The 144179-nt window shown below is 39.4% G+C and overlaps 3 protein-coding genes across 3 annotated transcripts in view; 1 reads left to right on the plus strand and 2 right to left on the minus strand.

The window, feature by feature from the left end:
• Positions 1-8676: 8676 nt before the first annotated feature.
• On the minus strand, positions 8677-88855 carry Ttc7 (tetratricopeptide repeat domain 7). The gene is made up of 18 exons (XM_071584367.1): positions 88547-88855; positions 88231-88382; positions 84053-84218; positions 79180-79298; positions 76080-76122; positions 67863-67995; positions 65951-66038; positions 62853-63052; positions 58090-58237; positions 44846-45034; positions 44149-44327; positions 39257-39569; positions 36795-36990; positions 30957-31084; positions 24303-24422; positions 21378-21482; positions 18193-18284; positions 8677-11989 (listed from the first exon to the last, which is right to left on the minus strand). The coding sequence occupies exons 1-18, from the start codon at positions 88665-88667 to the stop codon at positions 11857-11859; spliced, it is 2625 nt and encodes an 874-aa protein (XP_071440468.1). The 5' UTR covers positions 88668-88855; the 3' UTR covers positions 8677-11856.
• A 9564-nt stretch (positions 88856-98419) lies between these two features.
• Positions 98420-136401, minus strand: LOC139687237 (ATPase family gene 2 protein homolog A). The gene is made up of 9 exons (XM_071584368.1): positions 135772-136401; positions 135486-135671; positions 127155-127658; positions 123217-123403; positions 118641-119157; positions 116010-116219; positions 105029-105301; positions 100555-100719; positions 98420-100446 (listed from the first exon to the last, which is right to left on the minus strand). Exons 1-9 carry the CDS (start codon positions 135959-135961, stop codon positions 100291-100293), a joined length of 2388 nt encoding a protein of 795 aa, XP_071440469.1. The 5' UTR covers positions 135962-136401; the 3' UTR covers positions 98420-100290.
• Positions 136402-136496: 95 nt separating this feature from the next.
• LOC139687200 (uncharacterized) overlaps positions 136497-144179 on the plus strand; it is a 19151-nt gene continuing 11468 nt past the window's right edge. Inside the window, exons 1-2 of the mRNA XM_071584321.1 lie at positions 136497-136668; positions 136742-136847. Coding sequence (XP_071440422.1) covers positions 136497-136668; positions 136742-136847 — 278 coding nt within the window. The remainder of the gene's footprint in view (positions 136669-136741; positions 136848-144179) is intronic.

Genomic DNA, 144179 nt, shown 5'->3' on the forward strand with positions numbered 1-144179 from the left:
AATAGTGGAGACAAGGTTTCTGCAGCCATCGCCGCTAAAAATTCTCGCAAAGTGTAGCAACCCATATCAGCAGCATGCAAAAATGCACGGAAGGGGATGGAACTTATTGGAACAGGGCCTTGGAATGTTACACCGATGAGGGCAGAAAAATTAGAAAATGTGAAGCACGAGGTGGAGAGAGGAAATATAGATATTTTACAGCTACATGATCTGAGAAGGAAGGATGGTGGGGATTAGTGCATTGAAAGTAGCATGCAGTGGAGTGGAAGAGAGGCAGCAAGGAGCCGTGGCACTAGTATTGAGCAAAAAGGTAAGAAGAAGTGCAGTAAACACAGGGCAGGTGAGTAATACAGGGTGCGATGCTTAAATCCGGACAAATTTTAATTGTAATTTCTTGCCATATTATAGTTCCACTGGAGGTCGGGATTGGCATTCATGAAAGCTACAGGCATCTAGTAAACAGTCATAACCTCAAAATGGCGGAGATGTTATGCACAAGTGTGGAGTACAATTGGAGAGCTGGAAAGTGTACGCGCTGGGCGTTATATTTCGAAATAGTTCGATTCTTCTTTGTGTACCCCAGATCAACTGTTTACAATATTGTGGCTAAGTATAATGCTTGGGAGAAGTCTGGGGAAGGTTTTGCTAACCAGGTGAGGAAACGCGAGCTTGTCCGGATTTAAGCGCCACACCCTGTATAGGGCAGTGGATCAAGACCAATGAGGTGAAAACTTTAAGACCATACACTTCAATGTCAGAAGGAATTTGGATTACCCTAACAGTTCATATTTACACTCCAGGCTTCATTTCAGTCAATTCAGGGTTTATTTGTGAGATAAGCACTGGAAAGTGTTGCTGATGTAGATCTGGTGGCAGCTCCTAGGTCATGTAGCAGGTGAGAACTAAAAGACTTCGAAGGTAAGATAAGAAAGAGCAGCGGCCATTGGCTCTCGCGTTGCTAGCTCCCTTCTCTCCTTGATAAAAAAAGGATGGCAAAGTTTTAAGTATCAACAACCTTTTACCTGCCTACATTACCATCGTGATCTTATGCTTTTGACACATGATGGAAGGTAGACATTACAAATAATAATGCCAAAAGGGGAATCAGGTAGAAGTATTTAGAATGATAGCTGCTCTGTACTTGCCCTCTTGCCATCAACCCTCATGAAGTCACTACGTTTATTTATTTATTTAAACATGCCATCAACCTTCAAGAAGTCACTTGGCAGCATTGCATCCAGAAAATCATGAAGAATGTCAAGGATTGAAGTGAATCTCTCGGAGGAAGACTACCATAGCATTTCGTGCCAGCAAAAAGACATTCAGCTCAGCAGAACTTGAACAACCCTTAGATTTTATTTATGTGGGTCATTCAACAACTCCTTTAGAGGTCTAAGAGGTGGTATACGAAACTCATAGTATAGGAAAAGGTTCGCTTTTAGTAAGCCTCATCTCTCACTAGACCGCTGCTGAAGTCTTAGTTATATGCATCCCGTGGTTTCATTTTCATAGTCGATTGAAGCAACAAATATTTGTTTATTTAGAAAAATGAGTTTCGTGTGGTAATTATACACTTCTATTCAATAGGCTTAACACCAAAATAGGTGAAAGCCGAGTAGGAGGAAGTTGATGGCACACCTGCTCCTGTTTTGTTTTTGCAACTGTTTACAATTGGGTGAATGAGTTAAAACATGGGCATCCACATATGATTTTCACTGTTCTGGATGTCCAGGGGAAGTCACTTCCTATGAAATGATTGACAAATCCATCATTTGGTTTTGGATGATCAAAGAGTCAGTTCGCTAAATAGTTGAGGCCACAGGCATATCATAAGGCACAGTATTTACAATTTTGCAAGAAAATTTGTGTATGAATTTACAATTTTGCAAGAAAATTTGCGTATGAAAAAAATCTTGGCAAAAAATATTTGGGCGCTGCATTAGCTCTCACTGAAGAATAAAACACAATCGTTTGGTGACTTTGGAGATTGGTTTGGCACTTTTATGTCACAATCTGGATGAGTTACTGCATCGATATATAACCGAGGATGAAATGGATACACTACACTCCTGAGTCTAAGGAACAGTCGAAACACAATGTCTGAGGGCAATCTGGCTCCAAAGAGGGCAAAGATGATGAAACAGCCAATGAGGTGATGTCCATGGTTTTGAGGGATGCATGCAGAATCATCTCAATCAATTACTTGCAAAATGGATAAACAACAAATGGAGAGTGCATATTATGCATCGTTTTTGTCCTGGTTGAGAGAAGAAATCAACAAAAACATCCTCATTTGGCAAAGAAAACAAATTCTCTTCCATCAAGACAATGAGTAGGTGCATGCCTGTGCAGTTTGGATGGCAAAATCTATGGAATCAAAGTTTTGCCTTATTACAACATCCATTGTGTCAACAGATTTGACCCCTCCCCCCCCTGTGACTTATTTTATTTCCAAATTTGAAAAAATACCCAAAAAAAATAGAAAACGACCTCGGCCGTTGGTCGCCTACCTTAAAGCTACTACTATTTGAGAAAAACTCAGGGTAAAACGATTCACAGTTAAAACAAAGAGGTCATTGCCAACACAAATGCCCTATTTTGAGGACCCTCCAAAATCCTACTTTTTAGATGCTTAAAAAGGTTGGAGAAATGCTGAGAAAAGCTAAATATCAAGCCAAAAAGAGATTATGTTGAAATATAAACAGAAAATCTACCCAAAATAATTTTTTTCCTTTGGATGAACAACCCACGTGCATTCCAGAATAATTTTCATACCATTGCATATATTATTCTATGCACATTTTGTTATAATTTTGACAATATCTATTCCACATATGCTGTTTGAATGTTCAATAGATAATTTATGACTTAAATGATCAAGACTCCACTGTTATGGCCACCTTAAATGTAATGATGAATGGTAATTATACAATGGAGAAAATTGTCATCTGGACTGGAAATCAATCCGGCATTGAGGTGTGGTGAGCATCATGTTCTCCAAGTCCCTCTTTTGACATAAAAAGACCCAAAATAAGGAAAACACAATGATAAACAAAAAACATTGAATTGCAGGTAAACATTTTGTAAATGCCCAGGTTGTTTAATGATCAGCACAGGGACACCATAAACTGTTAAATCAACTGTCTGAAAGTGAGAAATGGAAATGAATTCCAATCCAATAAGTGTCCATCCAGTAATGAGTGCTTACCATGCAGAAAGAGAGACAGCTTTAGACTTTAATATCTATGATCCTCGGAGCACTGTGTGATCTTCATTTGCTGGCATCAGATGCCAGCATAAATTAAAATGTCAAGGTGCAGAAAGAGTACTGATGGCAATCAATCAACTGCATACGAGTATTACAGTGTCCTCTCTCCCCTCCGAAACACTTGCAAACCTCTTCCCCAACTCCCTTTGAAAGCCCTTCCGTCATTCTCCACTTAACTTTCTACTGACTTTGCTCATAGCAGATGGTATGCGGTGCATGAGTGCCAATGGGTGCTGGGAGAGGGGGGTAAGGCCCAGCACCACCACACCCACCAACTGGATGGGAGGCTCCCATGAAGGGCAACTCCTCTCATGCGCCGCTTTTCATCAACTTATTAGTTCCCCAGCAGAATTTTCAGGACCTGTTACTTTTAGCACTACTTCCCATTACTCACTTGCCTTGGTGGCTGGAAAATCCCTTTTATTAGACATTCTGTTATCGCAGGACAACGAGAATGCCCACTAAGGACATTTGAGGGACTAACAAACATTTGAATGGACCTTCATTCTTGGAGAAAAACAAGAAAAAAGAGTTTGCGCAGCAAATTTGAATTCCAGGATTCTCTGGAGGAATAACCTGTTGAGTGCAGCCTCTAGATGCACCTGTTTATCATCCTACTCTGCAAGGGACGAAGGTCTGCTTGTGACAAGTAGATATGTGGCAATGACCAGGAGGACACTCCCACATAGGGCAGTGATCATCCCGTACTCGGAGAGCAAAGTGGAAGTGAAGCTATAAATTACACATTTTTGAGAAAATTCATTAAAAGAAGTTTGAGAAATATTTTCCATTTAATTCTTCAGATAGGACTGAACACGATGAAGTGGAGACATACTCTGAACAAGAGGGTGAAGGGGTTTCGCAAATGAGTAGAGAGAAAGAAACATTTTAATGCAACAATTTCAGAGCGTAAAAATCATTCGCCTTGACTGGGACTCGAACCCAGATCCCTCAATATCCGGTCGAGTGCTTTAGCCACTTAAGCTACCGAGGCGTCCTCTTAAACTCTGAAATTTTGGGGCTTTTAAAGGAACTAGATGTTATGACGAAATACCGTACATACAATGTCACATGCATTCGTAGTCGTGCGCGAGGCGCCACTGTCCACGAGGTTAAAAGCCAACTTTAAACACGTATGGTGTTTTCCCTTTGACAAATTCCAAAGAAACTGCGGGAGATGCCGCAACAGTAACTTTTAACGGAGTCATCCGCTAATGTGCATTTTAATGCAACAATTTCAGAGCGTAAAAATCATTCGCCTTGACTGGGACTCGAACCCAGATCCCTCAATATCCGGTCGAGTGCTTTAGCCACTTAAGCTACCGAGGCGTCCTCTTAAACTCTGAAATTTTGGGGCTTTTAAAGGAACTAGATGTTATGACGAAATACCGTACATACAATGTCACATGCATTCGTAGTCGTGCGCGAGGCGCCACTGTCCACGAGGTTAAAAGCCAACTTTAAACACGTATGGTGTTTTCCCTTTGACAAATTCCAAAGAAACTGCGGGAGATGCCGCAACAGTAACTTTTAACGGAGTCATCCGCTAATGTGCATTTTAATGCAACAATTTCAGAGCGTAAAAATCATTCGCCTTGACTGGGACTCGAACCCAGATCCCTCAATATCCGGTCGAGTGCTTTAGCCACTTAAGCTACCGAGGCGTCCTCTTAAACTCTGAAATTTTGGGGCTTTTAAAGGAACTAGATGTTATGACGAAATACCGTACATACAATGTCACATGCATTCGTAGTCGTGCGCGAGGCGCCACTGTCCACGAGGTTAAAAGCCAACTTTAAACACGTATGGTGTTTTCCCTTTGACAAATTCCAAAGAAACTGCGGGAGATGCCGCAACAGTAACTTTTAACGGAGTCATCCGCTAATGTGCATTTTAATGCAACAATTTCAGAGCGTAAAAATCATTCGCCTTGACTGGGACTCGAACCCAGATCCCTCAATATCCGGTCGAGTGCTTTAGCCACTTAAGCTACCGAGGCGTCCTCTTAAACTCTGAAATTTTGGGGCTTTTAAAGGAACTAGATGTTATGACGAAATACCGTACATACAATGTCACATGCATTCGTAGTCGTGCGCGAGGCGCCACTGTCCACGAGGTTAAAAGCCAACTTTAAACACGTATGGTGTTTTCCCTTTGACAAATTCCAAAGAAACTGCGGGAGATGCCGCAACAGTAACTTTTAACGGAGTCATCCGCTAATGTGCATTTTAATGCAACAATCTAGTTCCTTTAAAAGCCCCAAAATTTCAGAGTTTAAGAGGACGCCTCGGTAGCTTAAGTGGCTAAAGCACTCGACCGGATATTGAGGGATCTGGGTTCGAGTCCCAGTCAAGGCGAATGATTTTTACGCTCTGAAATTGTTGCATTAAAATGCACATTAGCGGATGACTCCGTTAAAAGTTACTGTTGCGGCATCTCCCGCAGTTTCTTTGGAATTTGAGAAAGAAACATGATAATCACACTGATGATAGTGAAATTTACCTTCATATAGAATGTGGTCCCTCAATGAAACGGCATGAGGGAAGTGATAACTAATTTAATAAAAACGTCTTAAATTTGCTGTTCAATCATTAAATAAAAGATCTGTTCAAAAAATGATGCGATTATTTGCATTGATACTTGATTTTATTCGTCTCCGTTTAATCATGCTTATCACCTTCAAATACAGCCCTTGGTTGCCCATACAATGCTCCCAATGTTTTTTCCAGCTTTCGAACGCCACCTAGAATACTTCTTTTGGGATAGCCTTTCAAGCCTGTGGTACGATTTTGTTGGATGTCTTCAATATTTTCAAATCAGCGTCCTTTCAAGGTTGATTTCAACTTAGGAAATAGGATGATGTTCGCTGGAGCAAGATTCGGAGAATAGGATGGCTAAGGGAACACCGGCATTCTGTTTTTGGTCAAAAACTCAGAAGCAAACAATGATGTGTGCACCAGTGCATAAACATGATGACAGCACCAATATGCATTTTTCCACACGTGACTCACTGAATGCCCATAAGTTCTATCAAAGTGGTGAAATGCGATCCAAAACTCGTGTCAACTTCATTGGCAATCTCTTCTGCAACATAGCAAGTCTTACCCTTCTCATAACCTCTATATAGTGCTACCCATTCACTGTTTGTTCTTTGGGGACATACAGGTATACATTATGAATTTATACTTTGGGACGTACGAGATCTGTCCAATAAATACACGAACTGAGGTCATAAAAACTTTATTTTGCTAAATATAGTCTACATCGATTTTGTCCCCTTCAAAGTACACTCCATTCATTGCTATACACTTATTCCATCTTCTTTTCCACTGTTAAAAGCACCCTTGGGAGTCCTCGGCAGCAGTTAGGCTTTTTAGTTCTCTCGTCATTTCTTGCTTTATTGCGTCCACATCTCCCAAGTGATGTCCCCTCATCATATTTTGGCATTTCAGGAATAGGAAAAAGTCGCAGGGGGCGAAATCTGGCAAATAAGGGGAATGATCAAGGATAAAGGAGATTGAATGTTTTCCCAGAAACTGGGGAACAATCAATACTAAATGAATGTGCAGGTGCATTGTCATGGTGAAGGATACATCCATCATGTTCGGTTAAAATAGTGTGCACTGTTGATTTTCCTAAATTCAGTTCATCAGCTATGATTCCGAACCCTTTTTCGACGATCGGTAAGGATAACGGACCGCACACGATCAATGTTGCCGTCAATACAGGTGGTTGAAGGTCATCACGGCCTTGCATCATCATCTGTGGCGTCTTGTCGGCCATCTTTAAAACGCTTAATCCACTTGAAAACGGATGCTTTATTTAGAGCATTACCACCGTAAACAGCAGTCAACATTTCAGTAATTTCTTGATAACTTTTATACCGCACTTCACCAAAAAACTTGATGTTGATTTTTTGCTCTGTGATTCCATCAATTTTCATTTTCGAAAACCATTAAAAAAAGGGACAACAGAAACTAACATAACTGGCACCATTCCCACAGCTCAACGACGAGATTCGTACTGACTGGAAGCGGTTGTACCAACAAAAACACTGTGCCAGACTTATAGATTCTTTGCAGAATGCCTCTTGATTCATTGCATAAGTTTCAGTTGCACTTTTCCTGAGGTAAAAAGTTCAATGCACATGCACTGTTACTTTTAACACCTTCATTCTCACTTACACAAGAATTTGTACAGCAAGCATGCGCAAGCTCAGACAAGAATCACTGCTGTGCACAGACAAGTAGAGATACAGCCACAAGCAAGTCAGTGTTTTGCTTCTCACAGGCACCGCTAGAAGACGATAACTCGCTGATTGTAATCTGTCAAGCAGTTCGTGTAAAGAAAAACCAGTCTCATCTTTCTTTGTACCGACCTTGTATGCATGAAATCTTATTTATACCACAAGTAGATTAAAATATTAAAAAGATTAATTTGATTGATACTGTGATGTTTAATTCATTCAACTATTTTCTACTTTACTGAGTATTTCCCAAAATGAGGACTTTTAGTCCTATGGCTATGCTCAAAGGCCGCAATCAGCATTTTGTTACTTTCCTTTAGCTGTGTCCAAAAATGCTGGTCAGATGATGCTGTATGTATTTAGACAAATAAGTGTAAATGCCAGCAGTCACCAGAGTCGAGACAGGAGGAAAGGCAACTGTGGGGAGCCAAATGAACAGCCCCATCCCCCAGGCAACAAAGACTCCATTTTGTGGCAATTAAATGGACAAAAATGTGGAAATTAAAGGCAAGTGTTGGAAGAACTCTCTGAGGAGACCGTCTTTGTCACAAGACATGTAGGGCAGTGCTTAAATACTTGGGTGTCTCCCTCCCTGCTCACTAATGTGGGCATTCATCAAGGTTGCACCCCTTGTTTTCATTTTCTTTGATTTACAGAAAGCTCCAAGGCAATGCAAGTAGTGATGTCCCATTGTGAACAGAAGGAAGAAGTCTTAGTTGAGTAAATGAGAGAGAGCACAGATCTCTACTATCTCACATGCACTGAATTGGCCCCCTGAGGCCCTTTTTCCCTTGAAAATATGATCAAAAATCATTCCGACATTCATTGGCTGAGGGGCATACTGCAGTGTACTGTGCGGGTGCCACTTCCCTAGGATTTTATCATTCCCTTGAATTATCTTATCATAATTGATGATATATTAATACAATACTCCCATTTTTTTCCTGTAAAGAGTAAACATCAAAATGTTAATTATTATCTCTTTTTGTAAAATATAATCCAAAAAATCACAGGGTCTCCCTTGGGCCAGAAAATCCGGTATGCATGAGGGTTGGCTGAAAAGTAATGCACACATGCTAGTAGTCCAAAAACAAATAGCAATATCAGGAAAAATGTACATTTAAGTAAAATTCTTAAGTTTCAAAATAGTATATTTATTTTTCAACATAGTCACCATTAAGGCCAACACATTTCTCCCAACATGCAACAAGTCTTTTCATTCCATCACTGAAAAACTTTTCTGACTTTTCTCGAATCCAGGACTTGACAGCTGCCTTCACCTCATCATCCGAGGTGTGATGATTACCCTCGAGGTGTCTCTTGAGTTGAGGAGAAAATTAAAAATCGTAAAATGCAAGATCAGGGGAATAAGGAGGGTGTGGAATCATCTGTTTGTTCTTGTCAGTGAGACCCAGCAGCACTGTTTGTCCTCGTGCGTAGTACCCATCGTGCAAAGATTTTATGGTATCCCAATTGTTCAATAATGAAGCCGACACGTTCCTTGGATATTCCAATATGGTTTTCGACATGTTTTCAGTGATTCTATGGTCATTTTGAATCAAATGTTCAATGAGTTTGTGATGTTTATCGTCCGTGGCAGTGATCGGACGTCTGCTGCGTGTTTCATCAACAATTACGGCTTTTCCAGGCTTGCAGCCACGAAGTTTTACTACCCATCAATTTACAGCAGACCTATCAACAAAATCATCACCATAAACAGCCTTTAAACGACTATGAATCTCAGTAGGAGTCACTTATTCAGCACTTAAAATTTTCATAACAGCATGCTGTTTACCTCGCGTTGACATAGCACTAGAACACATCTCCATACTTCCGCTTCTCAAAATACAATGGATAAATGTAACGACCTCAAACCTGCACATGCATATTGAGGGGGAATGCTACTTCTATATGCCATGAGGAGTGCTTCTGAAGGTCATTTTGTTTGTGGTTTACAAGCATGTGTGTATTAGTTCTCAGCCTACCCTCGTATTTTCATATGTAAGATCAATAAAGAACAAAATGCTAATGAAAAAAATGGCAGTAGCATTAAAATACAATGACGTAAAGAATAAAAGCGCCAAATGAACAAAGATAAAATTCCATAGAATGTTATGGAACTACAATTACAATGTTCTGCTTGTTTCAATTAACACGATTTAATCTTGAATTCATAATTACATACGTACAACTGATATAGTATATCATGCACATTCCTCTACTGAACAAGATACTCATTTACAGGATTCATATTTAAAACGTGAATTAATGTAACATCCAATCACATACCCAGGGCTAGACAAGGGTCACCTAAAAATTTCCATTTCTTTGCACTCTTCACAGTTACAACCTAACTAACGCTAATGCCCTCTATTAGTTATTGACTGTATAAATGAGTGGCACTTCGGAGTGAAATAATTTTATCTAAACAAATCACATGATTTATGGCAATTATTTATGTAATCCCAAATTACCATGCATCATAAATATCACTAAAAGATGCCAATGGAAATCAATCAAAGTGGTACTGTATACATTTTTTCCCATCATCTGAATTTCCAGCAATTAACCAGAAAGCAATTGCTTGACAATGTGTGTTTGGTAACAACATAAAATAGTTGAACGCTCACATCCACAACATAGTTTTACCATTAGGAGCAAGAGAAATCTTGAATAGATCTTACAAAATATCAAGGTCACAACGTTGCATTTCCGAACTTTTAAATGCATTGAAAAGATATTCTTTGGGCAACAAGAGAGGGTGCATGTTGTAATATGTAAAGCCCTTCAAAGTCTGCTGTTGCGACCTGACCCGTTTCCCAGAGGATTATTTGAGGGGGCCTAAAATAGCCATGGCATACTTATATTTATAAAGAATAATATATGCATTATGCGCAATTGCATTTATCTCTTATTTCTCCCCCCCTCCCCTTATTGCTACACTCTGCACTTCCCTCTCAACAGAGCATCCCCATTTTGGAAATTCTTCTTTCCCAAGAGAATCATCCAATTAATACTGTTCACACAAGCACAGGGCACAAAATTGACACGCTCTTAAGTACCAAGTCCAAGTCCTATCTCACTTCAAATGCAGTTTCAACAAAGAGAAACATTAACTGTTCATCCTCAAATTTTAATGGATTCAAGATACACATAAGTGCAAAAATGATGAAGGCAAATAAATGCCCTGGCTGATTAAAATAATAACAGATCAATGTCTTATATGCCACACAGTCCTTATTAATGGCATGTTACAACTATCACTGACTGGAATAATTCAAGTCTTTTACTTCAATAACTAATAAATTGGAAATAACAAGACTGGATCTTTTGGTTATCAAATCAAGGAACCGTCAAATGTCCTAAATAGAATGGCCAATATACCAATAATTATAAAAATATGAGTTGAGTATTGGAAAGTTTTGTCAACAGATTTTCTCAGGGCAAGACAGAAATAAATTAGATTAATATTTACGAGTTCATTCAGTACGGTGGCTTTCAGTAGTAGTAGACTTTAGGTTGCATTGATACTTAAAATTGGCAACCTAAAAGAGAAAAATGATAACCATGGCTCTAATACGTGCACCAAGTCAAAGGCTTTCTGGATTTGAACATGACTAAAAGTGAAATACATATAAATGTGAACCAAAAGAGCACCTATGCATTTCAAGGAACAAATCACTCAAATCACCGGGTGGAGTACTTTTGAGGAATTGAGGAAGAGCTAAAATATGAGATAGACACGAGCGAGCGACAATCAGCAGGGCAATGCTCCATTGAATTGAAACTTTGAGGAAGCCAGACGGAAGATGTGCATACGCTCAGATCAACTGTAGACGAGAGCCAAGAAGATGTTATCATGCAAAATGAATCACTTGAGTCTGCCGAAAACATGTATTAAATAGAAAGACGGTAGTATAAAAATGTGGCTACTATAAAAACGACAGTAGACAATTTATAAACAAGTATGCACCAAACTGGAGATGGGACTTGAACTCTGGACAAAATTGAAATACATTGCTACTTTTAAATACTTATAAAAATAAAAAAGTCACAATAAATAGTCTTAAATGACATTTAGAATATTTTCATTTACAAGTAAATTTCATGTTAAATATAAAGCAAATTTAATGCCAGCCATAACAAAATATTTCAAAACACATTGAAATATAACAAAATGCCATAACACAGTTAAATCATTTGTGTATAGATAGAAATCTTAGAGGGGAAAATTAAGTTCTTTAATCTTTAGCGTATTCATCTCTCTTAGAATGAAAACTAAGATTTAAGGCCAGAACGTGGAGAAAAAGATAATCTGCAAAGACCACACACGTGTTCCTCCTCATTCAAAGGTGATGGGCACTGTTGAGTACGGGAGCACAGGGGATGTCGTTTCCACTTCCAGCGCCGTGATCATGCAGTTGCTCGCTGACTCGTATTCCCCCATAGCCTCCAGCACTTTGCCCAAATTGTACCTGCCACAGAGTTGACAAAATTTGTTACCCAATTGAACAGTTAAATGGTGCGCACACATTTCATGCTCAAATAATTGGAAACTTAAACAGAGCAATTACATCGTCCGCCACATAGCAATCTTTATAACCTGTGTCCCAAACAACGTTGGTTTTCATTATGATGAATGAATGACATGTTGCTTTCTATTATCACTCCTTCATGCCATCAATCATCACTTTATCTGTTGAGAACAATATGTAATCTATACCTAATCAACTAGGTACTGATGTGCTTATCCTTGTTCAACATTGGTTATCACCCAACAAAATATCTACCTGTGCCAGATAAAGTTCCTATTTAGTTTCCCATTACTGTCAGCAACAGTTCATATGTAGTGCTGTTCCATAGCATTCCCATATAGGTGCCAATATGATTATTTTAACTATTGACTATTAAGTTAAGAAACCTAGAGTGCATGGCTGCTTTACTGAAAGCAAATCATCAAACTAATGGGAAGTTACTTACATGGGAAGGCCCAGAAGTACCCAGCCTGACATAGAGATGGCGTTAGTTATTTGAAAAATATCACTATATTAGAAAGTATTCAATCTATAGAGCATAAGTTTCAAGTTTGAAGATGCTACATTGTTTAGTATTTGTTTTGCAGCAATCAATAGAACGTTTTCAGTGAATTTGTGAAAATGGAGAAAATTGGTCATCATCATGTGATTAAATACTTTTATTTGAAAAGCCTCAACCAACCAATATAAAAGCTCAACTGGATTCTACTCTTGGGTGAGTTGAAGATGTCAATTGAGTGTTTAGCAAAGTTTCACAGCAACAAAGCAGAATTTATGCACCGTTTCATAACCATAGATGAAACATGGGTCCATTACCTAACACGCAAAACAAAAGAACAATCAAAACAATGGATACCAAAAGGAGCCGAAGACTACTACCTTGATCAAAAAGTTCCCGGAATAACCACCGTGTGGCGCTCCCATCGTTCCGGTTTGAGTTCTGTTTTTTTTTGTTAAATTGGTACATCTGTTGTTGATATTCCCTTTAAATCTTAGTGTCATAACTTGACATTTGCAAAAGTTACGTAGCCAAGAGTACATCTATCTCTGTGTGTGTTGGCGATTTTTTACAATTGCAGAAATGGATTTAAATTTGCAACAACGAACTTGTATTAAATTTTGCGTAAAACACGGATTTAGTGGCGCACGGACGTTGGAAATGTTGGAAAAGTGTTTCGGCAACGATTCTCTAAAAAAAACGGTCGTTTACCAGTGGCACGAGCGGTTCAGAAGTGGTCGTGAGTCAATCGAAGATGATGAACGCAGTGGCAGACCATCGACATCGAAAGTCGGTGAAAAAATTGATAAAGTAAAAGAAATGTTGGTCAATAACCGCAAATTAACCATCAGAGAAATAGCGGAGGACTTGAACATTGCCTATGGATCCGCCCAAGACATTGTGGTTAATGATTTGGGTTTCCGTCGTGTAGCAGCAAAGTTGGTGCCAAAATACCTCAATTTCATGCAAAAAAGAGACCGTGTTGACGTCGCAAAAGACATGATTTGCGAGGCTGAATCCGATCCCACATTCATCAAAAGGATCATTACTGGAGACGAGACGTGGGTTTATGAGTACGACACGCAATCCAGACATCAGGCAAGTGAATGGCGTTCACCAAATGAGCCGAGACCAAAAAAACCACGTCGTTTTCAGTCAAAAAAGAAGGCAATGCTGACGGTTTTCATGGATTACAACGGTGTAGTGCATCATGAATTTTTGCCAGAAGGCCAGACAGTAAACAAAGAGTATTATTTGGGCGTTATGAGACGTTTGCGTGAAGCAATTCGCCGAAAGAGACCAGAAATGTGGGCAGAAAACTCGTGGATTTTGCACCATGATAACGCACCGTCGCACAGTGCTATCATTATTCGTAATTTTTTGACGAAAAATGCAACAAATACCATCCAACAGCCACCGAATTCACCTGATTTGGCTCCCTGTGACTTCTTTCTGTTCAATCGAGTTAAAAAACCATTACGGGGAACGCGTTTTAGCAGCCGAGAGGAAGTAATGGAAAAATCGCAGGAAGCACTGATGGACATACCGAAAACCGAATATAAAAAATGTTTCGAGGATTGGATCAAGCGCTGGCATAAGTGTGTTGCAGTCGATGGGGATTACTTTGAAGGGGACAATATAGATTTAGATGAATAAACTTGTATTTTTAATTTTCTGAATAAATTCCGGGAAATTTTTGATCAAGGTAGTATTTCATCTGCAGACAAGGTCATGGCATTGGTTTTTTGGGATGCTAGTGGGATACTTTTCATTGACAACCTGAAAAAGAGAAAAACTATCAACGGTGAGTATTATGCAAACTTATGGCAATGTTTGAGCAAAGAAATCAAGCAAAAGCGGCCGCATTTGGCTAAGAAGAAAGTGTTGTTTCTTCATGACAATGCACCAGCTCACAAATCCATTATTGCAATGGCCAAAATTGCAACCTCATGCACCCTATTTGCCAGATTTAGCCCCCTTGGATTATTTTCTGTTTGCAAACTTGAAAAAATGGTTCGGTGGTAAAAGATTTTCCAACTGTGAAGAAGTGATGTCGGCAGTTAATGGCTATTTTGAGGAACAAGACAGTTCTTATTAAAAAAAGGGTATCAAACTTATTGAACATCACTGGGAATAGTGTATAGAGCTGAAGGGAGATTAGGCTGAAAAATAAATAAATTTTTTCCGAAATTCAGCCAAGCTTATACGGCCACGTTCAAATTCAGCTGACCAAAATTTCACAATCGTAAATGATGCTACAGAGTCCCCGTACACAGCTTCCAATTCATCTTTGATTTGTGTAGGTGTATTGCCTTTCAAAAACAAATATTTAATGACAGCTCAATTAGTTCAATAGTTTCAGCCTCAACTTTGTGGAAGTTCATTTTAATAAATGAAAAAGAAACACTTTGTTCCAATCCACCACTTTAATTGTGTTAAATAAAAGTGGTGGATTGACAGCTCAATTCTTAATATTTTCCATTTTCACAAAAAGCCTCACTCAAGCAATGTCAGACAACTCCAATACCAAGAGTCCAAAACGGCTGAAATTTTGGTATCTTTCAACACATGCACAGACACATTCCCAACTTTTGTTGAAGAGTCCTGACTCTTCATGTAATGGTCGAAAAGTTTTCAGATCACCATGTATTTAATGCCTTGGGATGCGATGACAAATTCAGTCTTTTATGATGTTGATGTAATGTATTTCAATGCTACCATTACTCTTAGAAAGGTCAAGAAAATAAATTCAAATCTCTTCATAAAAATGTCCAAAAATTTCCACTTTAAAGGTACATTTCATGATCTAAATTGACAACAAACCTATTTAAAAGCCCATAAGGATTACAGAGCCCTCCTTAATGATACCGGGAAGTCTAACGAACAAAATTACATTGAAAGCCCTAACAATATAATAAATGACATGGAAAGTTATAACCCATCTAACCAAACCTCTCTTCAGCAAATCAACCCAGCTTCAACAAATTGTAGTGGTACCAGTGTGAAGGAGTCTAAAAGAATTGCAAACACCTAATTTTGAATACATATTAACATACTCATTTATGCAATATTGCTCGTGAAAACTTTGAAATGGAGCGTAATTATGCATGGCGTGGAAACATGGCCACTGAAGCAGGAGGATAGATGTAGATTGGAGGCTTTTGAAATGAGGGTGTGGAGAAGGATGGAGAAGGTGAAGTGGACAGAAAGGAAAACAAATGAGAAAGGGCTGGGTATGGTGGGCAAGGAGAGGGGATTGTAGGGAGAAATCATTAGGAGGCAGGGAAAATGGATGAAGGGGGTATTGATTGGCTGTGGGAGGTTGAAGACTGTAATAGAGGGGAGAATGTTAGGCAAAGGAGTAAGTAAGGACAAGTTTAGGATAGATAGGGATGTAGGGTGTAAGGAGTGAAGGAAGGAAGGAAGGTCACGGAGATGAATAGGAACTTGTTGTAGATTAGGATGCTGAGTGACTAGGAAACAAAGTAATTGCCGCAGTAGCATTTGGCAACTAGTAGTGTTCATACAAAAACCTCCCTTAACCAGTAGATTACTTATAATAACAATAATCATCAGTACAGGACCTCCCAGCGCAAAAACTGCTTTGCTCTTACATATACATTCTATCTCTGTCTACCCTAGCTTTAATTATCTGTTCATACAGCCTTCCGATTCAACTTGTGACATGATAGTGAAAACATAATTGATATAATTAGTGAGCCTTAATTTAAAACAAAAATAAAAGAAACTACCATTGAATAATTTCTGGGCAAGCTTAGCTGAAGGGTACGTCAATGTGAAGCACAGTGACGTCTGCAAGGCGACAGCAATGAACCCCAGGGCTCCCACATTTTTTGGTCTTCCAAAAATTCATAAAACAAACGTACACATCAGATGCGTGGTCTCCAGTGCAGCTGTACCAACAAGGAAACTCGCATCACACCTGTTTAGGGAATTCAGCCCATGTACGGAATGAGAAGTTCCAAAGATTTCTTCCAGTTACAACCAACCTCCCTCCAAACACATCTTCACGTCTTTTGAAGTCCCAAACCAGTGTTTGCATTTCTGAGGCAGTGAATGAGGCTGAGAAAATGCTTAAAAATTCAGGTACTCAGCTAAAAGATTTTGTGTCCCTACTGAGGTTACGTGTAGAGTGGAACTATTTTCAATTCTATGGGGAACACCACCTGCAAACAGAAGGATTGGCAATGGGTTCACTTCTATTGTCTCTCCTGGCAGACCTATTCATGGACAAATTGGAAAAAAACCTTTCCAAAAAGTGCTCTGACATTTCCAAATATATTTATTGCTGGTACAGATATGTTGACGATATTTTCGCAGCGTGAACTGGTATGAAGTGACAGCTGGACATTTTTTGAACACTTTATATACCCAGTGTAAAAATACAAATTTTAAAAGTGAGAAGGAAAGCTCAATTTCCATAATATCACAGTCTTAAAAACCAGCATAGGCCATGATTTTGTAATTTGCCGGAAGACAACCTCTACAGACCATGTTCATCCCTTTAACTCTCACTACCATATTTCTCAAAAACTGTCCTCATTTCATTATATGTTGAATAGATTGCTAAATATTCTGATTTCAAATTGTAATTTGTCCAGAGAACCTAATTAAAATGATTGCAGTGAAAAATGGAAACAGTCAGGACTTAATTGTAAGAATTCTTAATAAGAAACACTCTATAAGAGCAAGAAATCTTATACATTCATCCCAAGGTAATGTGGAAGAAAAATTCTACTGGTGTACACTTCCATATTACGGACGCATCTCTGAAAAAAAAGCTAATCTATTCCATAAAGACAAATTCAGGATCGCACACAGTAACAGACGCAATCCGCGAGCATTTTCGAATAGGACCAAGGACAAAGTGGAAAACATGGAATAATGTAGCATTTACAAACTTAAATGTGAAGATTGCAGTGCAGTTTATATAAATAGTACAAACGGGAAGATCATTCAAGCTATGCGCTGAGGAGCGCAAGTGGAATGGGAATGCCACCTATTCCCATATCGCCAAGCACCTATGGGAGATGAACCATAGGGGTGACCTTGTTCCAGACATACTTCACCTCGAGGAAAAGTGACAAAATATGGACAGGCTGGAACAGTTGGAAATAAAAAGAGAATGTATCAACGGACATTTGGTTAATGAAAACATCTTTGTATTCACCTCTTTCAGAAATTTCATAGTCAATCAAAAAAGTGAGAAATTTAAAATTTTGCTACCACTTAACTTAACCCCCCTGCAGACATACACATTTGTCACAATTTCGAAGTCATGATTGCAAAGAATGATTCTGTTTGGGTGCATTTTGCCCAATACTTGCAGTCACAATGAAAAACAGGATTTTTCCACAGTGCAAAGAACTGGTATGAAAAGGCGTAAAAGCGACAACACCACTAAAATATGAAGTGTCTCAAAGCTTGCCTTAACTCTATTAAGGAAATTGAATACAATTTTGCACTCCATGAAAAGACTCCACACATTGCCTCCCCCGGGTCCTGGCATGCTCACAATAATGAACTGGACACACAATGTGATGCAATGTGGAATGGGAGCAAGGTAAAGAGGGGAGAATCTAAACCGCATGCCATTAAGGGAGAACTAACTGATTTCCCTTACCATGTTTGATGTGAAGTAGGATCTATTTTTGTAGCATCTCTCAATGTCTTCTCAGCAAGTCTATGACTTCCAAGGTAGTGATGCATTAATCCCTGAAAGAAAACAAAAGTTGATTTAGCTAATTTTTGTTTCTGATCTGAAGGTTACTGCTATCACAAGAATGCAGACCTGTGCAACCATTAATAGTATTGGTAATGTAGCAAGATGGTGGAACCGGCAACAGTAGTTACATGCAACTCCAGTAAACTGCCATTTAAATCTTAAGATGAGTTTATACCTCAAGATATTTGTCAATTTGCACATCATCACAAACGCTCAGGCTTAACCCTCTTAGTGCGGCGGGGATTCCAGGGGTACTAGTGAGAAGTGCGAAGGGTAATTTAAGAAAATGTATCACCTTAGGAAAAAAAACATTATGAAGTTATTTGTTTAGATATCCATATGCAGTTTTTTTATTTTAAAATAAAATATTGTAGTTAATAATGTTGTAATACATTTACATCATCTGAAAAATAAATGTAATTATTACAGTATTATAAATTTGAAGAATATTTTTTTAGCAATAATATTTCGATTTTTAGACACAATACTAATATTATTTTTAAAACATTTTTCAATAAAACTACGATACTTAAATATAATAAAGAATCAAAAAGACATGTAGAAAATATTATAAATAAATAAAGAAAAACCAGTGCATTGCAAATTTTTTTGTCAGCCTCTGCATAGTTCGATTTTGTTGAAAAGGCTGATCTCACTGAGTCAAATTGGGACTTTTCCCCTTTCCTTGAGACTGCGGCAATGTGCTTACAATCTAAAGGCAGGAAAAAACCAAGTTCTAACTCACAGAGAACTGCTGACAATGTAATCCAATACACAGAGCGCAATTGACTAGATAGGATGGACGGCAAGAGAAACCAAAATGATTACAAAGCAGTGCTCTCATTTCCATCGTCTCAACAAAGTCTGAATAAGCGGCTATATATAACACCACCACATCATAACACATTCAAGAGATTACAGATGATCAAAGATTAATTAGTAGCCTTTCAGTGGCTTTTCATAGTGGAAAGACCACTCAGAAAAAAACGAGCAAACAATTAGGCTAAGCTTCCCGACATGTACAAAACTGAACGAAAAATTATAGTAAGAATTATACTCTTTGAAAAGCATTTAAAATTGCTAATAAAAAATTAAAAAATTAGTTATGTAATTCTATGGAATTCAACCTATCGATAGCACAAAAACCATTAATTATTAAAGAAAAAACCATAAGTTACAACGATTTAAACAATAGCCTACGCAAGAGCCGATATATCGGCCCGCCGCACTTTTCGCCAGGGATACAAAAGCCGATATATCGGCACGCCGCACTAAGAGGGTTAAACAACCTATCTTTGAAAGCACTCGGTGACATCATATATACATTTTGGAAAAGCTATTCATGTTGTGTGAAAAAGCTCTGCATCGCCAAGATGGTTGCCAACATTAATATTTTAAACAGCAGAAATTAGTGCATTCAAATCAAAAATGGTTTCTGTTTGCCAGCTCCAGGAAAGAATGCCAAGCCTTGGTCAATACTGTGAATTTTGATCGTGGTAAATCGTCTGCTCCCATAAGGGATAAGGTATTAGTTCACTTCATAAGTGAAATTGCAAGTCTGACAACAAACATTGTCAAAACTGGGTCAGTTCCCAAGTCCACTTTGGTGAGAAAAGGGATGATGGCGAAATCAATCCTTCCCAACATTGCTGCCACTGATTGCGCTGCCAAAGGCTTCCAAAAAGTAACCCCTAAGAAGAAAGGGCAAAAGTGGAATATTGCGGTGGGCTGCAATTCCCAGTCCCTTGACGTGTCATTCCTCACGTGATTGTCATGAGTGATTCGAACCCACGCCTGGAGGCATTGGTGTACGCTTATCCTGCTCATTCCTGGGCAACAACATTTACTTTGAGACCATCAGTTCAGGTGGCTCCCTCTTTGGCTCCTTCCAAGTTGATGCACCCCATTAATTGCTTGATAAACTTCATCTAAACAGCCAGCATTGCCTGATGAAATGTATAATGGGAAATATTACCCACCGAAAAAGTCCATTAACCCCCTGGAAGTAAACTAAACCACACACTGAATGGTTGAGGCCTTAACTTCGTAGAATTCCATTTTTACCTTAGGAAAAATAATATTATCTTTGCTTTCTACAAAATAAACTTTATTCGTCAACTAGTTTCGTTTACACTGTAACATCATCAGGACTAGTGGTAAAATATTGTACCACTAGTCCTGATGATGTTACAGTGTAAACGAAACTAGTCGACGAATAAAGTTTATTTTGTAGAAAACAAAGATAATATTATTTTTCCTAAGGTAAACTAAACCACATCAAGGAATAAATCCATAAGGGATAATAATGTGAATAAAAATTGTGATAATATCAAGAGGGAAAACCGTGATGATAAGAGGCTCATTTATTAAGTTTATGAGAAAAAAATTATTTTGGGTAGATCTTTTTATTTTTCAACAACATCTCCTTTTAGCTGTATACAAATCTCCCGGCATTCATCTAACTTTACTAAGCTGCCCAACCCATTAGGATTGCAGACCAAGACATCACGCTTTTCTGCAAATTCCCTGGAAGTCAACCATTGGTTTGCACAAACGAGATCGTTCATTTGCTTGATGTGGGGGGGAGGGGGGGTCATCAGTCGACATTGATGTTCTTTTTTGGAATGCTCGTTGCTTTCTATTGACTGCCGCCCCTTTTTGAGCCAGGTGAGCCACTCACAACATATTCTCTCACACACACACTCACAACATTCTCACCATAAGCCATGGTAATCAACTCAAAAGTTTTCATGCAGTATTTGCAGAGTTTCATGCAGAATTTCACAGTACAACACCGCTAGTTCAAAGAGCTCATTTACCATGATCCAATTTTTTATTGCATTCCATGAACACCACTTCACATAAATGGCCAAAACTAATCAACAAAGTGGTTGAAGGTGGTTATTTAGGAAGTTTCTGCGGACACAATGCCTCCAAGCTGATTAAAAAAATAACCAACTCGAGGCGCACAATAAAAAAAGTTTGGGAACCTTTTGAAAAGACCTCATTAACTGCTTAAGAAAGAGTTTGAACTAATTCAACAATTCCTGGCCAAGAGTGTCTCCCAGGATTCCAACTCTCACCAGGTGCTGCAAACTCTCCACATGGATAGGATTGATGGCCACAGCATTCTGGAAAAACCTTTTGGCTTCACTGAATTCCCGGCGGTGCTCGTGGACCAGCCCCCTCTGTCAAAGGGAATCTTTGCTTTATTACAAATAAGAGATTGGGCCCATCCACTTCTAGGACACAATGCAGCTGCTGCCACCAAAGGGTGATGACAGCACAGAGATCAGATAACACTGGTCAAACAAATTAGAAATCAACAATATTTTTACATGCATTACCTGAACATCCGACTGCCCTGACTATGCAGTTATATTGGAATATGGCTCAAAACATATTCCCCAGCTCATTAGACATAATGCTGTGGTTTTTCAGGTTAGAATTTACAAAAAATACATGGATCAAAAGAAGAGGATCAATGTAATTTGATGTCAACACTTGGGGGGAAAAAAATAGTTACATTAGAAATCAGCAGCTACACATATATCAATGTTTATTCATTGTAGAATCTCAGAATTTCATCATCACTGCTTCTAAATTATTTCTATATTTATTTTCACTTAAGTTGTCACTTTCCTCTTACATCTTTTTTGGAAAATAGGAAACAGTTGTAGAAATTGTTGGAAAAAATGGTGCTACCTACAAATCAACAATGAAAACTATTATTAATACGGACCCTTGTGGTGTTCCACAAGGGTCCGTATTAGGGCCTTTACTTTTCCTGAGGTATATGAATGTCATTGAAAAAGACCATCTCTCCAGAGAATAATAACATGGGGCTCTATGCAGATGATATAAGTCTAACAGCAGGTCATACGAAATCATCTCAATTAGAAATAGATATGTGTGCTATGGTGAATTCAGTCGCTCAATGGCTGAATGTAAATAATTTACTACTAAATGCAAGAAAAACAGTTTACTTGGTATTTAGTAATAGAGACCTTCAGCCAAATATTTCCGCAGAAATAGGAAACCAATTGATATCCGAGTTAGAGCATACCACCTTATTGGGTTTAGAAATAGACAACAAGTTAAGCTGGAGGTTTCAAATAGAAAAATGTAGTGAAAAATATGTTCAGCCCTATTCCTTTTAAAAAATCTTGCCACCCATTGTAATACAGAAATATTAGTCCCAGTATACCATGGAATATTTGAGTCCATTGCTCGATAAGGCATCGTCTGCTTGGGGAGCTCAGCACGTGGAAACATCAATAGAGTACTCACCCTTCAAAAATGGGCATTAAGGCTTATATTTAAACTAAATGCAAGAAGATCCTGCAGGGAGTACTTCAAATGTCACAAAATCATGACCATTCCCTGTATCTATATGTATAATGTGATTTTGTATGCCTGCGCCAAAACCCCTCCATGGTCAGAAATAGGGAAGTTCACGAGTACGACACCAGGGATAAGGATAATTTTCATAATGGCCATTGCAGAGTAGCAGCACTACAAAAAACCCCAGAAGTTTCAGGAAGACTGCTGTTTAATCGACTTCCTGAAGGGTTAAAACGAATACTCCCCCAAGAAAATAAATTCAAAAAAATGTTGAAAAATTTCTTTGTAAATAATGTTTTTTATAGCATCCAAGAGTACAGAGAAAGAGCCAATGTAGGGAATTCTGTTTTTTTGAAATCTTTAATGCTCATATATTTCATGTACATTATTATTCCTATGAATTTGTATGTATGTTAATGCACCTATAAATGTAATTGAATCTTAACAAAGCACATACAATTATGTATTGTTCTATGGCGAATAAATCTATCTATCTATCTAACAAAGTCATCTTCATTTTCATCTAGCACATTGCTAATTTCACATCTATTGAAAGACATTACAATAGTTTTGCTTTTATATTTTTGCCAGGACTTTATCATCATAAACACTAGAAATTGATGGTCATTTCAGTCTTCCAGTCGGAGCGACGTCATGAGCTGGTGCCTTATAACCTTTCTTTCACACTCAAGTGGCTGTTATTGTGCTGTTGTAGTTCCAGTACACATGCATAGACCATTTCTCTTCAGGAATCTCTCGCACGATGAAGATGCCCCAGAAATATCAGCAATAGCCGATATTTCTGGGGCATCATTTCTGGGGCCATCATTTCTGGGGCACATACCTATTACTTACTTTCTTGGTTCAATAAAAATCCGCGGGATGCCACCCATAGCTACTGCATTGTATTTTTTCCAATAAATTCTGAGAAAAAAAAATTGTACACTCATTTATGGCCAAATGTTTAGGAACATGATGTAAATCAAATAATAAATCGCAGGAAGCACAGGATTACTGTTTCAACAAAAATGATATAATTGAAGCAAGAAAATTAGCAATAGGTATTTCTATGGTGATTTTTCTGGGATAAGATTAGTAGGGAGGATTCACGAAGAGAAATGGTCTGTGTTTATATACCAACAATATCACAAAAACTGTCCTTGAATATGAAAGATAGGTTATAAGCCATCAACTCATGACATCCCACTGATGGGAATAATGAAACAGCTGTTCATTTCTAGTGTTTGTGATTGGTTGAAAAAGTCCTGGTAGAAAGTTTGATACCATCATGTCTTTATGAAACTGTGGAATTAGCAATGCACTATAGAGAGAGTGAAGATGTCACTTGTGCAAGAGGAAAGTGACAACGTCAATGAAAAAACTGTGGAAATGACCAATGATTTCTAAAATTTTGGAGTGTAAGGAGATGCCTCGGTAGCTTAACTGGCTCAAGCACTCGGCCGAACATGGATGGATCCCGGTTCGAATCCCAATCAAGGTGAATGATATTTGCACTTTGAAATTGTTGCATTATAATGCACATTACTGGATAATTCGATTGGAAGTTACCGCTCTGCAGCATCACTCACGGTTCCTTCGCATGCATTCTCATATCCACTGAGAATTCAGAGCGGAAAAACTGTAAATCTGGACCCGGTACTCACGGCATGCATCACTTGGTGGGACATTGGGGAGATGGCAGCAGCCTCACGAACGCAGCTTTCGGCAGGCACGGGATAGTCGAGGGCAAGGAAGAGGTCAGCTATGAGCAGCCAGATGCGGAGCTGAAGAGCGCGCGGGTGGTTGGAACCGTGGTGCAACAACTACAAACAGATGACACCCATGGACACTTTGTACCGTAATCACTCCATCACATTTCACATCAACATTTCTCCCTGATAGTATTCACAGCGAGAGTGAAATTTTTTAACTGAACACTACAGAATTATAAACCAGAAGGAATAAAACATTTCAAGACCAAACGAAAACTGCAAATATATTAAAGTATTGGATATATGACTGACTTAGTGTTCAAGTTGGTTATATTATTATGAGAAAAATTTAAGGCATTTGAATTATTATACTTACAGAAAAACTGAGCGGTAAATTGAATTAATAACTAATGGAAGAATGCCAAGTGCTGAGGTATGAGCTACTTTGAAATGTACAAGAAACAAAGAGCAGCAGCATGGCATGATATTCCACACAATGAGGAGAAAGTCAAGGGAATAAAGTCTTTCAAATCACATCATATGTGGATTAAATCTTCGCAGGAAGAGGATATACTAAGGCCAATTAAAATTTATATTGCAGAGCAATATGTTGTTCTGGAGGGAAAGGCACCATAATGCCATAGAGTGGGTGTAAGTTTATCACTACGAACTTCACAAATGGCAATGAGTATGTTCCTCTCTTGACTCTATTCGCCACTACTCTGTACTGAATCCTGTGACTGCTGACATAAACATGACCTGATGCATGTTTTTGTCATTTGTTAACTTTAAAAGAAGTCATAAATACTTAACCCCTCAACTCATCTTCATTTTCACCCCACACCACCTTCATTTCATTTCAACTGCATATCCTCTTCCAACTCTGCTAGGTATGTTATTATTATCTCATCTCTATAATTATTATTATTAGGTACTCTAATGATTAAGGTAGGTTTTGGTTGGGCACAATCTAAACAATGGTGCAACAATACATTTATGTGGTCTTGGCCCAGAAAGGATACAGTCATGCAATATTTTATATGAAATAGCCTACCCAGAACAATGAAGAGGCCTTAGTCCCCTTCGAAGTACTCCCCTTGGGACCTCACGCACTTAACCCAGCATCCATTCTACTTTTCAAAACAATACGCAAAGTCCTTTTTCAGAATGGTCATCAGCTGCCCCGACACATTCTCTTTTATCTTGTAGAATTAGGCAAAGAGGCATCTCATGACTTTGCAACAAGGCTTTAGGAAATCAAGATCTATCTCCACAGCCTAATAACATGTTATTAATCAAATATTTTCTGATCTAGACAACAGATTTGAATATGCAGCCCTTTTCTTTGACTTCTTCAAGGCTTCTGACCATGCCAACCATCAACTACTATTGTCAAAACTCAACTAGCTTTGGCATAAGAGGTGTATCCTATGATTGGATCAAGTCTCATTTAAGCAATAGACTACAATACATTTCCCTATACATAAATGGGATGAGATATGTATTACCTACTAAACTAATCAAATTCAGTGTCCCACAGGGCTCTGTCCTGAGACCAGTTTCTTTCCTTTTGTACATTAACGACCTCCCAGGTAGACTTAATCCCTCCCTGGCATACTCCCAGTGCTCCATACTGATGACACCAATGTTTTAGTGTCAGCCTCTTCCGTCAACGTCAACCCATGCAACAGTTCTGCTAGATGAGTGGTGCAAGAAAAATTCCCTCTCCCTCGATGTAGATGATCCACACTTAGTATCCTTTACTAACAAAAATAAGCCAAAAGCAAACATCGTTATCAATATTGATGGGAAACTGATTCCACAAAATACCAGTCCTTGCTTCCTTGGTAGCATATGGCTCCTGCATACGCTAATCTTTTTATGGGTAAACTAGAACACGACTTTCTGCAACAACAAACCCTAAAACCATTCTTCTGAGCCCGCTATATCGACGATATTTTCCTCCTTTGGTCCCATGGACGCGAAACTTTATCCTCTTTCATTTCCTCTCTCAACTCCTCCTCCTCAGTATCGTTCACTTCTTCTATATCCGACTCGAACATCACTTTCCTAGATATCGACATTCACCTCCAAAACAACACGTTTCACACCTCAGTCCACATTAAACCAACCAATAAGCAACAATATCTTCATTTCGACAGCTGCCATCTGCCTCACACAAAGCGCTCCATCCCATTCTCACTCTCTATCCGTGGCTTCCGTCTCTGCAACAACAACCCCTCCCAACAGAAATACTTACTTATATTTTTACTCTTGTGATCCGTTCGATTCCGCCTTCCCCACCTTTATTGTGTTCGTCCTTTATGTGTATATATATCACCAGTGTTAAGTGCAATATCCAATTCTACCAGAGCAATGAAAAATATCATACTTATAATACCAGAACCTAATAAAAACCTGAACCAATCATTTTTTACAAACTAAAAATGCAACACTTTGAACCAAAAATATAAGCCTCATTCTTTTTAATAAGTTCAAAGTGAGGAATCTCAATAAAATGTCACTATTTAAAAAAAAACTTTGAGGCTATCTGTTGACATATATGTTCTACACTGTCCATGAATATCTGCAACTCTAATTTGCAACTATCATTTTCTTTGATGCATCCTATACTTGTTCAACAAATCCTTGGACAAAATAAATGATTTGATTTGATTCACTAAATTTTGGCCAGTACTGAGGAATGTGGAGAGAATGGAGAGCTTCTGCAGAAGATTATACTAGACTAATTATGACATTTTTCATATTAGGGACTTTTAGGGAATTTTTTTTTAAGCAGGAACTTTATAGGTACTTGCTAAAAAGGGAACAAGGGGTTTAGGGAACAATTGGCACCCTGAAGAAGTCTTATGGAACACCAAAGCACAGGTGGTTCTAGGAAAATTTTAGTTGTGCAGCAAAAACTTTTAAATAAACCCCAACAAATATTCTATTAATAATTTTTTAACAATTTAACAAGTCTAATTACTATTTCATATTAATAAAATAGAACTTTCCTAAGTATTATTTTACAGATATGTGTACCTTTTCAGCAAAATTTATGTTTGTCATACATGGGATTAAAGTTGAGAGTTGATTTGAGTGGTTCACGGAGCAGAATGATTAAGGACATTCGCTAATTTACTCTCCTAATTTTAGCGTTGCTTACACCAGAGTCACCAATTAACCATGAAACCACCACAGATTTTATGAAGAGAAGAGAAAATATAAATTTCATTTGCAAATCAGTAATTTCAGCACATCCTTCAATCATTTGTCTGATTTTCGAGAAGCACAAAAATTTGTTTTGTCCTCCAAACACAATTATAATATTCGTTCATCATTATATGGTTAATTATCATGACAGATATCATCAAAAAGTTTTAAACCACACAGAGTACCTGTAAACATTTACATATATATTGGACTAGAAAACCAAGTCATTGGTGTCAGCCTAAAAAAATCATTGACTGAATAAAAAGTGGAAAGGATAATTTGAGCTCCTTAATAACTTTTTCGACTGACTTTATCAAATAATTTTTTTTTTAAATCCTTACAGCTCAAAGAAAAATTATTCAATATAGTCAGTCTGAATAAAAAGTCTTGGTTGATGTACAATAACACATTTTGGTTTAGTATGATGAAATATTGGTGCTGTATGCAGAAGCAGGTAGTTTATTAAATACAGACACTTGTATATAATGTGTTGCCCATGCATTTCACTGAATCTTGGGTCTTGGCTACGTGAAGTATAAAGATTTGGGGACTGAAGCACTGGATGACTGAAAACCATGCCTAAGCCAGCAGTCCACAACCAATATCACTTTGGTTCCTGGCCCAGCAGCATGACTTACTCTGCACCATCAGTGTACGTAGTATGCATTAACCTAAATATGTAAATGTCAGTAATGTGAATTTATCTATGATTAGATGAGCTTGGGGATAGGATAACTGTTAAAGGAAGATTTGGCAGAGTCGTTGTACTTATTGATTTGAATGGAAACAATGACAGTGATTTGCTGGTAGGTAAGTGATGCACAAGTATTGGGCATTTACACTTTGGGGCATGGATTGCAGTTGTGGGAGAGGGGATGACTTGTTTTTCAAGGTGTTCTGAGTACTGAGGAGCGGTTATTGTCTATGTAGCTGTTTAAGGTGGGGATGAACAAAGTACATTTGGCGGCCACTCATTCACAAACATTAGTTTGGAGCCAATCACCAAAAGTGGGAGTTCCAAATAAAAGAACTCATCACTATTGCATTTACTCTTGATGCCAGACTGCAGACATCACTCTGTGGCATTCGAAAGACGCAGGCGTTTGTTTATACTATTGGTTGGGCATGCCTTCATATTTCATGCTTGACAATCATCAAGTGCCAATTTACAAAAAATAAAATAGATTGTTCATATGATGACCATGTAAGAACACAAACACGCTTTGTAAATAAATATCATTAAAAGTGATTAAATAATCTACACATGCGTTATAAAGGATGCACATGTATGAACTGTATCATTCAATCTCTTCCCATAAAAAAAAAGCATATGATATCAACTTTGTACACTCGTAATTTTTTATAAAAATTTCAATCCAAACAATTTCAGTTTAGTATTACTAATATTGAGATCTGAAGAGGTGTAAATAGTTTTCATTAATAATTCCCAAGTCAAGTATAAGACTATTTGTACATTTATAAAAAATTACATCTTTAGGAATAAACTTCAAAATATAATGGTAAATGCTCAGTATTTTACTTAGCAGAGTGGTTTAATTACACACTACTACGACTAGCAGAGGCATGCAATGTTGGAAAAACAAACTCAATTCATGTGATAGTGGCACACTGCAAAATTTCCAAACTGCACTTTATATACTACAACAAATTTTCCTTTGAAAGCACAAGTGTTATGATATTATACTTGCAAACACTATTCTACCAAACCCACGATGTGACAGTGAGTAAATTAAGAGATAAGAAATCAAGTTGCCCACTTGACTTGGCTCTACTCACTATGAGCAAACAGAGAGAGAGAGAGAGTGACAGACTGGCGGAGTTCAATAAGCCTCTCCTCTTGCCAACAGAGAAGGCCTCCTCGGGCAAGCACGCGCATTTGCGTGCACCCACGCACCATTCGGAGAGAGAGAGAGAGAGACGTTGGGAGGAGAGAACACTTGGTTATAAAAAGGTGACACCACTTGGGGAAACAATTTTCATCAAAATAACTCGAGTTGCCCTCTCTCACATTTGACAATCACTGAGTCCAGGGCACTGTACTCAGCAGATACAGGACCTGCTCAATTGGCATTTAATTTTCATAGCAGGCAAACATAAACATAGTCCATCTTTTACAGAGACACTTCATATTTTAATCTCTCCACAACAAATGAACAACGTAAAAGAAATCCCAGGTGCACTATTTTAACAGTTATTCAACAAGTCATTATTTTCCAGACTCAACTCAATACGATTGCCAATGAGGTAGATTTAATGACCACCGCCCAAATACTGTGCGAATAATTAAGCTTTATGCAATGAGATCAGATGGATGTTGTGGAGTCTCTTTGGATGAATTGTGAAAGTAGCTCAGCAAGGACTCACACAAATGAAGGATTGATTGAACATTAAAACAAGGGTGCACTCCATTTGGGAAAATAAGAATATAGTGCAATTGCATGTTTCTCTTTTATGATTACATGAAAATAAACCTCACTTCCTTAACCAATGACATCTTATTCAATCATGGGATTGCCACTTTCATGGCCTGAATGAAGTTGCTCTTAGAGAGAGTTGGGTAGTTAGTTTTCAGTTGCTCTAAAAGGGAGAAAGAGCAACCAGGAATTCTCAGCCTTCAGGGATGTTAAAACAGCACTGAGCCTTCATTCAGGAAATGAGATTACAAAAGCAATGCAACTTCAAAAATATCATCCCAACATGAACACCCAAAATACATCCACTGAGTCCCTGAATTTCAAAGACAAGAGAAATATAAGATTGGTACCAACAGAGCACATAGTTCCTATTTGGTAAAGACCTCTGCAATAAGAAATACATCCCCAAGGGAATAATACAGCATGGAAACTATTTGACAGGGATCTCAGCAATGAGAATGAATCCCTTGGAGGTCAACAGAGTATGGCACAAATTTCACCAGAATTTTCAAAATATTTCAAACAACAGGGCTAAATAATAACTCATTTAAAAATATTATGCATGTTTTATGCTGAAATCAATTGACAAATTTTGAAGATAGTCCCAAAAAAATGATTTCTCTGACACCCCTTAAGCATGCTCAAAATGCTTGGTCATATTTAAGAATTGACTTCTTTCCCAAAAATGGAGAAGAGAATTTTGGAGAATCAACTTCTACTGAGGCAGATAAGATAATTCTCCACAGCTCTTCCTGAAAACTGATTGCCCAGTAAAAATATTGACCATTTCTTATTTCCAAATGAAATTATGGAGTCTCTCCATAATTTCATTTGGAAATATTCAACAACCATACCAAGTAATGCCATCCCTGAAGACTAAGATCATGTTTATATTCACCTTCAGAATATGTCAAGTAATTAGTATAGTTAGGTGATGAGCCAAGGGGGAGCTTACCTCAAACTGTGAGGGCCCCGAGCTGGGCCCCATGCCTAGCTGTCCCTGCTGGGAGCTGAATGATGAAGCCACCTCTGACAGGGCCTGCTCCACACGAGAGGCTGCCAGAGAGTGGGCATGCAGTGAGCCTACGGGGACAAACATGAGTGCATGAGCAAACATGACAGCATAAGCACGGGACAAGTCCGCAGAAATAAATACTGTGCCACTCATTCATTTACTAACCTTATGAGTGCAACGGCAAAATTGCAAGTGAAGTACATCAATTAGAATTATTATGACTTGTATATGCATGATGCGTAGACGCATGAAATTTGTCAGTATGCTCACATTTCACTCTCAACAATTCAATAAGATACAAACATAATATCAACAACATGTTCTGCACACAGCAAATATAAAATATAATTATGTTTTGCATTACTAAAAGCCAACCATTGACCAGTCAGACTGTCATCACCGCAGGGCTACTTTCTTGAGTGAGTATATCCACGCAAACAAGTCAAGAATCATTGCATTGGTTCACCGAAGCATATATCTGAAGTGCACTCTCCATGGAAATGGAAGTCCCTGATGCCAGAAGCATAAGTCTAAGAAGGAAAGGGAAGACGGGAAGGATGGAAACTTTGCTTTGCAGATGATGCCATCAGGATCGCACCGACAGAGAGAGAATTGCCAATGTTCTGCAGAGGGGAAAGAGACCTCTCTTGAAAAAAGGAGGAATGGATGGAGAGAACTGGAGAGAAACTCCAGAAAAGAGAGTATAACAGAAATTAGAAAATGGGACAAATGAAACTAATAAGTCAAGCAGAAATTAGGAGAAAAGTGAAGTGGAGAGAGTTGCAACTAATGACCTGCAGATGACTGCCATTGATGAAGATGATGACTATCATGCTGGCCATGCTTATACACTCACTCCTAATGCACTACTCAAGACTGGATAGGCCAAGAAAACCTTCAGCAAGACGACGTATGATCAGGATTGACTTGAGGGATTCTGTCAACTAAACTCTAAAGTTGAAATTTTCAGGGGAGGGAACACGAAGGGAATATAAGCAATGAAAGAAACAATATGATGGAACTTGGTATTAAGAGAAGATACCAGCCCAATTCTTTAATGGAGAAATACTCCGGTATTTCTTCCGACACAGCACAGCTTACCATCTTGATGGGTGTCCACTCATTAAATATACAGAAATTCCACGGTTTTACACATATTTTTCTTATTTTTGGTTCAAAAACTAACTTAAATACACAGAAGAGAAGATTCAACATTACGAGTTAGTGAATCATTTGCCATACCCGTCGGTTACTGAGTAATGGAGATCTGACACTACAATCATAACAGGCATCACTTTTCCATTTGTCTAAATGATCCTGATTGCCTTCCACCTGTGAGCAAGTTATGGCCAGAATCTCTATCATTGGTAGGTCAGCATTAAAGCACAACTGATTTTTTTCTTTACCATTTAAAAAGGCAAGTGGAAAGGACAATTTCATTTATTTATTTAGAATTAGTCCGAAAACAACACTTTTTCGCCTTTACATCAGCTATTTACAATGATAACAATGGACATAGTTACAAACGCCCAAGCCCTAGGTGGATGAAAACCCACCCAGGTGGGAATGGAACCCACAGCCCTTGGGTTGGCAGATGAGGACATTACCACTCTGCCACCAGGGATGGCAAAGATTATCTGCAGCAACTGCTGATTTTTAAGTTGAAGAATTTCTCATTATTTCTCTTCCATGCCTGGATAATTTCAAACAGCCTAGCCCAAAAAGGCGACATTCATCTAAAGTATGCAATTTCAAAACAGCATGCAACACACTTGCCCACTTGGGGAAGAGAGACAAAATCTACACATAAGGGGATGAAGTAGCAAATTGAACGAGGAGCTATTCATGGTGAAAAAATGCACCCTTATAATTCATCAAAGTCATTTGTCAGTAATTGCTTCATTTATTTGCATTTTAACAAAAGACATTGGGCTAGAAGGGACTGACTATAATGGGATATAAAAACTATAAATTTTTAAAATTGATTGCACTTTGCCTATTTTGTATTTATACAATATACATATTCATCTTAATGTATAAAGAGTAAAATAAAGTTACTATTTAATCCTTGAAACATTGTTTATATAATTTATTATTTCATTATTTTATATTTCATTATTTTTTAGAGTACCAGCAGGCTGTAGAGAAAATCATGAAAGATGGTAAGGAGCTAAGTACTATCGAAGAAAAATGGGAATATATCAAGAAAGTGTTATCGAAAGCCGTAAAAGACACTATTGGAACCGTTAACTTGAAAAACACTAGGAAACAATTTATCACAAATGAGATGATTACGAAGATGGAAGAATGTACACACTGACTTAGGCAAAATGAAGTACAAAGAGTTAAACAATAAATTGAGGCGGGCAACAAATAGGGCAAGGGAAGCATGGTGGAAGACACAGTGTGAGGATATGGAAAGTCTGCAGAGGATGGGTGAAATCGGTGCGCTGTATAGCAAAGTTAAATCTTTATCGGGAAGTAAGAAGGGAAGATCTATAATAAAATTGAGAGATAAGGCGGATAAGATAATAGTTGACACAGGAAAGATCCAAGAGAGATGGAAGGAATATATAGAAGAAATGTATAGTAAAGAACTTAGACAAACAATGTTAGACATATAAAATGAACATGACGTAGAGGAAGATAGTTTAGGTCCAGGCATACTCGACGATGAGATAGAAAGGGCAAAAAGAGAGATGAAACTAAATAAGGTCGTGGGGGTGGATAACATTCCCGCGGATCTACTGCAATTTTTAGGAAAATGTGGGAGGAAGAGGCTATATGGGCTGATTCGTAGTATTTATGAGGAAGGAATCTGGCCGGAAGATTTTGTGAGATCAATCTTAGTTCCTATTCCGAAAAAGGTAAAGGCTACATCGTGTGAGGACTACAGGACAGTAAGTTTTACATCCCACGCAGCTCAAGTTTTTCTCAGGATCATCGACAAAAGGACAGAGAGTAGGGCAAATGATTACTTAGGGGATGATCAGTTTGGGTTTAGGAAGGGGAGAGGCACGCCTGATGCCATTAATCGAGAAGGATGTAGAATACAATGAGGAAGTATTTGCCTGTTTTTTAGATTTCAACAAATCGTTCGATAGAGTGAATTGGGAAAAACTAATGAGTATATTGCAGAAAATAGGAATAGATTGGAGGGAAAGGAGGCTATTCCGCAACCTGTACATGTCTCAGACTGCTCAGGTGCGAGTGGGGAACGGAGAGTCGGGATGGGCAGTGTTAGGAAGAGGTGTAAGGCAGGGTTGCCCATTATCACCGTTGCTGTTCAACCTATATGTAGAGGAAATGATTAAAGAGCCATGGGAAGAACTGGAGGTAGGAATGAAAGTCGGCAGGGAATTCGTAAAATCAGTTAGGTTTGCTGATGACCAAGCTTTAGTTTGTCAGTCAGCCAAGGGGTTGCAAGCATTGCTGAGTGAATTGGAAACTCAGTGCGACAGATACGGGGTGAAAATCAATATTAATAAAAGAAAGGTTACGCGATTTTCTAGAAAGAAAAAGCCTAAGCTAAACATTAAAATAGGAGGGCAAAAACTAGAGCAGGTAGAACAGTTTACGTATCTCGGTAGTGTTTTGGACCGACACGGTCAAAGTAGTAGGGACGTAAGGAGAAGAATTGCGATAGGCAAAGAGGCTTTCACAAGGAGGAGGGAGTTGATGACAGGGACTTTGAGTAAGGATGTTAAGAAAAGACTCGTAAAACCTTTGATATGGAGCGTAGCTATGTATGGCACGGAAACATGGTCATTGAAGCAGCAAGGATAGAGGTAGATTGGAGGCTTTTGAAATGTGGTTGCAGAGAAGAATGGAGAAGGTGAAATGGACCGAGAAGAAAACAAATGAGGAAGTACTTGGTATGGTGGGGGAGGAGAGAGGTTTGCTGGGATAAATCCTATGGAGGCAGTAAAAATGGATGAAGGGCATATTGATTGGCAGTGGGATGTTGAAGACTGTGATTGAGGGGAGAATGTTAGGCAAACGAGGAAAGGGAAGGAATAGGATAGGGATGTTGGACGGGATGAAGGGAGGAAGAAAGTACTCAGAGATGAAGAGGGACCAGATGTAGAGTAGGATGATGGATTTTGGGTTTTGTTAGGAGTCACAACGTATTTATTTGGTTGTTATGTCCATCCAAAAACTTACCTTAACCGGAAGATTACCTAATAATAATAATAATAATAATTTCATTTTTGTTTAGAATGCTGTCCAGCAAAAAAAATTCTCAATACTTACTGAATATTCGAGGTCTGTTCAAAAAGTATCACGAATTTTTAATATTCGCGGGTTATGTATATTTAATTTTCAATTTTTTGTGGAGTTATGTTGGTACTTATGTCTCTCACTTATGCCGAAAAGTTTGGCCATTTTGAATATTCGGTTAATTGTTGACAACTGTTTGGCTGGGACGGGTTTTGGCTTGTCTTCGATATTTGACTGTTCCAAAAAATTGATCAAAGAATCTGTATCAAATTATGTGTGAGATACGAAATTAAGTGCACGGACACATTTCAAAAGTTGACTGTGGAATATGGAGAAGCTACCTTGGACCAAAGCAACGTTTGTCGGTGGCGCAAAATGTTCTTAGAGAGTCGAGAAGATGTGAAGGACAAAGAGCGTGCCAGACGCCCGAGCACGTCAACAACAGACGAAAAATTGATGAAGTGAAGAAAATAGTATTGGCCAATTGTCTAATCACCGTAAGAGAAGTTGCTGAGAACCTATACATATCGATTTGCTGGTGCCATTCGACTTTGCCAATGATTTGGGCATGGCACGGGTCGCATTTCGACCAAAAACAGCAACGCATTAACATTGCTAATGAGATGTTGGGCTCTGTCGGCAACAACCCCAATTTGCTTCTGAGGGTCATAACTGGTGACAAATCATGGGTTTATGGTTATGACGTGGAAACTAAAGCTCGATCATCCCAATGGAAGCTGCAGCACAAGACCAAGACCGAAAGAAGCGCGCCAAGTTCGGTCGCATGAGAAAGTTTTGCTTACAGTTTTCTTTGATTGCAGGGGCATGGTGCATCATGAATTCTTGCCACAGGGTAGAGAGGCAAATAAGGAATATTACCTGCAAGTTATGTGCAATTTGCGCGAAGCAATCCGCCACAAACGCCCAGATTTGAGGAAGAACAAAGAATGGCTTTTGCACCATGACATTGTCCCTGTTCACACATTGTTGCTTGTGCGCGAATTTTTGTGCACCAAAAACAACACACTAATGATGCCGCAGCCACAATATTCTCCAGATCTGGCCCCCAGGGACTTATTCTTGTTCCCGAAACTGAAGAGTTCCATGAAAGGACGACGCTAGGCTACGATTGACGAGATAAAGACTGCATCGAAGAATGAGCTGAACAAGATCACAAAAAATGATATTTTGAGGTACTTCGTGGATTGGAAAAATACGCTGGCACAAGTGTATAATATCTAATGGGGATTACTTTGAAGGGGACAACATAGATATACATGAATCAATAAATAATTTTTGAAAAAAACTGAAGTCTCAATAATTTTTTAACAGACCTCGTAAAACCATATCATAACATAAATATATTTGTAGTTTTTATCTCATCGTGTTTCTTGAAATACAAATTCTTGAAATTGAAATTACTCTTGCGCCTCAAGAAAGCCTCGAGATGAATGCTATTAGAAGAGATGGTGTTTTACATCCATCATTTTCCTTCATTTTATCGGGTCCTTATATGGTTAAACTGAGGTTGTAAAAGAGTTCAAAGAGAGGACGCACTTGAGTCCTTGTCCGAAATGTCTGCCGAGTAAAGCTGAAAGACAGAGCGGCTGGGTGTATCACTGCTCCTCTGCTCCGAGTAGTTGCGCCCTCCCTCGTCCCCATCTGCCCCGCCGCTGTTGTTGCTATCCTGCGTCTCATCCTTGTACAGGGTGCGCCAAAGGAGAAGCATCTCCTTAGCAGTCATTATGGCCACCTGTAAACGGGTACGTGCTTTCAGATACCTGAATGACCGAGCCAAGGAAATTAAATTACAGAAATATAACAGGTTGGAAAAGGAAAAATATTATCGGGATGATTCTTTTCATATTTGTAGATTTTTTGCAGAAGCGAACGATGGCCGAGGTTATTTGCGCCATTAGGAAGGGACAGGAAAGGAAGCATGGATAGAAACCTGGCGTCGGCATTAGCCTACTCTTGTTGAAAGGCCCTAAGGGGTCCACAGTTTAACGTCCCATCTGACAGACACCTCACTCACTCTCTCTACAAGTGCTTTCCACAAAGCACCTCAATTAGGGATACCACAGAAAAATATTTGTTGTCCCCAGGATTGGAACCCAGGCCCTCTCAGTGGGAAGCCTGTACGTTAGCCTCCGCACCATCCCAAACCCCTGTATGATTCTATTGGGCAAAAGCTGATTAAATCATTTATTCCTCTTGGATGCATATTGAGTCACTCCCAGATTTAAGCCTCACTCTCCCTTGGGGGTACACTGACTGTAAATCCACATTCTTTTCTCATGAGCAAGTTTACGAGTATTGTTGAAAATTTTGGGAGAGGGGGTGAGGAAGAAGCTGAAATGGCCAATGCCATGAGAGCATGAGCCTATGTTACATGTGCAATTGTGGATAATCAAAATCACATTAATACATCAATGGAAGCGCGAACAGCAGGATATAACTTTGGAAACTCAATGTTACCAGTCATTTAAGGAGATGTAGTACCAAAATAAATGGGCACAGATTAAGCAATCAGGGCACAAAGAGTTAATGGAATTCATAAACAAAAATTTGAAATTCCAAGAAACTGCGCGAGATGCCACAATAGTAACTTTTTAATGGATTCATCTGCCAAGTGTGCACTACAATAAAACAATCTTAGAGTGTAAAAATCATTTGCCATTACCAGGATTTGAACCTGGACCCTCCTGAACCTGGATTTTAACACACTGAAATTGTTGCATTGCAATGCACATTTAACGGATGACTCCATTAAAAGTTACTGTTGTCCAGCAACTGTTACTGCATCATCTTCTGCAGTTTCTTGGAATTTGTCAAAGGTGAAACACCCCTGGTGTTTACAGTTGGCTTTAACCTCGCAGACTGTGGTGCGTCGTGCACCACTACGAATGCCAGTGACATTGTATGCATGGTATTTCGTCAAAACATCTTGTTCCTTTAAAGCCCCCAAAATCTCCGAGTGTAAGAGGATGCCTCGATGGCTTAACAGGCTTAAACACTCGGCCAGACATCGAGGGATCCGGGTTCGAATCCCGGTCAAGGCCAATAATTTTTACTCTCTGAAATTGTTGCAGTGTACAAAAATGGAACTTTCAGTGTTCACTAGCGATTGTGACCTGTGTTATGAAAAAAATGGTGAAAAAAATCTACCCATGAAAATCATGGCACGGCTCTGATGCTTTAACCAAAAGCAAGCCAGAAGAATCCCTATTTCAGGTCCTATTCTGACAGAGAAAGCAAAGTTTTTCCTTCAGTGCTTGGAGGTGAACTTGGTGGTGGCCTTGCGTCATCACCCGTGGCATCTTGTCGGCCATCTTTAAAATGCTTAATCCGCTTGAAAACGGATGTTTTCTTCAGACAGCATTATCACCGTAAACAGCATTTCAGTAATTTCTTGATAACTTTTACTGCACTTCACCTAAAAAATTAATGTGGATTCATTACTCCGTGATTTTGTCAATTTCCATTTTCAACGAACAGTAAAAACAAGGGCAACAGAAACTAACGTAACTGACACCATACGCACAGCTCCATGATCCGCCAAGCACAGACGGCTCATTGGGGGTCTCAGGCAACTAGTGTCGCTGAAGGGCAGGGCTGTAGTACACATCATATTGCCACCAGATTGCACCAGTTTGTGCATTTATTGCACAAACCTCATACAACGATGAAATGACCCTCTGACCCATTCCAGACCCTTCGTGACATACTTGCTCTCTCATCTCTCCACTTATTTCCTTTGGACCTCCTCCCCCTTCACACTAATTTGATCTCTTTCATTTAGGTAAACCAAACTTTGTTCTTTAATGAGGCGCTTTTACTTGTTATCTCTTAAGTTTTTATAGATAACATTTGTTTTTTGCCCAATGTAATTGGCGTGATCCCTTTTGTGGACAAGATAAATAAGTAATAGATTTATTTTCCCAAGATTACGTCCCACTGCCAAAATAAGCTCAATATAATTAGCATTTTCAAAATCGAATCAACCTGGGACTGCTCACCTCATGCCTGCCAGTAAAGGCTTCCAGCGCTGCTCTCACATAGAGGAGGTTGAGGGATGACGGGTACTTTTCAAGTGAAGCATTGACCAACTCCAGAGCCTCATCATGCGCTCCCTCCGCAGAGAGGAGCAGCGCCAGCAGTTGGAGGGACGCATGGTGCTCTGCCCGAAGGGAGAGGGCCAATCTGACTCTCTGGCCTGCCTCCATCAGGTTGGTGCAGCGACTTGCCCCATCCACCACCCCTCCAAACGTTGCGAGGCAGAGCGCCAGGTAGTGCTGAGGGAGGTGATCACCTGCATCCGATTGCTCCGCTCTGAAAGTCCATCATCACCGAGAGAAACTAGAGCTGAAAAACTACTTGCTGAGTACACTGGCGGTGATGAATGCAAGATTATCATCAATCAATATCTCGACCGAAATGAGATCATGTCAGAAATTGAAACGTTAGACGCTGGATATTACTGAAATTAGGCATTTGTTATGCAGAGAAAAACTATTTCATCAGATTACGAAAGGGATTCATGGTATTAAGGAATAAGTTTTGCAAATTTACTGCAATTTGCTTTTTTCGCTCATCAAATCCAATCCCCCTCTTTACCTAGTGAGATTTTCAAAAAGATATTGAGCATATTTATGAAGGGATTTCAATAGATTCTAATATAACCACTTACATTAACAATAAATAATACGCCCATTTGACATATCAGAGGTCCTTTTTAACAAATCCTCTGTGGAAACATTTGTGCCGCTCACCTAAAAAAGCATGGCATTAAGGAGGGGGAAGTGTGCTTGGAATAGCATTGGCAGAAGAGATGGTAGGATGTGGTGGGAGGAGATGCCAAAATGCATTAACCATGGAGAGAGGACGCCGTCTAGTCTAGTGTCAACAACACCCTAAGCTAACTGATCTATGATGGCATCACAAAAATCTGACGGACAAACTGAACACATTTACAGATCCCAAAGAAGAAGGAATTTATGAAACAATTATAAACACTGAGATAGAGAGCAGACAGAGTTGAAAAAAAAGCATTCAATTCTAAGGGAGAATGTGATGCGGGCCATTTCTGAAATTTCTTAGATGACGTATATTTCATTATTAATTTTATGAATTTTGGTCGTTGCTTAGTAATCGGTTCACAATACATATTATAAATATGCATAAATAAATTCAATTATTACATTATGGAGTAAAATGTATTCCAAACTCAGTTCTTTGGATTTCATGCTACTTTGAGATTAAATACGTACTTCTTCATAAACTTTGTAATCCTTGCATTGTTTGGATTGTTGTATTTTTTAACATGGGTAACTACATAATAGATTCCTAAGTGTTTGGAGAACACGTGGATTAGAGTCCCAATCCCATGACATAAGTAACATGTTTCTACCAGCCAAAGGTTGGATACTTATCAAATCACTGTCCTATGCCGTATGTTCCAGGTGGGTAATGATCCTTCTAAATCCTATATCACCTGGAGATGTGGGTTTCCAACCAAAGGGAATCAATTTTGAGTGTCAATAGAGTGATTCGTTAAGCTCTATCATTGCGGCTCTTAAACCATTTTAATCTGCTGAAAATTTCTGGTAGATTTTGTTGCTGCCTCTTAATGTCAATTTTAATGACTTTTGGAAAGCAGGATCTATGTCCTGAATTAGAGGCATGATTTTCATTTCTGATACTCTCAAGTCAAGTGAGATCAATCAAAGATACCATGTTTTGTGGGATCACTGCCGATTTCAACAAAAAGTGTGTCATCAACACTTCCTTCCTCTGTCCTATTGCTGGGACCGGCCCTCAAAGATCTGTTCGCAGGGTATGAGCATATTTTCCTTAGAACCAAGTACAGCACTGTAGCCTGGGACCATTCGCCCTATTCTTCATGTCTATTTAAATTGTTGAAATGCACAAGGAGAATTTTTGTCAGTGAACATTAAGTACAAGTGAATCACACTTTAAGTGGTATAAATTTTACCAACTGCTGGTGTAAAGGATAATTTGAGCTTCTAAAGGCATCTTTCTAGACTGGCAATATTAAATTAACATTTCCTCAAGACATAAAGGGTTTTTTACCCCACTGCAAAATTAAAAGAGGAAAGGGAATAATGAGATTGGTGTGGTGATTTATGGGGAAAGTTAATCCCTTGTCAGTGATGAGACACACAAGAATATTAATCCTATATTCCCAGGGAACATATTCGGGGACTTACAAATACACACAAAGTCACACTGGTTAGCTCAAAGTGATTTATGAGGAAGTTTTTCCCTCGCCAGGGACCAGCTCTGGGCTACCACTTATTGGTTAACTAAGAAGAGACAAACCTATTCTGTTCCTGGTGAGGGAAAAACTTCCCCGCACACCACTTTGGGCTAACCAGTCCAAATGTGTGTGCCTTTGTAAGTCCCCAAATACACATCCTGGCAATATAGAATTAATTTCCTTATACTAAACCAATTTGGAAAAGTGCCCCCCCCCCTGTGTGAATGCAAATGTCTTAATATTTTGAAAGTGTGTCTGATCACTGGTGAGGGATTAGCTTTCCCCGTATCTACCAATGTCATCATTCCCCTTCCTTTTTTTCATACATCAGCTAGGGTGTTATTGGCACTAAAATACAACGTGCACCCTCTCCACGGTTAATGCATTTTGGAAGCTCCTCCTCTTTTCATAGCGGTGTAAAAAACCCTTTACGGCTTAAGGAAATATAATTCAATGAGTAAAATGCATTCACTCTGTTAAAGAATAATTGGATGCTTGATTTCATGTTACTAATGTAAAAGATAATGCTGTTTTGACATATCCTATACTTGATGTATCAAGTCTTGGGATCAATGCAAAAATATTATTACATACTTGGGTAAATCCCCTGATGATCTAGTGAGCCTTTTAGCAATCTGGACCATAATTATTTATGAATTAATTTTGTAATGGTTATGGCAGATCAAAGAAAGGCAAAATATTTGCGATAAAAGTGTGCCATAAGAACTGACTGTTAAAAGGTTTCAGCTTTAATGGAAAAATTGCAAGTATGGATGCCTGAATATGATTTTCAGCTCTCTCTGATCTATAATGCACATAAAATAGGTCTATACTGAAGAGCTTTGGCAGATATACATAAGCTTTACAAAGTGAATGCAAAAGACAAAACTGGCAGTGAAAGGGTGTCTACACTATGTGATTGTGCTAATCATACGCAAAAGGTAGAGAGTAATGTTGAGGGAAAATAGCAATTACCTCAAAGACTGACAAGGATAACATAGCTTTCTATGCCTCAATAAAAATTCAACAAATACACTCTTTATTGAGGTCCTCTATTCCATGACTATTCCCACAATGCTAACTCCCAGAGAAAATTCTTTGAATGTAAATTAGTTGGAACCAGGCCTTACAACTAATCTTCAAAAAAACATTAGAATGGTTTTACAAAGGTTGAGAAATGCTGTACAAATGGCAAAAAAAACTTAATTTTAATTTTCTCTTAACTACCAAGGAACTGAAAGAGATAATAGGGAAAATTTTGCAGATTCAAAATTTTTGGCAGCCATACAGGTCCTGTATCAAGCCATACAACTTGTATCTTCAATTTTTTTCCAAAAGGTAATTTTTATAATTTAAAATAATATACTAGAAAGGAGAAAAAGGTTCATTTTTTATCAGAAATTAATTTTTATGCATTATTCACAAGCACCATGTTAAAGCACAACTATGACACAAACTGATGATCATGAAAGAAGACTTTCATGCAACAGTTTTTAAATATTTATTTATATATTTATTTTTAAATATAAATTGAGAGAGATGCATGATTTTTATGCTTATCCTTCCTTTGCATTCAGCCAAAATATTATGCAAATCTTTTCACTAGAGGGCTTCCAAAATGTGTCTACAGATTTTGCTACCATCATATGGAAATAATGTTACTACATAACATGGATTCGGGTGCAACACTGCTGATTGAGCAGTATTGTGCCCACAGTGTTGTTGTATGTTATGTGCTACCAACTATCAAGAAAAACTGGTACTGACCCATAACTAGTAAAAAGTAATGAAAAATTGTGAAATATAAAACTGCAAATAAATGTCTGGGAGACATCATGAAATTTCTTTGAAATATTTCTGATTCCTGTTGACAGGCAAATGCTACTTGCATTGAAATAATTTCAAACTGGATTTTGCCAATTTCTCCCAGGTTATTTGCAGGCTTATACAATATAATATACAGGGTGAGGCGCTTAAATCCGGACAAGCACACATTTCCTCTGATGAGATTTCCTCGCCAGGTTAGCAAAACCTTCCCCAGACTTCTCCGAAGTGTTATACTTAGCCAAAATACCATAAACCGAGTATTTGGGGTACCAGAAGAAGAATGAAAATATTTCTAAATATAACGCCCTGCGGGAAAACTTTTGATAATAGCGGCTCTTCGATTGTACTCCGCACTTGTACGTAATATCTCGGCCATGTTGAGGTTTTCTGTTCATTACTGTTTACTAGATGCCTATAGCTTTCTAGAATGCAAATCACGACCTCCAGTGGAATTATGATGTGACGGGAAATTCAAATTGAAATTTTTCGGGATTCAAGCGCTGCAGCCTGCATGTGAGTCATTCAATGATTCCTCATAAAATCCAAAAGCTGGCGCTCAGAAAAGGTTTCCTTTAAGTATGATTCCTCTCTCACTAGACTGCTAGACTTGAAATGAGTTTTGTCTGGTGTTTAAACACTTCCATTGAAAATGCTTAGCACCTAGTTGTCATAATGTGAGTGTGCACACAAATCTGAGGATAAACTTTTTTAAGCCCAGTGGCACATCATTTTGAAGAGGCAGAGTGTGGAATTGGGATTAGATGGCAGTGGTGAATGATTGACTGGTCGGAGAGTTAAGCACACCTGCGGAAGCAGTCAATGGCTTGGCTGGCCAGCACACGCCGCTCCCTCTTGAGTTGGGATGCTTGGGCGAGGAGGTGGAGGCCAACTCCCAGGTGAAGGTGGCAGCGGGACAAGAGGCCACCCGGACTGCTTTGCTCTCGGAAGAGTGCTTTGCGACTCCACTCCACTCCCTCAGCCACCTGCACCCAAGGGAAAACTATTGTTGGACAACTTGATTAAGGCAAAACAAACAAAGGTCAGTGCTACACTAAAAAATCACCAATCATATAATTATGATTACGATTACTTGAGCACATAATCAAATTTATAAGAAAAACGATTTCTTTTCATCAAGTCAAAGTGATACAATCGGGAAGTGTGAAGAAAGAAACACAAAAGGAGAGACAGCCTCAGTGGTTCATGAGGAAACTTCCTCACCTAATGACCCACAGGTTCAATTCCCTAATAAGTGGATTTTGCTCCACCTGGGGATTCGAAGTGGTTTGTGGATTTCCTTGTTGTCATTTCATGTTCACATTTCCTTTATATCCCAATGTATAAGGGCAAAACCAGACTGTTTTCAGATTAGTACTAAATGAATAAATAAAGACTTCAAGAATTAGCCTCATGAAAACACAAACTCATTTAAATGGGATTAATAGTACTCACTCCCACTTTGGTACATGGCTGTCAAATCCAAAACGCCACAAATACTTACCCGGTTGAGGTGTTCATAGCAGAGCCGTGCCGCGAGGAGGCAGGGGAGTGTGGTGGCGGGAAGCTGCCTCGCCACCTGGCTCAGCACGGGGAGCGCAATGGCATAGCGGCCAGATGAGATGAGGCAAAGGGCTCGCTGCATCCACACATGGGGCTCCTCAAACGAGAACTTGAGGGCACGCTCAAACGACTGCAAGGAAGCACTCTCGTGCATCAGCACCACCACACACCTCTGTGCACACTCTAGTTATTTCAGGCATCGATCATTTCTATGATACAGCTGCTCATTTGAGGCAACCCCCAAAAAACACAACGAAAAAGAATTTGCTTAGCTTAGTTGGGAAACTACGTCATTTACTTGTTGGGGCAGCCAAGAATGCAGCCAATACTTGGGAAAACTCACATCGGACCAGCAAAAAATCTTGCATTATCATTTACTATTGTTTACATTAAGTCTTCATTCCATAAGCAACAATCCATGTTTTGGCAATTTATTTTCTGATATGAAAATTGTTTGCTTTACCAATTTCTGCAAAGAAAATCATCTGTAATCACTCATTTTCATTTAGCTGGTTACTTCAAAAATGCCTATTAATCAATGCATATTACCGATTATAATGGCCAGTGGTGAAAAAGTAATAGGGGAAGGCTGTACCTAACGTACAGCCGTCATGTTTACTTGATAATTAATGAATAAATTATATCTAACAAAGAAGGTATGCGATATAACAGATTCCTTGGACATGCATTTAAGTACAAGTATTGGCACTGCCATAACTACAATTTGCAACAAAGAATTATTGCTGCGAAGCCCCAGCTACATATGCATTGAAAATCATGCAGTTCCCAAGAAGGCAGGGAAAATATTTTCAAGTTTTGGACTTAAAACGCAAGAAGGGAGTATGAGTCACATTGTGAAAATTTATCTTTGAACTTTCGTACAATGCCCCCTTAAACCAAACATGTAATTGGAAGAGTACTGAAGAGGCCACATTAAGCAAAGCATACAAGTATTATTAACAAAGCGCCCATCTTATGAGGAGCGATCAAATGAAAACCTAACGGACAAATCCACCAGACCAGTCCATCCACCAACAAGATCATAAACCAACAACTGCATGTGCCAGTGAGCTGTCACTGTGCAGTTCTCCTATCACAGTGATGGCAGTATTGATTTGTAACAACTGCATTGCCACCTTTTGCATGGATTGTGTGTCACGGCAGGTATTTGGTTTTCATTTGAATACCCCTTATATTTAAACACAAGCCTGTCAAAAGAAATTTCTTGATCAGTAAAATCAAGAAATGATGAAGCAATGATTGTGAGTATGCTCAATGTCAAGCTGAGTATCATCAATAGTTTTTCCATAGAAGAAAAGTTGAGAACGTATGCAGTGTGTGGATTTCAGAAAACTTACTGGGCTACCTTACAGCGTGCCAAAAAATCTTTCAACAACCTTAGACTTACCAAGGCAGACAATAAATCTAGAGAGATTTGGAAAATTATTAACGAATCCAAGGGTCCACATCATGTACAAGATCTTCAACTGCAGGACTCCGCTGGTAATGCTATATCAGATTACTCTAAAATGGCCTCCATCCTGAATGATTTCTCTCTATCCCATCAAAATCCCACAGTTTCAGTCAATTCAGCTAATTATTAACTCATGCCATTCATTATATATATTCCCATGTTCAGCCATGGAACTGACCAACGTAATCAATAAATTACCTAACAAATTTAGTCCTGGATTAGATGACATCCCAGGGATAGTCATAAAAAGGTCGTTTAATGCTATTAAGGATCAGCTGCTGTTCTTAATTAATGAATCCCTAAAAACTGGAATTTTCCCAAGCCCTCTTAAATCAGCAAAAATTGTGCCAATATACAAAGGGAAAGGTTGCAAAATGGCAATGAATTCTTATAGACCAATATCCCTGTTGAACCAGCTGGGGAAAATATTTGAAATAGTTTTTTATCAACGTCTTGCATCATATCTTGAGACATATAAGCTATTATCCATATCTCAACATGGATTTAGGAAAACAAGGTCCACTACAACAGCCACATATCACATGGTGAATCAAATACTTTCAGGATTGGATAATAGAACTGAAACTTTAGGATTATTTTTTGATTTCAGTAAAGCTTTTGACTTCCGTCAACCATCAGTTACTCCTATATAAACTGAAATGCTATGGTATAAGAGGCACGCCCTACAAATGGATTGAATCTTATCTAAGTGAACGGCATCAGTATGTTGAGCTCTCAAGAAATGGCTCCAAATTTGTTTCCCCTGGTAGAGAAGTAACACTGGGTGTTCCCCAGGGTTCTGTACTTGGTCCTATTTTATTTTTAATCTATATCAATGATCTCCCAGACAATCTTTAGTTCATTAAGGGGATAGACCCAATACTGTATGCTGATGATACAAATATCATTGTATCAGCCTCCTCAGTAGACAGCTTGACAGAAAGAGCAGCCGAAGTAGCTCAGATTTTCAATGAATGGTGTCTTCATAACTTTCTAAAACCCAATATAAACAAGTCCAGCCTGATTTATTTTACTAATAAAAAGAAAGTTTCATATGAAATCTCAGTAGATGTAGAAGGTGTGAGCATTCCCCAAAATTCCAGTACCCAATTCCTGGGAGTAATCCTGCAGAAAAACATGTCTTGGGAGGAACATATTTTCAAGTTACGCAGAAAGTTAAGCTCCCTATGCTTCCTTATTAGAAATATTAGGTATTCTGTAAATTTAGAGGTCCTTCTATCCATTTACTATGGTGAATTTTATTCTCGTGTTACTTTCAGTATCCTCTTCTGGGGTTCCTCTCCCCATGTGGGCATAATCTTCAAAATCCAAAAGAGGATTATACTTATTATGAGCAATGCTCCTTGCGATGCACCATGTAAACCTCTCTTCAAAAGACTTGGTCGATTACCAGTACCTTGCATATATATATTTAATGTCATCTTACATGCAAAGGGTAATATTTCCCAGTACAAGTCCAACCACAATTACCATAGTCACTACACAAGGACCTGCAATGACCTGCACCAACCATTTGTCAGGACACACAATACTGACCATGGGCCCAAAGCAATGGGCTTAAGGTTATTCAATAAACTTCCCCATGAAATCAAATATGAAACAAAAGTACCTGTTTTCAAGAAAAAGCTGTTTAACCTTTTAAAAAATAATATGTTCTATTCTGTAAATGAATACCTTGAATTGTCGCTATGCAAGAAATAATGAGCTCTACGGCCTCTCAATTAAAGAAGAAAGGGGAAGAGAACTCCAATGGCCGTAAGAATTAGTTGCCAATCTCTCGTCAGACCAATTGTTGTGTTGGTGTGACGGGAATCACGTCAGGGACCAACCACAACCTCTCGACCAGAATACCCTCTGTGGTGGTTGACGGGAAATTAATCCGCGTCAGGGACCAACACACAGCCACACGCACACTATCCTGACTGAAATCCTTCACGAGGCTGTGAGACCCTGTTAAAGAATTTCAGATGGAGATGGAATCCTTCACGAGGCTGTAGAGTAGACCCCGTTAAAGATTCCAGGATATTCTCAAGCACACACTCTGTGACTGGCACAGACCAATCACACACACAAGCACTCAAGAAACGCACACACACTCAAAAGGGCCCAACTTCTGGGAGAATCTGGACACAGGTAGGAAATGCGTCGAACACGCGTGTTTCGGCCACAAAGTGGCCCTCTTCAGCGAACCGAAGGGAAAACACCTCCAACACAAGGTTGAAAGTAAACAACCGGAGACAAACGTCATATTTATATGGAGACTGTGGGAGTTGGGGGGACCAATCGAAATAGGTGGAAGATGGAAAGGGGAGGGGTACTTTAAACGTATTGGTGAAGAGGAAGGAGGGGGGGGGAGGAAAAACAGATACCAAGGGACTGAGTGGAACGGGAAGGGGTAATTATTGAAGGAGAAGGGGGGGGGCTTGGGCAAAAGTGAAAGGTATCCGAGTAATGGATTATGAAGGGGAATTGGGGGGGGGGGGGGGGGTTTGGGTTTAAACATATTTCCGTTGGACTATGGTCCAACGGAAATATGTTTCAAAACTAGAGAAGTCATTTCAAAAGGGAATACAGTGGGGAGAATGGAATCGGCCCTTTATCGTTATTGACAACCACATTTCTAAATTTGTGTATGAAAATGCTTTCGTATGCGTCTAAAAGGTGGTTGGGGGTCTGTTTGATCAACTTCAATTCCTTTTCTGATGTTTTATGGTCTTCCTTGAGTAAGTGTAGGGCAATGCTCGATTTATCTGATCTGTTGTATCTGTAATGGGCCATATGTTCTTTGAATCTAGTTTTAATATTCCTCCGCGTCTGGCCGATGTAAGTTGAATCGCAGGAGGAGCAGCTTATTTTGTAAATGCCGGACTTGTTTGAGGCGTCAATTTTGTCCTTAGTGTTGCCTAATAGATGTTTTAGTTTGTTGTTGCTGCTAAGTGATATATTAGCCCTTTTTTGTTAAATGTGGGTGGAACGGCAGTTTGATATACCGCGGGGTTTTATGTTGTGTGAGGGTGGTTGTGTTTTGAACTAGTTTTTTATGTTTGTGCTTTTTCACTAGATTGTCAATTATTGACTCTTTAAAGCCATTTTTAAAAGCTATAAGTTTGATGTTTTTTAATTCTTTGTAATAGTTGTTTCTATTTAATGGAATATTTACTAATCTGTGTACAAGGGCATGGAAGGTGCCCAGTTTGTGACTGTTGTGTGTGAAGGAATCATGATGTATGTAATTGTTGGTGTGTGTTGGTTTGCGATACACGTCGTATGATATTTTAGTATTTCTTGTTAATAGCAGATCAAGGAATGGAAGTTGGTTATTCTTTTCTAATTCGTATGTGAATTTAACCGAGGGGAATAAACTGTTTAAGTCGTTAATAAACTGATCTATGTTATATGTAGTGGTGTCAAAAATTGCAAAGATATCATCCACATATCTAACAAAAACGGAAGGGAAATAACTGAATTTCTTTTTGAACTCCTTCTCAAAGTGAGTCATAAATACATTAGCTATGAATGGGGATAGAGGGTTTCCCATCGCCGTTCCAAATTCTTGTTTATAAAACTTTCCTTGGAATTGAAAGAAATTTTGATTCATGACTAGGTTAGTTAGTCTGATATATTCATCAATTAACTTGGGATCCAGTTGTAATGATGTTAACCACACTTTTAGTGAGTTGATTGCTATGTCTACTGGTACGCTTGGAAAAAGGTTTGAAACATCAAAAGATACCATGACTTCTCCTTGACTGAAATTATGACTTTTGGTTTTGGATACGAAATCTATGGTATTTTTAAGAGAATGGGGGCTCGGGAAAACCAATTTGTTAAACTCACAAACCAGCCACTTGGATATGAGAAATGTGGGAGAATCTATGCCTGAAACAATAAACTACAAGTCCTAAACTACAGTCAGGCACACATAAGGACGTTATTCAACATCAAAATAATTTAACTATACTTGTTATAAATTGCAGAAGCCTCAAGAACAAATCAGCGGATCTTGAACACATAATCCAAACTCATTCCGCTGATATAGTATTAGGCACAGAGAGTTGGCTGTGCAATGACATAAACAACCAAGAAATTTTCCCAATAGATTTCAAAGTTTACCGACACGATAGAGATACAAGACCCGGAGGAGGGGTTTTCGTGGCAGTTAAAAGTCATTTTGAAAGCAGGCAAGTTTCATTTGAAAATAATAACATAGAAAGTGTTTGGTGCACCTTAATACGGACCAATCAACCCAACATAAATTTATGCTCTTTCTACAGACCTCCAGACTCAGATTTGAAAACACTTCACACCCTCAACGATCAAATTTACAATTTTACACGTAAATATAATAACAGCATAAACATAATTGGTGGCGACTTTAATCTCCCTGGTATAGATTGGGACAACAATATCGTTAAATCTGGGACCCGTGATCGCGAATCTTGCAATTCCATGATAAAATTGGTTCAAAGAAACTCCCTCCATCAAGCAGTACGCATGCCCACCCGTGGAAAGAACATATTGGATCTATTTCTCACAAACACGCCTGAACGGATTATCAGTGTATCAACTGATGAGGGCTTGAGTGACCATTAAGCAATTAATGTCCACTTGGACATAGAAATAAAAATGATTGTTAAACCAAAAAGAAAAATTTATAATTACCATAAAGCAGAATTTGAATCTTTTGCCAATCAATTAAACTCTTCACTACCCGAGTTCAAAACCCGCTTAAGTCATGTCAACGTGGAAGAAACTTGGACAGAATTTGTCAATATCATGCAAAAAGGAATCGTAGATTTCATACCTATAAAATACGTTAAAGCAAATCGCGACCCCAGGTGGTACAATAAAGACGTTAGAAAAGCCCTTCGAAAGCAGAGAATGCTACACTCTAGGGTAAAGAGGGCAGGCGTGAACACATCATCCCCTGAGAATAAACAATTATGGGACACATATAGATCCTCTAAAATTGAAACCAAAACACAATTACGTAGCGCCTTACTGGACTTTAAACGCAAAGTACTTTGCGAGCACTTGGACACTGACCCCAAAGCTTTCTGGTCATATGTTAGGGAAGTAAATGGGAGTAAACAAACCGTGGCTTGCTTAAGGGATTGTAGCAATATAATTCATACAGACAGCGAGGGTAAAGCTAACATCCTAAATTCATTCTTCCAAAGCGTTTTCTCGAATGATGTTGCCACCGCACATCTCCAAGAAACAATACATATTCCACCCATGGAAAAAATAACAGTGGACCAACAAGGAATTCTAAAATTGCTTAACGAGATTAAACCCAACAAATCCCCGGGTCCCGAAAATATACCAGCTAGGGTGATAAAACATTTAGCTCCAAACATTGCCCCGTACCTTGAGTTTATATTTAACAAATCCCTCACAGAGTGCAAAGTACCTAAGATTTGGAAAACCGCGCAAATAACGCCTATTTTTAAAGGTGGTGACAGGGAGGATCCCAGTAATTACAGACCTATATCTCTCACTTCTATCTGTTGCAAAATCTTAGAGCACATAATTGTCAGTTCAATAATGAGACACCTTGACAATATTAACTTTTTAAGTGACAATCAACACGGATTCAGGAAAACCCGCTCCTGCGAGACCCAATTAGGATTATTTACACATGATTTACTTTTATCGGGTGAGAGAGGTAGGCAAGTGGATGCCATCTTCTTAGATTTTCAAAAGGCATTTGATAAGGTCCCACATGGTAAACTCATTCATAAATTAAAGGTCGCGGGTATAAACAAGGGCGCCATAAGTTGGGTTAAAGATTTTCTTTCAGAGCGGGAACAGAGGGTAGTCCTAGATGGTGCTAGTTCCGACAGCGTTCGAGTCACGTCGGGGGTACCTCAGGGAAGTGTGATCGGGCCGTTGCTTTTCTTGATTTTTGTTAACGATTTGAACCGCGAAGTGAAAAGTAAAATTAGGATGTTCGCGGATGACACAGTGATCTATCGGGAGATATCTGGGGATGAGGATCGTTTTATTCTAGAGCAGGATTTAGATTGCATTACTAAATGGTGTTCTAACTGGGGATTGACTCTAAATTATAATAAATGTTCAGTGGTAAATTTCTTTAAAAGATCGACGGGATTTGCTTACAAATTAGCTGGAGGTGACCTGGCAGTAGTTGATACGGTAAAATACCTAGGTGTCACATTCACAAAAGACTTAACTTGGGGGACTCACATACGTAAAGTCTGCGGTCAAGCATATAAAAAATTGGGATTCATTAGACGCATTGTCGGCAAAAGTGACTCGAAGGTCAAGGAACGTTGTTACCACGCTCTTGTAAGGCCTCATTTAGAATACGCATGCAGCGTGTGGGATCCGAGTGAAAAAGGTCTCATTCGGGAAATTGAGAAGGTTCAACGCCGGGCAGCCCGTTTTGTAAAAAATTCCTACGATAAAACGCAAAGCGTCACCGAAATGCTCATGGATTTGGGGTGGGAATCATTGGCTGAGAGACGATTCAATGCAAGATTGAAATTATTAAATAAATTTAGATCCGCATGTTTCAGCACCGAGGTCTCGCAAATTATTCGTACTCCTACATACATTAGTCGCTTGGATCATGCATATAAAATTCGGGAAATAGATGCCAGAACTAGCCGACTCAAGGACTCCTTCTTCCCACGGACAATACGGGATAGCAACTGCAGGGTTATAGATAGCAAAAATTCCACTTGCCACCCTCAGCGTCTAAAAAATAATTAGTTGTATTTAAATGCATGCTCTTCCACTAACCTTATGTGTTTTGCTATAATAACCCATTCTTTCTGAATGACCTCATTCGTGTTCCGTTCATCTGTTTTTAAGTCTCCCTTTCAATCCCTCGTCCCTCTCCGCGGGGGGAAATTCCTGCTACCTGCAATGTTGGGTCGCATTCCATTCCCTTTACAGACTCTTTGGGGGTAGAGTGTTTTGTGGTGCATTTTCATGTGGTAGTGATGTTTCAATTTCTTGCTTGTTGTGTCCTAGGTTCCGTGTTGTAGGATGGCTTTCGTGCTGCATCATGGGGTGCAGTTTTTTAGTGGTTTTGCGGTATATGTGTTTGCATGAGTATTGGATGAAGGGATTTTTGCATGAGTGTGTGCGCTGCTGTGGGTGTAATTTTCCGTGTTTTTTTTTTGCATGTGGTATTTTTCTTTTTTACGGTTGGTGACCTAACACCCCCCGCCACACGCCCTTGCGGCGGCTTGCGGGGTATTATGTAGATGTAGATGAACAATGGGTCTCATGGGGAGACCAACTTTGTGGACTTTAGGTAAGCAATATAATCTAGGTAAAATTGGATTTGACACTGAAAGTCTGAATTTAGTTTTTTTATCAATGAGGGATGGGCAGTCGTTTAGCACGTTTTTAACTTGAGTTATAAGTTTATTAAGGGGATTCTTTTTCACTTCAATATATGGCCCAGATGATATTAGGTTGCTCACTTTATCGAAATAGTCTAATTTATTTAAAATGACACAGAGGTTACCTTTGTCTGCTTTCATATAGAAACAATTTTTCCTTTTTAAAGAGGTAACAATTTGATTTAAATTCTGTGATTCAAGCTTGCGTTGGAAGACTGGGTGGTTGAGGTTATTTTTAATCTGATTTTCGCAGGCTTTCCGTAAAAAATCTTTTGTGGGAAAGTCAAATGGATACAGAGATCCTTCTATGTGGGCTATTAAATCCTCCAAGGGACTATTTTTTGGCTGTATGCTAAAGTTTAGACCATAATTGAGCAACTTCAACTCTTGTTGTGAAAACGTTTCATCGGACAAGTTGCAAACATTGGAGAATCCTTTGTTGTCAGAGGAAGAAGAAGCTTTGGACTCACCGATAAGTTTTGCTAGTTTACGATTGATGCAGCGGGCTTTCTGTTCTCGTTTCTTGAGAACTACGATGTGGATTCTCCCGTCGATTTCTATCCAGTCTTGAAAATCGGTGTCGGATAATCTCCGAGTCAGTTTTAAATGCAAACTGTAGGTTTGCAATTCCAGGTAACTACGTTTGGCGTAGAGAGATATTATTTCGGAGTGAAGGGCTTTGCGTCGTAACGCTTCGTCAATATCCAGATTTCTTTTACGATACAGAGCAAGTGAATTGATGAACTTAGGATAAATATTGTTTCGTTTACAACACTTTAAAAAACGGATGTCTTCGGCAATTTTCCCTATTTTGGTTTTCAATTGATGGTACTTATTAAGCTCAAATGACTGGAAAGCCATAATATAGCAAGAAATAATGAGCTCTACGGCCTCTCAATTAAAGAAGAAAGGGGAAGAGAACTCCAATGGCCCTAAGAATTAGTTGCCAATCTCTCGTCAGACCAATTGTTGTGTTGGTGTGACGGGAATCACGTCAGGGACCAACCACAACCTCTCGACCAGAATACCCTCTGTGGTGGTTGACGGGAAATTAATCCGCGTCAGGGACCAACACACAGCCACACGCACACTATCCTGACTGAAATCCTTCACGAGGCTGTGAGACCCTGTTAAAGAATTTCAGATGGAGATGGAATCCTTCACGAGGCTGTAGAGTAGACCCCGTTAAAGATTCCAGGATATTCTCAAGCACACACTCTGTGACTGGCACAGACCAATCACACACACAAGCACTCAAGAAACGCACACACACTCAAAAGGGCCCAACTTCTGGGAGAATCTGGACACAGGTAAAGAGCAACTAGGAAATGCGTCGAACACGCGTGTTTCGGCCACAAAGTGGCCCTCTTCAGCGAACCGAAGGGAAAACACCTCCAACACAAGGTTGAAAGTAAACAACCGGAGACAAACGTCATATTTATATAGAGACTGTGGGAGTTGGGGGGACCAATCGAAATAGGTGGAAGATGGAAAGGGGAGGGGTACTTTAAACGTATTGGTGAAGAGGAAGGAGGGGGGGGGGGGAGGAAAAACAGATACCAAGGGACTGAGTGGAACGGGAAGGAGTAATTATTGAAGGAGAAGGGGGGGGGCTTGGGCAAAAGTGAAAGGTATCCGAGTAATGGATTATGAAGGGGAATTGGGGGGGGGGGGGGTTTGGGTTTAAACATATTTCCGTTGGACCATAGTCCAACGGAAATATGTTTCAAAACTAGAGAAGTCATTTCAAAAGGGAATACAGTGGGGAGAATGGAATCGGCCCTTTATCGTTATTGACAACCACATTTCTAAATTTGTGTATGAAAATGCTTTCGTATGCGTCTAAAAGGTGGTTGGGGGTCTGTTTGATCAACTTCAATTCCTTTTCTGATGTTTTATGGTCTTCCTTGAGTAAGTGTAGGGCAATGCTCGATTGGTCCCCCCAACTCCCACAGTCTCTATATAAATATGACGTTTGTCTCCGGTTGTTTACTTTCAACCTTGTGTTGGAGGTGTTTTCCCTTCGGTTCGCTGAAGAGGGCCACTTTGTGGCCGAAACACGCGTGTTCGACGCATTTCCTAGTTGCTCTTTACCTGTGTCCAGATTCTCCCAGAAGTTGGGCCCTTTTGAGTATGTGTGCGTTTCTTGAGTGTTTGTGTGTGTGATTGGTCTGTGCCAGTCACAGAGTGTGTGCTTGAGAATATCCTGGAATCTTTAACGGGGTCTACTCTACAGCCTCGTGATGGATTCCATCTCCATCTGAAATTCTTTAACAGGGTCTCACAGCCTCGTGAAGGATTTCAGTCAGGATAGTGTGCGTGTGGCTGTGTGTTGGTCCCTGACGCGGATTAATTTCCCGTAAACCACCACAGAGGGTATTCTGGTCGAGAGGTTGTGGTTGGTCCCTGACGTGATTCCCGTCACACCAACACAACAATTGGTCTGACGAGAGATTGGCAACTAATTCTTACGGCCATTGGAGTTCTCTTCCCCTTTCTTCTTTTGTCGCTATGCGTCAATTCCGGCTTAAACAATTAATATGTAATTATACTAGTGTATTGGTATGTATATATATATATACATAGGACATATAATATAGGACACGTCAAATATAATTTTCACAATTTCACAATAGAAGAGATACAATGTATATATATATTATATTTGACGTGTCCTATATTTGTGTATGTATGAATATGCAACAAATCTCCGGACAAATAAATGTATTATTATTATTACCAATAACTGATGCCTGTCATATGCCAGACCTAAAGAACTTATTGAAACATACCAAGAGAGCTAGACTTTTCAGCACATTGGACTTGAATTTTAGGCATTGGCCACGAGAGGTTGAGGAGGGGTTTAGCACAATTGTAGCGTACGCAACACGCATTTATGATTCATTATTCCATGAAGGTAATGGATACAGCTCCATCTCAAATATTTCACGACCACAAATGCAAGAAGTCTCAGCCATAGACCAGCTGGCCTGAAAACATGATTATTGCAAAAAATGATGCAGAGCAATCCATTGGGGAGGACTGCCATGAGACCTGCGCAGACCTACCTTGCCTTTACATTCGGCAATGTTTCTCTAGGTGGCCCAAATGCGGACAGATTAACACAAGACTGCACACACAGAAATTTCTCAGGCGATGTTGACCCATGATGATGCCATGAACAATGCTTTCTTTTCATCAATTTTGACATCGCAAAAGACATGGATGCCACTTCTCAATGAAGTTAAATGGCCGTCAGCACATAGGCTCACTGCCACCAAAGACATTTATGGGCCGTTGCTATCAGTGCTGCGGATATGACGGTGGCTGTGTGCGTCAGGGCAGCAAGGGCACATTCCTTACTCATTGCGTTCTGAAGGACCCAACAGTGACGACTATATCATCCTACGAACATGTTTTCGGGATGCAGCTCCTCCCAGCACTGCCAGGGAGAAGCCTGCACGAATGTTTTTCCATCCAAGGGAACAAACCTCCCAACAGGGCGATCTTCGCTTGGTCTTCGGAACAACAACTTTGTCATGATGCCTCATGTTCCCCCACTCTCACAACCTCGATCCTAGGAATTTTCAGCTTTTTGAAATGTTGAAGGATACTTTACAGGAACAAAATTTTCTTTTATATTTTCTTTAATTTAAAAAATTTAAGTTTTGAGCTGTTGCATCAGCAATTTTCCAGTCGGGGAAAAAGGGTCTTCACAGAAGCATTCTCAGGAGACATGACATGGTGGTGTCAATATTGTGAAGAATTTGTACATGCACAGGGAGAATATCTTAAGTAGGAAGAGAAGTTTCAAATTTCTGTTATAAGTAGTTGGTTAGAAAATATTAGAAGACCTTACAACTTGAACAGACTTATCTGATAATAATATCTGGTTATCCTGGAGAAGTTTGTGACGTTCATTTGGCTTATGCGTTGAACTAGAGTAAGAGCGTTTCATGGCATCTGGAACACCTGAACTGTAAATCAACACTGTAAACTGTGAGACGAAAAAATGTCATTTCATGTTACCAACAGCGGAATACTTGAGACACATTTTGGAACCTGAAGGACTAGAAACCTTCTATGCTTAATGAATAAAATTACAGAAAAGAGTAAACTTTGACCAATTTGGAAGGAGAGAGAGAGAGAGAGATAAACATGAGTTTTGAACAAAAAAGTGGGGAAAATTTAGGGATTCAAAGAGAAGAGAGTGAAGTGAGGTGAGTAATCCAGTTGTGCATGTGCTTAAAATTACAAAATTCAAAGTCACACAGAAGTAAGAGAATAATATTGGGAGAAGGAGTCACAAACCTCATTCAAAAGGTGAGAGAGTCCCCATCGCACAAGAGTGATTGCCAAGAGGTCATACACGGCGGTGGTATTGTCATAGGCGTGCACCCGTGCTTCCCGGAACTCTGGACTTTGGCTCAGCACTGCATCCCTGACAGCCATCGCCTCACTGCAATCGGTGATTATCAGTCATGCTTCCGAGAAATTATTAATTAATACAAGAGTCTTTAAAGCATGCTACCAGAGTATCTTAATCAGACTAGAGAGAAAGACAAAAGACCCCGTTATTTTTTTATAAATGAATAGAGGAGCTATTCATACCATATGACTTTATTACCTAGCATCACAGGTTTACAAGAAAAACAAATTTGCACTTCTCCACAGATTTATTTGTAACGTACAATGCGTTTCAGTTCATCAAACAATCTTCATCATAAACGGATGGTTAAAAGTGGGTTTTATAAACCACTCTCCTCTCCTCAGAATCCCGTTTCCACAGCAGAGAGTGAAACTCTCACTCTATCCTATTCACTCCACCCTTTGCGTATTTCCCATCCAACCACCCCCTGCCCTCCACTCACAGTATGTGTCGATCAACCCTTCCCTGATAATGTCCTTCTTAGAATCACTTATAACTCATCCCTCAACCTGCCTCTTTCCCTTCCATGTCCCCTTCCCGCTTAACCCTTCTTCATTCTTGCCTCCTTCCTACCGCCAGGACACCAGCTACCTGCCACCATCCTTTCAAATAATGACCACGAGTGCTTATCTCTCCCCCTCCCCTCTTTTCACCTCTCTATTTCTTTCGGTTTTCCATGTTTGCAGAATCTTTCGCCCACCTTACTCCTCACTCTTTTCTTCTCCCCCCTTCCTCAAACATGTATCACAATCTGAATCTTGTCCTCTACCTGAAGATGGTTTGATGAACTGAAACGCATTGTACATTACAAATTAATCTGTGCAAAAGTGCAAATTTGTTTTTCTCATAATGACAAACTTCCACCACATCTTGCCTGAATCTGTTGAATATATCTCAGGTTTCTTTATTATATTTCACAACTTAACACTTTTTTCTTCGCACACTGACATTTGCACCCAAAGCTACTTGTCACTGAAACTTACTCCCCACTTCACAGCATCATTTACACCCAATCAGAGTTTTCAGGTTTTCAAACTGTTCTTGGTGTTGGCGTGTTATGGTGGGGGCAACAGCCATCAGGTCTTCACTGCAACAGTAAACCCACTTGAGCACCTAATCATATACGATTCAACAATTCATGCATTGTGGTATAGGAAATCTACATGCTTCGTTTAACGACCTCTATTTTCACTGGAAGCCAGCCTGATGCACCCACTTGTTGTCTTCTCAGATGGCTGTGGTACTCACTCATTTCTCTACCAGATATCCTCCCGCAGATATGCCCATACCGCGCAACCTCCCAGTTGGCTGCAGATTATGGTTATTCCGCATACATTAATGACAACACCACTGAAGTCTGTTTCTTACCTGACTTCCAGGAGACCTCGAATGCGCCAGAACACTCGCACATACCCAATCGTTGATTTGTGATTGCCTGAGCAATCAGCATCCATGCATGCCATAAGGACTAGCCACCCCCACACTCGCACCCCAAGCATATGTCTAGGGTTCTCATTGAGTACCACAAAACCCCCTTCCATGCCCCTTTCCCAAGGGCAACTCCCTTCCATGCACTAGTTATTCACTCCGGATGAAATGCCAGTTGAGGCGGTGTTTGTTGAGGTGTGGAGTACCGGGTGTAAAAGATTAAATCTGATGTTTACTCACAGATGGCGATAGTAAGCTATTAAGTTACTATAGACATGCCATTCTCTTGTTTTAATGAAATTGACCTCTGTTAAAAAAAGTAATCAGTGCACATTATCAGCAATTTCATACAACCTAAATTTTTTGTATGGCAATGATGTCAACTTTCTTGCCTAAAAAAGAGCATACGTGGGAAGCTCTGCTTTTCAGCTTTGATTTGAAGAAATTGGCAGCCGAATCACATCGAATGCTTGTTGAGGCCCATGGCGACAGTGCTTTATCGAGAACAGCGTGTAGAGATTGGTTTTCCGTCGGTTTAAAGACGGCCATTTTTACCTGAGCAATAAGGAGGGTGAAAATCGGCCCAGGAAGGTTGAGGAATATCAATTTCAGGCTCTTTTGGATGAAGATGATACGCAATTGCAAAAAATGCTTGCCGAACAATTGGGTGTTACTCAGCCAGCCACTTCCGTTCACCTACGTGCCATTGGAAAGGTTCAAAAGATCGGAAAATGAGTGCCCCATGAATTGAACGATAGGCAGATGGAGCGACGTCAAAACACATGTGAAATCTTGCTTGCCAGACAAAAAAGAAAGATGTTCATGCATCGGATTGTGACTGGCAATGACAAGTTGATATACTTTGTAAATCCTAAATGCAAAAAATCGTGGGTTAATCCCGGTCAACCATCGACGTTGTCCACAAGACCAAATCGCTTCGGAAGGAAGACGATGCTGTGCATTTGATGGGATCAGCAGGGTGTCATCTACTATGAGCTATTGAAACAACAATTGATCAAATTACACCAAGCCTGCGTGACCAAATTACACAGTTTCTGCGAGACAAAAGACCAGAATATGAGCAAAGATATGAGAAGCTTATTTTCCTCCAGGACAACACACCATGCCATAGATCAATAATGGTCCATAACTATTTGGAAACACCCAACTGGGAGGTGGTACCCCCTCCTGCTTATTCGCCATACCTGTCTCCTTCGGCCAAGCTACCTGTTTTTGTTGATGGGCCACATGCTTGCTGAGCAGCACTTCGATACTTCGTCTGAAAATGGCTAGACGAATGCTATCCACAAACTGCCCAAAAGATGGGAAAAATGTGTAGCTAGCAAGGGACAATATTTTGAATAAATAACTATTTCACTTACTATGAAAAAACATGTGTTTTCCTGGCTAAAAAAACAGTGGATTTAAGCTTTTACACCGGGTAAGTAGGGTGCCTACCATTTCTGTGGACTGATAACTATCCGCTAAGGAATAAACTTCTCCTTCAAACTTTAATATTCATCTGCTGAACATAAATTCTCATACTAGGCATTGCTGCCAGATTCAAATTCTTCCATTTAAACATTTTGCTAATGTTAAAAAAAGAGCCAACATCTCACTACATAATTACTGTATAATATTTTTAAAAAGTAGTATATTTTGTTAAATGAAATATATTTTACTTTTCTTTCCATTTGTTGACCAAGATAAGTACCATATTTATGGGCCAACAAGAGACACTTTTCCACACCAAAACGTTCCCTAAAGCCAGCCTGTGTCTTATGGCCAGAGAGTATACAGCTCCAGCTTCGTCCTGTAAGTTGTAAGCCAATTCACAGGGAAATATACTCGCTGTTAAGTCTTTTTCTCCTGATCAGGCATAGAAACTGGTTTCTTAATCAAAAATTTCGATGATAAAAATGTTTTTAGCCTGCATTAAGCAATAGAGCTTTAACATTTCCTTGACAATAGTTCCTATAAAAAATTTCAAATAAATCGTTTATGTATACAAAGCAGGATGCTTAGTTTCATCTCACATGTGGTGCTGCTGTGTAAGTTACATGCATTGGGATTAATGGGAACATCCCCCCTCTGCTCAAACATTGAATCTCTTGCAGTAAATTTGGAATCTACAGGCATACAACCGTAAGCAGTGTGATAGCATCATTCATCACGTGATATGCTCCTTTCTATTTAATGCACTCATCTGCTTTAATACACAAAACTAAATGTTGCATGAAAAGTTAAAATTAGAAGAACCTCATGGGATCTAGAGAGAGAAGATAGTCAATTTAAACTTCAATCAGTAAATCACTTCACATAACAGAAACAGGGCAGCTGACAGGCATTTTGGCACACCTCCAACTGAGAAGATGACACAAGAATGGAGGGAACCGAAAATTGCTTCAGGGAAAGCAGATAGTAAAGTAAAAAATACATTACATTCATGCTCTCCTGAATGATGAAGGCTTGAAGTACATTTCAAGACATGGATGATAAATCACAGAATGAGTAGGATAACAGTTTCAGCAGATATGACTTTAAAGAAAGTGAGAAAATCAACGGAAGGTTTGTCTATAGCCAATATTCAGGAACAACGCCATTATGCGAGAGATTCATGAAGAGAACTGGTCTGTGAATGTATATAACTACACCAGTACAAAAAATTGTCCATGGAATACGAAAGAAATGTTATAGAATTCCAGAAATGTCATAAACTTGAGAACAAGGATGCATATTGAGATGAGGTGGATAGGGAACATGGATGAGGTGCCCTTGATGTTTGACTGCCCATCAAATAGAACGGTGGATGTTAAAGTTTGAGTTAAACATTAAAAAGAAAATATTCTGCGAAAGAAACACGATTGTGTATTGTAATGAGACTCATCCAATAGGAAGTGATATCTAACTGCCCTTAATAACTTGCCTACATCGTAGTTCATACACACACTGCTTGGAGAGGGGAAAAACGGGGCATATGATTACTATGGCCACAAAGTCACTTCTGTGACATATTAAGTTTTCTGGGCATATAACTGAGCAAAGTTCAATATTGGAGGAAATATAACAGAGCAGCAGCCAGAGATTAACAATTAAGTGCCTCTATTGGTGTGGAATGTCCTCATGAGAGTGAAACTCCAACACACGGGTAAAAGAGGAGTTGAACTAGGGAGTGCCTTCGTGTATGCGGTCACGCATTCAGAGGGAACACACACACCTTATAAGCAGGAGAAGAATAATCTCTTCATTCTCATTTCTCGGTACAAATTGGTTGAGGCCAGTGTACTTTCTTGGCTTCCAAGGGCTCTCACTGCCTCCAGACGAAGCGCCACCGCGCACAGCTCTGCGCTGTACACTCCCTGATGAGAAGGCAGAGGAAGAGACAAAGCTCGGGACTGCATACACATTCCCACTCACCTGCAATGCATCAGACAAACATGTCCATCATCCTCAAAACAAACATCCGTACAACATTCATTCCAAACAAACAATTCGCCCCCCCCCTCCCATCACCATTCACTTCCCCCACAACATATCATCCATGCATCTTTAAATCTTTTGAATTTTAAAACAGGCAGCCACGTGTCCCTCACAGACGACAATTCAAGAAGTGGAAGACAATCACTCATGGACGATGCTGCCATAGTTAAGGAGGAGGAGGACTCTATCCTAAGCAATGGACGGAAGAGCAACCATCGAAATGATCATAAATGAGACCATACTTAGTCATGGCAGTGCGTGGAAAACTGTTCACAAAGAACTGCATATGTCAAAGGTGTCAGCACGATGGGTCCCACGACTAATGTCTCATTTTTAGAAGCAAGCACGGCACTACCGTCAATGGAGTCTTATGGAGCAAGACAAAGAGGCTTTTTTTGGTCACCTGTTAACAATGAATGAATTTTGGATCAATCAAATTGCTCCAGAGATGAAAGCGATGAGCAAGGAGTGGAAGCACAGCAACTCCCCCAAGAAGACTAAGGCGCAGATGTATGCAGGGAAGGTCATGGTGACTGTTTTTTTGGGACTCTCGTGGAGTCATCTTAAAAGAATACCCGGAGAGGGGTCAGACCAGCACTTCTGCTTGTAACTGCACACTGATAAACTAATTGCATTATCCTCTGAAAAAGAAACTACACGGAAAATGCACCTACTCAATCATCTCGAGGTGCAGTTGAGGAATCAAAGCAATATGGCTTTGAAATTTTGACATATCCATCCCATTCTCTTGATCTTGCCCAATCAACTTTCACTAATTCTCAGAACTCAAAAAACCATTGCAGGGCCAGAGATTTAGCAACACAGAGCACGTTATTCAAGAAGTGGGACAATGGTAGAAAATGATGCAATCAGCTGAGTTCCACTTTCAATGGGCTATGAAAGCTCAAGAAACAACACTGGGAGAAATGTATAACTCTGAATGTTGACCTAACAGAGAAGTCTTACGAATAAAAAATAAAAATTAAATTTCTATCTTGATTATTTTTTAGTTATCGTTTAAGTTTAATATGTTTTACTTTGTTAAATACGTAAAAGTTTACTCATGTTTTAGGTAAGTGAAAGTGGATTGTGATACAAAGATCAATTTATTTCATTGACAATTTATTTCTTTTGCTGAATTGTGTTTAAAAGAGAGTATGTACTACGAGGCCCGTCCAGAAATTAACTTACGTTTCGGCCAATCTAATTTGGTGGGTAGGGTGAGAACCACCATCTTGGAATCTAAACGTCCCTACACTCAGTGCACATCCTGCTGTGGTAGTGTGTAGACTGTGGTTCTTCTAATTTGCTTACTGCATACGGTTAAAATGTGCACTCCAATAGAAAATCTCACCAGTTGTGAAGAGCAATCAGTGATTAGGTTTTCACCGGCAAAAAACCACAAGCAATATTGAAATTAATGGGCAACTTTGTGAAGCGTACACAGACGGAATAATGAGTGAAGGCAGAGTGAGGTAGTAGTGCATTCACTTTAAAAATCGCTGCATTAATGTTCATGATGAGAACCGCACTGGTTGGCCTAGCCTTGTGCCAGATGAACTGACGGTAAACATCAACAAAAAAATTCGTGAAAATCAAAGATTTACAACTCTGGTTATCTCGGTAGACATGGCTTGCAACTCGCTCGCTTTGACAGTGACGCAGAATGCATGGTGGCGTAGAGGAGTGGATAAAATATAAGGGGGTTTAAGATTTCTTCAGAGACGGAATTGAAAAGCTTGCATTCCATGCACTAGAAAATATAGTTACACCGATAGAACTTTTTACCGTCATTGCTTGATTGACCCCTTACCACTTTTAATTGTCCTTGCAATGAATTATTATACTATACATTCCAAATAACCTTTCGACAGGAGTGCATAATTGCCCACCATCATTACTGTCTCTACTGTATTTCCACCTTTTAACGTAATGTGATTATATTACATGTTCGTTTAGCACCCCATGCTTTGTGTGCTTCCCACTCCCTTGAAGGAAACCAAACCTCAATCCAAGTGATGAGACACAAGACCTTTGACAATCACACAACTTTCACGCAACTGCTTAGCTGAGAGGTACTCCCGACCACTGAAGGAGAGAGTGCATTAGGGGAAAACCATCCATCGGCTTTTGAGGAATGAAAGCAATCTGCCAAACACTCATTTCATCCGAGGGCAAATGAGAATGTATTCTTTCCTTCCTTTTTCTGCTTATTTGCTCCCGCAAGCTGAAATTAGAGTACATTCAAGGGCTCCTACGGAGTTGAAAGCAATGCAATAAGGCATATAATGGTGAGGTAAAATACTCACAGTCATGTAATTTGGAAAGGAGTAAACTTTTCCAGCATTTAGGAGGCAGAACTGCATATTTCTTGTTGGTTTGAGAAACATGCCCCAGAGCTTACAACTAAAAAAAATATCATCCTCATTGGGAATTCCCAATCACCATATGACATTCCTGACCTTAGCTAAGTGATAAATTTTCCCAATTTTCCCCTTCATACCTAAAAAAGCAGACCAATTTCAAATATTTTCCACATTTTGCAAGGCTGAGTGGTCACCTAGGAGATAATTTCAACATTATTCCTTACACCCCAGCTTGCAGAAGCACAAAGAAAAGCTTTAAACAGACATGATACATTCAGGATGAAACCATCATTTATTCAAATTATCTTGCATTATCTTTGATCGTAGAAATGAAAACCGTGAGGACTGTCCCAATCCATATGAGATTATTTTTCATTTCATGTGCACTTTTTGAACACAGAAACCACTAGGAAACGTGCCAAAGGAACTTGAAACAATAAAATATTGCAAATATTAATAAAGTCCTTACCCCTCTCAAGAGCACCTCGGCCAACTGCCGTGTTAAAGTGAGGCGCAAATTCTGGGTTGCGTTTGACTCGACTGCACTCAGCATTATCCTGAAATTTTCACACACATAACATGGCATAATAATTCAGTGTGTCACAACCCCACAATTCTCTAATGTTCACTCTGCATATTTCATCATACCATTTGGCAATTTTCGTGACTTCAGTTTATGTGACTTCAAAATGACGTAGATGGTTACGTTGAGAGTGAAACTTGAAAGACTTTATGATAGCTATTACATGCTCAAAGTACTCATTAACTCACCTAAAAATTCTTCTTTGAGGCAAAGTTTAGTTTTAAAATAATACAAGGATTAAAACATACGTATAAACAATATAAATAAATTTCTTACATTTTATGATAATTAGTAGTAATAATTAAGTCAAAGTCTTTCAAATGTATACAAGTCATGCTAGATTCAAATGCCTTTTCTTCGTTCAGGAAATGGTGCAAGAAATCAACTGGAGAGTGATGCAAGCTCCTGGACACCCAGATCCCTGGACACCCTCCGCTGTTTCTAGGCACTGATTGGCAGAAGCCGTCGGCCATAACATGGCCCAGTAGATGAAAAACACTTCATTCACACAAAATAAGCCAATGTCCATTTACACAGACCACATCAAGTTTATAACCACTCACAAGGATTTCTAGTTCCACCATTTTATTGCGCACACACTGAAAATTTGCATGAAGGACTGTTAAGTGACGCAGTTAACTCCTAGTGTTAGTAGATGTAGTCTCCGAAAAGAATAATTTCCAAAATAAACATTCTTCAGCCAGAGTTCAGGCGGCAATATTTTATCACAAAGATCTTCATTGACCATGATATGGAAGGTGGCATAATTGCCATCAGTCAACTTCAGTTGTTCAATTTCAGCCGACGAGTCTGTCATTTCCAGAAATTGTTCCTTCAGATGCACCATTACTTCTTCTTTCGTTGTATCTGGGTTGAAGTTCCAGACATGTAGTTTCAGTTGTCTAGGAACTCCCAAGAGACAGCAATTCTCAATGGATTATCTATGATGAACAAGAGTGAATTCTTTGTTTTCAATATGAGGAACGCTTTCATCTACATTTTCTCTTGTTTGAACAGTCAAAGTCTTGGGAATCTTTAGGGTATCAGGAACAGGGCAGAGATTAACTGAGATATCAGATGCTGGATGAACAGTAGCCTCCTCTCCTGTTTACTTAGAAATCCGAGTAATTGGTCCGTTCATCATCCATGGCAGTAGGTGAAGATTTTATAGCTGTAAGGGCAACATGCCATAGTGGTTCTGTGAAATGCTTCACTTGGTTGGCAAAAGAAACAACTTTTTTGGATTCACAGACATAGAAATTTGGGCTGATTTTAGAACACCCACCTCACACTTGGGCAATTTGATGTGGTCCGCCATAACTGATATTTTTGAAGTCAGGGACAGGCAAGAAAAAACTTCTGAAATAAGTCTTGGCATTCAAGTAGTGGTTTTAGAGAGATCATTAAGACCTGACCATTTAGAATGGAAGTTAAGTGAGCAAAGATCACAAGAAATTAATATACCCTCCAGATTTTTTTTTTTTAGGTTTTACAGAAGTCGAATGTAGGCATGTTATCATTAGACACTCTCTTGCCACTCAAATCTAGTAAGCACCATCGTTTACAAAAGCAAAGAGTTTTGATGTAAAAACAAGTCGGATATGTTCAATAAAGTCTTTAAGTCATTTCATATAATGCCAAAGATATGCACTGAAGACTATTAATTACAATAAGCTATTATGACTTCTGTCCATGCAAGAGCAGATATATTAACTATGGTACTTTTAAACGAGCAAAAGCCAATATACTGGCCTGCAGCATTCAAAGGGTTAGTGAGGAGAACATAGACGACATATACCTGTATCTATTAACGGCTGATTGCAGTTTTCCCTCTCGGATGTAAAGGATGGGGGCCCTTTGGAGTGCTGTCTCCAAGATTGGTCCAATATGACGTTCTGGGTGCAGGGGTGGCTGTGGTGAATGTGACCCCCCTGTGGTCAAGCACACAAAATAGACTTGATGAGGACTTCCTCAGATGCATATCAAAAGAACACAATACGTGATGGCACCCACCTCACCTCACTCTCTGCTCACTTAGCACGCAACAATCGGTGAATGAGCAACCTCACTTTTCTTTGGTTACAGTGATTTCTTAGCAAGAAAGACGTCACTAAGTATTTCCTAAAAAATGGTATCCATAACCACCACTAAATATGGCATGGATGATTTCTAGGGGGATCCAAAGGTAGATTTCATGTACAACATAATAACAGGTACTCTTCTGGTAAACCCTATCAATCACTCATGACAATTGTGGCATCGCATTTGCATGAAAAGTCGGTACATACGCGTGAAATGCCATAGATGTTCACAAAGTGTGCGGAAAATTCTTCAACAGATTCAGGCGAGATGTAATGGAATTTCATCATTATGAGAAAAACAAAATTTGCACTTTTCCACAGATTAATTTGTTACTACTCTTGTACCTCAAGATGGTTCGATGAGCTGAAACGTTAAGTACATTACAAATAAATCTGTGGAAAAGTGCAAATATTGTTTCTCTCAAGCTGAAAATTCTTGCCTACTCCTGGACCTCATGGGATCTTGTTGGAGCATTGACTTTGATCCTGGGGTCACAAGGCACTCCTTGTAAATCTACATCTCTTACCCAATGGTTACTTACAAAGAGTGCCGGAAGAAATTAGCAATTCTCCCCCAAAAACTCTTGCCAGACCATCACCCACTACAGCCAACGGATGAGCATGGTATATTTTCATACAGGTGAAACAATTAATTTGGGAATTGTGTTCTGATGCAAAAGTACTTCTTATGGAATGTAAATAATTTTTATTCTATCATATCCTTTCCAACTAGCAGAATTGTCCTCGAGCTCTGATCAGCAAAAAAGAACTCAATTAGTGAAGTTGGAAATAATACCATGTTCCATACAAAGTCAAGGTTCTTTTTAAGGTAGACACACGTAAAATATACTTGCCAACTAATAAATTCTTTTCTCATGATTTGACAACTTCACGACGTGTCCAAAACATCAAAATGGAATTTCCATTGAATTTCACACCATGCCACGAGTTATTAATAGCAATCACCACTTGGCTGCTTAGTGAACGTTTCTTGCCTCCTTGGCACACTACGTATATCATCACCTGTGGAAGGAAGATTTGAAATAGGTCGTCTCAGAAGGGCCAACAACAAAAGCATTAAGATTGGTGTGTCAAGTTGTCTACGAGGAAGAATCTGACATTTTGGAGCTACTGGAGGATGATGTGTCTAAGTAAAAATGGAAATCCACGCAGGTGCCAACAAACATGAAGATAGGCGTCTAGCATGGCTTCGGAGGAATCTTCCCTCACAGAAAAGTGATGGTTAGCGGCCAATATGATATTAACCCGAAAGGACACCTGGGCGACACCGAGCAACCATGGGGATGATGAGTCAAGGAGTCAACGAAGAAGAGTACACCAATGATGCAGGAATCATAGGGGAAGCATAAAAGGGTTGTGAGCATTGAGCAGCCACAGTGCGATGATAAATACCAATAATAATTACCACTGAATGCTCATTATTTTTTTACTCCCCAAGCAGATCTCATTAGCAGCTGCAAATAGTTTATTTTACCTTTAAGGAGGTTTGTCCATCACTAAGCAACCAGGGAAAAATAACTGTTGCTCAATGATAATATACTAGTCTAAAATTTGGTTCTACATATTTAACTAATGGTTGCAATGTATTAATCATCAGTTTACGTTGCAACAGCCAGGTTTATTTAGCAAAATAAATGAGATATAAGCAGGTTATCAGTTCATATAGCAATAATAACATCACTGGCTCAACATTTAAAAATGCTTGTAATATATGCACATATTACATAAACTACATCAATGATATATGCTAGTTTTATATATCTTCAATCCTTATACATATTACTTGTTCTCAATAAGTATGGTAGAATTGACAATTTTTATACCATCAATTTACCTTTTAATGGTTTCCTCCATATGAATGCACACAATATCGGGTAATTTCAAAGCATATATTTGATAAAAAAATTGTATGAAGGCATGAGTATCAAAACTCATTTCTAAGATAGGATAGACAATAGTTTGAATGGCGTATCTGCAGTCAAACCCATCTTTTACACTTTTGAGGGGGGTAAAGGAAAAGAGTGAATTGCGGGAATCTTTATTTACAGGATATAAAAGCAAAATAACTACATGTCTTACAATTTTATTTAAATTATCTAAGAAATGATGACCCCATAAATTGTGACTGAAATAAATTTTTAAAAATAATTAAAATAAAGACTACTGCTATCATAAATGTAAATAAGTTCATCGAACAAATAAGCTGTGCACCTACATTCATTCCTCTGTCATTTTAATAAATTAAGCATATGTTGAAGGAGAAATATGCATAACAATAAACACACACTTGACATAATAATAGAATAAATAAATATAATAAAAGACTGTAGCCATCAACATGATTATGTAAAGCTGTGCAACTCAAGTGAGAAAATATTTCATGATCTACACTTTCACATTCACCACCTATTTCATGGTCTTTCCGAAAATGTTGTATTGAATTTTGAAATGGTCTACCCAGCCACTTGATGCTTTGAAGCCATCAGCGTCTTGTTTTGATGCAATGTGTAGTGCCTCTTCTTACAACAAAACTCCTGTAATTGGTATTCTTAATGGGCATCACCTCATTGGCCAATTTCACCTTCTTTGGAGCTGGATTGCCTTCAGAAACCCATTGTTTCAACTGTCCCTTTGTCTCTGGAGTGTAGCAGTGTATCCATTTTTCATCCACAGTTATGTATTGACACAGAAACCCATCATTGCAATGGAAAAGCACCAAACCAACTATGAATCAACCAAAGAAACTGCGGGAGATACCGCAACAGTAACTTTTAATGGAGTCATCCGCTAATGTGCATTTCAATGCAACAATTTCAGAGTGTAAAAATCATTCGCCTTGACTGGGATTCAAACCCAGAATTTCACCAGAAATCATTCGCCTTGACTGGGATTCGAACCCAAGAGTTTAAAAGGATGCTTCAATAGCTTAATTGGCTAAAGCACTCGACCGGACATTGAGGCATCTGGGTTCGAATCCCGGTCAAGGCAAATGATTTTTACACTCTGAAATTGTTGCATTGAAATGAATCAACCATATGATAGCGTTTATTCTCCTCTAAGAGCAAACACAGCACCCATCTTGCAGAGATTTTTTTCACAGCCCAATTTTCTGAGCCAAATTGAAAACGCGGTACTAGCTTGTAATATGCCAGTGGCCTCAACTATTTCATAAAATTTGATTCATCAATCACTCTAAACTATATTGTGGGCTATGTCAATCATTTCTGTGGAAGTCACTTCCACTGGATATCCCGAACGATGCTCATCACCTGTGGATATATGGCCAAGTTTAAACTCAGTTGCACAATTGTAAAGAGTTGCAAACACAGGAGCAGATGTGCAATGAACTTCATCCAACTCTGCTTTCATCTCTTTTGGTGTTGGGCCTTCGACCTGGTGTTGAGTGTTCAATCACTACACGAAAGTCATTTTGTTTCATTTTTCTAAATAAACATGTTTGCAGCTTCAATTGAATATTAAAATTAAACCACAAGATGGGTATAGCTGAAAATTTAACAGCAGTCTAGCGAAAGATGAAGCTTACACCAAAATCAGATCTTTTCTGATACTACGAGCACCGTCACTTGGATTTTCTATTGAATTATTGAATGGCCCATGCTCTTGGCTCTTTGTCTTCCTCACAGAATCTTCTTCCACCCCATTATCCTTCAAATTGTGTACAATTCATTCAACTCCTCTCCTTTGCCAGAGAGCTGTTCTCTATTTGGTCCTTTCCTCTTCTATGCATATACTTCCTTGTTCCTCACTTTGTGAATTAGATCTTCAGCATTCTGCTCTCAGGCACAGTGTTCCAAAGGCCCCTTCTATTCTTCATCGCTGCCCACTTTTCCAATGTTCCAGGTCTCTGATTCAACAAGTGCCATTCCCCGCATGAACTACATCTTTGCTCGCAACCTTAGGTTCTTTAAACATAGTAGTAGCCTCTCCTTCAAGAATGCCTCCTTAGCCTGAGCTATTCTTCCTCTGATACCATTTCAACTTCTTCCATCCCAAGTTATACATCTGGCATGGTAGATGAAGGATTCCACTTGCCCCTTTTCTATTAAATTATGCAAAATGTGCAAAATAATGAAAGAGAAAGTTTGCCACAGAGTAAGAGCACATGAATTACAAGCAATTTTAGCCTTGTGACAACTAAGTAGTGGTGATAGCTCGCCAAATAAAATATAATAATATTATTTCATGATATCCGCTAATTTCTATGTGCACATGCCATATTATTCCATTAATTGTTCCAATAGAGAACAATAGGTATTTGCAAACTAGTGCAATGATTGACATATGTTTCTCAGACTCTGATAGCGATGTAATATGCTGTCATCAAATTAAGAATCTTGTTATTTTTGGAAATCCAAAAAATGAGCATTCATATTTCATGTTTAAGCTTATATACATATTATCTGTATCATGAAAGTCTTGTTTTTGATTTTTCATGTCTAATGTGCACCAAATGGCAACATGCTCCTCGTCAATTACCATAAATTGTGGGATATTTCAAAACTCTAAGGAGAAAATGCAATATAGTACCACAGGGGAACCTCATTTAACAATCACCTTCCATTGAATTAATTCCCATAAAGAGCAGAAATATTGGTTCCTAAAATGACTCACTTAACGAGCAACTTTTTGCATATCGAGTGTCATAGAGGGAGTGTTTCCTGAAATGATTCCCTGCCTGATACTTCAGTCAGTGTTTAGCACTTGTTCCGTTAACATATTAGCATCCCTAGTAATCATGCATTTTTCCAACTTGTGTTCAAATATATTATGAGTGATTTTTTCATGGAAAGTTTAATAAAATGTTGTAAGCAGTGTTAGAATGACCCTGAATAACACCTGGTAGAAGAAAGCCATAAGAGAATAAAAATAACAGTAGAAATGAAAAGTAAATACATCGAAAATAAGGTGTGTTCATGGCTGATCTAGTACGCAAATCAACAATTTGCATTTCCTTCAAGAACAGGGACAAAATTTATGAAAGAAATACTTCATAGAGAATGACAAGCGATGCAATGGGCACCTATTCTCAACAATGCTGAAAGGTTGCTTCTCATTTTGAATAAAAGAAAACCCGTTGCAATGCCACACTATTTATAAGAATATCATTTGCGAGAAGGCAATTATGATTTTTGCCGACCTCATTAAGAAGATGACAGAATCATCAATGGTTGAAGAAGAGTTTAAGGGAAGAACCAGCATCCTTGGCATTGGGAAGCAGCAAGCTCCAAGTCAAAGAAACCAGAGAATTCCATTGGTGGCTTAAAGAAGCTCATAGATTCTGAAGGTTACCTGTCACAATATGCTTTCAATTGTGATGAGATGGATCAATTCTGGAAGAAGATACTAAAGGGCACCTTTATTTGTGTAAATAGTAGAAGAGAATGCATTGCCGGGCCATAAGCAAATGAATGACTGTCTCTCGCTGCCTTTTTGGGCAAATATAAGCACGTTAACATTCAAAAAGTCCACCAGCCTTCAAGAAGTGTTAAGTCTAAAACAGCAGACTAAATGGGATGGGGAGGTCATGGGAAACTATTGAATCCTACCATTCATTAAGACATCGCCCAAAAGAGCAGTGGCAATGCACGCCAGAAATGCATTTAATGATAATTCTGAGTTGAATTTGTGCAATATTTTGAAGCATTGGCTAAAACAATTGTCAGTGTCTCTATAGATAGCTTTCTAGAAAAAAAAATTATGTATGTATCATAATAATGAAAAATTTATTTTTGTTCTTTTTTGCTTTTAAAATTCGAGTTCACATTGCTTCATTCCGCGATAGAAGAAGAGGTGAACGTGATACATGTTCCTAAACAATGTATGCATAATTTTCTTTGAATAAACCTCACATATCATTTACTTTTTTGGCATGGAACACATGGTGTTTTACAATAATTTATAAGCAAAAAGTTCACTCACTAATTAGTGTTTTGCTTTACAAGAAAGAGCGTGGAATGATTTATGCTTGCTGTGCAAGGTTCCACTGCACATTACAAGGATTCAATAATTCTAACAACATAAAGAAAATATCGCAAATCAAGGGAAACTGCACATTCCAAGGGGGCGTAGGGTTAAGGTTTCACTGATGTGAGCTTGGTGAATCTTACACATGCTTGAGACAACAGATGACCTCATTAAAAACTGTTTGAATGAGTTTCAGTAGTACAGTTGTACTAGCGACAACTTGAAATATGTTTGATTTGTCTATCAAACCATACTGGCTTAAAGAGTCTCCATCAGCCAACCATTTTAAGTTTAACCAGGGGGCAAAAATATCTGGATGCGTATTTTAGACCCAGCATGCAATAAAAGTGAATGGCTGAGGATCTGATAGTACAAGGTCTGTTCAAAAAGTTCCTGAACTTTATTTAATACGAAAAATACTTCACTAGGAAATTATTGGTGAGGGTCTCCTTCAAAGCAGTCTCCTCCCCAACGTATACACTTATCCCAATGGTGTTTCCACTTTTTGAAACAGTCCTAGAATGCTTCTTCCAAAATGCTCGCAAGCTCCTGCGTCGAATTTTTCTCTATCTCTGGAATGGTAGCCAATCTTTTTCCTTTGATCGGGGGCTTTAATTTGGGGAACAGGGAAAAGTCTCATGGGGCCAGTTTTGGTGAGAAGGGTGAGTGGGGAGGCACAGTGGTCTTGTTTTTGGCTAAAAACTCACAAGTCCTGAGAGATGAGCTGGCTAGTTGGCATGAAAAATCACATGCTGCTCCTCCAAAGTTAGGGCCGTTTTCACCCGATTCTCTCTCTTAGGTATTTCATAACCTCCAGGCAGCACTCAGTGTAAACTGTCCGGCCTTCAAGTAGTTATTCATGATGCACAACCCCCTTTGCATTTAAAAAAAAACAGTCAACATCACCTTGACATTCGAGCAAAGTTGTCGAGCTTTTTTGGGGCAGGAGGATGTTTCACCAATCCATTGGCGAAGGTTGCACTTTTTTCTTTAACGTGATATCCATAAACCCATGATTCATCACCAGCTATGATCCTGGGCAAGAAGGTTTTGTCCTCTTCAGCTCAATCAAACAGTGCCTAGCAGGCACTTGAACTCGATGTTGTTTCTGGTCTGCGGTCATCAGGCAAGGCACGAATTTGATGGCGACTCGATGCACCCTCAATTTTTTGGTCAGGACTGCATAGCATGGACCAATCGAGATGCCACACTCTCCTGCAAGTTCCCTTGGGGGATCATCAGTCCACGTTGATGGTCTTTCAGAATGCTCCTCGTCCTCCACTGATCGCCGCCCCTTTTTGAACTGCATAAGCCACTCACAACAAGCGGCACATTTCATTGCATCCTCTTCACAAGCCTTGGTGGTCAACTTTGAAGTTTCACGAAAGAATTTCACAGAACACCACAGCTACTTCCAAGAGCTCATTTCTGTGGGTCCTATTTTTTGCCACACTCCACAAACACCTTTCCCATTAACAGCAATAACTAATCAACAAAGTCGTTGAAGGCAGTTATTTTGGAATTTTCCGCAAGACACAATGCCCCCAAGCAGATTAAAAAACAACCAATTGAAGGAGTATTATTCAAAAAGTTTGGGAACTTTTTAAACAGGTGTAATATGTGATGGAAGGGGTCAAGGTGAATGCTTGGCTTGGAAGATGAGTGAAAAATCCCATGCTCACCTGACAGAGATGCAGGAGTGCCACCTGGTGCCCCCGAAGCATTGCCCCCTGCACCCTGACCTCCAGCCCCCTGCCCACCCCCAACTCCAGAGGAGCCAGCACCACCTGCCCCTCCGAGGGAGGACCCTCCTCCACCCCCGCCTCCGCCCCCTGCTGCCCCCATCACCCCTGACCCTCCCACGGTCCCACCCCCACCACCACTCCCGACACCACCACCCCCAACGCCACCGCTCCCAGCACCACCACCCCCAACCCCACCATGCATCAAGGGCTGCAGCTTGTCTTGCTCCTGCAAAGGAGTCAGTTGCATTACAATCCAAAACAAGCACAAGCCAATAAGATTAAGATCATCAAGGGAATGCACAATAAGTAACAATACTTCAAAAACCAACTCCCAGTTTAACACTTCTCAACATCAAACATTCTCACTAATAAATAATTCTCATCTCGTCTCATCAGGCTTCATTCGGTGGGAGTTTTGCTAGTTCATATGTACTGAAAATTGCATTTTTCCAAAAAGTAACGATAAAATATAGATTCCACCTCCTTTTGCTAAATACTTTCTGGAATACCATAACTCTCTGCTTATTGTAATCACTTTTGAATGGAAGAAACAATGCTAACGCTTTATATAACTTCTCCATATTGAAGAATAATGAGAAGATACTCATTTCCAGCAGAAAATTTTAATCCAATTTCATTTCATACCCATTGTTGTACACCAGAGCAAACGCATGCTTCAATTCAGAATAAGGAAGACGAGGACCTAGGACTAAAGCCGGAGATGCTGCAAAATCCTTTGAGATATCGCAACATGCCATGGATATCATGCATTCCCTTCAATTTTGCGAGGAAGGATATAATTTCGATAATTGGAGAGATGTGGGAGGCGGAATTCTTCATTCTTCTTGACACTGCCGTGATAAACTCACCAACTTCCTCTAATACATTGGCTAGTCATCGAGTTCCATGCATTCACGTACTACAGCACATTTTTCATCCTATTGATGGAACTCTGGCTGCACATAGAACAGGGTTAAAATAAAAAACTTGGGCAGCCCCAGAATAGAAGAATACATTTGACTTGACAGTCTTAGCGTGTCCAAAAATTACTTCTACATCAACACTTACTTTTTCAAGCAAAATTTAAACAATATCATAATTTTTCTTTAACTAATTCCTTTCCATTTACCTCCGTCACATAAACAACATACCATCCACAACATTTCTGTAATCAGCTTACATTGACATTCTCACTGATCTCAAAAATGCCTCCCTAATTGTTTCCTTCACAACAGAAAGAGAATTAAAAAATTCCTTACTCTTCCCGGACATTTTAAGAATGCCTTGCCTTTCACAATATTTAGGAAGCCATCACATTCAGAACTTCACATCCCATTTGATTACTTCCACCACTGCAATGACAAATATTCCATCTACCGTTACCTTATAAATTGTCTTCTCTCAATCCCAAATGATAAACACACCTTTTTCAAAGAACACCAACCCATAGGAAACACAGCCATCACCAGACGTTAACTACACCCATTTGATGCACCAAATCCTCCAAAAACTGATCCCTTTCCCAGACTATTTGAAGAGAGTAGATTCCCATCAATCTGTCCCTCCATGCTCACCAAGCCCACTACAGGAAGAACAACAAATATTTTTGCCGTGCCTAGGACAATGTCTTTCTCATGCTCATCTCGGACACTTGATACAACTCAATACTAAGGCTCAAGTGGAGTAAGTGGATTGCTTAGGGAAAAAACCTCGTCCACAATATTATTCTGGGAGCTTTTGCAGCAAAGGTATTTACAGGTGAAAATATATTTATTCAAAATTGAGAATTAGCTCAAGTTCTTTTTATGGCACCCAGGAACACTATCTCCCTGCCCAGACTATGTGAGGAAGGGAGATCCCATCTTATCCCTCAAATCTCATCTCATCCCCTTCCTCTCAGCTCTCTGAACGTCAACTTATTGGCAGGCAATTAGACAGATGACCAGTCAAGAATGGATGACAAAGAGAAGAAGAGCAGCAAGGCAAAGAAGCATACGAGGGGGGGACCCAAAAGTAACGGGAATTGGGCTGCAGTGGGGAGCGAGAGTGGGGGAAGCCTTTGATCGGCCAGTCGTACGTCAGGCTCACGCCACCTGCGTCAGTATGCGCAGCACCATTGCTGTGACTGGATCGGTCCGTCCATGAGAGCTGTTTCAGTGAACCAACTTTTTTCATTTCGGCAAAACACGTGATGGCGGGTTATCAAGAGCAATGCGCTGCAGTGAAATTTTGTTCCCTGTTGGGGAAATCGGCCGCAGAAACTATTGTAATGCTCAAGACTGCTTATGAGGAAGCTGCCCTAAGCAAAACCAGAGTCTCGGAGTGGTTTTCACGTTTCAAAAATGGTTAAATGTCCATTGAAGACCAACCTTATTCAGGCCGCCCTTCAACATCAAGAACTGACAAAAATGTCGACAAAATCAATGCCCTCATTTGTGAAGACTGTCGCAGAACCATTGATCAACTCTGTGAGATTTCTGGAGTGTCATGGAGTTCAAAAGAGCAGATCTTTGGCACACAGGTGACTGGTTCTTCCATCATGACAACACGCTGGCTCATACCACCTTCTACGTGACGCAGTTTTTGACAAAAACCGGCATGACATCGATTGTTCACCTCCCCTACTCACTGGATTTAGCTCCCTGTGACTTCTTTTTGTTCCCCAGACTCAAAAGGGACATGAAAGGAAAGCGTTTTGATACTGTGGAGGAGGTAAGACAAAAATTGCTAGAAGGTCAAAAGGACATCCCGATAATGAATTTCAGAAATGTTTCAAACAATGGAAGCATCATTTAGAGAAGTGCATTATGGTCAATGGGGAATACTTTGAAGGTGAACAAAATTTCATGTAAATATATTGAGAACTAAAGAATCTATAACAACATTCCTGTTATTATTGGGTCCCCCCTCGTACAACATCCTTTAGTAATCACTAGAGGCTTTGAACACAGACGACGCATATTAATTTAAAGGGTGCTAGCTAAAACAATAATTAATTTTCAGGGATAACATAAGAATTGGAAGGACGTCTTTAAAGTAGCAATGGTATAATGTAACAGCACCAAGTGGACCATTAGTCGAATCTTTGAAACTGCAGATGGTCCATGAGAAATAAGTACCTTCAATGCCCATTAAATAAGGGCATACCAAATGCAATTGATACACATGAAACATTTCATGTACCAAAGGCCATATCACCTGAATGAGTCAGGACAACGTAGTACCAGTTTACCATGAAAACAGGTACAATGGCACAGGGAAATGGGTTTTTTGTGGGAGTTACCTGCAAGTACAAGAGTGTCAAATCTCCAGCAAGTTCAAAGCAGCGAACCATTTGTTCCTCCCACTCTGCTTGGCGGTACTTAGATGTTGATGATGGAGGAACCTTTTCTAAGCAGAGCCCTGTAATTAAAAGTAAATATTTTTAATACTGCCATGGCTTCTATAGCTTATATAGAGACATCTCTGTCATGAAAATAAACAATTGCCAAGTACAAATAATGTGACAATAACAATTGATGGAATATATTTGTTTTAACTATAAAAAAATTACCAGCCTACACAAACACTGGCTTTGAAGTTCACTAACACCTGGGATGCTCTATGCTAACAAAGAATATGACCATTTACAGCCACATCCACTCATTAAGTAAGTATTTCTAAATAAAAATAAATAAAATTACATAATTAGTACAGAATTTAAATAATTAGGACAGAGAAGTATTGCATTACAAATAAAGGGAAGGAGGAGCGGCAGATGAAGACAGGGGTAAATGAAGAGGGGGACTGAGCGTGATGGAGGACACCCATCAAGAGAAGACAGCTGCACTTAAGAGAGAGATCAATTCGATGGGAGAGCAAAGCTTTGAGACCATGAACTTTTCCAATTAACTCTATTCTGCTTTCAATTTCAAAACCTGACACCTAACTGCAATTGCTAGAAATAGAAGGTGCAATGAAACGTGTGCATTTTGATGGGCTTCAGAACATATATATCGGCATGTGATTCCATTCACTTACCACTTTCTAACTAGTGATAATGAAATACGAGGGTCATCCGGAAAGTAGTACCCGTTCGTGAAATAAAGACACAAAAGTAAATATTAACAAACATAAAAAATTTTATTTGAAAGAGGATACTTTAAACTACTTCTCAACATAATCTCCAAGCAAATTAAGGCATTTGTCATAACGTGTGACAAGTTTCTGTATTCCTGCTGCATAGTCCTTCGCCGCCAGCTCATTGAGATACGCGAGGGACCCATCTTGCACAAATTTTTGCATAATGCAGATGGTGTTTAACAATTTCATGAACAATTGTTCGAGAAACATTGGGAAAATGCTCACAGATGTCATCAATTGTGACGCGCCGATTGTTCCTCACGAATTCGTCAACTGAGCTCACCAGTTGGTCTGTAATGACAGACGGTCTCCCCGAACGCTCATCGTCGTGTGTGTTCCCCCTCCCCATGTTGAAGTTGCGACACCACCGCCGAACAGACGACTCGTCCATTACATTGTCTCCATACACCTCCTTTAATTGGCGATGAATATCACATGGGCGAACGTTTCTTGCATTGAGGAATTTAATCACTGCCCTCACTTCACAACTGGCGGCGTTCTCAATTTTTTTAAACATTGTAAACAATCACAGAAACAACACAGGCAATGCTAGCGTCACGCAACTTGGCTCAGAGAAGGCAGACAAGCCACTGAAGCTATCTGACCTCGTCCAGCGGCTACTCGCGTCGTCAGCACTTCATGCGGCACGAACGGGTACTACTTTCCGGATGACCCTCGTATAAACAATTAGAACTCAAGGCAAAAATGCACAGAATATAATATTTAAACATCCACAGGTAAATGCAGGCAGAAATGAAAATGCACATAGGTGGTATTTAAATTCAACTAATCAATGCAACAAATTCATGGTGTAAAAATAATTCGCCTTGACTAGGATTTGAACCCGAATCCCTCGATGTCTGGCCGAGTTCTTTAGCCAGTTAAGCTATCGAGGTGTCCTCTTCAACTTAGAAATTTTGGGGGCTTTAAAGGAGCAAGATGTTGTCATGAAATGAAGTACATAAAATGTCTCAGGCATTTGTAGTCGTGCAAGACACGCCACAGTCCACAAGATTAAAGCCAACTTTAAACACTTAGGCTATTTTTACCTTTCAATGCAACAATTTCTGAGTGTAAAAATCATTTGCCTTGACTGGGATTCGAACCCAGATCCCTCAATATCCGGTCGAGTGCTTTAGCCACTTAAGCTACCGAGGCGTCCTCTTAAACTCTGAAATTTTGGGGCGGATGCCTCCAGATGAAAATTAGCGGATGACTCCGTTAAAAGTTACTGTTGCGGCATCTCCCGCAGTTTCTTTGGAATTTGTCAAAGCATAAACACCACAATTGTTTAAAAGTTGGCTTTAACCTCGTGGACTGTGGCGCCTTGCGCACGACTGCGAATGCCTGTGACATTGTATGTACGGCATTTCGTCACAACATCTTGTTCCTTTAAAAGCCCCAAAATTTCAGAGTTTATGAGGACGCCTCGGTAGCTTAAGTGGCTAAAGCACTCGACCGGATATTGAGGGATCTGGGTTCGAATCCCAGTCAAGGCGAATGATTTTAACACTCTGAAATTGTTGCATTGAAATGCACATTAGCGGATGACTCCGTTAAAAGTTACTGTTGTGGCATCTCCCGCAGTTTCTTTGGAATTTATTTTTACCTTTGACAAATTCCAAGAAATTGCGGGAGATGCCGAAACAGTCAGCTTCTCACAGAGTCATCCGCTAATATGCATTACAATGCAACAATTTCAAACTGTAAAAATCATTCGCCTTGACCAGAATCCCAGTCAAGGCAAATTCTGTAATTGTTGCATTGAAATGCATATTAGCAGATGGCTCCATTAAAAGTTAGTTGTGGCATCTCCCGCAGTTTCTTGGAAATCAACTAATCAAATTTTTGAACTTCACGCTGAATCAGAGGGCCAAAGTATTTTGCGGGCTGCACCAAATGCTCCAACGCAAGGATGCGGAAACAGAATGGCAGTCTGATTCATTGGTACTTGGAGATAAAATCAGGGCACACCAGGACCTACTTTCTCCATTTGGGGTATATGATGGATTGTTCATCAAAAGTAAAAACAGATGTAAGACAGGGTGATGTGCTATTATTTCTGTTTTTCAATGTTATATTAGTAGCTGCTGTCATAATTATAGACATATAGATCAGCAGCAGCTGATAACATAATAATAATAATAGAAATAACTGCAACCAAAATGGTGGTGAAACAAAAATTTTCAGAGTTCGAAAATGTGACCCTTAATATGGAATTAATCGTAAATTACACAAAAGAACAACTTCCTGGAGGTCCAAAACACTGAAACATAGTAGTGAAATTTTTTTTGCAATTCATGATCCCATAATGTTTTTAAAAATATCTTTGCAAGTGATCAATGCAAAGGTATCCTTGAAGAATTAGAAAAAATCTGCAAAGATTGAAGACATGACTGAGGCTGATACTTTGTGGAAATCCATTTCTATCACACAAAGAAAAAAATCAAAGATTTTGCATTGCCAAAGTAAAGAATTCATCATGCCAACTACTTTTGCTTCACTGCAGCATCATCAGGACTATCCAGAGCAGTCCAAACGATGCTACAGTGTGGCAAAACTAGTCGACACAATTAATTCTTTCCTGTGGAAATGCAAAGTCTTCGATTTTTTTCTCTACGCGTCTGCAAAGGTTTCCCAATTCCTCCAATGTTTCGTGATACACATTTAAAAAAAGAGGTCTAGGATATTTTTTTTAGTGCAACATCTTCTGAAGAACTCAATTTTAATTTTTAATTCAAGCTTTGTTTATTTAATTAAGTTTAAATTTTCCTTTGTATTCAATGAAATTTTCATCATTATGGACACATGTTTTTTATTTATGGTCTTCAAAAATTGACCAAATGCTAATTCCATATTGTTATATGGTTGGTCGGCTTCTTTGTGCAGTTTTCCATTGTAAGGAGCCATTTAAGTAAAACTTACATTAACAATTTTGTGGCATGCACCGAATTCATACATTATCCCTTCAGAAACTTTGATGCTTCGCTCAAAGACAAAGGTAAACAGAAAAGCTCTCTTTCAAATTCAACTAACTCTTCTTTCATTTCAAAAGCATATCCCCCAGGTATATGAGAATATTAATTCAGTTCATTACCAGAAGTTAGTTTTAAAACACAGTGTAAGTTTAGTAGTCCCAAAAATGTTATACTATGGCTTGTAACTTCATGTGGAATTGTAACCCGGGGAACATCAGTCTCATTAAATCAAGCATTTTTAGTTCATATAAAAACAATAAGCAACCTTATTGTTCACACTATTGACCTCATATCAAGTATTTGGGAATATTAACTGTAACTTGTGCATCTATCTACCATGCACAATTATGCAATAGCTTAATTTTTTTTTTATTTATCTTTTTTTCTTCCTGATTGATGAATGCATATGAGATGGGGATTTGCTTGTTTTGTTAAAGAGATTTGTGCTTTAAAGTCTGATTTCATCTAACATCTTTTGTAATTATTTGGGACTTGTGTGCCACGTGACACTGTCTATCAGCACACGTGTATTTTTAATAATAATAATAATAATAATGCAGAGACTTATGCTAAGAAAAACAAGAGTGACTTCACAATGAATAATAGTGATCACTGCCACATACCAGAAAATTTAAAGATATGCATGTTAAAACCTGTCTATGTTGGCTGTGCTGTCTGGCTAAAGGACCAGCATCAATGTGTACTCAACTGTTTAACAACCTGCCTAACCATTTCAAAAATGAGACAAGAATTTCACAGCTCAAGAAGAATCTATTTGCATATCTGGTTGATGAGTTTTATTTTATTGAAATAATATATGGAGTGATATCGAATTTTGTCTCGCCACAACCTGTATACTAGCTCCAAGCACTTACTGTATTTTCCCATCAATGACGCACACGTTATCCATACAAAAATGTTCGGACGATCGAAAAAGTGACAATGCGCGGTATGTAATGAAAATTGAAAAAATCCCAACATTTACAGACATGTGTACACAATAATTTATAGAAGAGTTTTGCAGGACACAATGGTGCAAAGTACATAAGCCTTTACCTTTTATTGCAAATGATTCAGCCACTATCCTCAAGCTTCGACTGGGCAACTGCTGTTCTGGCAAAGTGTGAAGGTCAGCCTGCTGATAATGTCCCAGGGATTTTTCATACCACCCCATAGCATAGTGCAGCTTTCCCAGCAAGAGGTGAGCGTCTAGGACCATTTCCTGAAATTAAGTCCACCAAAATAATTGGCACATTGTTTTGATTGGATGGTACGCAGGCATTTTGATTCAAATAACAAAGCTACAGAGAAATCATTGGTAAATATGCAACAATTAAATTGCAAACATACACACACAGCACAATGCAAGACTTCGAAACTCACAACAGAATGGTTCTATGGGTTCTCTCCTGTGAGTAATTATGTAGGCATTATTTACATGGCTCAAAGAAAACTTTGGCATGAGAAAGAGTAACTACATCAAAGAAGGCAATTCATATTTCAGAGCCGGTATCCCTACCCACTCCTCATATACTTCAACATTTGCCAATTATCATTAGGTCACAACATTTGTAAATAAAGTAAATTATCACCGGTGCTATTGCATAAATTTTTAAAACATTCACTACACACAATAATTCATTTTAATTAAATGAAGAATACAATGTACCTTTCCACTGTCCTTTATTTGGATAATTGGAAAGATGCATTGAATTCTTCATTTAATTAAAATGAATTTCCACAAGGTTGAGCCGGGAACAATTGAGTTTTTACAATAATTCATTATAAATGGATTGAATAGAGCTAAAAAGATAGTGTCGCTCACCAAGATTTGCAAGAAAACTTACACATAAAATTATGGGAATATGAACAAATTTGTCAATTAATGACGGCATTTACCTAGTAACATCTTGAAAAAAAAAACAGCATGTCAAAGGAATTTGCAAAATCATTGGAGGGTAAAAAGGGCACACCATTGGGGCTAGGCCATAAAAGAGCCCAAAAACAGTTGTTGTCTACTACAATCATTCTACTCATGCAAATTTAATCCTTGGATCCTACACTATGAAAATATGGGCAAAAGACTTGTAATTTTAGAGAAACTTGATATAGTAAAATTAAATATTAATGCTATTTTAAATGGCCATATTTTTGTAAACCACTCTCCTCTCCTTAGAATCCCGTTTCCACAGCAAAGAGTGAAACTCTCACTCTATCCTATTCACTCCACCCTTTGCGTATTTCCCATCCAACCACCCCCTGCCCTCCACTCACAGTATGTGTCGATCAACCCTTCCCTGATAATGTCCTTCTTAGAATCACTTATAACTCATCCCTCAACCTGCCTCTTTCCCTTCCATGTCCCCTTCCCGCTTAACCCTTCTTCATTCTTGCCTCCTTCCTACCGCCAGGACGCCAGCTACCTGCCACCATCCTTTCAAATAATGACCACGAGTGCTTATCTCTCCCCCTCCCCTCTTTTCACCTCTCTATTTCTTTCAGTTTTCCATGTTTGCAGAATCTTTCGCCCACCTTACTCCTCACTCTTTTCTTCTCCCCCCTTCCTCAAACATGTATCACAATCTGAATCTTGTCCTCTACCTGAAGATGGTTTGATGACCTGAAACGCATTTTACATTACAAATTAATCTGTGCAAAAGTGCAAATTTTGTTTCTGTAATAATTCAAATCCCTATACATTTTGAAAACAAAAAAGGTGAGAGCACCAAATGCTGGCTAACCAAGTTTTCAGACAGGCATTGTCTGACGCATTCCTCCCACCCATTCCAAGAAGTCAAACCAAGTCCTTGTTATTCCTGCATTTAAGACCTATCGCTTAAAATCACTCACTGCTTTGCTGTTCTTCCTAGAGATGTCTGTCAAAGAGTGTTGTGTTCTTCTTGTTTGTTTAGCATTCCTGTTGTCCTGGGTGATAGGTTCCTTGGGTTTGCCACTGGGTCAGGTTGAACATGGCTGCCGTTTCGATGGACAACTCATCCACCATTGACCACCTGACCCAGAGGAGAACCCGAGAAACCTTCAAGTTGACCCTTATCCACCAGGATAGCACCACCAGAGCTCCTTTCATCCCTGTTTTTCTTTTATTCTCACTTCAAACTTCCTCCCTATTTGCCCAATACGCAGATCAGTTGGCAAACCCCACTTTGAGAGAGGGGGAAGATCTTTGTGAAGAAGAGCAAATATCTTCTGTTTTCATAGGAGAATAATAACCAAAGGGAAAAGGAAATTGCAAGTGAAAGGGAACTTAGGATGAAGTGTAGGAGACTGAAAGAAGATAATTTAAAATAAGAGTTTAAAGACAATGTACTTATGGAAATAAATTTCACTGAGTGAGTTCAAGAAATGTGGGTCATGAATATCAATGTCATAAGGAAATTTAGAGAGGAGGTGCTTGGTACATAACAATGAGGTGAGATCAACAGAGGAGGAAGAAGCAACGGTGGTGGTGGGATGAAGAGGAGCTGAAGAAAAAGAGAGAGAGAGGTGAAAATTACATGGGGATCCAAGGGGAGCTACATGGATGGGGGAAGGCCAAAGAAGAAAGGTAAAAAGGCGAAGGAAGAGGCATCTGAATGCCTGGAGGAAGGAAGAATGAAAACAAGTAGTCACAGAGTAGAGATAATGCCAGGGACAAGGCATCAAAGGATGTTCCATCAATTGCAGATGGAGGATGAATAGTGAGGATTGATATTAGAACAAGAAAAGATGGAGGAAAGGTGGACAGATTATTTTGGGAGAATATTAAAGGAGAAAAACTACAGAGATAGGTCTAAAGGAGGAGAGCCCAATTAGGGAGTGTTCCAAGAGAAAAGCAGGAGAGAAGTGGGAATGTGTACTTAGAAAGAAGACAAATAGATGAGTGGTAGGATCAGACTAGAACCTGGTTGAAGTGTGGTCAAGTTTGGGTGGGTATAGGAAAGGTGTGCCGTGGGACTAATTGGAAAAGTATGACAGCAGGGAATTAGGGCAGATGAGTGGAGCAAGAACAGACTTGCACCAAAGGAACAAGTGACAAGCAAGACTGCAGTAACTATGAAGGAATTACACTGATGTCACATACCCAGAAGGTCACGAAAAGTGGTTCAAGAGGGAAAGTTACAGTATGAGATGGAGATTGGTAAGGAGCACTGTTTGGTATGCATTAGGCCAAGGAGAGGAACAACAGATACAATGCCTGCTCCATAGCAGTCAATGGGAAAATATAGAGTAGTACAAGCAGATCGACACATAGTTTTTCTAGATCAAAAGAAGGCTAGTATGACAGAGTGCCCAGGGAAGAGACATGGATCAGAGAAAAGGATGAGCCAGAAAAATGTGTGAGGGTAGTGAGGGAGATTTGCAAGGGTTCAGTGACCTAGGAGTAGAGTGGTTTAAACCAGAGGGTTTCCCATAGCAAATGTGCTACACCAGGGATCAGCCCAGCCTCCGCAGATCTGGTTCTTGCAAGGAATGTGGAGCAGATCACCATGTCGTTAGCAGAGGACACTCATTCACAAAACACAAACTAAAAATTTTCGTACACTCCATGGGAAAAGTAAAGCCCAAAATATCATTGAGAATCATCAATTATTGAAGTAGGTAGGTACTCTTATACCACTCCCATGGGATCTGTAATAGAATCAATAACTATTACACCTTACCATACTATTCTACACCAAATAATTTTGATAAAATCTAGGCAAAGAGCAAGGCCAGACAAACCACTTCACCAAAACTCACTTGTCTTTTAAATGAAAATAAGATTTTGTGGTAAATCACATTATAGTGGAATTGTTCAAAATATTATTGCGCGTGGTATAAAGAATCAGCACTCGCAAATTATAAATTGAATGATTAATTTCTTGTGCACTGCGATTCAATGAAGAAGGGCTAATTCTGGAATGAGAATGGATTTCTATTTTGCTTTGCTGTAGTGAAGAAGGCGTCGTTGGTCTTCCTAATTGGTTTATAAAGCCAATCGTATTTGAAGTGGGGTAGTGGAAGAGCATTTGTATGACATAAAAACAATTTGTATAGCACACCACAAGAAAATATATGTCGCGCGATTCAATGAGCACCTCAGCAGTATTCATTGCCAAAAACAAATAGTCACACAATAAAAATGTCATTTCGGTAATTATAGATACATCTACTCCGAAAATTTAATGACGAAAAATTCGATATAAATGGGCTGGTTACCCGATATGAAGAATCATTCAGGTAAACAGACTTACTCTCTTCACATCTTCGGTAACCACCAACATCAAATACCGCTTCGCATCGTTTAATCCGGTTCTAGCTTTGCTGATATTGGCTTCTATTGGAGGATGCTCCTCAAGAAATGACTCCAACTTTCCCTCGCCGATGCAAAATGTAGCCAAGGCGTCTGTAATGCAGTTCAATAAGACCACTATCGTACAACGTCAACGTTAAAGGTAGAATATCACGGGTAAAAAATGAGTCCACAAGAGAGAAATTAACGAATTATGATAATGGCTTGAAAATATTAGCATTTCTATACAATCCCACGCTTATAATTCCATCACAAACCATTTTGAAGCCTTGTTTTCATCTGCTCAGCTAACTCCACTTCTCTTTTCCAGTTCCCTTCTTCTCGACATTTTTCGATATCGGCCTCATACCGTCCTGTATTCCTCGCTTTTCCTGCCATTTCCTAATTTTATATGCTTCCCCTCATATAGGAAATTTGTTGACAAATATATTACTGGATATCATGATAACTCAAACGCCATTGTCATTATCTACCAATAACTTACGCTATCTGCAGTCACTTGTTTACTTCAAATTGTACGGCATGGATTGATCCCAGTGCCAATAGTTTTAACTCTTAGCTGTTCACAAAATCACCACCTACTGACGCTGTACTTAAAATAACAAAACAAAGAAGGAAAGACATCATTATTGTTATGCAAGGGACTCTACGCTGGGCCGAATAATTCAATTTACTGACTCGAGCCATTAGATCGCCTCACCTCATTGACTTGTTCACTTGAGTGATTCCTTGGAGTTAACCTGGAGCACTTCCTATCACAATTGATTTAGATCGACAGCCAATGGATATAAAGTAGGGGCATGACCGATGCCGCTCAACCCATTACTAGACTCGTGAATTATCTTTTTCCCAATGACAGAAAGTTATGAACGCACTCATTGGTAAGGGTTCATTTGAAGTATAATTTACTCATCTCTCTATAAGATTTATTATTAAGTCAACCATTCTGTGCAATCCAATCAAAGAATGAAACAGAAACTTATGATGCACAAATCACAATGTGCAAATACTAGTAGAAAACATCTTCAGCAATAATTTCTTCATTTATTGATCAATTGTCACTCGCTAAATGCATGAAAGGCATATTCAGATGGTGTACAGATATACATGCATACCTAGTTGGATTAATTTATGTAAACAAAATATCAATATTAAATAATATTCCAAGTTAAAAAATGGTAACAGAACATAAGAAATATAATAATAATACTTGATTAGTTTTGAAAAATGGCACAATCATATTAAATGTCAATATAAATATTATATAATACAAAAACATAAGTTCTAAAATATGATGAAGATTGTCACAAAAGAATTCATCCAGTGAGTAAAGTGGGTGAGCCAGTCACCAGGTATATATACCCTAATCTTGAAACTCTGGATACCATCTGATTTAAACTGAGTATGTGTGGAAGGCAGGATGCTGGTACCAAAAGATAATTGTTAGTAGTAGTCATTAAAAGGACCTTGTGGTATTGGTTAGTAGAATTTCCCTAATGGGCATTAGGAACAGCTGATTGCTATGTACATATATTCACACAGCAGTAATATTCATTCTGAAATTCTTAGGGCATTTTTGAAAGGGATCCTGGTTATATAGAAAATAGGTCAATATGATCACAACTGCCGGCTTCGCTCATAATTTGGCTTGTACGCAAGTAGTAAGTGACATTTTTAGCCAGGTTTTAAGCTTAAAAAGGCAGTTTTTTGGAGTTCGGTGATCACCAATTGATTCAACTGTTAGAAATTTTTTTAAGTCATCAGTGAACAAAAGAGAAGTAATTGTGTCTAATGCCATTATGATATAAAATAATAGTGGAGCCAGATAGTATCCTTGGGGAATGCCTGCTGATGGATAAGAAACTTTACTTTTAGATTCATTATTTTTTGCTACAATTTCTCTGTTGATCAAATAACTTTCCATCCAGGCAAGTAAGGTACCACACATTCCCAATACATCCAACTCTCTAAGAAGAAGACTAACAGTATCAAAACTCTTATTGCCAAAAGCCTTAAAATGGCAAAGTTTATTCCAGTCTACAAGAATAAAGGTGACCAAAATGATAGAAATTACCCTACAAAAATGAATGTCAGCCCACATACATTTCCTTTTTCAAAATGAATCAACCTAGAATAACCAATTCTATGGTTTTCGGCTCAACTTGATGGAACTTCATGATGAAAAGTGAATAATAATGAGTTTGTAAGTTCCACTGATTTTTATTTTAAAAAAGACCGGTTTCGTCGAATAGTCGACATCATCAGGTAAAATATACAGAACCATTTGACATTTATTATCCATTATTATTTTGATATTTGATAGTCCATTACAGTTCCTGCCATCACATCTCTCAGAAGCTTACTGCCTTTCATTCAATGATAAATAGATTGATTAACATCCCCTTCTCTGTGAACAATTTCAATCGGGAACTTAAAACCATCAAATTCATTGCTTCCAACAGCGGCTTCAAACCTGAACTCATAGACAAGATTTTACACAAAAAGCGCACTTCATTCACACATTCACTTATTTATAATGGGGATGGAGACAGAGAAAAAGAGAACCAACATTTTCAGGGGAGATTTCCCTTGGAGTGGCCAGTGTTTTTCCATAGGATAAGTGTAAAGAGGCTTTTTACAACAAAAGAAATTTGAAGAGTTTACTAAACAAAACAAAAGACCCAGTTGAACAAAATGAATAAAGTGGCATTTATAGATTAAAATTTAAAGATTGCAACACGATTTATAGAGGGCAGATGGGAAGATCATTTAAGGTTAGAAGTGAAGAACACATACGGTGTTAACACACAGCAAATATTTCCCAATCCTTCTTTACCAAACACTTGCGGGAAAAAGGGTATACAAACAATTTTACCCCCAAAGTTCACCACGATGAAAGCAAGGGCCAAAGAATGGATGTCATTCCCCTCTCCTCGATGTCCCTTACACCCAGTAATCTCTCATCTTCGTTCTACATCTCCCCTACCTAGCACCACCATCAACCTCCCGCGGAGGGTCAACTCAACCGTTTGTGGCTACCACTCGCACTTTACCTATACCCTTTTTCCCAAGTTCTCCCCCCCTCCTATTCATTAAAACCCCTCCCACCATATCCATGCATATATAAATATCAAATAGTCCTCTATATTGTACCTGATGATGTCGAGTACTCGACGAAATCCGTCGTTTTCAAAATAAAAATTAGTGGAACAAACGAAGTTATTATTATTCACCTTTAGAACAACCAACGCTGCTTACAAAAATGATTTCTTGTCCAATTTTTTTTTCTGCCTGAACTTTAAATATTCATAATTAATGAACACAAAAAAAAGCAAACACCCTTTCAGCTCAGCATAAAATCTCCCACCTCTACCTTGGAGACTAGATATTCTTCTCCCCCTTCCCCACACAGCTTTAATGAGCCTATTTTTCATGAATTAAATTTGCGACCACTCCCATGCATCTACATTATGTTTTTAATTCCATATATAAAAAATAACATCGGCAACTATTCTCTTAACTCTGCCTATCATCATCATTACACCAGAGGAAGGAATGACATCCATAATGGGGATATAAGAACTAAAGCATTGAAATTAGGGCCCTATGAAATGGGCATCAGATTATTTAACAAACTATCCAAAAGTATCAAGGATACAAAGGGAACTGCTGCATTCAAGCATAAATTAAAAAGATATCTCCAGCGCAATATGTTCTACTCGGTTGACGAATATCTCAACAATATTCCCGACCAGTAAGTTCATACTTTTAGTTTCTAGCTCTGGTCATGGTCTGATTCATATTAATGATCAATGATTTTTCTGAATTTGATATTGCATGTGCATGTTACAGCCAATGTTCATGGGTTTGTGCCAAACGTTTATGTAACTATGAGCATCATTTCTTTTATGTATCTTAATTGAGCCTGTGTCTTTGCTCCTTTGTGATGTGCCTTATATCATGCATACACACCACCCACCTGGTATTTTTGTACTGTGATCTCTGGGCAAATAAAAAGTAATTATAATAATAAATCTCTTTTTAGTTTCTCCCCACAAGAAATCACTCGTATGAACAAGGGCCACCAATTCTTCCCTCTCAACTACTTTTTAGCTGACACTGAATTAGCAGTTTGATATCTACCCAAAATGAGAATACTAAAAACCATAATGCCTTCTCTGTTAAAATTAAAGATACCTTTACCCATCTCCTACCCAGATAAACCTCCTCTCATCCACCTTTGAAGAAATAATTAGTAAAGACATTAATATGGAGCATAGTGCTTTATGGATGTGAGACCTGGTCTCTGCCACAAGATGAAGAGCATATATTGGAAACTTTCGAGATGCGTGGGTGGTGGAAAATTGAGAAAATATGTTGCAGATAGAAGAAGACTGATGCTGAGTTTTTCATTGGAGTGGGCGAAGAAAAGAAGTTAACGGAGGAAATCTAAAAAAAGAAATATTGAAAGGTATTGGAATGTTGTAGGTCTTGATAGATGGGAGAGTGTTGGGTATTGGGTAAACAGGGAAGTGGTTGGAATGATTCATATAGACTTCCTAGAATGCATGAAAGTAGCCAGAAAATACGGCAGAAATGAAAAAATTTGGGGCATGAGAGAGGACGTTCTCTTGATACCTAGATGCTAGGGACTGTCTAAAACCTACCTTTAAATGTGTATAAGACATGATTCCCCATTTATGAATCTTCAAAAAATTATTTGTAAATACACCAGCCAATTCAATCTTAATTGTGGTGCTACATTAAATAGTACTTGATGACGTGGTAGTCCACTGCATAGGGCGCTGAACTACTGACTAATGGGCCTGGGTTCACTTCATGGGCTTCACCCAAGCTGTGTGATTTTTTAGGTGCCTCACTAAGAAACCATAGGTGCACTGGGAAAGGATCTGCCACCCCCCTACCCTTTAAGTCTGCACTTCACATGCTGTTGGGCTTGGTACCAGGGCAGCTCCCTCCTACCTATAAAACCTACCTTTGGGTTGATTACTGGTTGCTATTTGCAAGTACACCAATATATGTAGTTTTAAATTTCAATTGAAGTCTTCATTGTGCTTCCATCTTTGATGATAGACAATTATTTGTGAAGGGCTATTTCAGTGCACTTGTGCTCATGCAAAAAAATTAGACCCACGACATCTTAATATTATCTGCTGAATTCACAATGTATTGATTAAGTATTTTAAAAACAACAGGATATCTAAGAAGTTTTAATTCAGGGAGAAAGAATTGCAATAAATAAGATCACTCCTATATATGCCAGTATTTGTTGGCAAAAATGTATGTGATACCAGTAAAGTCATTGGTGAAAATGGAAAAGTAGGTACAATTAGTCTAAACTTATATGAATGCTACACAATAACATAAATAAAACAAGGTGTAGCAGTCCATTTTATGATTTATAAAATCATTTTTACTGCATTAGTTACAACTAAATATGAAAACTTCATAAAAAATACATCACTTATTATTGGAAATATTATTATGCATACCAATTTAGTAGCTTCATGCGGACACAAGGGCTATTTCAAAAGTTCTCTGAATGGAATAGAAATAAACAATTTACCCCAGTAAAATTCTTTTACTTCCCAGTGCGGTTTCCCTGTACACTAATGCACTTGGTCCAATAATGTTCCAATGTCTTCATTCTATCTCCAAAGTTAGATTCCTTCAGGCCTGCAAAATACCCATCTTCTTCGGCTGTTAGTTCTTTGCTTGAAGAGAATCTACATACATCCACTAAGGAACATTTTGAGCTTGGGGAAGAGGCGGAAATCTGATGGAGCCAAATTAGGCAGGTTTGGTAAAAATTTGCATCTTAATTTATGTATTTTTGCCGTGGCATCAACACTTGTGTGTGGACATGCTTGTCTAGATGAAAGATGATTTTCTTTCTTGCCAAACCTGGACTATATACATTTATCTTTTGCTGTAGTTGGTCCAGGAGGTTACCAAAGTATTGTCCAGCAATTGTTTGATCAGTGGGAAGATAATCTATCAGCAGAATCCCTTTCGCATCCCAGAAAATTGAAGCCATCACCTTTCTGGCCAAACATTTTTCTTTGACGTTTTTATTGGACCTTTGCTTTCTTTGGTGGTACTGAATCAACATTTTTCCCCTACTTTGACTACTATTTTGTCTCTGGGATATATTAGTGGACCCAAATTTCACCTGTGGTCACAAGCCGGTGCAGAAAATCATGCAGTTTGCTCTTAAAATGGATTTAATATTGTTCAGAAATTTCCATTTTGATGCATTTGTGATCCTGCGTCAAGGTCAATGGCACCCATTTTTTAATAAATTTTCTCTTATCCAAGTCCACTGTTAAAATGCTGTATGCCAATTCAGATGACATCGCTACATCTTCAGTGATTTCCTAACCTTTTAGTCAGCGATCCTAAATGACCATTTAATGCACTTTTGCAAAGATTTGTGGGGTAGTGGCACATTAAAGCCATGCAGATCACTATCTAAGCTGTGCCGACCAAACTTAAACTCCATGAGGGTAGAAAAAGAAACTTTGCACTTCCACATAAAGATTCAATAGTCTACATGACCATGGTTTCGATGCTGCACGTCATCAGGTGACATACAAGAAAAATTTTCCAACTTATATAGCCTGGCTCCAAGAGGGGAGAAGGTAGGGGGAGCAAGGGAGAGGGGGTAGGTTGAGTACTGGTGCAGGCTAGGGGATGGGGTATGTATTCGATGGTTTTCCACTCAAATTTGTGGAAGTTTATGTACATTAAATGAAGAACACAATGTATCCCTCCACCATTCTTAGAAAGGACGGCAGAAAAAAACACAGTGTGTTCATCATTTAATTAGGGGGGTGTTTGTCTGCAATGGTTTGACTTTCATTAAGGGACAGTCAATGGCCATCACTGCCTTGGTGGTGTTGGTGCAGAAATGGAGTCTTTTAGGAGGGGGAACGGGAGAGGTATATTGTTTCGTTGACCACCTCAAATCTGTCAGACTGAAGGGGTCACCAAATTTCCAACTCCTCCAAAGCATTCAACCTGCACCCTTGAATGCCTATTGACATTGCAGCGACGCACCTCCATTTGTTCCCCAAGTGTTCAATACCCTCTAGCCACCGAGTGTCCCAATTAAATAGTTTAACTGATTGAGGAAAACTTCCCTAGCTGACATGGTGGTCAGGTCATTCTTTAACCAACAGTTTGATGCTGCTGTGTTGTGTCTAGTTAACAGGGCTGCCATTTGCTTGATTTTGTATTCACTTGATGGTGGAAAATAAAATTTATGATTGAGATATTCAAATGAATGTTTCCCTCCAAGCATTTTGGCCATACTTTAATGTGCCCTGTATTGGATTTTATACCAATCTTTGGAAGATTAAATACATCATTTATACAGTTCTTTAAATCTAAGCTGTCTAAGGCTCCTTACAATGTGATGTTGAATAATGGTGTACTTTAGAAGTGGGATAAAAAGTGTGAGCAGGCTTTCATTAAAGTCAAAGAAAGAATGCAAGATACAGGTTTTTTATTTTATTGCTCAAATTAATTACCAACTTTAGTAAGTTCAGTCATTTATATGTTGGCCTCAGCCCAAATATGGATTACAGCTAAGGTGTTTTTTTATGGGTTGGCAATATTGCCTCTTGCCGACCATTACCTTCTATGAGCTACTAGCCAGTGAAATATGTTTTGGCTGAAAATATCACAGGCACAAATGTTGGTGAACATTAAGAGACAAACTGATGCTTCACCAAATGGGTTGGGACCCAGCCTTTGGCATCTCTCTAGATGGTCCAGATAAGGCATTCAATTGGCTTCTCAGATTCCCGTACTCAATTTGACCTGGTGGAATGGCTAATGAGTATGATTAGAAGAGACATTGAGTTTATCAGTAATTTTACCATTGCTCATGTACAAGGTCATGAATTTTTACTCAACTGATTAACTCATCACTCAAATTAGTAAAAATTTACCATTTATACCAGCTGCATATACGCAACATTTGACAATATTTCTTCGAGGGTTTAATTGAAAAATTAAGACAGGAGTCCAGGATCCCACGCAAAAAAATTAACCAAATGCTGAATTCCTTAAGCTGTCGTGCACATTCTGGGGAATCAATTTCTTTGAAATGGTTTCATTGAAACAATTTCCAATTACGGTTAAGGAACAAGCTAATGAGGCTTCGCCTCCTTCCGCATTTCAGTGAATAGTGAGCTACGGGAAACCCTCATAAAGCCTTCATTTTGGCCCAAATATGTGCACGTCGGAAATTATTCTTTTTGGAAGACACGCCCGACAACATCGACAGGGTAGCGAAGTACCTCAAGGTCCTGCACATTAACATTCAATGTCTTAGTAACAAGTTGCTGGATCTTGAGGTCCTGATGAGTGAATATAAACCTCATGTCCTTTGTATTAATGAACACTGGTTGAAATTAAGTGATTTGAAATTTTTAAATCTACCTGGATATTCCATCGCCGATGTATTTTGCCGTTCAAAGCATAGAAATGGAGGTGTATTGGTTCTAGTTTCACAGTGTGTGCGCCTTTTCCCAACCTGTTTCTCACAGGATCCCAGGGATTGTGATAAAAAAATCAATTAATTCTATCAAGGAACAGATACTCTTCCTAATTAATAAATCCCTACAACTTGGTGTTTTTCCTGATGCCATTAAAATTGCCAAAGTTGTACCACTTTATAAAGGGAAAGGTAGTGAGCAGGATATGAATTCTTACCGTCCAATATCTTTATTAAACCAGATAGGGAAACTATTTGAAAAGGTCTTCCATAATCGACTTACATCATTTCTTGAATCTTTTAATCTCTTGTCTGGCTCACAGAATGGTTTTAGGAAATGCAGATCTACATCTACAGCTACCTATCACCTCGTAAACCTAATACTTTCAAATCTTGATAATAGAATTGAAACCTTGGGACTATTCTTCGATTTTTCCAAGGCTTTTGACCTAGTTAATCATCAGTTACTCTTGTCCAAATTAGGACACTATGGCATCAGAGGTATCCCTTATAACTGGATCAAATCTTACCTCAGCGGAAGGCACCAACAGGTTATTTTGTCAAAGAACGGTACTAATTTTACTTCTCCTAGTAAAGAAGTTACATTAGGTGTACCCCAAGGCTCAGTCTTGGGCCCTATCCTATTTTTACTTTACATTAATGACTTACCAAAAGTTCTGCAGTCAGTTCCAGGAGCCGAGCCAATTTTATATGCTGATGACACTAACGTAATTGTATCAGCACCATCGTTAAACAACTTGACCTTGACAGCAGCTAGAGTTTCCGAACTTCTTTGTGAATGGTGTTCACAAAATTCTCTGAAACTCAACCCTGACAAGTCTGGACTCATATACTTCTCTAATAAAAATAAAGCCCCTGCTTCATTGGCCATTGACCTAGGGGGAACGTGTGTACCTCAAATTTCTAGATCCAAGTTTTTGGGAGTTGTTATAAATAAAAATTTATCATGGGATGAACACATATGCAATCTTCGTAGCAGGTTAAATTCCATTTGCTTTCTTATTAGAAGTATTAGGAAATCTGTAAGCCTTATTAGAAGTATTAGGATATCTTACTTTCAATTTATTACGGAGAATTTTATTCTTTAATTATCTATAGTATTCTGTTCTGGGGTTCTTCCCCTCATTCTGATTCAATTTTTAAAGCTCAAAAATGTTTAATACGATTAATATGCAATGCTCCCTACAATGCACCTTGTCTTTCCTTCTTCAAAAGGTTAAATATTCTGACTGTTCCATGTATTTACATTTATGTCGTATGCATTTTCGCTAAAAGTAATATATCCAATTATATGACAAATGACAACGTTCATTGCCACCAAACCAGAGCCTGCAGAGACCTGCATCAAACTTATTGCAGGACTTTAAATACATCCCTGGGGCCTAAATCAATGGGCCTCCTTGCACTGAACAGGCTCCCTTACGATTTTAAGTACGTAGAGGATCCAGTCCTGTTCAAAAAGAAATTAATATCATTTTTAAGGAAAGAACAGTTTTATTCTGTAATGGAATTCATGGAGAAAAAATAACCATACTGAATATGGAATATATTTTATGCAAAAAATTTATTATTGCGTCATGCTTTTCTGAATTTCATCATTGTTTAACATCTATATGTACATATGACGTGTCCTATACACTTATCTGATGTATCTATTACACTGTGTCAGTGTCTTCTGGGCAAACAAAGATTATTATTATTATTATTACCATATGGCTTGTGTATTGAGATCGGATTGAGTGGGTGGTTTCTGAAAGGTTAAGAGTTTTAAATGATTCACATATTGCTCATTTCGGAGCTACAAGAATGAAAGCACTCATGTACTTTCTGCTGGTGGCCAGGTACACATCACAAACTTAAAAATGTTCCATGTAGCTGCCTAGAGTTTCACAAGGATTATGAATTCAGTTTCATGGATTGGAATAGAATGGGCAATACATAGGAACATCAATGGGAATTTCCCACCACATATTTCGAAAGAGTATTCATAGATTTTGTGGCTGATTCCAGGGAAATTATTTCCTCATTCTTCATTGAGGCATATTGTAAATGATCAGAAGTACATATTGTAGCAATATCATGACTGAAGTTGTGGTTCAACTTTTGAAAAGTATATTTTTAATTCAACTTATTCAACAATTTACTTTCCATAAACTCCAATGGTTTGTGCAATTAAATGGCATTAGCCAAACAGCGACTGCACCATTTCATCCAGCTCTTAATGGTCACATGAACAATGTGTGTAGACTTTGGCACTGCAATCGCTGTCTTGACTGCGGGAAAGGTAAAGTTTGAATATTAGTTTAAACAATTTCAGGTTCATCCCTGATTTAGCCCGAAGATTTTCTCCTTTATTGCTTGTTATCCTGGGCAAACCAAATTTCACTAGATTCACTACATGTAAAAACAACAATCTCGTCACAATTACAATATACCTTTATAAATTTTGGAGGAAGGTTCGCAATTGGGAGCTAGGGATCATATGGGTGGAAAGAACTGGAAAATGGTCCACAGTGAGGAGAGGGAAGGTATGTATGCATCATGAAATACAGCTTGATAATGTTAAAAATTTGGATTATTGACCACACTAAGGCAATAGGCGGCAGCAACAAATCAGGGATTTTGCAGTGAATTCTCATTTCTATTGCTTAGGAACTGAGTGTAACTGAAAGGTCTGACAGATTCCATAACTCTGCCTAATATATGCATTTCATCATTTGAAACAAGATTATCTGTCATTCAACCAGACCATGTGACACATAATGACCAGGGAATGTTGAACCCTGATGAAAGTGTAAGGAGTAGATCTTCTAGAAATCAAGAACCAGCAGAGATATTAGACTAGTAAATTGTGCAATCATGTTATTCTTTGGCTTCAATACCTGACAATTTGTAGTAGGGGAAAATATGCGATATATCTTCACATTAACTTTGTAATTCTTTTTCCAATGCACTTTTCACTCCTGCTTCATTTTTTTCATAATCATTGAATTCATTGAGCCAGTGTCATTAAATATTAGCTGAACCCAAATGAGAATGTAGTCCTCATTCCCAAGCATGAATTTAAAATGTTGGTTCAGTTGCATTAGAAAGAAAGAAAAGAGCGATTATGGAGAATATTCAGAGTGCTCTCAGATCAAGAAAGAAGATTAAATGAATTCAGTCCTACATGAACTTGGAAATTTGTCTGCAGTCTGTAGCAGTCGAACAAAAACCTTGTGCGCATGAATTTCTGTTTGAAGAATATGATCCATCAAGATAAATTCATTGGGATGGAAATAAATTACTGAAACATATCAACCTAAATGCCGCTTCCTAATCATTTGAAATGCTCACACATTCAGAGGGAATTTTTTGGGGAGCGATATCCTTCCACTTTCTACATTTGCAGAGAGTTCTAGAGGACGGAGTCAAATAGTTAATGTTTCTTAGAGAACTTCTTCACACTAGAATTTATTAATTCACATATGTCTCATACAGGTCTAGCAAATATTGAGATGTCCGAGGTTTCACATTATTCAGAGCTTTCTCAACGTGGTGCTGCATGATGCACTCAGCATGGATGTCATCTTCAAGGGCATTCAATCCTGCCTCCTGACACACGGCCACCACCTGCAAGGGTGCACACAAAAGTGAAAGAATGGGAGAGCACCATTGGGTGAGGCATTTTCAGCAAAGCCAACCGATGAACCATGAACGAAGAAGAGCAATGTGTCTCACCTCTGCTCCTGAGTAGCCTTTTGTTCGATCAATGACTTCATCCAGAGAGATGTCATCAGCAAACCTAGACTTGGCAAACTGCCTCATCAGAATTTCCCTCCTGGTGCTTTCATCCGGCAAAGGAACGTAAACTATTTGGTCAAGGCGTCCCGGACGTAGCAGGGCCTGCAAAAAATATACCGAACTATGTAAAATGCATCACATTTTAAATAGCACACTCCACTTTTCTAAAAATTGTCCACTTTGAGTTTATTTCAGAAGAAAAGGTTAGCAACATTGTACTTAATTCTCCTAGGAATTCCAAGAAATTGCGGGAGATGCCGAAACAGTTAACTTTTCACGGAGTCATCCGCTAATATGCATTTCAATGCAACAATTTCAGAGTGTAAAAATCATTTGCCTTGACCAGGGTTCAAACCTGGATCCCTCAAATGCATGGATGAGTGCATCAGCCAGTTAAGCTATCGAGGCATCCTATTAAACTCTGAGGACACCTCGCTAGCTTAACTGGCTGAAGCACTCGGCTGGACATCGAGGGATCCAGGTTCAAATCCTGGTCAAGGCAAATGATTTTTACTCTCCTAGGAATGTTAATTTACACCATTTGGGGTGGTTTATTGGCAAAGCATGGGGCACTGAAGTAATCCCAGCAATAGCTATTTCCAATGTTTTTTAGCAAAATTATATCGATGAAGGAGTTATTATAAACATTTATTGTTTGCAATACCTTTATTGGGGTTCAGTTCTCTCTTGAAAGCGCTTTCAGAAAAAGAGGGATCATTGCTCATCAGTTATTAGGCTGTGAAAGGCCTCTTAAACTTCTAAGATAAGGCAGGCATTGAAAACACTGAAATAATGTCATCTGTGGCGGCTAGTTACCCATGCTTTCTGAATTGATGTCTTTTATGTTTTCCTTTGAAGCTAGGTCTATGGAATTGACTGTTCCCTTTCCCTTATTTTTCCAAGGTATAAAGAGTCCGGCATCAGCCCTCTGTAGGCTGCATATCTCTATGCAGCCTACAGAGGAATGAAAGGAATTTGTCCAATTGGTTGTAGCTGCCTGTACAGCAACATACGTATAATGTTATCAATATAAATAGGCAAATGAAATACACTTTTTACAAAACATTATATTAGTAAAAAAAATCTTCTCTTTGAGGTCATTCAAAAACATCTTTGATCGCAAAGGTGAGAGGGGTGGAACCATTGTAAGTTTGTCCATCTGCTGAAAAATGCTTGTTGCTATAAAAGATAAATTGGCCGTGTACCAACTTTCAATAAGGATATAATTTTGGTTAAATCCAACGAACTGACTGTGGATTTTGGCATTTATTTAATGTTAATTTTAATGTTTGCTTTACCAGCACTGATATAACCATGTTTACAACATGAAATGCTATCAATATATCTCTGTTGGAAGGAGAGAGAGTTTGGATGATGAGGCTGCTAAACCTTTTACGATGTCTACGCTGTATTTGGAAGTGAATCCATCGTAATAATTTAACATGAAATTCATTCTGCAGGCCAATTTGTGAGCTGGAGCTCTAGCGTAGGAAACCAGAGGTAGATGGGGATGTTGATTTTATGTAATTTGGGATTGGCATTCATTTGGATTAGCAATAGAACAAGAGAAATGGAAAGATTATGCTGAGGATCTTTGGAGTAAAGCTATTAGGCCAGCAAGTACACCATGGGAATGAGAGTATCACACTGATGAGGATGGATTAGTAGAGGGATACCTATCTAAATGGTTTGTATAAAATGTCCTGGAAAAATAGATTTATTTCAGATATTGCTACAATGCCTCAAAATTATTCAAAATACATCCCTAGAGCATCGACATACTTTAGCCCTTGAGACTTTTCCAAAGGTCAAAGGCTCCCTGGTAGGAGGATTCCTGGAGGTCCTTAAGGGTATGTGTGCAAGCTTCCAGGGCCGCACTTAGGGTCCTATGGCGGTGTCCTTTGGGAGAGGATTTCACTTTTGGGAATAGAAAAGAGTCTGCTGGTGCCAAGTCGGGACTTCAAGGGCGTTAGGGAATCGTTGCAATGTACTTGCCAAAGTCTTTGCCACCAGACACTTGACTCAGCTCTGGGTCATCCATCAATACATTTGGGGCAAGTTTAGAATAGATCTTTCACATTGCCAAATTTCCAGTGATGATGGTATGCCCTGTCATCTTATCAGGGCAATCTGTGATGATCAGCACACTTAAGTGACGGTCTGAATTCAGAACTTCATGCACACGTCAGGGAAAAATTGTTACCAATAATTTTTATATAAACCTTGTACGTGGAACCTTAATGTATTCTAATTGGCACCTCCTTATTTCTTCCAGCAATTTCCTTGTGTTCCTATGCCTTTGATGATGTTTGAACATTTCCTCCACCTCAGCTACCCCTGCGGGTATGGGGATTGAGAATACTCCCGCAGTATCTCTGCTTGTCATAAGAGGTAACTAAAAGGGCCGGGGAGACAATGCTGAAAACAAATCCACCACGAGCCAGGGATGCGTCCAGACAGTGATGTGGATCCACTGTCTTAGTGTAGCCATACCAACTGGCCTGCGATCCACCCAGGCGGTTGCCGTGCCCGGAGACCCGAAAGGAAGAGAGGATAATCCTGGAGGTTGGGCTTTCTGGTTTCAAGCAGGGTTTTGGATGCTGTGCATGGACCAGGGAGGGAATACACCTCTTTGGCCCCAGATTTTGCATAAACAGGTAGTCTGGAGGCTTCCATCTTACTTTTGTTCCAGTGGGAAGTGCCGAGGCTGCAGGGTTCTGCATACGGAGGTGGTAGACAAAGGGATTTTGGTGGGCCCTTGCATCGAAGATCCATCTCAAAACAGACAACTACAACTGAAGTGCTACACCCCTTGAGCTAGCCCTGGCAACCGCTCGGGTTCAGCGGAGTGGTGTACTGAATGTGTGGCTCCGTGGTGGGTGGGGAGACTGGGGGATGAAATATTTATTGGTATGGCAGAAAACCTTTTCCACCACCTAAGAGATCCTGTCCGGATGCAGGTGGTGGAGAAAATTGTTATGCAGCAAGCAAGTGGTACTTAATCATATCGTGTGCCAAAGAAGGTTAGACCTTGAAAAAAGTGCCTCCTTTCCTTATGTGGAGTGTGCTTTTGCATATCGCACCTGGTGACCCTAAAAGCATCAAGTAACTGAGGGATGGTATACTGCTCATTGGGACCCTCAATGACAGACAGCGATAAAATATTGGCAATGGGTATGCTCCATGACATTCCCATAAAGGTGGAGGTGCAGCGCACTCTAAACGCCTGTCTGGGAGTCATCAGTCATATACAACCTCTTGTACCTGGAAGTCGATGAGATCAAGAGGGAGATGTTTTCTCAGGAAGTGTTGACTGTCGTCGACTAACCACAAGGCTCGAAAGAGAAACCATCAACAGCACCTCCATGATATTAACATAAGTGCCCAGGTCTGAATCAGCATTGTCTGTTGAATGCATCTCAGCATTAGAGAGAGAGAGAGAGAGAGAGAGGGTAATTTACCCAATCATAAAACATGACAAACGCAGATTTTTACAGAGGGGCAAAATTCTACAACTTCTCCAGGACTTCCAGATTGGTTGATACCAAGTGGATGACATGCAATCTGCATGCATATCTCAATAAGAAAAATGAAATTACTGCTGATTAATTGAAATTGTTAAAAAATTTCCGAAGTTGCAGGGTTTAGCAAAAACTGAGCTGGATTTCTGCCATTCATTCTCTCATCTTCCATCGAAACACACAGCGCATGGGTAATCATCATCTACCTTTCCCACACTTCTCTCCATTTCAAAGGTTGCTATTTTAACATTAGCTAATAGTCCTAGAATAAATGATTTTTCATGGAATTGACCAAACACAAAGAACTGAGAGTAAAGACAAATGAAATTTGGTTAATTGCAATTCAAAAAAATATGATCCAGGACTGTCTGACCATTATATTATGGCAACTACATTAACCTTGGACAGTCTAGATCAACTTAACAGGTTTACTTCCAAAAATATTTATCATAGAAGCAATATTGAGTCTCATTAATGCATTGAAAAAGACTTGGGCAGAAATCTACTCAGCCAACTCTTTTGAATCCAACTTCTATTATTTTTACTTAAAATTCTATCATTTAATTGATTGTTTTTTTATAACTGTTAGAGCATAAGAAAATTATCTGAAGTATAGCAGGAAGCTTTGGCTGCCTGATGACATCATTGCACTCTCAAGAAATATCAAGGAAAAAGCTAGCTTTTGTAAATTGTCAAGTACTCCTGATGTGAGGTCAGATTATCTCAAAATGAAGGCAGAGATTCCTTGCAAGGAAAAATAATAGATTGTACAATAGCCACAAGCTACTCATAGCCAGCAATAAAAATACAGAAGCAAGGCATATGATTACAAGTCAAGTAATAATCAAAGGCTGATGGAACAATATAAAAAGAAGAAGAAAGATAAATACCTTATCGATTCGATCAGGACGGTTAGTGGCTGCCACAATGGTGACTTGAGATAGTGGGGTGACACCATCCATCTCGGTGAGCAACTGAGCCAGCACCCTCTCCTGCACCGAAGACCCCCCAGCACCTCCCTCCCGGGATGACCCTCGCTCCCCTCCCAATGCATCCAGCTCGTCAAAGAACACCACGGCTGGAGCCACTTGCCTTGCACGCCGAAAAACTTCACGTACCGCCCTCTCCGACTCCCCGACCCACTTGCTGAACAGCTCGGGGCCCTGCGTGTCCAAGGACAAAGGATTAACCGTCCAATCAAGTTTCACTCAGCAGTGCATGCACTTTGGTGATTCTTGACTAATGTAGGAGGAATAACAGGGAGCAATGCATCAGGCACTCATTCAGAGAGGGGTTCAGGAAGAAAGGGGCAATGACATACGTACACTGAGGAGTACCAGCAAGAACATTCCTCTCCACACTGAGTAAGTCTCCACCTCAAAATCGAGTGTCTCCTGTTGTCAGTCCACCCAACCTGACTTCCCCCTGCACAGCATAATTGAAGCCACCATGTTCCAAGAGGCCCAAATGAGACAAAACACAAGCTCCCAATGATTGATTAATGTACTTATCATGAGAAACAAATTTGCACTTTTCCACAGATTTAATTGTAACTTAGGTACAATGAGCTTCAGTTCATCGAACCGTCTTCAGGTACAAGACAAGATTCAACATGTGATACATCATATTTATACCTGTTTGAGGAAGAGGGGGGGAAGAAAAGAGTGAGGAGTAAGGTAGGCGGGGACAAAGAGGGTCAATTCAGAAAAGAAAACACTCCATTCCTCCACATACAATCCAACACTCACGACCCAGGCCTAAACTTACAAAGTCATCATCTCTGCAAGTCAAGACCTAAGTCGCAGATAGAAATCATATGTGGAAGGACAAAGCATCCTCCTTTCGATATGAATCGCTTCCACAAAGTGACACCTCAAACCATTCTACTGTGACCATTATTTGAGAGGACGGAGGCAGGTAATTGGTGTCCTAGCAGTAGGAAGGAGGGAAGAATAAAGAAGGGTTAAGCAGGAAGGAGACATGGAAGGGACATTATCAGGGAAGGGTTGTTTGACAAATACTGAGAGTGGAGGGTAGGGGGTGGTTGGATGGGAAAATACGCGAAGGGTGGAGTTAATAGGAAAGATGGAGAGTTTAACTTTTTGCTGTAGAAACAGGATTCTGAGGAGATGAGAGTGGTTTACAAAAATATTATCATTTAAAATAACATTCATATTTAATTTTTACAATTTCAAGTTGCTCTGAAATCAAGTCTTTTGCCCTTATTTTCATTGTGTAGAATCTCCAGATAAAATTTGCATGAGTGGGATAATTGTAGTAGATGCTTAGCTAGGAGTGAAGTTTCATCCAAGGTCCTCCAGCATCTTTCATGTCCTTTTATTCTTGTTTTGAAACTTCTTCTGTTTGATGAACTGAAACGCACTGCACGTTACAAAAAGTGCAACTTTGTAACGAATAAATCTGTGGAATAGTGCAAATTTTGTTTTTCTCATAATGATGGACTTCCACTACATCTCGCCTCAATCTGTTGAATATAATGTAATTATCCCCTCACCAGCAGTCCACTTCCCTCTGAGCCCAACTCTGAGAGAATTTCTAGCTGACATGCAACTCCCTTTCAATGAGCACCAAAGAGGGTCCCCGTCTCACTTCCTCCCAACTGACACTCCTGCCACCAAACTCATGGAGGCCCGTGAAAGGGGAAGAAAGAATAACTAACGTGCAGGGTCACCAGGTCTTGGGCAGAAGAAAATAACATTTTGCCATCGGAGGGAGAAAACTCTTTGTTATATTTCCAATGTAGAGTCACATTTATTTGGTTTTGTATTTATATTGAAAGGCTGACAAATACTGAACACAGATAAAACTTATTGTATATTTTTTAAACGGCGGTGTAATGGGGATGATAGGGTTTGGGGAGCACAAATCAAACTGATACCACGCAACTGGCAAAGCACATCACTAATGCCAACAGCAGTATGTTTATAAATATACAGGCAGTCCCCAGGTTGCAGACCACCTAACTCATGGCATTCCGTACTCATGAATGAGCTCCTAAATTTCCCCATCAGGATCATTTCTCAAATTATTAAATACATACTGTAACTTCTGGCATATCAAACAAATCTGATGACCATAATCCAAACACAGGGTAGTTTAAAAAGGTGTAAACAGTCAAATCTCGTAACTATGCCACCTGTCGGGACCGAGCAAGAGTGGCATAGTAGCGAGAATAGGAATAGTGGCGAGAGTGGCATAGTGGCAAGAGTGGCATAGTAGCGAGAATAGGAATAGTGGCGAGAGTGGCATAGTGGCAAGAGTGGCATAGTAGCGAGAATAGGAATAGTGGCGAGAGTGGCATAGTGGCAAGAGTGGCATAGTAGCGAGAATAGGAATAGTGGCGAGAGTGGCATAGTGGCAAGAGTGGCATAGTAGCGAGAATAGGAATAGTGGCGAGAGTGGCATAGTGGCAAGAGTGGCATAGTAGCGAGAATAGGAATAGTGGCGAGAGTGGCATAGTGGCAAGAGTGGCATAGTAGCGAGAATAGGAATAGTGGCGAGAGTGGCATAGTGGCAAGAGTGGCATAGTAGCGAGAATAGGAATAGTGGCGAGAGTGGCATAGTGGCAAGAGTGGCATAGTAGCGAGAATAGGAATAGTGACGAGAGTGGCATAGTGGCAAGAGTGGCATAGTAGCGAGAATAGGAATAGTGGCGAGAGTGGCATAGTGGCAAGAGTGGCATAGTAGCGAGAATAGGAATAGTGGCGAGAGTGGCATAGTGGCAAGAGTGGCATAGTAGCGAGAATAGGAATAGTGGCGAGAGTGGCATAGTGGCAAGAGTGGCATAGTAGCGAGAATAGGAATAGTGGCGAGAGTGGCATAGTGGCAAGAGTGGCATAGTAGCGAGAATAGGAATAGTGGCGAGAGTGGCATAGTGGCAAGAGTGGCATAGTAGCGAGAATAGGAATAGTGGCGAGAGTGGCATAGTGGCAAGAGTGGCATAGTAGCGAGAATAGGAATAGTGGCGAGAGTGGCATAGTGGCAAGAGTGGCATAGTAGCGAGAATAGGAATAGTGGCGAGAGTGGCATAGTGGCAAGAGTGGCATAGTAGCGAGAATAGGAATAGTGGCGAGAGTGGCATAGTGGCAAGAGTGGCATAGTAGCGAGAATAGGAATAGTGGCGAGAGTGGCATAGTGGCAAGAGTGGCATAGTAGCGAGAATAGGAATAGTGGCGAGAGTGGCATAGTGGCAAGAGTGGCATAGTAGCGAGAATAGGAATAGTGGCGAGAGTGGCATAGTGGCAAGAGTGGCATAGTAGCGAGAATAGGAATAGTGGCGAGAGTGGCATAGTGGCAAGAGTGGCATAGTAGCGAGAATAGGAATAGTGGCGAGAGTGGCATAGTGGCAAGAGTGGCATAGTAGCGAGAATAGGAATAGTGGCGAGAGTGGCATAGTGGCAAGAGTGGCATAGTAGCGAGAATAGGAATAGTGGCGAGAGTGGCATAGTGGCAAGAGTGTCATAGTAGCGAGAATAGGAATAGTGGCGAGAGTGGCATAGTGGCAAGAGTGGCATAGTAGCGAGAATAGGAATAGTGGCGAGAGTGGCATAGTGGCAAGAGTGGCATAGTAGCGAGAATAGGAATAGTGGCGAGAGTGGCATAGTGGCAAGAGTGGCATAGTAGCGAGAATAAGAATAGTGGCGAGAGTGGCATAGTGGCAAGAGTGGCATAGTAGCGAGAATAGGAATAGTGGCGAGAGTGGCATAGTGGCAAGAGTGGCATAGTAGCGAGAATAGGAATAGTGGCGAGAGTGGCATAGTGGCAAGAGTGTCATAGTAGCGAGAATAGGAATAGTGGCGAGAGTGGCATAGTGGCAAGAGTGGCATAGTAGCAAGAATAGGAATAGTGGCGAGAGTGGCATAGTGGCAAGAGTGGCATAGTAGCGAGAATAGGAATAGTGGCGAGAGTGGCATAGTGGCAAGAGTGGCATAGTAGCGAGAATAGGAATAGTGGCGAGAGTGGCATAGTGGCAAGAGTGGCATAGTAGCGAGAATAGGAATAGTGGCGAGAGTGGCATAGTGGCAAGAGTGGCATAGTAGCGAGAATAGGAATAGTGGCGAGAGTGGCATAGTGGCAAGAGTGGCATAGTAGCGAGAATAGGAATAGTGGCGAGAGTGGCATAGTGGCAAGAGTGGCATAGTAGCGAGAATAGGAATAGTGGCGAGAGTGGCATAGTGGCAAGAGTGGCATAGTAGCGAGAATAGGAATAGTGGCGAGAGTGGCATAGTGGCATAGTAGCGAGAATAGGAATAGTGGCGAGAGTGGCATAGTGGCAAGAGTGGCATAGTAGCAAGAATAGGAATAGTGGCGAGAGTGGCATAGTGGCAAGAGTGGCATAGTAGCGAGAATAGGAATAGTGGCGAGAGTGGCATAGTGGCAAGAGTGGCATAGTAGCAAGAATAGGAATAGTGGCGAGAGTGGCATAGTGGCAAGAGTGGCATAGTAGCGAGAATAGGAATAGTGGCGAGAGTGGCATAGTGGCAAGAGTGGCATAGTAGCGAGAATAGGAATAGTGGCGAGAGTGGCATAGTGGCAAGAGTGGCATAGTAGCGAGAATAGGAATAGTGGCGAGAGTGGCATAGTGGCAAGAGTGGCATAGTAGCGAGAATAGGAATAGTGGCGAGAGTGGCATAGTGGCAAGAGTGGCATAGTAGCAAGAATAGGAATAGTGGCGAGAGTGGCATAGTGGCAAGAGTGGCATAGTAGCGAGAATAGGAATAGTGGCGAGAGTGGCATAGTGGCAAGAGTGGCATAGTAGCGAGAATAGGAATAGTGGCGAGAGTGGCATAGTGGCAAGAGTGGCATAGTAGCGAGAATAGGAATAGTGGCGAGAGTGGCATAGTGGCAAGAGTGGCATAGTAGCGAGAATAGGAATAGTGGCGAGAGTGGCATAGTGGCAAGAGTGGCATAGTAGCGAGAATAGGAATAGTGGCGAGAGTGGCATAGTGGCGAGAGTGGCATAGTAACGAAGATTTGTAAAAACGGCTTTATTTTCTCAAGTTTCCTATCAGTCCAAAGCTCTCAAGAATCGTCGGCTGGCATATCTTCTTTCAGCAGATCTCGTGCATCTCGTTATCTAGCCAATCGCATGCTAGCATCACACTAGGATTCCCGCTTCTCTGTTGCATGAACTTCCGGACGGTGCTCCAAGCGTGCTGGGCTTCCTCGACAGTTATCTCGTCATCTTCGCTTTCCACCAGCTCCGCACTGCACAGCATCTCCTCCAGCGTGAAAGACCCGCCAGTCGCGAGGCGGTCATTGGCTTCGAGAAAGTCAGACAGCTCCATCTCCTTATTCTCATGGATCTTTTCGTTGGCAGCAGAGTTTCTCAGATCTCGAGCAGCTCCGCATCTTGTGCCTCAGTTTGGATCTCCTTTCCATGAACTTGGCCTTTGCAAAACAATTCCTGATCGTCGACTTGCCGAGCTGCTCCCAAGCACGCCAGGCGACCAGTAGAGCGTCGAGCAAGGTGAGCTTGAACTCCTTCCCCTCGTCTATAGCCTCAAGCCGGCGGCATAGCAAGAGCTTCTAGTGGTGGCAATTGAGGTTCTTTATGATTCCTTGATCCATTGGTTATGAATCGGCTGTCCTGTTATGTGGGAAGAAAACCAGTTGGATGTTGTTCACCTAGAGCTCGGGAGGGTGGCCAGAGAAGTGTTCGAGACAGACCAGCACTCTGCGTCCCTGCTGGCTGAGTCATCCGTCCCACGCACACAACATCTCCTCGAAAAGCTCCGCATAAAAGTGGCATAGTAGCGAGAGTAGGAGGTGGCATAGTCATGAGATTAGACAGTAGTGCAGTTTGTGAAAATATCAAATTCAACACGGTCATCATGACAAAAAAAGAAATATGATATGCAACCAACACTATTTCAAGAGGCAATATTCAGTCGTAATGATTATTATTGTGGTCTGGACATAATATAGGAAATAGATTCATCAGTCCAAAATCAATGAGAACTTGCACGAATCCACAGCAATCATAGAGTCCCACAAGGATCAATTTCAGTTCCACTTTTATGTATTAATTTATATACACCTCCCTGTCACATCTTCCTAAAAGTAAAGTGAAACTATACGCTGATGACACTTTAACATAATGCTTTGCTGATCAATTATTGGAGGTTAATGATTCTGTATAACTGAATGTAAATAGAACCTGTTTTTTAAACTGCCATTGTTAAATTTGTCCTCCAATTTTGGCCCTATTCTCGGAACCAATACTAATCAATCAATACAACAAACTAGTTCCATAACATTTTTGGGAACTATTACTCTGTCCAATATATACGTGAACTGAGGCCATAAAAACTTTATTTTGCAAAATTTAGTCTACATTGATTTTGTCCCCTTCAAAGTGCTCTCCATTCGTTGCTATGCACTTATTCCATCTTCTTCCATTCCACTGTTTAAAACACCCCCTTGGATGTCCTCTCGGGCAGGTTGGGCTTTTTAGTTTTCTCGTCGTTTCTTACTTTACTGTTTCTTCCACATCTTCCCAGTGATATGTCTCCTCAACATATTTTTGCATTTTGGAAATAGGATAAAAGTCGCAGGGGGGGGGGGGGGGGGTGAGATCTGGCGAATATGGAGGATGATCAAGGATAAAGGTGATTGAATTTTTTGCCAGAAACTGGCGAACAATCAATGCTGAATGTGCAGGTGAATTGTGTCATGGTGAAGGATCCATCCATCACATTTGGTTAAAATAAAATGCACTGTTGACTTTCCTAAATTCAGTCCATCAGCTATGATTCCGAACCCTTTTTCGACAATCGGTAAGGACAAGGGACCGCACACGATTAACGTTGTCGTCAACACAAGGTGGTTGAAGGTCGTCACGGCCTTGCATCATCATCCATGGCATCTTGTTGGTCATCTTTAAAATGATTATTCCACTTGAAAACAGATGTGTTCTTCAGAGCTTTATCACCGTAAACAGTTGTTAACATTTCCGTAATTTCTTGATGACTTTTACCGCACTTCACAAAAAGAAAATGCTGTTTTGTTGCTCCGTGATTTCGTCCATTTCCATTTTTGAAAACCAGTAAAAACAAGGACAAGAGAAACTAATATAACTGGCACCATATGCACAGCTCGATGATCCTCCAAGGACAGACGGCTGCTCATTGGGTCTCGGGCAACAAGCGCTACTAGTGGGCGGGGCTACATAGTCCGCGCTATGGCCGCCAGATTCACCAGTTCGTGCATTTATTGCACAGGCCATCTATACTAAATGATACTCACCACTGGCATTCCCACATTGCAGTTATGATCAATAAAAAGGTTTGATTCGTTAACTTGTTCCAACTACCTATTTTGATGTCTGGTGTTGTCATCTTTTGGCAAAATGTTATTGCTGCGACCAAGACCTTTCCTATCCAAAAAAGATCTTTGAAAGCTAAGGCTACAGTATCCATAAGAACTCCTGGAAGGCCACCGTTTCTCGTATTCAAAATAATGACACTACCATGCATATATATTCTTAACCGTTTGTTGCTTCTAAAAATTAACCACGTTTACGAGGGTGGTCCCATAAGTACCTGGCCGGACCTAGAGATGGCGGTAGTTGTTTCGAAAATATCACTGTATTAGAAAGTATGCAATCTAGAAAGCATATGCTTCAAGTTTGAAGAGTCTATGTTGTTTAGTATTTGTTTGGCAGCCATCAATAGTGAAGGTTTTCGGTGAATTTATGAAAATGGAAAAATTTGATTATCGTTATGTGATAGAATACTTTCATTTGAAAGACCTCAGCCCAACCAATATAAAAGCTCGAATGGATTCTACTCTGAGTGAGCCTGCTCCTTCGTTTACAACAGTAAAATATGGCGTAGCAGAGTTTAAACGAGGCCGTACGAGCTGTCAACATGAACATCACATTGGTCAACCAAATGAGCTGATGACTCCAGAAACGGCGAAGAAAATCCACACTGTGATACTGGGTGACTGAAAGTGTGCAAGCTAGCAGACATATTAGACATTCCAAAAAGTGTGGTATATAGCATATTAACTGAAAATTTGGACATGAGAAAGCTCTGTGCAAGATGGGCGCCGCGTTTGCTCCCACTCGAGCAAAACCAGTGTCGTGAAGATGTTTCAATGGAGTGTTTAGCAAAGTTTTACGACAGCAAAGCAGAATTTTTCTGCCGTTTCATTACCATGGATGAAACATGGGTCCATTACTTCACACTGAAGACAAAAGAAAAATCAAAGCAATGGATTCAAAAGGGAGAACCGTCTCCAAAGAAGGCTAAGACCGTTTTGCCTGCAGGCAAGATCATGGCATCAGTTTTATGGGATGTGCCCGTGATGATTTTCATTGACTATCTTGAAAAAGGAAAAAGCTATCAATGGCGAGTATTGTGCAAAATAATTACAACGTTTGAGCGAAGAAATCAAGCAAAAGCAGCCGCATTTGGCTAAGAAGAAAGTGTTGTTCCATCAAGACAATGCACCAGCTCACAAATCCGTTATTGCAATGGCCAAAATTCATTAATTTAAGTTTGAATTGCTACCTCATGCACCCTATTCGCCACATTTTGCTCCCTTAGATTATTTTCTGTTTGCAAACTTGAAAAAATGGCTTGGTGGTAAGAAACTTCCCAACCGTGAAGAAGTGATGTCGGCAGTTAATGGTTATTTTGAGGAGCAAGATATTTCTTATTATTAAAAGGGTGTCGAACTTATTGAAAATCGCTGGAAAAGTCTATAGAGCTGAAAGGAGATTATGTTGCAAAATAAATTTTTGTGTTGTCTTGGGTTCTTTTGGGACCACCCTTGTATTTTTGCCGAACTCATCCGTACATTGTTAGTACTCGTGGGAGAGACAATGCACAATTAATTTAGCAGTCTTGTGCTGTATCTTAGAAAGTTTCCCATCACTCTCATTCACTCATCTTTAACATATTTCCAATGAAAATTAAAAAATAAACCGACTGTAAACAGGTTTAAAACTGAACTTCAGAAGCAACAATTAATTAAATGTTATTACAGTGCGGATGCATTTATGCGTGATAATTTGTGATCATCAGCTGTATGTAACATGTAAGGGTGTATATATAGTTTTTAAATGTATTTTTCTAGATTTTAAATGGGTCTGACTGATACTATATTTTTCATTCGAGAATGTATTTTTGCAAATTGTTATAATTGCATTTTCAGTACATCTTGACGAATATGTTCTCTGTCACATGTCTGAGTGACAGAACAAAATGAATAAATACTTTCAACAAAGGAATGAAAGGGCAAAAAAGAGAAATTCAGAGGCAAGCACAAAATATTCCTTTACAAGATCCCCACGCACTGATGCAAATTGTAAACGCAGCAGTGAACTTCGTGAATGATGACACCAAGAGGGAAATCTTATGATTCAGACCAAAGTGATATAATTCACATATATTTGTACGTAATAACCCATATTCTTTGCACAATTTAATTAAGTGAGAATTAAATTTAGATATTCCATCAAAGATAAGGATCATCACAGATGTATTAATATAATATCAGTGGTATATTAAGGAAGTAATCTACTGGTTAAGGTAGGTTCGGATGGACACAACTACCAAATACATGTCCATCATTTTATCCTTGGGAATGATGATTGAGGTGGTTTCCCGTTGCCTTCCTCAATAGTGTTTTTAACGTGACACCATCACTCAATGGCCGTCCCACTGGGGTCAGTCGCCTTTGCAGCCACCTCACTGAGGAATAGACGCTGCGTGGACTACCATTCATCTGGCCACTAACCTTCGACCTATCTGGCATGGGTGACCCTACCAGGAGCAATTATTATTACTCCCGTCAACGCAGCTCTAGGGGTCATCGGAACGCACAAGCCATTCCACCACGTCAAGGTGGTAGTCCATGGGAGGGGATTTTATTGAATTTGAAGAAATTTGTAAAAATGTTTTCAAATACATATTACTATTTTTCATCATTATAGGTTATTAGTCCGAGGATTGCTCTGTTAGCAGCCCTCCATGGTAGTGCATCCCGCTCCAATCTGCCAAAATTTCTTCTTTCTCTGTTCACTCCATAGGCGGACATCCACCCTTACCTCCTCCTCTTAATATTCATCCCTGACCTTCTTCTGTCATTCTTCCCCTCCATATAATCTTCAATTACCTCCTTTAGTACATTTTAGGGCAGTGGAATAAATAAGTTTAAACAAGTGAATGAAAAGCTAACATTGAAAGTGTGAGCCTGAATGTAAAAACTTTACATAATATTTTCCTAGGTAAAGGTTGATTCTAAATACTACGAACATTTAGAATCACAATGCAACAATTTCAGAGTGTAAAAATCATTTGCCTTGACCGGGATTCGAACCTGGATCCCTCTATGTCCAGTCGAGTGCTTTGGCCAGTTAAGCTATCGAGGCATCCTCTTCAACTCAGAAATTTTGGGGGTTTTAAAGGAACAAGATAAAAGTTAACACTTTTATCACTCCTTTTATCACTTATCACTCTGTTGAAAGTTACTGTTGCCACATCTCCCGCAGTTTCTTTGGAATTTAGAATCACTAAAGGCTCTGGTTGGCTAGGGTTTTCAAGCATAATATTGCAGAGAGATCATTCACGAATGCCCCAATCCCAGATGTTCAGAACATCGTTCTTGCCTATAATTTCAAATTATGCACATTACCTGAAACAGGATGTTTGAAGGATGGGAAAGAAGCAGTTGACATAATATTGCATTTTAAAATACACAATTTCACATTGAATTAGTATTTATTAAAGACGCGGCCAGTGTGGCTAGTTTCCTTTTTCTGGCTATTAAATTAACAAATTATTGATAATGGCAAACCCCCTCAAACATCCTCTTCTGCCCCCTCTGTTGTGCACGCACCTTTATGGAGATGAAGTTGAGGCCACTCTCGGTGGCCAGTGCCTTGGCCACCATCGTCTTGGAGCAACCAGGTGGTCCAAACATGAGAAGCCCTTTGGGTGGGCAGATACCAAGGCGGGTAAATGCCTGGGGGTACCTCAGGGGCCATTCCACTGCCTGGCGAAGCTTCAACTTCAGCTCATCCTGCCCTCCAATGTCACTCCAATGAACCTGCCCCAGATATTAGCAAACAATAAATAAAATACCATCACCCAATAGCACCTATAAAAAAATCAATGGCAACATAGTTAAGCGGATAAAATAATACTTTGTAATTCCACAGATTTATTTCACAAACACACGACCCGGGTTTCGACGTACAACGTCATCTTCAGGTTAAGTCCAACATTTGGAAAGGCAATATCCACGAAAAATAATTCCAACAATGGTAAGTGCAGTACCATTTCAGTTCTAATAAAAGGTGTATCATTTTCATGAATTGAAACAAAGGTTGAAATTCATTTTTAAATAAAATAGAAATAATTTCTTCATAATTAATAGATGAGGAACAAACAGAAATTTTTGTAACAAATATAAAATTATACAAATATAACAGAGAAAATGAAATACATATAACTCTTAGAGGATAACGAATGCTCCTAAAAATTATTCAGGCTCACAATTTTCATGTGAGAAGTCACTTTCCATATTTGTCAATCACACTTTCAATTAACCCCTCAGCGCGGTTCTCAGTTTGTGACACATCTCAGTCGGCAGGCCTTATCGTGTATCACTCTTTCTTTTTGTTTCCTCATGACATTTGCGAGAGCAAAAGGCCTCACCACCTTCTATAGTCTCAGGTGTTAGATTTCTTTCTTGAGAAAGAGACGTAAAAAAGCCTTGTATATAACCCCCGTAATGGATTCCAAGAGGGATAAGCTTTTCTTGAGTAAGATAGTATAGAGAATTAAGTAGAACACCTGGACAGAGAAAGAGAAGTGAGTATTGGACGTGATGGTGCAAGTTCAAGTGAGGACGTTTGGTCGACAGGCACTTCACTGAAAAGATACCACCGAACGGGGTGAAGTCCAGGCCCCAAAGAAGATGTCAGGTGTTCTCGGCACGAGGTAAAAGGAGGGATACAGTGTATTGGTGCCCCAATTGCAATGCAGGCCTATGTTTGGAGGATTGTTACAAATTATACCACGCAAAACTGAACTTTAAGAACGGAGGTTCGAAACTTAAAGAATAACGAAAAAGTGAAAATATAAAATATAACGTAAATATTTTAATATATTAGTGTATCACTCTTTCTTTTTGTTTCCTCATGACATTTGCGAGGGCAAAAGGCCTCACCACCTTCTATAGTCTCAGGTGTTAGATTTCTTTCTTGAGAAAGAGACGTAAAAAAGCCTTGTATATAACCCCCGTAATGGATTCCAAGAGGGATAAGCTTTTTTTGAATGAAGATAATATAGAGAATTAAGTAGAACACCTGGACGGAGAAAGAGAAGTGGGTATTGGACGTGATGGTGCAAGTTCAAGTGAGGACGTTTGGTCGACAGGCACTTCACTGAAAAGATACCACCGAACGGGATGAAGTCCAGGCCCCAAAGAAGATGTCAGGTGTTCTCGGCACGAGGTAAAAGGAGGGATACAGTGTATTGGTGCCCCAATTGCAATGCAGGCCTATGTTTGGAGGATTGTTACCAATTATACCACGCAAAACTGAACTTTAAGAACGGAGGTTCGAAACTTAAAGAATAACGAAAAAGTGAAAATATAAAATATAACGTAAATATTTTTACCAAATATATTAAGCAATTTAACAAAAGGTAATTTTTTTTAAATTTTAGAATAAATATTTAAAAAGATGATAATTATTTTCAACAATGCTGTATGAGGGAGAGATTTTAGAAAAATTAAATACCACGATTGGGGCCCAAGCATTAAAAGACCTATACCGGCTGGAGGGGTAAATGGTCTCCTAATTGAGGTCCAAATAGGACAGGGACCAATAATGAAGAGCATATGTGCCTAGGTCTGAAGTAGCATTGTCTGTTCAATGCATTTGAGCATTAGAGAGAGAGAGAGAGGGTGATTTACCCAATCATAAAACATGACAAACGCAGATTTTTACAGAACATCCACCCAATGCCCTGACTTTTCCAGAGAGGCAAAATTACTCAAATTCTCCAGGACTTCCCGATTGCTGGACACCATAAGGATGAAATGCAATCTGCATGCATATCTCAATAAGAAAAATGAAATTACTGCTGATTAATTGAAATAGTTCAAAATATTACCCTTACACAATGAGGTCATTCGGAAAATACATGAAGTTCACTTACTATGATCATAGGGTCACCATTTCAAAATTGTTCAATAAGTCAATGAAACAAGTGAACGCCTTAAGGGGTTCCAAAAGCACTTCAAGGAGAAAGTACAGAGGGAAAAACCACAACCGCATGGGTGCATTATATTTCAATGACCATTTAAATCTTGAGTTACTCTGTGGAAAATGAAATGGTAGCATCTCAGCCAGCTAACTATGACTCCTCATCGAACGGTCCAGTCGCAAACTACGGTCCCTTTGGCAAATCAATCAATTGGCAGGGTGAACTCTCTTGCCTCCCTCTCTCACTCACTCACATTGGGCACCTCCACCATGACCTCCCTCATGGCGCTTGGCTTGACCTGCATGCACGCCTGCTCCCAGTCTCCATTGCCCACCACCACCACCCCACCATGCCCACCCCTCTTCACCGCCACAGACACAGCGTGCGCACACACACTCGCCAGATCTGCCCCCACGTGGCCATGTGTTGCCTGTGCCACCCTCTCCAGCGACGCATCGTCTCCCAGTCGAACCCCCTCGCCCCACCCCCCCACGACCCTCTCGAGGATGTCCAGCCGCTGGACCGGGCCAGGCACCGGCAACTCCAGCTCCAGTTCCAGGCGCCCTGGTCGTCTGAGGCGAGGGTCGAGGGCCAAAGGGCGGGATGTTGCCCCTATGACCACAACGCCACCACTGCATTCATCGTCCTTAGAGAGGGCATCAAGGAGGGAGAGGAGTGTGGCTGAGATGCGCTGCTCCTGGCGGCTGCCCTCCGAATGGTGCACAGGGCACAGGGCGTCTAACTCATCGAGGAATACCAGGGCTGGGGCCCTGGCAGAACAAACACCCACCATTTCAGTACAATAATTACATGCAAACAATACCGACCCATTATAACACCACTGCAATAATCACGCATGCCTCTCCCCTTCCTGAACCCAAACTGATCACACCCTAAGTATTAATCATTTGACCTGCTCTTCATACTTTTGTTGAGGATCCTGAGCACAACTTCAGCCGCGTGGGATATCATACTTATTGCTCTGTTGAAATGTAATGAAATAATTGACTTTGTAATTCCACACACTTTTGTGTGAGGAATTACAAAGTGTGTGGAATTACAAAGTCAATCATTTCATTACATTTCAAAATGCTATGCAAATTCCATAAAGTTATGCCGGAGAAAACAAATTTTATTGTTCTGTAGTCCTCACATGATGCAGCCTTTATGATTTTCGGATACGAATACTGTAATAGAGAGGAGAATGTTGGGTGAAAGAAGAAGGGGCAGGGATAGGATAGGGATGTTGGATGGAATGAAGGGAGGAAGGAACTCTACCCCTACAGTTGCTATCCAGTATTGTCTATGGGACGTAGGAGTCCTTGAGTCTCCTAGTTTTGACATCTATTTCCCAAATTTTATATTCATGATCCAAGCGACTAATGTATGTTGGGGTGCAAATAATTTGTAAGACCTCATCCCTGAAACTTGCGGCTCTGAATTTATCTAATAAAATTTAAGGAAATTGCAGGAGATGCTGTAACAGTAAAAAAGTGTTATTTAGTAAGTTCAACCTAGCCATGAATTGTCTTTCTTCAAATTATTTCTAACCCAACTCCAGAAGCATATCTGTGATTCTTTTTGTTTTATTGTAACAGTTTTTAGCGAAATAGGCTACCCTACGTTAAACCTTCTCAATTTTTCGAATGAGGCCTTTTTCAGTTGGGTCCCTAACACTAAATGCATACTCCTAAATGAGGCCTTACAATAGTGGTGTGACAAAATTCCTTGACCTTGTACTCACTCCTGCAACAATGCGTCCAATTTTTTATATACTTGCCGGCAGATTTTATGCATAAGAGTTTAGCGATTGTAACACCTAGGTATGTTACCGTATCAGCTATTTCTGGGTCAACTCCAGCTAGTTTGTTCACATATCCCGTAGATCTTTTAAAGAGATTTACCACTGAACATTTGTTAAGGTTTAATGACAATCCCCATCTAGTACACCATTTCAAAATACAATCTATATCCTTTGCTAGCATTGAACGATCCTCATCCCAAGATATCTCCCAAGAAATCCAAGTTTCTTCCACGCAGGCATGATTTAAGTGCTATTTGAACTCTGGTAGTGAAGAGTTTCATTGGTTGGTGAAATTTTCAGTCTGCTTTATGGTAATTATAAATTTTTCTTTTTGGTTTAGTATTCTTTTTTATTTATATAAGACTTATTATTATATAAGTTGACAAGAAAGGATTTATGTTCAATTAAGGCCTTGCCATTAGCTACAATTATAATACGCTCTGTGGTGCTCGTAAGAAATGTCTAATATGTTTTTTTTACGGATGGGTATCAGTACTGCTTGATGAAGTGAGTTTCTCGGCACTAATTTTAATAATGAATTACAATTATCAAGGTCACGGGTCCGAGTTTTAATGCTATTGCTGTCCCAATCCATACCAAGGAGGTTAAAGTTGTCACCAATTATGTTGAGGGTGTTATTATTTTTACACGTAAATTCATATGTTTGTTCATTGAATGCATGAAGTGTTTGAACGTCTGAGTCTGGAGGCCTATAAAAAGACCATAAATTTACCCTGGGCAGACTAGATCGCAGCAAAGTACAGCTAACACTTTCTCCGTCATTAACATCAAATACGCAGTCTGATTTCAAAAATACTTTTCACAGCCACAAAAACTCCTCCTCTGGGTCTTGTACCTCTATCGCATCGCTAAACTGTGAAATCTATTATGAAAATTTCTCAGTTGTTTATATCATCACAGAGCCAACTTTTTAGGCCTAAAACTATATCGATTACATGCTTGAGGTCCACTCTCTTCTTTTTCAGGCTTCTGCAGTTTAATATGAGGATAGTTAGGCTATTATTATTTTGAATGACACCCATGATGTATGGTCTATATGATGCACTTTAGTGATTGCTGCATCTGTTTACTCATACTGGTTTAGTTTTCCATGCGTTTTTCCATTGATATTGTCATAGCACTCATTTGCAGAAGCAGAGATAAATCTATGAATCAACTTATTTTGAAACTTATTGAAATTTTTCCAAATTGCTAGACTGTGGAGACTGTTTTTGCGACCCACTAAATGTTCTACGCATTGACCTACTCCCTATCCTAAAGACAGGCTACAGTGGTTGAATATCCTACCTGCTACCCTACTTGCCCCCTCCGCCATGTAATGGACCCCAGATCAGTTCAGGGGAGTCCTGCATGATTGGAGAGTTGGCCTTGGGTCAATGAAGAAGGCTCCCATATCTGAGTAGAATCGCCAGTCTCTGGTTTATGCCTTCCACTCGGCTCCAAAACAGAGACCCACGATCCTACTTCAGAACAATGCTGCAGAATGTTAAACCTAGCTTGACACCATTGATGCCCGGAACACCCTTCTTTTCAGAGCTCAGTTCCTTATGGGAACGGAGGACCTTCTCAGATCCACAGTGTGTGATGTTGTTGGTGCCCTTATGGGCCACGACCTGCAGCCGGGAGCACTTTGTGCCCCTGAACGGCCCACACGTGGCGTGCCCTTTCCCTCAATGGGACCGTCACACAGAGGACATTAGAACTACCTATCATAACAATTGCCTCCCTTCCTGTCCACTAACATCTTAGCTTAGGCAGTGCCCTTGGAGAAGGGATAGGGGCAGCAGATATAGTGGTGCTGTTATCCAACAGCACCATGTACCTATTGGAGACTGTGGTTGGAACTGCATCCACAGAGTCCAATCCTCCCCACAGCGCTACCTTCCCTTTATCCCGAGAAAGAACACTCCAATTGTCTGATCTATGGAGGGGCGACACTACTTCATCGAGAGAAATGCATGCGCTGAGGGGATTGCCAAATTTCCAACTCCTCTAAAGCAGTCAACCTGCGCCCTTTCACTTCAGTGTGAAGAATGTGTGCTGTGAAGTTACTGGTGTGATTTTTATCAAAGAGGTGTTTGGCGAATTGGGATGTGTCGTCTTTCTTTATGAAGCTTCAACGGTGTTCTTTAATCCTATTATCGAATGTCCTTCCCTTCAGTCTGAAATGTTCGCGGTGGTCAATTAAACATTATACCTATCCCGTTGCCCCCTCCTAAAATTCTTAAAAGACTCCAATATCTTCCCGCACCAACCCCTCCCCCCACCAAGGCAGTGATGATCATCGACCGTCTCTTAATAAAGGTCAAGCCACTGTAGACAAACAACCCCCCCTAATTAAATGTAGAACATGATGCATTTGTTTTTTTTTCTGCCGCAATTCCTAAGAACGGTGGAGTGTTACATTGTGTTCTTCATTTAATGATCATTTAATTAACATAAACTTACACAAATTTGAGTCAGTAACCTTCCAGTACATACCCTACCCCTCCCCTAGCCCTCTAATAGGTTGCTGCACCAGTACTCAGCTTACCCCCTCTCCCTTACTCCCCCCACCTTCTTCCCCTATTGGAGCCAGTCTATATAAGTTGGAAAACTTCTGATGAATGTCACCTGATCATGATGCGCAGCATGGAAACCATGGTCGTGAAATATTAAATCTTTATCGTGGAAGTGTAAAGTTTCTTTTTTACCCTCATCAAGAAGGAATTTCACTAAGTTAAACCTGAAACTGTTGTTTGATTTTTACTCTTTGAAATTTCTCTATGACAAAATTTTATAGTTGGACAATATATCGCACTAGTCGAACATTGAGGTAGCCCAGACTCCCATTAGCAATCATTATCCAAGGAAATTTTTAAAAATTCATATTGCAATCAATTAGTAATAGAGCAAGCTAGGAATGACTTGATTAGTAGTTAACCTGAGATTTTTCTCATTATTTGGCTCTGAAGTTCAATGCCGGTGCAGCTGGATGTCCAGTCCAGTAATGGGGACGACTCACCTCTCCCTAGCTAACGTGAAATATCCACGGAGTCTTGCCTCTGCCTCGCCCACATACTTGCTGTAGACCTCCGACCCCAACACCTCAATGAAGGCGGCTGAAGCCTCTGCAGCCAGGGCCCTCACAAGCATAGTCTTCCCTGTGCCGGGCGGTCCAAGGAGGAGGCAGCCATGGCCACGCTCAACACCTCAAGAACAGAGAGGGGAAGAAGACATTAGGGGTGGCACCTCAAAAATGAAATCATTCTTAGTCACTGGAAAACATGGTTATGTGCAATGGGGATTAATGTTTTTATGGTATTGAGGTACGTTTGACCTCTTTTAGCTCATCTATTTATCGCCTGCTCTGGTTTAACTAATTGCCAAAAGCATAGCCTTTGCTCACAGCAACTACCACCTCTTTAGTTATTCCTTGAAGTGTGAGCAGGATACACTGCGTCTTGGATGAAGGTAGACGAAGCATCTGCCGTGTCCACTTCATCTAGGTCTTTATCAGAAATGTCGTCATCAACACTCTAGACCTCTTGTTGTCCCAGCACAAGAATCTAATTTGCCAAACTAAAGAGTATACAATTGCTGGAATTAGATCCCAGCCATTGTCTATAGTATCGTCATCATCATCACGAATAACGTCAACTGGAGTTCCTTCATCACCATCAACATAAAATCCTGCCTTCCTAAAGCAGTCATATATTGTGGATTCCTTAACTTGCTTCCGAGCCAATGATGTGTGGTGTAGAGCTTCCAGTTCATTCAATTGGATTGCCTTTAGCCTTGGAGCTCACTAGTACAGTTTGCAGGGAAACATTGTGGCAGTCCATTTCTCAAGTGTGCATTCGGTGGGTGGGTAGTCCAACTGACCACTAGTGGCTGAAGCGTGTCACTTCCATCTACTTTTGTAATTAATAAGACAATAAAAGACACTGTCCCTTCTGCATTGGAACCATCTTTTGGACAACAGCTTTAAAGAAGTTTAATAAATTCTGACTCCTTACACCAAGTTACTGTGCTGACATCAGCACTTATACTTTCACCACAACCATCCTGGTGTACAAGATTGTGCCAATTTGTAAACTTAGCCAACCAACCATTGGATACTGTGCAATGTGCAATACCTTTTCTCTAATGATGATGCCATTCACGGGGATATTTGACAATCCATCAATTATAATGCACTCTTACAGTAATTCTTCATATTTAGAATTCTTGACATATTTTATCTTCTTATATTAATGTTGGCCCTGGTTTGCATCTTACAGAATCAAATTGTAATTTTCATGATTGCATTCAGTGTAGAGGCCATATATCTTAGATGTTTTGCCAGGTCAACACAGATTCCATCATGAGAATCAATATGCTATAAAAATTTTACTATGCCCTCAATTGAAAATGTTCTTTTTTTCACCTTCTCTTCCCACTGTCCAGCCGGATAAAATATATGTTCATGAGTAATTGAGGAAAACTTAACACATGAGAGTCTGGCCTCCTCTTTGTTCGACTAGTACAATCTGTTGTCTAACTTTGAAATTTCCTCATACAGAAATTTAAAAGGGTAAAAATCATTTGCCTTGGCTGGGATTCGAACCCGGATCCCTCTATGTCCAGCCAAGTGCTTTAGCCAGTTAAGCAACTGAGGAACCCTTTTACACTCTGAAATTTTGTGATGAAAATAAAATTATTTTTGATTCAGTGTAGTTTTGATAAAGCAAGTTTCAACACTTCTTAATATTCATATATATGAAAATAAAAAGTATTGACATACATATATATGTAGATACATATATTGTTATATGTATCTGTAATGTTGAGGCAATGCACATGATCCCAGTTGTCAGTCACCAGTTCTTGCATTTTTCACGCTTCGTCATGATTGGGTTAGAAGTCATTTTCATTCCTCATATCTTCAACTTATTTGCGCTATGAATAGTCTCCTTCTTCCAAAACATAAATTACAAAACTAACTCCTAGTTGTGAGACTGAGATTATGAGCTTTAGTAGCACCATAATATTTATTAGTCCCAGGACTTAACAAAGTAAAAGCACCAGTCGGAGAACAAACAATCAATTGTTTCAGTCTTCTGAAGACTCCAGAAACTTTTCCACACTATAGAAGCACTTATCCATCACAAAATTCTTGACACATTTCTCAAATGTACCCCTAGATGGAGCAAATTTTATGCCTGGTGGCAGATTGTTAAAATTTTGATGGCCACATGAAAGGGACTCTTATTATGCCTGGCAGAAGAGTGGCAGAATAAATGTACATCAACACTGTCGATTATTATGCCCATGTACTGGAGCATTGGTGTTTTGCTGTTTCATAGTATCCTTAACATACATACATAAGTAAAAAAATATACAGACACGGTAAAGTTATGATTCTCAATTCTTTAAAATAATGTTTGCAAGTTTGGCATGGGGTATTTTGCTATAGTATACCTTTTCTTTTGCATTATGAAAACTCTATGGAAGCAAGGTGTTGCTCCCCAATAAATAAGTCCGTGGGTCATACGTAACTGAAAGTTGCTAAATTAATCCGTTATTAGTATATTTAAATCTACAATGTTTGCAAGATTTCGTAGATAAAATCCACTTTTTGCCAAAGTGGAACATAGGCCATTGGTATGGATCCCCCAGTTTAAGGACTCATCAAGAGACAAACCTAAAAACTTGGTTCTGCGTACCCTTTCTATAGGTTGGCCTTATAAGCACAGGTCTAACTGAGGCTCTTCCCTTCTTGTTTTAAATTGAATATACTTTCTTTTTAGCACATTTACAGACAGTTTGTTAACGTTAACCATTTTTTCCAAGAGCAATAATGAGCCATCAAGCTTAGCTTGCAACAAGTTAGGGTTCTTGTGGCTCATTGCCAGAGTTGTATCATCTACTTGTATCACAACTAATGCCACTCATGCTACCTTGCCATATTCAAATTCTTCCCCAAAAATGTTCACATTACTGTTCTCAATCATCTTTTATAAGTGTTTATGTACGAAACGAAGTCAAAAGTTTTTTATAAAGGCTGATATGCATAATAAACTTTTTTAGGGTGTGAAATTTTTCTACTCAGGCACTTAGTCACACAAATAGTGGGAAAACTGAAATTGAAATTGTGTAAACATGTGGTTTCAGATACGTTGGAAAAATAGCAAATTTTATGAGACATAACAAAAATGTTAACAGAGGGAAAACTTTAATTCTGATAATGCAAATATGAGGTTTCACCGTAATTATTTCGATTCTGTTTCACTTTACGAGAAAAATTCTGGAACGAATTATGCTCGTGGTGTGCACTGTATTCAGATCTAATTAAAACCATTTACTGGTAAACATATTTCAAAATTATTTTTAGCCAAATTACTTGAAAGCATTGCCGAGGCTTGGGGTATCTATGAACATCAATTCGATTGGAACCCAGAACCCTCTGGTTAGTAGGCAATTACTCTATAGACACTAGATTAACACACAACTAAGTTATGCTATGCTGAGGTAGTGTAAATCTTAAGGCTAAGACAAAATTAAATTCATGCTTTCTTATTACGGCAGGAAGAGAAGACACAACATGTAAATGCATTTTGCGTGACACTAAGGCCACAAATAATAAGAACTGATTGAGGAAATAATTTAGTACAAAAGGCTAAACTAAATAGCTTTGAAGTTCCCAAATGAGATCATAGGCATTATATTAATATGTTTTTGGAAAAATTAACCACTCCACATTTAAAAAAATTTCAATACGTGCAAATTTTAATTTTGTTTCACTTGAACACATTCCATGTCAAGATCCCTGAGGCCACAATCTAACAAACCTCCACCATGACTGGTAGGTGTATTATTATCTTGGTAGGTTGCAATTAATATTAAGAACAAAAATTATGCATACTTTAAAAAGTGTACAAAGGAATGATTAAAATCCTTTTCGTTTTATCCATTCATTACCTAAATTGGAGTAATCTGGATTCCAAGCCATGTCCAAGAACTCCCTCAACTTTCCAATTATGTCATCAAGTCCACCAACAAATGACAGGCTTTTAAGGTTTCTAGTTTTAACATTGGACTCTGCCAATTGAAACTTAGTCCCAACATTCACTGAGAATGGGATAATCTTGCATTGGTCTGCAAGGTGCAGTTGACCAACACGTTCCATGACTTCCAGCACATCTCCTCCACCCTCCGTCCATTCCCCATCATCATCCAACAAACTGCACTTGGAAACAATGAAGTAAAGCCGCTGGCCATAGTGTCGAGCACAAAGTATATTTCCCTCCAACAATACTTTGCCCAGGAATATTTTTGAGAAGACGGAGAGTATTTGGAGAGTGAAACTGCTTGCAACTGATGGTGACACCGGTTGTATGGTAACGGAAGCAGCAGCAAGTGGCGGTACAGGGAGCTTCTCAACAGACAGTCGAGCACCAGCTTTTAGTCCCAGAGAAACTAACCCTACCAGAAAAAAGAAAGAATTTAATTCATTTAGTATTTCATATGCCAAAACTAAGATGTACCTGAGTTTAGTGCATCGTGTGTGTATAACATGTATCAATAAATTCCTAATCTCTACACATACAGCAGCCCATTAAAATAATATTTTCAAGATGGCTAGTGAAAAGAAATGCATAGATAGATAGATTCATTCGCCATAGAACAATACATAATTGTATGTGCTTCCAAAGAAACTGCGGGAGATGCCGCAACAGTAACTTTTAACAGAGTCATCCGCTAATGTGCATTTCAATGCAAAAATTTCAGAGGGTAAAAATCATTCGCCTTGACTGGGATTCGAACCCAGATCCCTCATTATCCGGTCGAGTGCTTTAGCCATTTAAGCTACCGAGGCATCCTCTTAAACTCTGAAATTTTGGGGCTTTTAAAGGAACTAGATGTTGTGACGAAATGCCGTACGAACAATGTCACAGGCATTCGCATTCGTGCGCAAGGCGCCACAGTCCACGAGGTTTAAGACAACTTTAAACACTTATGGTGTTCACACTTTGACAAATTCCAAAGAAACTGCGGGAGATGCCGCAACAGTAACTTTCAACGGAGTCATCCGCTAATGTGCATTTCAATGCAACAATTTCAGAGTGTAAAAAAGAGTGTATGTGCTTCGTTAAGATTCAATTACATTTTTCGGTGCATTAACATACATACAAATTCATAGGAATAATAATGTACATGAAATATATGAGCATTAAAGATTTCAAAAAAACAGAATTCCCTACATTGGCTCTTTCTCTGTACTCTTGGATGCTATATAAAACATTATTTACAAAGAAATTTTTCAACATTTTTTTGAATTTATTTTCTTGGGGGAGTATTCGTTTTAACTCTTCAGGAAGTCGATTAAACAGCAGTCTTCCTGAAACTTCTGGAGTTTTTTGTAGTGCTGCTACTCTGAAATGGCCATTATGAAAATTATCCTTACCCCTGGTGTCGTACTCGTGAACTTCCCTATTTCTGACCAGAGAAGGGGTTTTGGCGCAGGCATACAAAATCGCATTATATATAGAGATACAGGGAATGGTCATGATTTAGTGACATTTGAAGCACTCCCTGCAGGATCTTCTTGCATTTAGTTCAAATATAAGCCTTAATGCCCATTTTGGAAGGGTGAGTACTCCATTGATGTTTCCACGTGCTGAGCTCCCCCAGCAGACGATGCCATATCGAGCAATGGACTCAAATATTCCATGGTATACTGGGACTAATATTTCTGTATTACAATGGGTGGCAAGATTTTTTAAAAGGAATAGGGCTGAACATATTTTTCACTACATTTTTCCATTTGAAACCTACAGCTTAACTTGTTTTCTATTTCTAAACCCAATACGGTGGTATGCTCTAACTCAGATATCAATTGGTTTCCTATTTCTGCGGAAATATTTGGCTGAAGGTCTCTATTACTAAATACCAAGTTAACTGTTTTTCTTGCATTTAGTTGTAAATTATTTACATTCAGCCATTGAGCGACTGAATTCACCATAGCACACATATCTATTTCTAATTGAGATGATTTCGTATGACCTGCTGTTAGACTTATATCATCTGCATAGAGCCCCATGTTATTATTCTCTGGAGAGATTATGGCTTTTTCAATGTCGTTCACATACACCAGGAAAAGTAAAGGCCCTAATACAGGACCTTGTGGAACACCATATTTTAGAGTTTTCACTGTTGATTTGTAGGTAGCACCATTTTTTCATATCTATTTCTTATTGAGATGATTTCGTATGACCTGCTATTAGACTTATGTCATCTGCATAGAGCCCCATGTTATTATTCTCTGGAGAGATTATGGCTTTTTCAATGTCGTTCACATACACCAGGAAAAGTAAAGGCCCTAATACAGGACCTTGTGGAACACCATATTTTAGAGTTTTCACTGTTGATTTGTAGGTAGCACCATTTTTTCATATCTATTTCTTATTGAGATGATTTCGTATGACCTGCTATTAGACTTATGTCATCTGCATAGAGCCCCATGTTATTATTCTCTGGAGAGATTATGGCTTTTTCAATGTCGTTCACATACACCAGGAAAAGTAAAGGCCCTAATACAGGACCTTGTGGAACACCATATTTTAGAGTTTTCACTGTTGATTTGTAGGTAGCACCATTTTTTCATATCTATTTCTTATTGAGATGATTACCTGCTATTAGACTTATGTCATCTGCATAGAGCCCCATGTTATTATTCTCTGGAGAGATTATGGCTTTTTCAATGTCGTTCACATTCACCAGGAAAAGTAAAGGCCCTAATACAGGACCTTGTGGAACACCATATTTTAGAGTTTTCACTGTTGATTTGTAGGTAGCACCATTTTTTCCGACAATCTCTACATACTGTTTCCTATTTTCCAAAAAAGATACCAGCCAGAGATGAGCTACTCCCTTGATCCCATAATGTCCTAGTTTAGTTAAAAGAATGCTAGATTTTACAGAATCAAAGGCTTTTGATAGATCCATATTAGCCCCTATAACATGCTTTTTATCACTTAAAGCTTGGGCAATTTTAGTAACATCATCACTGCATGCAGTTTCTACACTTATATTTTTTTGTGAAATCATGCTGTGACTAAGAAAGAACTTAATTTTTTATGAGGAATTTTAATAGTCTTTCTTCCATCAATTTTTCAAGTATTTTTCCCACAATGTCCACGCGACGATGCCTTGCTCACCGAAGCTCTCAACTCGTCAGCGGGACACGACACGGGCGACACGACCGCCGATTTCCCTCGCCAGAGGCAAGACCGATTCCCTGCCATCAGAACGGTAATTGAAGAATTATTATTAGGTGGCCTACCGTCTGAGGTAGATTTTGAATGACTGCGGATTGAACGCAGCCGCATTTATTAGCATAAACTAACAAAGACACCACACCCCGCACAGCAATAGGTTGTTCTTCAATTGCACATACGTACTATCCACCTACCCACATTTCACTCGGGCACAGCCAGCCTCCAGTCCAGTCATGCCCATCCAAGTGCCCTGCAGCCAACTTTCCCGCCTCCTTGGGATTTCTCCATTTTCCTCGTTTGCTTTCCTTTCGGTCCATTTCACATTCCTCTCCACACCCGAATTGAAAAATCCTCCCTTCTACGCTTTTCAACTTCCTTCAATGGACAGGTTTCCGAGCCGTGCAAAACTACGCCCCAAATCAATTTTTTCACCATTTTTTCTTAACATCCTCACTCAAAATCCCTGCTTCCACTTTACCCCTCCTTGTGAACTTCTTTACTTATCGCAATTCTTCTCTATTACTTTGACCACTCCCGTCCGAAACACTTCCGAGTTGCGCTAACTGTTCAATCTGCTCTACTTTTTGCCCTACTACTTTAACGTTGGATTTAGGCTTACGTACATTAATTCTCATCCCATATCAGTCGCACTACATTTCCAATTCACTCAGCAATGCTTGCAACCCTGCATTGGCTGACTGACAAACTAAAGCTTGGTCATCAGCAAACCTAACTGATTTCACGAATTCCCCACCCACTTTAATTCCTACCTCCAGTTCTTCCCATGGCTCTTTAATCATTTCCTCTGCATACAGGTTGAACAGCAACGGTGATAATGGGCAATCCGCCCTTACACCTAGAGACTAGACCAACTGTGAAATTGTGCGGAGCGAATTATCATTACCCCATGTAAAGGCCTCAAAGGCCAACAAACTATTCATACGCTGTTTTTACCGTCCTCCCGCAAGTAACTTGAGTGTACTTGAAAGTTGCCTCGACTCTGTGTTTCTGGCCATAAATCTGGGACCTGTGATTCTTGTGGGTGATTTTAATTTATCCATTCCCTGGGAATCTCCCACGAACGGCCACCCACTCAATGCCAATGACAATTTTTTTATAGAACACTTTGTAAATGCGCTCCAACTCCCACAACACTGTCTCAAGAGCACCCGTGATACGGCAACCCTGGACTACCTGCTCTCGACCGCTGTGCCCGAGGCAATCACCCCCGGCAGAAACATTTTCGACTCAGACCACCAGTCCATTGATGCCCATTTCTTCTTCCGTGGCTCCTGGAAATCCCATGGGGCTCCTCTAACTCCATCTAAGCCCTTTCTGGCCTGGTCGAAGGTTCACTGGGAGGACGTCAACCGCTCCCTCGACCTTATTCCCTGGAGCGTCCTTTCCTCATTATCCCCTGAAGAAGGAGTGGACTTCTTTCACGCTGTCCTCGAGGCCGTCATAAAAGACTGCTCCTCGAGTTAAGCCCAAGTCAAAAAAATTCCCCTCATGGTTTAAACAGGATGCCATACATGTCCTGAGTAACAAAAATTTCGCTTGGTACCTCCATAAGGCGTCCCAAATGTGGAAACGCACCGATCATTTGTCGATCTCTGCGGATATTCCAAATTCGTCATTCGCCGTGACTATGAATACTACGCGCAGACTGTTTCCTCCAATATTTCCTCCAGCCCCAAAAAATTCTGGTCCTTTATCAATCAGTGCCGAAATCGTCCTCAAATTCCCGAAGCACTCTCTTATGGTACTAAAAATGCCGTGGGATCAGAGAGACCCAACCTCTTTCTAAAATTCTTTTCCGATTGCCTGCTTCTAACCTCAGTATTTCCTCTGTCCATCCCCTCCTTCCTAAAATAAACCATTCCCTATCCCACTTACAGACAGACTCCTGGGAAGTTTTTCGATGCCTATGCAAAATATTCCCCCAGCACTCACCTGGCCCAGATGCTCTCAGCCCTAAATTTATTCGCAATTGCACTTCAGCCCTCTTACAACCTTTAGCCATCTTGTTTAATCGCTGTTTTTCCCTAGGAACCTTCCCTCCTCAATGGAAGTGTGCCAATATCATTCCGATACCTAAAACAGGTCCCAAGAATAATTTTTCAAACTATCGCCCTATCTCATTGCTTCCAATCCTGTCTTCCGTTTGTGAATGTATTATTCTTAACACGATTTATTATTTCACCTCTCCCTTTTTATCTTCCCAGCAGCATGATTTCCTCTCAGGCAGATCATGCCTAACAAATCTTGCGGTCTTTCAGCACCACGCCGTCAGGGCAAAAGACAAATCAAGTCAACTTGATGCCATCTACCTTGACTTCTCCAAGGCTTTCGACGCCCTGCATCATCAACCCCTCCTTCATAAACTCGGGCAACAGTTCGGCATTCATGGTATGTTCCTAAGCCTTTTCACCCACAGAACCCAGCATGTGATACTCTCGGATGCTTCTTCCTCTTGGTTTCCTGTGACGGCTGGAGTTCCCCAGGGCAGTGTTCTTGGGCCATATCTTTTCAATTTATCCGTTAATGATCTTCCTTCCCGACTCCTTTCCTCCCAGGTCCATACCCTTTTCTACGCTGATGATTGCAAGATTTACAAGGAAATTAATAACACCTTGACTGTATCCACCTTCAACTTGCCTCCAGTCTCTACTACTCGATTAACTCAACTTCCTTAAATAGAGTAACAACCATGAAAGACCTTGGTGTTTTAACTGACCATAAACTAAATTACTCCAACCACATACAGACTGTAAAAAATAAAGCAATGTCCCTATTAGGCCTTCTTTACCGCTTCACAGAAATTAAAGATCCAATAGCACTCCATTTGTACTTCTCAACAATTGTCCTTCCCATCATATCATATTGCTCCCCCATTTGGTCCACATCATCCCCAACCAACCTTAAATCCCTCGATTGCATCTCTCACTTCTTTACCAAAATAGTCAAACACCGAGTCCCACATTACCGCAATATGTCCTCAAATGCTGTTCTGTCTTCTTTATCTATTTCTGGTCCCCAAAACCGCAGACTTAAAGCTGATTTAAAACTCCTCCATAACACCCTAAACTCGACTATTGATTGCCCTGAACTGCTCTCTTTCTTCAACTTCAGGAAACCTACTCGATCCACCCACACTCACTCCCTACTCCGTCTGCCTATTCCTAGAATATCTCTCATCAAGGGCTCACCTTTATTTTGCCTCTCCTCCCTTTTAAATTCACTCCTTCCCACTGTCGACCCCTTTAACTTATCATGCAACAATTTCACCAACCAAGCTTTATCCCACCTTTCATTAAATTCAAATTTTTCCCTGGTCCATGTTCGGTTCTCATTGTTTATTGTTATGCTGTTATTGTCTTTTGTCCTCTTTCATGTTTGCTATATTTTTCACTGTAAATTGGCACAGCTGCTGTATGCGAATAATGTTTTAAAATAAATAAATAAATCATTGAAATTAGGACCCAAGGAAATGAGCATCAGACTATGTAACAAATTACCCAAAAGAATAAAGGATACTAAGGGAACTCCTGCATTCAAACATACATTAAAAACATATCTAAAATGTAACATGTTCTTCTCCGCTGATGAATATCTCAATAATATTCCTGATCATTGAGTCCATACTTTTAATTAATACCAATGCTCTTAGTCTAGTTTACATTATTGCTCCATCATTTTTACTGGATATTTGTGTGTATGTTACCTTTAATGTGAGTGTGTGTGTGGGTTTTCGCTATACTTAATGCAATTTTCAGCAACCTATTTTGAATCCCAATTGAGCCTGTATGCATTGTACTCCTTTTTGACATGCCTTATATCATGTACATATACGATCCACCAGGTATTTTTGAAATATGACCTTTGGACAAACAAAATGCATTATTATTAATAAACCTAGGCTTTGCTCATGCACCAAAAAATGACCCCAGAGAAAAAGCTGGCTTGATGTATCAAATTGTAGTCCTTTACAAGAGGTTCCAAATTAGCTCAAGCCGTGCTCTTCATGACAAACATGCAGTGTGAATCTCTTTTGTTATAGAGGTTACTGTTAAAAGAGGTTCACAAAAACTTTACATTTTTTAACATAAACAATGTTTTAAAACTCTACAAATTAGAATTTTTAGTATACTCCATGGGTAAAACTAATCCTCCAATAGCATTGGAATATGAGATGTCAAGTTTCACAATTTTAAAGTCCTGCAAGCTGATAGGATATGGAATGACACTTTAAACGACCAATAGCTAGATTGAAATACTGATATGTTCTCTTGCCATAAGTAGTCGATCTAATAAAAGTCTTCTCTAATCTCTCCCTTCCAATATACAGCCTTCAATATCCCACCACCTGCTAATGTTTTTTACCCACTTTTCAAGTCTTCTTAAAATTACTCCAACTTCTTCCCCTCCACCCCATTTAGAACATCGTCATTGGGTTTTTGAAATGATGGCATGGAGAAGTCAACGGCTAACATATGTCCTCAATACCAGCATTTCAAAAGCTTAGATCCTACCGTTATCATATCCCCCAAATTACCGGGCCTTAAATTTAACCACGCTTAGCTCAACTTTGAAGGATTAAGATTTTAACCAATCTTATTTTTACTTATTTACTTTGTAAACTGGTCAGAGATTTCCTTCTATGTGCAGTTGATAAGGTAAACAGTAGTAACTCTCCCTAAACAGATAATTTTATTTATACTGCTCTAATGGCTTACATCAAGGTTTGATGTACGGTGGCCTTTGTAGGTACATTAGTTTATGCACATTTGAGTCGTTCCCCTTTTGTCGATGACATATTATATTAAGCATCTCATCATATGCAGTAGTAGTTCTTTCTATGATATTTTTATATACTGTTCCTCTGTGATCAGCAGTATCCTTAGAACATACATAACCTTTGATAAATGGGTGTAATATGCTGTCCATTTTTTCCCTTTGTTTTCGACAATTATGATGTTGGAGCACGTCAATACATTCAATGAGAAATATTTCACTAACATCAACCGCTTACCTTCTTCCGTCATCATTATTGAAGTCAATGTCCTTTCATACATCGGCCAGATAGGTCTTACTACAGTTCCACGAGGATGCTTGATGAGAGCATGACCACCTATTACTATATCACATAGTTGCATTGCTGACTCCGACACATATACATAATGAGAACTTTCCCCGGCAGGTATATACTTCGTGCATTCTGTAATAAACAAGGTGATTTCAAACGACATGTATTCATCGGGTCATTCGAATACATTTTAACTGGTAACATGTACAACATTAATTAAGAGTAACTATACCATCCGCATGGAATCCTTCCACATAACCGATAATGACAGCATTTTTGATAAATCCATGAACCAGAGATCCATCTTTATCAATAACACAGGAAACATTAACATGAGTTTGGAGATCTTTCGTGGATAATATAACTCCGCATCGTTCACATGCCTGCCACGAAGAAACGCTTTTCTTGGATTTAGGGGGCATTTTTTAAAACAATTCTTTCCAATTAAGCATTAAAGACAAAATGCTTCGACACTTGATTCGTCTAACCTAACCACACAATTTCTTCACTGACAACGGCATTAAAGTTAACCAAATCAAACTAATCATATCACCCGAACTAAATATAAAGACTTAACTACGAAATCATTTTCATTCACACGACCACGAATGTACACATCTATCATCACGCCCACAACCTCCACCATGTTTCTTTAAAAACAGATTAAGCTGAAACGAGGCAAACTTCCTGTAGCGCAATCGATCATGCATCTCCAATGTTAATTCGCAGGCACCATTATTGATGCATACACATATTACAGAATATTCATTTTCGCGGCATTCCCCGAGTGCCCATCTGGGATGTCGAACACGAAAACAAAACACATATTTATCAATTGTATGCGCAGAACGCGGCAAATCGGTAATTCAGAGAAGCCCATGTAATCGTAATATCGGAGTTGGATATGTTATTTATTATTTTCATACTTTTCTGAAGGTATTAATGTAAAGTACACTCATGGAGAACTATAATAAACAGTTTCAAGAAAAAAGCAAGAAAACGCAGGAATATTATAAAAAAATTTGGATATCCTTATTTGAGTTGAAAACTCTGTCTTCGTGCCGCGAAGATGATTCGGATTTATTTAATGCTTCTGTCTTCTTGAGATCTGCATTTTCTCAGTTTAAAAGTAAGCATAAAATTATTTGGTTTTTCGCGTTATAAATATTAGTTGTCAATTCTAATCATTGTGTATATTCTAGAGCTGAAGAAGCGTTTGAACGACTCTCAGCATTTAGTTGAAACGCTGACGTTGGAACTGAAAAAAACAAAAATTGAAAATGAAAAATTTACACAGCAGCTGAATGGGTAAGTTTAAATTGTTGACGTGATATTCTATTCTGTTATAGGTGTTATTATATATGGTAATTTTCAATAAACTGCAAAGCTTTTTTGAAATCGTTACAACGTCACCTTTCATGTGAGAGATTGTTATATGTTTATTTACCATGGTCAGCATACAAAGTCGAGGACGCTGCTTTTTTAAAATTCATCTTGAGAGCCCCTATGTATGATTGATGCATAACTGTAGTTAATCCAGTCTTTCTCCAGTATTTAGCTTGTGATGGGTACCTAAGTTTGCCGCATGAATTCCAGCATTTGATAAAATGATCACTCTAACCAGCATTTCGTCAGTCAATCTGTCAAGTGCTGCATGGGAATTCTCACTCACATTGTGGACTTCTTTTTGCTGACAGAACATGGGGAGGATTAATTGAAGGAAACATGCACTTTCTTCGTCTGTCTTAGGCTCTAGAATATAGTTTGTTTGGAAAACATCCCTACCTTGATATATGCTAAATCTCATGATTGCATTCAGTGTAGAGGCCATATAGCTTAGATGTTTTGCCAGGTCAACACAGATTCCATCATGAGAATCAATATGCTCTAAAAATTTTACTATGCCCTCAATTGAAAATGTTCTTTTTTTCACCTTCTCTTCCCACTGTCCAGCAGGATAAAATATATGTTCATGAGTAATTGAGGAAAACTTAACACATGAGAGTCTGGGCTACCTCTTTGTTCGACTAGTACAATCTATTGTCTAACTTTGAAATTTCCTCATACAGAAATTTAAAAGGGTAAAAATCATTTGCCTTGACTGGGATTCGAACCCGGATCCCTCTATGTCCGGCCAAGTGCTTTAGCCAGTTAAGCAACTGAGGAATCCTTTTACACTCTGAAATTTTGTGATGAAAATAAAATTATTTTTGATTCAGTGTAGTTTTGATAAAGCAAGTTTCAACACTTCTTAATATTCATATATATGAAAATAAAAAGTATTGACATACATATATATGTAGATACATATATTGTTATATGTATCTGTAATGTTGAGGCAATGCACATGATCCCAGTTGTCAGTCACCAGTTCTTGCATTTTTCACGCTTCGTCATGTTTGGGTTAGAAGTCATTTTCATTCCTCATATCTTCAACTTATTTGCGCTATGAATAGTCTCCTTCTTCCAAAACATAAATTACAAAACTAACTCCTAGTTGTGAGACTGAGATTATGAGCTTTAGTAGCACCATAATATTTATTAGTCCCAGGACTTAACAAAGTAAAAGGACCAGTCGGAGAACAAACAATCAATTGTTTCAGTCTTCTGAAGACTCCAGAAACTTTTCCACACTATAGAAGCACTTATCCATCACAAAATTCTTGACACATTTCTCAAATGTACTCCTAGAAGGAGCAAATTTTATGCCTGGTGGCAGATTGTTAAAATTTTGATGGCCACATGAAAGGGACTCTTATTATGCCTGGCAGAAGAGTGGCAGAATAAATGTACATCAACACTGTCGATTATTATGCCCATGTACTGGAGCATTGGTGTTTTGCTGTTTCATAGTATCCTTAACATACATACATAAGTAAAAAAATATACAGACACGGTAAAGTTATGATTCTCAATTCTTTAAAATAATGTTTGCAAGTTTGGCATGGGGTATTTTGCTATAGTATACCTTTTCTTTTGTATTATGAAAACTCTATGGAAGCAAGGTGTTGCTCCCCAATAAATAAGTCCGTGGGTCATACGTGACTGAAAGTTGCTAAAGTAATCCGTTCTTAGTATATTTAAATCTACAATGTTTGCAAGATTTCGTAGATAAAATCCACTTTTTGCCAAAGTGGAACATAGGCCATTGGTATGGATCCCCCAGTTTAAGGACTCATCAAGAGACAAACCTAAAAACTTGGTTCTGCGTACCCTTTCTATAGGTTGGCCTTATAAGCACAGGTCTAACTGAGGCTCTTCCCTTCTTGTTTTAAATTGAATATACTTTCTTTTTAGCACATTTACAGACAGTTTGTTAACGTTAACCATTTTTTCCAAGAGCAATAATGAGCCATCAAGCTTAGCTTGCAACAAGTTAGGGTTCTTGTGGCTCATTGCCAGAGTTGTATCATCTACTTGTATCACAACTAATGCCACTCATGCTACCTTGCCATATTCAAATTCTTCCCCAAAAATGTTCACATTACTGTTCTCAATCATCTTTTATAAGTGTTTATGTACGAAACGAAGTCAAAAGTTTTTTATAAAGGCTGATATGCATAATAAACTTTTTTAGGGTGTGAAATTTTTCTACTCAGGCACTTAGTCACACAAATAGTGGGAAAACTGAAATTGAAATTGTGTAAACATGTGGTTTCAGATACGTTGGAAAAATAGCAAATTTTATGAGACATAACAAAAATGTTAACAGAGGGAAAACTTTAATTCTGATAATGCAAATATGAGGTTTCACCGTAATTATTTCGATCCTGTTTCACTTTATGAGAAAAATTCTGGAACGAATTATGCTCGTGGTGTGCACTGTATTCAGATCTAATTAAAACCATTTACTGGTAAACATATTTCAAAATTATTTTTAGCCAAATTACTTGAAAGCATTGCCGAGGCTTGGGGTATCTATGAACATCAATTCGATTGGAACCCAGAACCCTCTGGTTAGTAGGCAATTACTCTATAGACACTAGATTAACACACAACTAAGTTATGCTATGCTGAGGTAGTGTAAATCTTAAGGCTAAGACAAAATTAAATTCATGCTTTCTTATTACGGCAGGAAGAGAAGACACAACATGTAAATGCATTTTGCGTGACACTAAGGCCACAAATAATAAGAACTGATTGAGGAAATAATTTAGTACAAAAGGCTAAACTAAATAGCTTTGAAGTTCCCAAATGAGATCATAGGCATTATATTAATATGTTTTTGGAAAAATTAACCACTCCACATTTTTAAAAAATTTCAATACGTGCAAATTTTAATTTTGTTTCACTTGAACACATTCCATGTCAAGATCCCTGAGGCCACAATCTAACAAACCTCCACCATGACTGGTAGGTGTATTATTATCTTGGTAGGTTGCAATTAATATTAAGAACAAAAATTATGCATACTTTAAAAAGTGTACATAGGAATGATTAAAATCCTTTTCGTTTTATCCATTCATTACCTAAATTGGAGTAATGTGGATTCCAAGCCATGTCCAAGAAATCCCTCAACTTTCCAATTATGTCATCAAGTCCACCAACAAATGACAGGCTTTTAAGGTTTCTAGTTTTAACATTGGACTCTGCCAATTGAAACTTAGTCCCAACATTCACTGAGAATGGGATAATCTTGCATTGGTCTGCAATGTGCAGTTGACCAACACGTTCCATGACTTCCAGTACATCTCCTCCACCCTCCGTCCATTCCCCATCATCATCCAACAAACTGCACTTGGAAACAATGAAGTAAAGCCGCTGGCCATAGTGTCGAGCACAAAGTATATTTCCCTCCAACAATACTTTGCCCAGGAATATTTTTGAGAAGACGGAGAGTATTTGGAGAGTGAAACTGCTTGCAACTGATGGTGACACCGGTTGTATGGTAACGGAAGCAGCAGCAAGTGGCGGCACAGGGAGCTTCTCAACAGACAGTCGAGCACCAGCTTTTAGTCCCAGAGAAACTAACCCTACCAGAAAAAAGAAAGAATTTAATTCATTTAGTATTTCATATGCCAAAACTAAGATGTACCTGAGTTTAGTGCATCGTGTGTGTATAACATGTATCAATAAATTCCTAATCTCTACACATACAGCAGCCCATTAAAATAATATTTTCAAGATGGCTAGTGAAAAGAAATGCATAGATAGATAGATTCATTCGCCATAGAACAATACATAATTGTATGTGCTTCCAAAGAAACTGCGGGAGATGCCGCAACAGTAACTTTTAACAGAGTCATCCGCTAATGTGCATTTCAATGCAAAAATTTCAGAGGGTAAAAATCATTCGCCTTGACTGGGATTCGAACCCAGATCCCTCATTATCCGGTCGAGTGCTTTAGCCATTTAAGTCTGCCCTTTTTCCCCAAGGTGAAGCTGCCAGAATAATGTGTCCTGCAACTTTTATAATTCGCCGACAGCCAATGTTCATTTGTTATAATTTCACAGCCCATGTAGTCATGTTATCCAAAGAAAATAATCTATTGTGAAAAAAACAAATTTGCACTTTTCCTCAGGTTTTGGTCTTCAGTTAAACCTGTGAAAAAGTGCAAATTGGTTTTTCTCATACTGACAAACTTCCACTACATCTAGCCTGAATCTTTTGAAATAATCTATTGATGTGATCCATGGTATATAATTCTCCCTTAAGACACCATATTCTTGATTGTCAAAAACCCAAGACTGAAATGCATGAAATTGGAATCTTGTTATTTAATGTACTACGGGTTTCTGCATGTATAGCACATTCTTTCAATATTTTAAGGGGCTACCTTTTGTCGCAGCCATTCCATCTTCTCTGATGCATCCCAAAATCTACTTGGCTTCCATCAAGACAGCAAGTTGACATAGAACACTCTTAAAATGAGTCTACATCATAGTTGCTGCATTATAGTCTGCTGTCAATAAAAGCATGTTCCAGTCCTTTGTGTCTCAAAAGCTAAAATTTACAATCCCACAGGAAAAATAGTTGTCAGGCTGCTGAGAATTATGTCATTCCAATATCAACTATGACCTGTAACTTGGGGGACATTCGGAGGGGGGCAAGTAGTCATTTCATTGCAAAGAGCAATGAGGTGATTGCATATGCCTGTTCTCCATTTGGTCCTTTCCTCTTTTGCTCTTCCATACATATACTTCCTCGTTCCTCACTTTGTCTGCGCATTTGATCTTCAGCATTCTTCTCTTTGGCAGAGTGTTCGAAATGCCCTTCTACTCTTAGTCGCTGGACTATTTTTCAATATTCCAGGTCTCTGATATGTAGAGTGCCATTCTCTGATGGACATTTCGATGCACTGATTTCTTGATTGCAATCTCTGATTGTTTGACCGTAGCAGTTGCCTCTTCTTCAATGCCTCCTTAGCCTGAGTTATTCTTCCCTTGAAATCGGTCGAGCTTCTTCCATCCCAAGTTGTACTTCTGTCCAGGTAGATGAAGGATTCTGCTGGGTGGGCTGTTTCACTCCTCGAATTTTTATATTTAGCCCATAGGATTCTGAGTTGCTTGCAGGTCCTATGTCTTTCTGCTATTAATGCATTGTCACCTGATAAATGGAGCATGCTCATTTCTTTGCCATGTACCTCGACTCCTTTGATACCCTTATTCTTGTGCTTCTTTTACTTTCTCTTCTAGATATACTCGTACGTTGAATAGCCCTAGTGAAAGGTTGTATCATAGTTAACTTCTGGTTATTTTGTCTTCTATTTTCCTTCTTTTTTCACTTTAATGGTTGTTATCTCATTCTTGCTTATAGTTTTTAATTTGTGTTGTTGTTACTGATTCTTTCAGAGCAAGTGGATTATTCTTCTGCCATGTAAATCCATTCCAAGTGCTTCTAGTGTCTTGAGCATTTGTTTCATTTGGCGTTGTCATCATGTGTAATGGCTTGTTTACATGTATCTTTTTTTTCAGTCTGTTACCTCAAGCTGAGTTTTACCTCTCTTGTTCCTCAATTTTTTCTGAAGCCTGATTAGTTTTTCATGAAGCTTTCTTGTATATATTCTTCTATTATTTGGCTAATTATCAGGGTAAGTAATTTCAAACCATGAGACATCAGGCTGAATGTGTTGGTACCTTCACTTTTATATGTTCTTGGTTTCTTTGGTATGTCAAGTTGTCTCACTCTTCTCAAAGTTTTCTGGTACCTTTTCACTGTTGGAGCTATCTTAATTATTCCAAATGGGATATATGCTTTGCTTGGACCCAGAGTGCCTTGAATATTTATCCATTTATTTAGTCAACTCCTGGCATCTTGCTATTCTTTGGGCTTTGTTGACTTTCATATTCACTTCAGGTATTTCCAGACCCTGTTGGTATTTTATCAAGATTTTGTCATAAGTAAGTCACCTTCAACTAGTTTGAGCCCTTGGTGGAGTACTTCAATGTATTCCTTCCGTCTCTTTTCAATATCTTCACCTTCAATTGGAATCTCTTGGGTGTTGTTGGACATTGTTTTGTTTCTACCATGTATTTTTTTCACCTGTTTATAAGCAGTTTTGCTCTTTCCCTTGAGGTCATTGATTTCCTTACAGCAGCTTTCTATCGACTGTTCTGTGTCCTTCTTGCACTCTTGTATGACTTGGTTCCTTAAAACAGTTTCCTAAGTCACATTTCTCCCAAGGGTTTCCTATGTATTTTCTTCTTGCCTCTATAAGCTCCTTTGTTTGAGCTGTTATCCTGGATTTTGCTCCATTCCTCACAAGTTTCTCAACTGGTACTGGGGCTGTTTAATTCTTTATGTTTCCTGTCTTCATCCTTTTACGCTAGTATCATTTATTCCTTATATTTTTTTTTGTCTATTATTGCTTTTCTGATACTTGCTTTTCCTCCAGGATCGTAGTATTCCGCCATGGTTCCTCGGTCACTTTCTTCATCCTCTTGGAGAGGTGTTGGCTCTCCATGACTCCCTTGTTGTAATCACTGTTAGCATCTGTACAATGGTAGCCCTTACATTGCTTCACTTGCTTCTTAAATTCTCATTCTGGCTACAGTGTACAGTAAACTCTCCATTATCCGTGCTCTTCTATCTTCCTAGCTCCTCAAAATTTTCATAAAATTAAAGTCAAAAAGATAAATACTTAGTAACTATGACATGATTTTGAAACACACATTTTAAATGCTTTAACTTACTTAAAATTTTTTAATTTTGAGTTCACAAAATCAAAAGTAGTCCATAATATTTAATATTTTTTTAATTTAAACATTTTTTTACCATCCTTGTGCTTATGGAGTAGCTTCAGGTGTGATGTGGTGGAATTTGAACATAATGAATATAAATGGATAAAACTTTTTTTATTTTACGACAAGGTTTTGATGTATTACATCATCATCAGGTAACAAACTGAAGTTGTGTGCTGTCTTATATACATTTAAGATACCGGAAGGAGGGGAGAGGACTCTCTCCCTCCTCCCCCTCGTTTCCTACCATTTTTTGAGCCTTGACTCATTATCATTTACTCTTCTCATCCCATACCTGTCGCACTGAATATCCAATTCACTCAGCAATGCTGGCAAACCCTTGGCTGACTGACAAACTAAAGCTTGGTCATCAGCGAACCTAACTGATTTTACGAATTCCCCACCCACTTTCATTCCTACCTCCAGTTCTTCCCAGTTTCTTTTTAATCATTTCCTCTG

This window comes from Hetaerina americana, unplaced genomic scaffold (genome assembly GCF_022747635.1).
Source record: "Hetaerina americana unplaced genomic scaffold, ioHetAmer1.1.p SCAF_18, whole genome shotgun sequence".
NCBI classification, from domain to species: domain Eukaryota; kingdom Metazoa; phylum Arthropoda; class Insecta; order Odonata; family Calopterygidae; genus Hetaerina; species Hetaerina americana.

Excerpts from the sequence above, each read along its gene's own strand:
- Ttc7 (XM_071584367.1), bottom strand. The coding sequence starts at position 88,667 with ATGGCAGGAAAAGCGAGGAATACAGGACGGTATGAGGCCGATATCGAA. Across the intron at positions 66,039-67,862 it reads TCAGCCGTTAATAGATACAG|GATAATGCTGAGTGCAGTCG; the intron begins GTATATGTCGTC and ends TGAAAATTTCAG. Across the intron at positions 58,238-62,852 it reads ATTCTTCTCCTGCTTATAAG|TGAGGCGATGGCTGTCAGGG; the intron begins GTGTGTGTGTTC and ends CACCGATTGCAG.
- LOC139687237 (XM_071584368.1), bottom strand. The coding sequence starts at position 135,961 with ATGCCCCCTAAATCCAAGAAAAGCGTTTCTTCGTGGCAGGCATGTGAA. Across the intron at positions 135,672-135,771 it reads GGAAGGATTCCATGCGGATG|AATGCACGAAGTATATACCT; the intron begins GTATAGTTACTC and ends TGTTTATTACAG. Across the intron at positions 105,302-116,009 it reads TCAACTTCATCTCCATAAAG|GGCCCCGAGCTGTTCAGCAA; the intron begins GTGCGTGCACAA and ends TTGGACACGCAG.